Source organism: Rhinolophus sinicus, chromosome 9 (genome assembly GCF_057876585.1).
Source record: "Rhinolophus sinicus isolate RSI-liver-muscle chromosome 9, RSI-T2T, whole genome shotgun sequence".
Classification (NCBI taxonomy): domain Eukaryota; kingdom Metazoa; phylum Chordata; class Mammalia; order Chiroptera; family Rhinolophidae; genus Rhinolophus; species Rhinolophus sinicus.
In genome coordinates this window covers 25,992,085-26,117,346 of record NC_142509.1, presented here as the reverse complement: position 1 = coordinate 26,117,346, position 125,262 = coordinate 25,992,085, and the positions used below count along the sequence as shown (strand labels likewise).

The 125,262-nt window shown below is 49.1% G+C and overlaps 1 protein-coding gene across 6 annotated transcripts; it reads right to left on the bottom strand.

Annotated features, from left to right (window-relative positions):
- Positions 1 to 13,965: 13,965 nt before the first annotated feature.
- Positions 13,966 to 116,395, bottom strand: WSCD2 (WSC domain sialate O sulfotransferase 2). Of its 6 annotated transcripts, none has more exons than XM_019757473.3 (10): positions 115,732 to 116,388; positions 115,589 to 115,641; positions 60,435 to 61,362; positions 52,664 to 52,778; positions 48,483 to 48,667; positions 39,171 to 39,292; positions 36,975 to 37,149; positions 31,531 to 31,695; positions 23,013 to 23,213; positions 13,966 to 16,031 (listed from the first exon to the last, which is right to left on the bottom strand). In XM_019757473.3, exons 3-10 carry the CDS (start codon positions 60,814 to 60,816, stop codon positions 15,679 to 15,681), a joined length of 1,698 nt encoding a protein of 565 aa, XP_019613032.2. In that variant the 5' UTR covers positions 60,817 to 61,362; positions 115,589 to 115,641; positions 115,732 to 116,388; the 3' UTR covers positions 13,966 to 15,678. The 6 variants fall into 6 exon arrangements, with proteins under 6 accessions (XP_019613032.2, XP_074177735.1, XP_074177736.1 ...); XM_074321634.2 differs by lacking the exon at positions 115,589 to 115,641 and adding an exon at positions 103,123 to 103,171; XM_074321635.2 differs by lacking the exons at positions 115,589 to 115,641; positions 115,732 to 116,388 and adding exons at positions 103,123 to 103,171; positions 113,662 to 113,731.
- Positions 116,396 to 125,262: the final 8,867 nt, after the last annotated feature.

The window sequence follows — 125,262 nt, the reverse complement described above, 5'->3', positions numbered from 1 at the left end:
TCCTAGCATCTGGAGGTAAGCCTCAGCGTTGTAGAGGGAAGGGGGTCTGCACCCCATCTGGCAGCATCCAGGAGCCGGGCTTCCGGGCACAGTTTTTTTGTGTGCTAAAGGAATGAAAGCTTCTCCCTCTGGTCAATCGCTTGGCTTCAACCCACAGTCCTGCTGCACAATCCCATTTCTCCTGTCGGCAGAATATCACATCATTCTTCCCCTCATATATAACAGCTCCTACTCTCCTCCCAGGCATAGGGGCTCATGGGGCCAATTGGACAAAGATCTTGTGTTCAGAACACCAACCGCTCCCTAAGAATTTCCAGAGGAGCTTCCCCTGATTCTTGACTTTTCATGCTGCTCCCGAGAGACTTTGGCTCTTAAAAACTGGAATGAAAGTGTCATCATGACCACGCTTAAGGTCAACATGAACAATTCTTCCGTAATTATTGACAATGATTCTGCATCTCACAGAGGAGCAACGCAGGCTCAGAGAGGTGAAGTCACTTGTCCAAGGGGACCGGGCTGGCGAGACAATGGTGAGGGGAGTTGAACCCACCTTTGTCTGACTTCAAGCTGATTATCATTGAACCATGAAGCCCAGGAGGGTTTGGGGGTGCTGGAATCAGGCTCCTGTGTACAGTCGCACGGGATTTTTCAGCTCACTCATGTGAAGTTGCTTCCCAGATTTCTGAGAACCTGGGGATCAGCTGGCCATGGGGGTAGAAAAGCTCCATGGTGTGGATGGGGTGTGGGTGGTGCTCCGTTCGATCCCCTAAGGTTGCTAATGCATCTGTAATCGGATTAGCGGTGCCCGGAATCCTGGGCCTGGATGTCTGCTCTCCCTGAGCTGTGTCCCCTGGGTCTGAGCGTTGCCAGGAATTAGAAACCCATCCTGGGTCGTTAGAGATGACGAGAACAGATGTTCATGCTGTTCCCCAAATGTTGCTTGAAGAGTGTTGTTTATAGGTGGTCCTGGCTTCCAGAAGACTTTTCACCTGCTGGACCTCACTCCACCCCAAATGTCCACTTGGACAGGGATGATAAGCCCCATTTTTAAAGAAGAGGAACCAGGTGTTTAGTTTAAGACATGTGCTCAAGCAACACAGCTAAAGAACAGCGGTGCCAAGATCTGAGTCCAAGATGTGGTAACTACTGAGATGGGGGCCCGGGCCACTGAGTGCCTCTGACACGTTATGCCTCAGTTTTTTCATCTGCAAAATGGAGAGGCAGTGCAGGGTCTGACACAGAAGCTAGACCAGGAGGCAGGAGACTTGTGTTTGAGTCCTAGTTCTGTCACAGTGTCTCTATAACCTTGAAGAGGTCGTGTTGCCTTTCTGGGTCTCAGCCTTCCCCTCTGAAAAATAGGAAGGGGAAGGAGTTGGGTTTTGACAGCAGTATAGTTATCAGAAGTTAGCATATAACAAGTACCTACTATGTGCCAGGTACTTAAGACACACATCATTTCATTGACTCCTGCCTAAACCCTGGGAGGCTGGCATGGTTAGGTTTTAAGGATATGGAGACAAAGGTTTGTGTGTTTCCAGAGCCTTCCTTTTGGCCAGATGGCCTCTAAGGACGCTTTAAGTTCTGAGAGTGCAAGATTCCAGGCAAAGGGTTTAGACAGACCAAGGCTCAAATCCTGTCTCTGTCACTTCCCAGTTCTGTGACCTTCTGGACAAGTGGTTTCACCTCTCGGAGCCTCAGTTCCTTTATCTGCATAATGGGTCCAATCGCGCCCACCCTGCACACTTACTGAGATAATTTAATGACACACTATAGGTCTGGCACATGGCAAATGGTATCTCTTTTCCTACCCACACTTGCAATGCTTTGAGGGGAGCCGGCTAAGTGAGGAGACTAGATCTCTTCTCTCCCCGGCAAAATCCTGCCCTCCCCTTTCTGGCTTCTGTTCTGCTCTACCACACTCAAGTTCCAGCAGCTGCATTTAATTTGATTTAACCTAATAGTTTTATGGATGCCTTTAGTTCAGGGGACAAAGAGGCCTCTGGGTAATTTGCATGTTTTTAACAAACCAAATAAAGAGCTGATAAGCATAAACAAGTCCGTTTTAATTGGATTAAGGGGAGGCTTGGCTTGGGGACTGCAAACCACAGAGGAGCTGGAGAAAAATAGGGCTTTTAGAGATTTCAGATTTTCTGCTTCTTTGGACCCTTAGAGCACTCAGCACGAGGCGCTGGCTTCCTTCTAATAAATTGTGCACTGGTGCATTTGTGTCTGCGTCTTATTTCATACATGACATAGCAGCATCTTTCCTCCACCCTCCTTCCCCACCAGCAGGAGCCATGGGAAACAGAAACATGGTTTAATTCTCTGGCTTTGGTCTCAGACCCACTGAAGTTCAAGTCCCAGCCCCTGCCTCTTCCATGCTTCTATTTTTTTTTTTTGGGGGGGAGGCAAACAGGACTTTATTGGGGAACAGTGTGTACTTCCAGGACTTTTTTTTCCCAAGTCAAGTTGTTGTCCTTTCAATCTTAGTTGTGGAGGGCGCAGCTCAGCTCCAGGTCCAGTTTGCCGTTGTTAGTTGCAGGGGGCGCAGCCCACCATCCCTTGCGGGACTTGAGGAGTTGAACCGGCAACCTTGTGGTTGAGAGCCCACACTGCAACTAACTAAGCCATCTGGCACTGGCCCATGTGGGAATCGAACCGGCAGCCTTCGGCGTTAAGAGCACAGAGCTCCAACCACCTGAGCCACCGGGCCAGCCCTCTTGCATGCAATTCATTTAATCCTCTAAGCCTCAGTTTCCTCAGCTGTGAAACAGGATCTAGTGGTTTTTATCCTGTAGCGTCAGTGTGAGGATCTCATGCTGGTGAGTTGCCTGCCGCTTGATAGCGTCACCAAAATGGTAGCTAGGAATCACATGAGTCAGGAAGAGGGATTACAGTTCCTGCTCCCGTGGGGGCTGTCATCCTTCAGGGTCCCACCCAAGTAAAGCGGCAGCTGCCAGCAGGTGTGATACTTGCTAAGTAGACGGGTCCAGGGCCCTCTTCCCAGAGGAGGAGGGGCTAGAAGAACGACTAGGGCTTGGCTAGAGCTCTGCTTCCCAAACTTGACTGTGTGTGCCAATCCCCAGGCATCTTCTTAGAATGCGGATTCTGATTCCCTGCGTGTGAGGGGGAGCTGAGCTTGTGCGTTCCTAACCCCCCAGGGGCCATGGGAGGTGGAGAGCGGAAATTGACTGCAAGGGGCATGAAAGAACTTTTTCGGGACATGGTATATTCGATAGCGGGATAGTGATGGTGGTCACATGATTACATCATGACTGTTAAAATTCATCACATCATATATCTGAAGTTGGCAAACTTTGTTGTATGTAAAATATATTTTAATAAAGCTGGTGAAAAAACAAACAAGAAAACCCCACTAAGCTCATAGTGGAGAAAATACGAATATCGACAATCATAATAATTAAATCCCTTCAATGGGTCTGGCACTCCACACACGTTTGTCTCCTTTTTCAGACTAGGAGACGGATACTTAAAGACATGAAGCAACATTCCTAAGGCCACACACCTGGGAAGTGGTGGAGCTGGGACTTGAACCTGGGAAGGCGGAGGCACAGATTTTCCCCTTTCCACAGGAGCCTTCATCCAGGCTCCCAGGCCAAGCAGCCTGCCATCTTGTGGCTTGGAAACTGGGTGAATTGCTGGAGAAAGATGCAGCCCTCGCACCTCGTTTGCTTTTAAAGGTGTATTTAAGAATGAAACACTTTTCACAGCCCTGGGTGGCAAGAGAAGGGTGGCATGGCTGGCTTTCCAGGACAGCCGGCAGACGGGAGAAAGTGGGTGTGGTTTTCCCCAAGGACAGGTTCCTGCCAGCCTCCCGTCAGGACCCAGTGGCCTCATTCCATGTAGTCCACATACAGAGAAAGTGAGTGACTGTTCTCTGAACCACTATTTTGACGACAGGGAAAGCAGGTGTGAGACATGGAGAGCCTTGGGCCCTTCCCCTCCCTCCGCCTGTCTTCCCACTCTGGGGATGATCGAATCCTTAGGGGTGCTCCTAGTGCAGCACCCTGGTTTTATAGAGGGAGAGGCAGAGCCCTAGAGAGAGTGGGGCCTTATTCAGGTAGACTTTCTGAAGCAAAGTTCAGTTCTGTGCTGAGGAAGGGAGAATGAATGGATTTGGGTGAAGGTAGAGTTGCTGAAAAAGCCACTCTGGTTCAGCCTTCATGGGACAGCCTGGTTCTGAGACAGGGGTGTGGACTCATTTGTGGAGTATGTGAGATACACAGCGAGTGAGTGAGGTGTGATGAGTAAATGTGTAAGCCAGTGAATTGCCAAGGAGTAGGTGAACAAGCGAATGAATGAATGATGGATGACAGACGAGTGAATTAATGAGTGACATTGGAGAGGCAGCCAGCAGTCTCAGGCTCACTGAGAATCCGTCAGTGTCTCAATAGGAGGTTAGGATATTTGGAGGAAGGTTTCATTGTAAAGGGATATTTACACAGGGGTTACTGGGATGTGAGGACCCACAGAACAGTCGGGTAACCTGGCACTGGTACCCAAGAAGCTGTTACCACCTTCAGGCTCAAAAGAAGGAAGGAACAGGGCAGGTCTTGGAACCTGGCAGGAGAGTCATTTGAAGAAGCAGAAACTGTGACCTAGAGATTAGCCAGCCTACAGCCATTCCAGGGGAAGGGGCCAGGGAAAGTAATCCCTTCCTCCTTCTCCTCCCTCCTCCCTCCACCCCCCAACCCCCATCACCATCTCCTGCCAGCGCTCTGCTTTGGTTAACCCAGATAGGGGAGCCTCTAATGCAGCCCACACAAATCAGCCTCCAGGGCTGGCAGCAGGAAAGAGACGCAGGGGAACGACTCCATAGGGGCAGACCAATGGCACCGAACACCTCCTGGAAACTGGCCACCACTTCCAAGTCTCCTCCGCCTCTGATTTTCACTCCTACTCCTTTGAGGTATCTTGAAGCAAATCATAAGCCAAGCCAAGGGTGAACCCAGGAGCCTTGCCGCAGCGGGGATAGGCCAGTTCTCTCCCTCATTCAACAGTACAGATTCTGGCAGTCAAGATGCTACCTACACCATCATCTCCCATCCCACATGCTATTCCAACCATGTGACGTCGATGCTCTATTGAGTGGTAGGGTCTATGCCCCCTCCCTTTGAATCTGGGTGGACCTGTCACTGCAGAAGCAGTGACAGTCTGTGGCTTCAGAGGCTAAGTCATAAAAGTGGAGACAGCTTCTGTCTGGCGCCCTCTCTTGGGACATAGCCTTAGAAGCCCTGACGGCCTTGGAAGAAGTCCTGTTCTGAAGCCGCCATGATGGAGAGACCACGGGGGAGACCACATGGGGACAGAGAGATGCTTCAGATGGTCCAGCCCTTTGACATGTGAGGGAGTGAGCTTTCCGAAGATTCCAACTCCCAATGCCCAGTGGGACAAAGGTGAGCTGTCCCTGCTCAGAATAAAAATTCATAAGCTGATAAGGGCACAGATTCTGCAGCCAGACAGCCTGGGTTTGAATCCCATTGCTGCTGTGTATTCCCTTTGGTTAAGTGACTTCACTTCCCTGAGACTCAGTTTCCCCACCTGCAAAATGCCATAGGGTTGTTGTGAGTCTTTAGTTCATTCATCGACATAAAGTGATGAGCAGAATGCCTGGGCTGGCTCAGTTCTTGATTAATGTCAGCTATTCTTTATTCATCATCGTCACTGATTTTCCTCTGAGCAAGTTCTTCCCGTTTTTAGGACCCCAGTCGCTCCGCATAAAATAAAGGGTTTGAAGCCAGTTTCCCAGTTTCCCTCTGGCTTTGATTTCCTGGCTCTGGGGACATTCTCCATGCTCACCTGCCTAGGGGTGGGGGACTAGACCCAGACCCCACAAGTCCCTCCCAGTGGCCACATTCCAGCCCCTATGACATGTTTTTGCAAAATAGAAAAGGCACTCCTTCTTCAAGACACTTCGGTGCTATTTCCCAGAAAAATAGGCTGTCCAGGTGCAGGCAGCCTTGGTGTCTCTTGAGGACTCTCTCCCTGGCTTGCAGACGGCTGCCTTCTTGCTGTGTCCTCACATGTGCAGAGAGACAGAGAGAATCTAGTTTCTCTTCCTCTTTTTATAAGGGCATGAATCTCACCCTGAGGGCCCCACCCTCATGACCTAATGTAATCCTAAGCACCTCCCAAAGGCCCACCTTGTAACACCGTCACATTGGGATTCAACATATGAATTTGGGGAGGACACAAGCATACAAGGTCTGACAATTAAGTTCGCGAACTTGTTGCAATGATGTTGCTAACCTCTTTTGCTATCAGAGGGATTATTCATTATGAATTTGTACCAACTGACAAACAGGTAACCAAGTTTACTATTTGGAAGTGCTGAAAAGGCTGTGTGAAAAAGTTAGATGACCTGAACTTTTCACCAACAATTCATGGCTCTTGCATCACGACAATGCACCAGCTCACAGGGCACTGTCTGTGAGGGAGTTTTTAGCCAGTAAATAAATCACTGTATTGGCACACCCTCCCTACTCACCTGATCTGGCCCCCAATGACTTCTTTCTTTATGCAAAGATAAAGGAAATATTAAAAGGAAGACATTTTGATGACATTCAGGACATCAAGGGTAATAGGACGACAGCTCTGATGGCCATTCCAGAAAAAGAGTTCCAAAACTGCTTTGAAGGGTGGACTATGCATCAGTGCACAGCTTCCCAAAGGGAGCACTTGGAAGGTGACCATAGTGATGTTCAGCAATGAGGGATGTAGCATTTTTTCTAGGACAAGTTCATGAACTTGATTGTCCGACCTCACATCACGCATAGCAGTCCTTGATCCCTCAAGTTAGCCAATGGCAGACACTTTCCTGAGTTATTACAAACTGAATTCCTCATTTGTGAAATCTTCCACAACACTATTAATAAGAATAGTAATGATAATAAAGACAATAGCTTTTCCCCCTGTGTGTGTAGTAACTGTGCTCTGTACAACCACCCCAATACTTATGTTCCATGATAATCTTGATGTGAGAGGTGAGGAAACTAAAGTTCAGAGATGTCTGGCAGCTGGCCCTAGGTCACACAGCTGAGTCCAAATGTAAGTCAGATTAGTCTAATGCTGGAGGAGCTCCCTCCTCCACTCCTTGCCCATTTCACTGGATGAATGAACGAATGAACGAATGAGCAGTTCCCCTTTTATCACATCACATCAGGGTTTGTCAGCATTGGCACTACAGATATTTTGGGTCAGACTGTTCTTTGTCGTGGGGGCTGGTCTGTGCTTTGTGGGATGTTGAGCAGCGTCCTTGGACACTGCGCACTAGATACAGTAGCAGCTCCCCCTCCCCTAGTTGGGAAAACCAAAACTATCTCCAGACATTGCTATGTATCCTGGGTGCAAAATCCCCGCTGATTGAGAGCCACTGTATTAGAGGTTAGGGTTTCACATTCAGTTTTGATTGAACATACTGTTCTGCTGCCCTAATTTGGAAACCACTGGATCAGAGGGTTTTTAATTTCCTACTTTTGGTCCCAAGGGGTCTAAATATTCCTTATAACTATATTCAAAGCTCTGTGTGCATGGATATATGGACACATATACCCAGCTGTGGATGCTCACATTTTTTGGGGGAGACAGTTCATGGTTTTCACGAGATTTTTAAGCTGATCTGAGAATCCCCTTGTGCAGTCCTTTACCGGTCTGACAACCGGACGTTTGAGGTTTGAAGTCCCCTTTTCTCTTTTTTCTATGCCCCCGCCCCCCAACGCAAATTTCCCTTTTCCATTGTCATTATGAAAGGGACTTAGGTCATCTTTTCTCCTCCAGCACAGTCTCTCCTGGGGAAAAAACTGTCACCTTGCCTCTACTGGCTGGGAAGAGTGGCAGTGGAAGGAAAACGGGAAGAATTTCTAGAGAGTCACTGAGCTGTGGAGTAAGAGGTTATTGCTTGGCAGTTGCCATGGTAACCTATAAACCAACCTTGCTGCTCAGAACCCAAAGTCACTGGAACACCAGCTGCCAGCCTGCTCCATGAGTGATAGCATTGTCGCTACTTTCACCTCGCTCCATGGGTCCTCAGCCCCGGAGAGACCAACTGTTTGCATGATTATTTTCTTCCCTACAGCAGCCTTCTCCATGTTGCTTTGCCAGACCCATCCTTTCCTTCTTGTCTCGGGGTTCATTTCTCCCCCTGGGATGCAGTGTAGTGATTAAACGTATGGACTTTGAAGCTAGACTGCCTGAGTTCAAAGCCCAGTTCCATCATTTCCCAGCTGTGTGACATTTGGTGAGTTACTTAACCTCTCTGAGCCTTGGTTTCCGTGACTGTAAAACGGGGACACTAAGTGTCCCTGTCTCCCAGGGTTCTGGTGATGATTTAGTGATGTGATACATCAGAAGCTCCTAGCACAGTGCCCAGCTTATAAGTAGTACTTAGTAAATATTAGCTGCTATTATCACTGTGAGTAGTTTTTCATTTCCCTTTCTTCCTGGCCATTGTCCGGCCAGGTAGATCCTCCTGCCCATTCCCCCCAAAGTTTGTGAGCACTAAGAGGTTGGTGCCTGGTGTTCAATGCAATTGATGCATTCATCCTTCCCTTGGCTACACATTTGCTCATCACCTACTCTGAGCCAAGAGGCAGAAGGAAATCTAGAGGTGAAGATGTGGTTTCTGCTCCAACATCGCTCCTGCCTTGGTGACAGAGACACATACCAGATGATCCAAGTGACCACAACAATGGACTTGTCCAGAGCTGGGAATGAGGAAGTCACAGAAGTCACTGAATTTGGTCTTTGTGGTTGGGGAACAGGGGAGCTGCCTGGAAGAGGAAGAGCCGGAGTCGTAAGGAGATGAAGACATTAGCCAGGTGAAGACTTTCCAGGTAGAGGGGATGCTATGAATAGAGACACGGAAAAGAAGAAAGAGCACAGTGTGTGCCTATGTGCTATGGACAGTCATGTGCTGGTAAACAACAACTGGCTCTCCAAAAAAACAAAAACCAAAAAAACCCCAAACCGCCTTATTTGTAGCATTTGCCATTTTCCACGGTGTAAATTTTTCTCACCATGACCAATTTCAAGCTACCCATGTGACATGACTGAATGTGAATTTGAGAAGAGATTGGCTCTCGAGAGCCAGTATGAGGGGGGCTGCACCACACCATTGGCTTTAGAGGTTTAAGCAGGGGGTGAGGGATAAACAAAACAAAACAAAACAAAACAAAACAAAACAAAACAAAACAGAACAACAATTCAGTCTTACTGGAGAGAAAATTCAGGGCAGCAAAGAGAATAACTCAGTCCTGCTTTGGTGGATGGCTTGTGGCTTTTCTCTGAACATCCTTTAATAGTCCCAGTTCATTTCTGCAGAAAACTGACAAGCATCTCCTTGGCACCTACTATATACGTGTCAGGTCCTGTGCGAGAGCTAGGGAGGCAGAACTCATAATGCATGAAAAGCCATAGTAGATGCAGGGAGGATATTGACAATCCTTTGCAGGCTTCCGCTGTCGTGGTGCCTAGACCAGAAGTTATCAACAAGGCAAGTGTGTAAACACAATTTTGTCTCACAGTAGGCCCACAGGATCCCTCCCACCAATTCCTGGGCTCCATGTTTTGGAAGCTCTGTTTCAGAAGGTCAAGGATGAGACTTGGGCATTCCCGGTTTGGGAAGTTCAGGTAACTACGATGAAGGGTTGGGTGCCTAACTCAGGTCTCGGAAGAGAATTTGGCCCCTGAGTTTTCTCCATGTCCCTCTTGCCCCCCACTTTAGGACACACAAAAGTCCTACCCATATCGACCGACCGTCTCTCTCCCTTCTGGCTGACTCTTCATTCCCCATAATTGTTTAGTAAATGACTCAGAATACATTCCATTCCATAATGACTGTTCATTTCAGTTAGCTCTCAGTGGCCTGAAACAGAGGCGCAGGGCCCCACTCGGATAACTCACCACCTTTGTTTGAAATTGGATTTAAGGCAGCCTGGGTATTGGGGGTAGACTGAGGGGATAAATATTTTATCATTTCTTCCTCCTCAACGTTCTGCTGGATTGTTCTCATTTCCATGTTTCTCCCCCTGCGCACGGGCAGATTGCAGACTGTAAATTTGAGGGGAAATTATAAATGTGCAAACATGATAAATAAACATGTGGCTTTTACGAGGATGGATATTATCACCCAGATTTACAGCTCTCCTCGCCTGCACGTTTTATTGCATTTTGGGAAAAGCCGAGCGAGGTTTTCGTGTGTTAACGTTGATCAACTTTCTGCCCTTCACTCGTCACCCCCTCTGAGTCATTTAAATATCAACCTGGAATGGGACACAATTCGTCTCCCTGGAAGTGAATTCATCTTGACAGGTGTTTTCCTTGGGGACAGTTATTTATAGCTGCAAAAGCTATCATAGCATAGGGCGCTTTTGTCTCCTCCTTCCCCTTTCTCCTTTCTCTAAAATTGAACATATTTTTGTTTTCCCAGTGGGAAAAAGTACCAAATCAATGATTTAAATCTCTCTCTTCTCCTCTCTCTCTCTGTCTCTGATTCTCTCTCTCTCTCTCTCCCCACACCCTCCCTCTCTCCCTCTCTGTCTCTCTCCATATTTTCTACCCTCTTCTGTCTTCCATCTTTGGGACCGGCTCTGGGATTTTCTTAGATTCAAATGCCAAGTGTCGCCACCGACTCTCGTGTCACCGGAGCCAAGGATGTGCCTTCTCTGAGCCTGTCACCACCCTTAGGGCTGTGCTTGCTCTCCCGTGTTCCTTGTCACCAACTGATAGGGAGAATTGAATGAGATATTTCTGTGTCTGTCTCCACCTTCCTTCCCCCAATGTCTCTCCAACTAAATGGTGATGCTTGGGGACAGGGACCTATGCTGGCTTCCCATCGTTTCTCCCTCCCTCACCTGCTCCTCTGACCCAGGCTCTCCATCTGCCAACGGACCTCCTCCCAGGAACTGCACAGGCAGACTCTTGGTGGTCCCTTTGCTTTCTCTGTCACCTACCCCCCCGCCCCCCCAATCCAGTCTGTCACCAACTCCTGTGAATTCCTGCCTCAGCTCTTTCCATGCTACGTGCCTCTCTCTGACCCTATAGCCCGCCACTTCTCGGATATTTGAGTGTCTTCAAAGTGCCAGGTACTGAGCTGTCTCTGACCACTGTCCCCTCTCAAGAGGGTCACCATAGCAGTGTCTTTACTGATTTTCCAGTCTCCAGGCTTGCAACTCCCTCTGGCCCCTCTCAGTACTTACTGTAATAGCTAAGGATGGGGCAGTGCAGCGCGTGCCTGCAGATTCTGTTGCTAAGGAAACCACTTCCTTGGTTACCAGCCTGGGTAGCATTTGTCTCACTGTGTCTGGATCCTGCTGAGTGGCTCCCACTCTCCAGGAAGATGAGGAGGAGGATTCAGAGAAGACAATAGGGGTGGGGAGGAAGGGAAGGAGCAAGAGATAGGCAGGGAGACAGAGAGCTCAGAGATCAAGAAATATCGAGAGATGCTTACACAAACAGAAGCAGACATCAAGAAAGAGATAATGATGAAATGAGGGAGGGAAGGAGGGAGGGAGAGGGAGAGGGAGAGAGGGGGAGAGAGAGAGAGAGAGAGAGAGAGAGAGAGAGAGAGAGAGAGAGAGAGAGAGAGAAGAGGGAGAGAGGGAGAGAGAGAGAAGGACAAGAAAGAAAAGAGGTTTATGAGCAGCTGGAGGAAATAAAAGAGGCCAAAAAAAGGGAAATTGAGAGCAGGAGGTAGTGTGAAGAAGCAGTGAGAAAGGGGAGAGGGATGGGGAGAGAACAAGCCAATGCAAGGGAGAAGGGGGAAGGGAAGAGAGACTGGGCCTTGGGGAGGAGAAGGGTCCAGGCAAGACCTGCCCCCAGCACCCTGATTCCCCCCCCGCCCCATCCCCACATTGCCTACTGGGAATGTGTTGGCAGCAGCCTCCAGGGTTACTGGAGAAATCAGGAGGAAATCCCAGGCCCTGCCTGTTCTCTCCGCGTCCGGGAGCCACAGTGCACTGGAGACAACCGCAGGAGGAGAGCCCAGGTGTTCCGGCTTCCATGCCAGCCGGGCACGTCCCCAGCACTGGGGTCCAAATCTTTCCTTCCTCCTCAAGTGCAGGGCGCTGTCACTCTGTGTGTGTGGGCGGGACCTCGTGGAGAGGGCCCCAGCCAGCCCCAGTCTGCTATTAATCTCTGTGTGACTCAGGCCAGTTAGCACTAGTCTCTGTGAGTCACTGTCCCTGCTGAAAGGAGTTACGAACCTCCTGGAGGTGGTCAGGGGCCACCCCAGTCCTTTTCCTTCTTTGCCCCACCATCATCTCCACAGAAGCTTTCTCATCATTTCCACGTATCTGCTCGGTACTTGGTAAAATGCAAACTCTGCAGAGATGGGGAGTTTCGTCTGCTTTGTTCCTTTTTACATCTTTAGAACTTGGAGCAGTAGATGCTCAATAAAGATTGTTGAAGAAATGGAAACGAAGGCATGGAGCCTACTTTGAATGAATGAACATATTTAAATATATTTCTTCTGGGTCTGAAATATAAAGATTTGATTCAGGAGGATGGCTGAAGTGTGGATAAAAAGGGCCAAGACAGGCCAAAGAAGAGGCAGCTACACTGTCCATCTCAGTCCAATCTCTGGTCTAAAGGATGTGAGGTCGGTGGTGAGCAGGAGGATATGGCAGAGTCTGTGAGAGCCGAGGAGGAGAGTCCAGGGAAGCTTGGAGCTAGATGCTCCATGGCTTTCCTCACTTCTGGTCTGGGAGGGTTTGGTTAGAAAGATACCGTTTGGGGAAACGAAAGGATATTGGCATATTGGTCCACGGCTCAGCCTGGGACCCGAGTCAAGGCTTGGTCTGAGGTCAGGCAAGGGTTCAGACTGAGGCCAAGGTCAGGGCTCATCCAGGGTCAGGACTTGGGCTTAGTCTGTGACCAGAATCAGAGCTCAGTCTGAGGCCGAGATCTGGGCTCAGTCAGGAGACACCGTCAGCATTTGTTCCAGGCAGGTCAGGGCTCAACCTATGACCCAGGTTGGAATGTAGTTAACGACCAGGGCAAGGCTCAGAATAGAGACGGCCAGATGTGGGCCAGATGTGGGCCTCTGGCTAGGGTCCGGGTTCAATACACGGCTGAAATCAGGGGTCGGTGTGAGACTAGGATCACGGGTAAGTATATTCCAGGATCAAGGCTCAGTCTGTGGTCAGGATTAGGGCTTAGCTGTGACACAGGCTCAAGATTCTCGGATCGGGGCTCAGTCTGTGACCAGCTAAGACTTGGCTTGAGGTCGGGGTCAGAGTTGAGCCTGGGGCCCAGTGAGTCCTCAGAGAAGGATTTCTGGAGCCAACACAGGCCCCCAGAGGAGAAAGCCCCTGCGCTCAATCCTGGAACAACCGCACGCTCTCCCTTTTCTCAGCTCTTTCTTTCCCGTCCCTCCTTTCGTAGACCCAGGACTGGAGGAAAGAGCTTCCCTGCCCCGAGTCCTCCTGAACTTTGTCGTTGGGTGGGGAGGAGCCCCTCCCTTCCCTTCCCTTCCCCTGCCTGTACCAGCTGTTTACCTCCCCTCTCCCCCCTACTGTCCCATGGCTGTATGTAAACCCATGTCCCTCCTCGCACATCCCTCCTTCGGGCTGAGAACAGTCCCTGAGGCACCACAGAAGCCCCTCTGTCGTGTGAGGAGAGAGGACACAGGGCCCTCCGGCAGGGTATTTGAGATTCACTCCACCCACTAGGGGACAGAGGGGCCTTCTCTGTCCCCTTGTACTCTCACTGGCTGCCCTTCTGCACACATAGCACCATATACTCAGGGACTTTCTCTCTCTCACACACACACAAATATACACAAAAGGAACACTTCTGATAGATAACCTCTTCCATACCCATGCACAAACCCAAGCAGGGACGCTTACACCTCACCCTAGTAACTCCCCGGACCCCCCCCCCCCACACACACACTCCAGAATAACATCCCATTTGTGAATTCACCTGACACAATACTCAACCTCGTGGTAGAATTATCAACAAAACTCACTTTTAATGATGGTGTTGACCTGAGGAATCTCCAGACAGAGGCTTGTGGCCTGAGGGGACCACCCGTGAAGAACTTGCCCAGGTCTTGGACCAAGAGGCTCCCAGAGAGAGCTGGCCTCTGAGTGGGAGGGGAGGCCAGGCCCTCTACTGCTTTGAGAAAGACTAGAAATCAGCCGAGGGGAAAGAAACATGGTACAAAATACATTCAGAGCCCTCTGGCTGGGCCCTGGGGTGGCCCAAATCCTACAGATGAGGGGACCAGGGGGAGAACCACAGGCATGATTCCTGGGCTCTTCTCTTTGCATGGCCAGGTTCCAAGGGGCGGAATGTATTAGTCGTATTCCTCTTAAAAAAATATATCTCTTTATACTCGCCTTCTCCATAGTCTCTTGGCTGTTTGGGAACGAGCATTTACCTGCACCCCAAGGCTTCAGAGGGGATGCTTGGGGTGGGGGTGGCTCCAGACAGAATATAAAGAGCTGTGACCTATGGCTTTTGTGTCTACATGGTGGGGCATGGTACAGGAGCACAGGTGAGGGCTGGGTGTGACGCCACTGGTCTCCAAGGTGGGGAAGCAATGGGATCCCGGATCAATGCTTTCTAAGATCCACGATCGGAGAGTCAGGTCCTCAGGAATCCTTTGGTTTGATGTCTCAGCATCAAGGGAGCAGCGTTTGCATGGAAATGCAGAGCCATCCCATTCATTTCACGCCTTCCCCAAGGGAAGCTGGCTCCGTTGGGCTGTGACCAAGGGAAGGTAGTGGGGGTCTACTTTTGGGTTTGGTTCCACCTGATTTGGGGCACCCTGGCTCTCTCACCTAGGCGGCAGAGGATCCATTGGTAGGGGTCAGAGGGCAGTGTGAGACCCATGTTGGACCCCACAGTGGAGAGATGGGTTACTGGGGCTCTCATTTTTTACTCCGATTCTGCACATGGTGTAATTGTTGGTGCCTTGAGGAACCCTGGGAAGTGGGGTCAAGCATCCCAAGGTCACCTCCTGGATACAGCAGGGGAAACAAAGGGCAGAATTCCAGCCCTGGAAGTGGACGGGCAACCGGATGGTTCCTCAGGAGCAGTGTGACCTGGGGGTGGGCTCATGACGCCAGGGACCCTACATGGTGCTGACAACGAACCTACTGTGAGCACCAGTGCTTCCCCACCCCACACAGAATGCCAGCAACCTAAGGCCACAGAGAGACTTCCCAGCAATCTTCCTTCACACAAGCGGCCTGCACCAACCTTGGTGCCAGCGCTTCCTGGGTGGGGCAGAGAAGGGGAGGCTATGAAAGCTCAGCCCAGGCGGGAAGGGTGTCTCGGGCAACTTTTTTACAACAGTCCCTTCAGCTCTTGCATGGAGGTCCCCAACACCTGCGGTGAGGCATCCATGTCTCGGGGACACCCAGGAGCCCTCCCTCCCACAAGGGGAACCCAGAGTGGTGGGGGCAGGGACATGGGAGACAGAAGAGGGTCCATGTGGCTGGAACTCCCCAAATCAGTTGCCTCTGCCATCTCCACAGGGGGCTGTAAGCAGGTGGGGCGTGCTGGACAATCTCTCCCCTTGAGCCTCCTTTGTCATGCAGGAAACTCACTGGAGGCCAACAGCAACCCCTAGCAAAGAGGACAGGTGGGCAGGGGTCCCCGGGGTCTCGAGTCTCCTGCTTGGACGTGTCTCCCAGCCCCGCCCCGAGTGCATCATCTGGGGTAGTAGTCGTCGGGGACCCCCGTGAGGTTCCTGCCTTTGAGGGCCGCGTCCACCATCTTGATGTAGGCGGAGATGGTCTTTTGCATGTCCGCCGTGTAGGGGTCGTACTCCAGCTTGCGGAGCCCGGAGCGCTTGAAGTTGCCGTCCTTCTGGCTCTCCACGCACAGCAGCCGGTCCTCCCGCACGGCCACCCCCAGCAGGCTGACCATCCGGCCCAGCTGGACGAAGAGGTCCTGCTTCAGGTCCTCAAAATGTACCACCAGCACCTTCTTGCCAAACTTGAGCCAGTCGAGCGTGTGCGTGGCCCACCACGGGGCATAGTTCCTCACAAACTCGGGCCACTCTGTGGAGAGGGGAGGGACGGCAGAGTCAGAGGGCAGAGGGCTCCAGGGACAGGGGTCAGAGGGCGCTGGCGGTGGCTGCAGGCATTCACAGCATCTCCAGATTCCTCCCACCTCAGGGCTGCGACTTCCGCCTGGAATAGCCTTAGCCCTTCCTCTTTGGGGAGAACAGTGACATCTGTTTGGTGCTTTACTATACCAAAGACAGACTAGTAACATACAGGAATGTATGTTACTAACGTTTTAGATTTTAATATATACTTCTACAGAGGGTGCCAAAAAAATGTATACACATTTTAAGAAAGGAAAACACTGTATTAAAATTGTAATATTCAACATATACTGATAATGAAAGGTGAATACAAGGCACGTGTATACATTTTTTGGCAGCCCTGGTATTAATATATAACACAGGAAACAGATTAATATAGCTATTAATTTACTTATTCCTCACAACAACTCTATGAGGCAGGTATTATTTTCTTCATTTGTTAGAAGAGGAAAGTGAGGCACCGAGAGGTTAAGTAACTTGCTTAAGGTCACACAGCTAATAACTGGCAGGACCAGGATTTGAACCCACACAGTCTGACTTCAATGTCTGGGCTTTTCACTACCAAAGTATCCTGTGTAGTAATAGTTGTTGTGTGTAGTAGTAGTAGTATCTTCTTATAGGATAATAACAGGGCCACTGTACAGAGTAAGTGGGTAAAGCATATCAAGTTTTTAGCATGGTATCCTGTAGCCAGGAGGTGCTCAGTACACATTGGCTCTTATTACTGGGAGTATTCTGGTCTCGGGTAAAATGTTATCTTTCCTGACTCCCCAGCCTCAGGCAGGTGCCTTCTCTGGACTTCATAGCCTCCACTGTACCCGCCACATATGTTATCTGTCTCCCCAATATACTGTGGGGCTGTGCATAGTGAAGTCAGATTATTGTCCTCTTTCCACCTTTCTGTTCTACCATTCTTTCTTTGCTTTGTATTGGAGAATCGTGTACTGTTTCTTTCTGTTGTTTGTTACCTCGCTATGGTAAAATGACAGGATGAATTGTCACCAAAATTGGGAGGGTGTGTTTGGGATCCTCTGACTTGAAAGACAGGCTACAATAGAATTCGGGAGATTCCTCGGGGAGCCCTGGAGAGGAACTCGAAGAGACAGCTGGTCTCCTTGGAACTGGGCTCCTGGAACTCGACAGAAGCCTAAAAGCTGGGGTTACTGGGGTTGGGGGGGTTGGGAAGATGGTGGGGACAGAGAAAGAGATTCCAGCCTCAATTCTGAGCCTCAGCTGGAGAATTATAGGGCAGGCACACTGAAACCCTGAAGCCAGACCCACTGCTTTTCACGGGGACACCACCACCCGTACCCTCCAGAAGGTTTTGTTTATTGAACGAAGGGCTGTGTGTCACCCAAGCTAGGCTGGGAGCCCAGCTGGTTCTTAATAACTAAATCCCCATGCCTTGCTGGGTAATGGATACCCATGATTTCATTTAATCCTAACGACCACCCTGAAAGGAAAGGACTAGTGTGCACTTATCCCCAGTGAGGAAACTGAGTCTCAGAGAGGTAAAGTGACTTGCCCAAGGCCACACAGCCAGGAAGCACTATCCTGACCTGCCTGATTCCAGGTCCTGATCTTTCCCAGGCACCAGCAACCTCACCCCCACTTCTTCCCACTGCCTTACACCCAGCAGGGCCTCAATAAATGGTTGTTGAACTAAATTGAAATTCCCAACTGCCAAGTTGCAACGTGATAAAGGACTCCTCTTTCTTGGCAGAACACATCGAAATCTGTGGTGGGGCTTCTGCTCCCCCAGGGCCCCCCTGGAACACCATGGCTGCTTGGGAAATATTTATGCTGGTGACAAGGATATTTTTTATCCTTAAAATATATTATTTACAATGTATCTAGCTAATTGGGCCCATACTGCTATAATGGGCTAAGACCAGATGTATCTGGATGATTAGAAAAAATTTAGCATGGGTACACGTATGGTCTATTTTATTTTTTTATTTTTTATTTTTATTTTTTAGAATTTCTCCACTACTGAGTCACCTCACAGCATTCCTGGTGATTCAGGACAACGGCTCCTCCCATGGCAGATGCCCGCGTGGATGGATACAGTGCTCAGACACTCAGTGAAACACAGACCTATCTGTACACTTCTAGGCCTGGCCCCTTCTGACCATCTCAAGTGGTAGCTGGAGGAGGGCTGCAGGGTGGTCCTCAAAGAGAAGGAAGGACCCTTCTGCATGGTGGTCGGGGTCCCCCAGCTGGTACCCCTAGCCCTGGATGCAGGTGGGATGGAGATGACATGGCGTCCTGTTGCCTGCAAACCTCCCTGGGATGGGAACGTATGTTGCCTGCGCACCTACTGTGTGTCGGGGCTGTGTTGGGCACTTTGCCTGCATTGTCTCATGCAGTGCCCACGAGAAGACTGGAGAGTAGGAACTATTAGCCCCATTTTATACACAGGGGGAAAGGAGGCTCAGCGGCATGAAGCCACTTGCTGAAGGTCACACGGTGGGCATCCAAAGCCGGATTTGAACCCGTCTATCCCAGCCCGAGCCAGGCTCCCACCCTCCCGGCAAACCCTTTGAGAGCTCCTGATCTGATCAGCTCAGGCATCTTCTCCCTCCCGCTCCTACTCTACTACTGCTCACAACGCCTTTGGGGTTGTCTAAAACCTGGGGTTTGTCCACAGATGGCTTGAGAGTCCGACTGCCAGTGTTCGAAACTCAGCTCCCTCCCTACATTTGCTGTGTGACCTTCGGGACATTAGTCGATCTCCTTGAGTCTCAGTTACCCATCTGCAAAATGGTGACTGTGCTAAGACCCGCACCCTAGAGGCTCTGCAGATGGAATGGAATCAGATTTGCCAAGACCCTGGCACACGGCCTTGGATACAGGAGGTGCTTGTAAATGCTGGCTCCAGTTACAATTATTCTTGATGTTGGCCCCCTGGCATCTCCGGGACGTCCTGCAGCCCCCATCATGTTGGTCAGAGCTTCCCTACAACACCATATTTGATATTCAGGATGTTTCAGCAGCAGATGTCCCCCCCCCCACCACCGGCACAGATTCCCCACGTGAAGCTCCTCAATTACTTCATTAGAAAGGAGAAGAATAAAAATGAAAAACAAAAGCCCTCGATTAGCTCAGGATTTCCGGGAATTGATTGCTGCCTTCAAATTGGGTAATGAAGGCAGCTGAGCTCAGGACCACGGGTAACCAGGGCTGGTTCCACCGGAACTGTCATGCACGTGGGCCTGGCAGGGCATAGGCTGGCCACTCTTCGCTCCATCTTCCTGCCCATGGGAGGAACTGGGGTCTGATTAATAGCTTAACTGTACTTAATTCCCCATGGAATCACTAAACACAGTCTCTGTTTCATTAAACAGATCCAGGACAATTCACCTTGTGTAATCATATCACATAAAACTTTGCTTTGGACGCACTCCAGGGAGATTGTAAAATTAACGTTATGGAACAAAAAGTCGGGGTGGGGGAGGGCATTGCAGGAGCCTCCACCCACCTATAACTGGGAGAGGACAGGGCAGGGTGGGTAGACATGCTCAACAGCTGGGTGACCTCTGCTCTGGTGGTGTGGGGGGGTGACCCTCACATTCTAGGTTGAGGGCTTCCAAAAGCAATTCTCAAACTTTCAAGTGCACACAAAGCTTCTGGGGGAATCTTGCTAAAATGCTAATTATGATCCAGTAGAGCCTGGGGGTGTGGGGGCCTGAGATTTGCTTTTCTAGAACTCTCCCTGGTGAAGCCCATGCTGCTGGTCTACAGGCCACACTTGGAACAGCAAGGATTTAAACCAGTGGTTCTATTATAAAACTGGAGGGTGCGTCGGAAATACCTGGAAGGATTGCTAAAATACAGACTGCAGGGCCCCCTCCTAGAGTTGCTGAGTCATCAGGTCTGGGTGGAGCCTGAGAATTTGCATTTCCTACAAGTTCCCAAATGGTATTGACATTGCTGGTGTAGGGGCCTGTCATGTGGGGTGTCATGCAGGGTCTCTGGTCCCGCTCCCCACATAAGAACGCAGGACATGGCGAGGCCAAAAAGGAACACCCACGGAGCCATAGATAGGGGAGTCATACAGCTATAGTCTCACTGGCGGCTGGGTTGGAGACACAGGGAGCAGGAGCCACACTATCTGCAACCCGCCATCCACCCACTTGTCTCTGCCAACCAACCTCACTGGCTAGCTGCAATCTGCTCTTGCTAGTTCAGCCACCATCTTCTTGCTAGCCCTCATTTGCTGCTAGCGTAGCCACGGCAGTTATATTAGTGGCCTATGGCTCACTGGTTACAGCTGATGGCCAACTCGTCACAGCTGATGGCCATCCAATCACAGTTGATGGCCATTTACTACCTGAGGGAGCACCTTTCCATGTGAGGGTAAGAGCTTGGAAACTGTACTCCTGGCTCTGTCCCCACAGGGCCCTACAGCAAAGGTCTCAAACTTAAGTGCCTACGGGATCCAGATGTTAACAAAATGAGAGGAACGGGCTGGGTGGGGACGGTGGGGTTTGGGTTCTTTGGGGGAAGGCTCTCAGCCAGAGCACTTGAAGACTTGGGTCAGGCCTGGGAGGGGGCACTGGGAGAAGCACCCCCCATCTCAGACTAATGTGGGGACCCCCACTATGACATGCTTATGCTGGAACACCCTCTCCCCCATCCCCTGCAGCCTCTTGGCTCCACCTGTTCTGACGCCTCCCTTATCTTTGGTTTTAAAGCTCCCAGTTGTCTTGAAGAAGGAAAAAGAGGTAAGGCAGCTCCCGGGAATTAAAATTGTCTGAACATGAGACATGGGGCTATGCCAGGAGAGGAGAACCTCTGAATGGATGCATCAGAAAGTCAGCGACACCCCCAGGTAAGAGAGAATAGCTAATGCCTGGGTTTGAATCCCAGCTGTATCTATACCTGGGGCTTTAGCCACGGGACTTGTTCCCTTCCTGGGATGGTTTTCTCACCCGGGAAATGGAATGGTAGGATGGTTATGGCCACCTTCCTTACCTCCTTGGTAATTGGAAGGTTTCAATGAGATAATGAAGGCTAAATGCCTGGTCCCCCATGAACTTCCTGAGTCCCCTCCCTTTTCACTTGGGGCAGCAGGATGCCTGGGAAGTGGAGAGCTGGGTTCTAGTCCTGCCACTATGTGCCAAAGTGACCCTGCCGCTTTATGGGCCTGTTTCCCCATTAATAAACAGGATGAAACAGTGGTTCTCAGTCCTGTGTGTACACTGGAAGCAGCTGGGAGCTTTAAAAAATACTGATTCCCAGGCTCCACTCGAGTAATGGTCCAGGGTATGGCCTGGGCACTGGGATTTTCCCATACTGCTCTGGGGATGCTGGTGTGCAGCCGGGCAGAGGACCACTGGGTTCAGTCATCTCCCAGGTCCTTTCCAGCTTGACAAGCAGAGTCTCTGCTCCCAGGACTGGCTCTTGCCATTTGCTTTTGCAGAACTTCTCTGCCTGCCCCTGACTAGTGTTCACTGTCAGTTGTTCTACAAATAAATAATTCAGAGGCCTGTTTATTCCTGGGAACAAGGGAACAAATGTCACCACCTGTCCAACTTCCACCTCCTCAGAGAGGGGGAGCCAGGCTGTGGAGGGACAGATGGGCCTCCTTGAGTGAAAGGAAACCAGAGCACAGTTGGTCAGGCAGGCCCAAGAATTTTAATCAATGACATCAGTGTCGAGGGTGTGATTGGTGGGTCACGGAATTAACATCATCCTGCCATGCTCAGGTCCGCTCTGGGGAGGGGCTGGAGCTTTGGTGTAGCTGGGAGCCAGGGGGACGGTTTGAAGGAGCAGGAAGGACCCCTGGGCTTGAGGCTGGATGAGGTGGGAGGAACTCACATTTACAGAGCACCTACTGGGTGTCAGAGGCTCTGGGCGGGGTCATTCATATCCATTGATGTTTCACCTATTCCATTATTATGGGTTTGCACAGGGGTTAAGGACATGGGCTCTGGAGCAAGACTCCCTGGGTTCAAACCCCAGCTCTATCACTTTCTAGAAAAGGTCCTTCACCTCCCTGAACTTAGCTTGTCCCATCAACTTAGCTTGTCTCGTCTATTTAAAAAAATGCATTAATTTGGGGATTTAAGATCCTCATGGGTGTTTCTTGTGATGGTGATAATTGACATGGGCTTTTGCGACCTAGGGGGCTTAAAGGAACCCAAGATGGCAGATGGGTCAGATTCCAAAGTTTCTCACCACGACCCTGGGTTGCCACCCTGCCTTGAGACATTCATTCACACAGCAGTTATCTATCAATAAGTGTCAGAGTTGAATCTCAAACCCAGGTCATCTTAATGAAGTTCAGTGCTCGGGGGCCATCACTGTCACTTACCAGCTGTGTGACCTGGGGCAAGTCACTTAACTTCTCTGAGCTTCCCAACCCACAGTTGTTGCGAGTTTTCATTAAAATGATGCTCTGTTAAGTGATCATTTGGGACCTCACAGGTGCCCTCAGGGCCACTCCGCTACTGAACTTGGGCTGGCCTGGATTCAGGTCTCCTGACTCCCTCCCAGGAAAGGGCTCTTGAACCTGCTTCAATCAATCCCACAGGAGGGTCTCCATTTCCATAATGAATCACGTCTGCTGACTTTAAAGGGTTAAACCTTTAGAGCTCCACCCCAGTCGTTATGCCCTACTTTACAGATGGGACAATCTAAGTCCTGGGAGGTAAAGGTGCTTTTCCTGGAAGTGGTAGAGCTGGGGTTTGAACCCACATAGCCTTGCTGTCGGGCCCGTGTTCGTTACCACTGTGCTACCATAACAGCCCAGCTCACAGAGGCTGATGCTGGGAAGTGGGGAGCGCACCTCCTTGGCTATCAGCTGATAAACTGGAGCCTCACACACATGCCTGCGAGGAAGCGCTCCCGAATTCCTCAAAGACAGCTCTGGGCACCGCCCTCTGCCCCGCCCTCTGCCCCGCCCCCTCCCCTCCCCCAGCAGTACCTTTGCCCTTCCAGTGCGCATGCGCAGCAAAGCCGATGTGGCCGCCATATTTCCGGTTGAACTCCGCCATGAGGGCCTTGTAGGGGTTACGGATGAGCAGGATGGCCGCGTCGAAGGCCTCGATCTCCTTCTGGCCGCTCTCGTGTGTCTTGATGCAGATGGTCCTCCCGCTGCGCCAGTGGTCCCGCTCACCTTTAAACCCTTCCCACAGCCAAGGGGGTGGGGAACATGGCAGGTAAATTGGGGGAGGCAAGAAGTCCACCACACCCCCTTCCGAGCCACTTCAGGGGTCCTCATATGTTCACTCGCCAACTCCTTCATTTACTCACATATTTATTGAGCACCTACTATGTGCCAGGCACTGTGCTGGGAGCTGGGGATAAAATGATTTGCATGAAGTTCCATGGTTCTTACTGTTTTTGAGAGTCAGATTATTCAACTAGTGACACAAATGAATGTGAGGTCACTGCCATGATTAGTGCTACAGAAAAGAAGCATTTGTGCTTGGGTTCCATGAGAGGGGCCTGACAGTGATATGTTGGATGATGCATGATTGATTCCTCTTTGGGTGGAGTCTACATCCCCCCCCCACACTGATGTTGGGCATGGCCATATGATTTGCTTTGACCAGTGGAATGAGGGTGGGGGTGGGTCTTTGCCAAAGTCTCAAGTTACATCACATGTTTCTGTTCGCTCTTGTGTGCTTTTGCAAACACGGTGAGGACATGCCATGGAGGGCTGTTGGTCCCAGATGGCGAGAGACACGTGAAATTGATGTGGATTCAATCTGGAGTCTGGAGCTGAGCAGCCTAGCCAAGATCACTGCCCTAGTCAGGTGGCATCCAGGAAGGTTTTCTGGGGGGAAGAAGTGCTTAAACTGAGAACTGAAGGATGAGGAGGAATTTACTAGCCCAAGAGAGAAGCGATAGGTGGTGGGAACAGCAGGTGCAAAGGCCCTGTGGTCAGTGGGAAGAGACGTGTCACCTTGGAGTGACTGCTAAGTGAGAGCAGAGAGCAAACAGGGAGTATGAGGCTGGGAGGGTTGTAGGGGATGTGATGAGGAGTTCACTCCTAGAAAGAAAGAATGGGCAGCCCCGAAAAGGATTTAAGCAAAAGGGAGGAGGGACATGATCAGGTTTTCATTTCAAAAGCTGAGAAACTGAGAGACGTTCTGAGTAGCCAGAGCATAGGGGAACGCTTCAATTGCACCAAGTCTGTGCTGGACACTGGTCTGAGCCCTTTACATGTATTAGGCAACTCAATTTTCTCAACAATCCTATGAGGAATTTTAAAGATAAGAAAACTGAGGCATAGAAAGATCAACAAACTTGCCCAAGTTACAGAACTAGTGAGAGGCAGAGCTGAGATTCAAACCCAAGCCATCCAGGCACCCAAGACTGTGTTCTTCACCATCAAAGCCTCCCACTCTCGTGAAAGCTAAGGCATTTGTATGGTATCTTGAAAGGCAAGTAGAAATACTATTGCACTAGTCTTTCAAGAATACTGACTTTGTTCTCAACTCAATGAGTGATCCTGGACATCATGTCATCTCTTTGGACTTCAGTTTCCTCATCTGTAAAATGGAACCATTCAGCTTCTCCTTCACAGGGCTGATGTGAGAAATCAGTGAGGCACACAGTAAGATTTTAATAAATGGCAGCTGGTGTGGAACAAGTCTCGAGGTGAAATCTTGGGCTGAGACTTCATCCTGCCTCATCAAATCTGGAGTAGGTTCATCCTTCCTTGCCCACTCACAAGAGTTTCAAGGGCTTTGTGCTCTGGCTTTTAATGTGGATTAAGGTGAGGTTAGCAGGGTACCTCCTCCTCTTCCTGGAGATCAGGGTTCAGAGAGGTGCAGCCTTCCTTGCAGGGCCACAGGGCAGAAGAGCCAGGAATGGAATGTGATTTCCTGAGTCAAATTTTATCCTGGGACTTGCCAAGCTATAATAAGTTGCAAGGATTAGCCTAGTCTTGCAAATTAACACTGGCCCGTATCCATGAGAGAACATTAACCTATAATCTTTGAGGCCCGTAGGAAGCACAGTATCATGGGATAAATTGCTGGGAGAAAATTGCTTCTTGAGGGCAATGAGGAGTGGGCTATGGGAGCTTGAAAGAGAGCTTGGGACATAAATGTTTACCCACAAGGCAGCACCAGAAACAATTTCATGTCATGTGGGTATGCATTCCATTGGTGGAGCTCTCCATGACATAGACAAAGGACTTCCCATCTATGATTTCATTTTGTCTTCACCAAAATCCATTTCACTATGAGCACAGCAAGGTAAAACAGGGAGGGTGTACACAAGAAGCCATGCAGATTCTCAGAGAAGGAAAATAGATACATGACAGATTAGTCAAACTAATTTAAATTGGTTCCATGCATTGTGAGAATCACTTCTCTTTGTTCCACGATGGGGTCAATCTAGCACAGCATTTATCAAGATAAAAACAGAAAAACTGAGCACCGGGAGAGATCTGCTCCAGATTCTAGATTTTGGTTGCCTGGGGAGTTAGTCAATACGGAGCACTGAAAATGTAGGGAGGTAAGGAAAATTCCATTTAGCAGATTGTCTCCCAGGGAGAGAAGAGTCCCATGTCTGGAAAGCAGGCTTTCAGAAGGTACGTGGAATGAACTTGCCTGAGAAACAACAGATGGTTGCTCAACTGTCCCCTGAGCAGGCCCCTCTAGGTAACTGCAGCAGAATCAGGGATGCAAACTTGGGGCCGGAGCGGAATTGCTGAACCCTACCACCAGGGGGCTCCCATCTCCACTTTTCTCTGACACAGGACCCATCACCTCCTTTACATAAATGTGGAATATTTAAATCATTACTTTGAAGGGTCACAATGACACAGCTTATCTGGGGCACCCACATAACTCTAGGGACTAGACAAGTCTCCTAGGATTTGGAGAAATGACCTTGCAGGTTTAGGCCACAGGAAGAACAAGACATGTTTTCTCCTTCTCTTCTCCCCACCCCCCAATATTATAGTTGCCTATGCATTTTGCAGTTAGGGAAACTGAGGCACAGAGACGGGCAGTGGCAAAGACTCCACATCTCTGCATGCCCTGGAGTTTACTGGGGCACGAAAGGCCCACTCCTGGCTTTGGACATGGGAATGCTGGGGGCTGGTGGTCTTCCAGGAACAATGGGGTTTGTTTTGAGGCAGTCCTCAGAAATTCTTGTCCTGTGTCAGCTGAGAGGCTGCCTCATCTATCCCCTGCCCCATTTGTAGGCATCTGGCAGCTAAGAAGGGCCCTGCCCAACTCTGGGCTATTGTCCCAGCCCCTTCCTATTCAGAGATCCGGCTTCTGAGACCTGACAGGCCAGAGCTTGAAACTGGACTCAGGGCTGTGGAGTCCCCAAGATGCGGAGGGGGAAAGAGAAGGGATATAAAGCCCAGGGAGAGGGGGAGAGGGAAGCAAAGGACGGAAACAGAAAGACGTCTGGAGAGACGGATGGTTGAGACAAAGCGAGGGAGTAGAAGGGGAGAGAGAAACAGACACAGAAACAAAATAAGGAGACAGGACAGAGACCCAAAGACAGAAGGAAATAGAGGGAGACAGAGGTACGTATAACAAGACAGAGAGACACAGAGAAGGGGGGGGGAGGAAGAGAGGGGGAGAGAGAGAGAGAGACAGTCACAGAGAAAACCATGCTTTGCACATGGCCAAACTCCTTCGGTCAGGGAAGAGAAGGCAAAACTCACGTGGGACAGACACCTGGATTCTGGGAGGGAAGGCTTCTTTCGTTCGTTCATTCATTCATTCAGTTCCCTCCCTCTTTTACTCAACAGCCCTTTGGTGGGGTGGGTCTTTTGCCAGAATGAAGCAAGAAAAGGCAGCAGAGAAAGTGGAGGAAGAGGAGGATGTCAGCAGCCCTGCAGACCTAGAGGGCCCTGAGGGGTCACCCCAATGACACATGCTTGTAACAGAGGGAATGGCGGTCTCAAGTAGAAGGGGGACATGACCCCAGTTCTCCAGCTAGTTGGTAGCAGAGATGAGGGAGGAAACTCTAAAGGGCTTATATAAATCAGCAAGAATCACTGAAGCATCACCTCATACAGAACCCCCCGCCCCCCCAGGCCCATCACTGAGGCCCCCTCACTTCTAATCAAGGACCTCCTAAGTGCCCCTCCCCACTGTCCCCTCGTCCCCACCATGTTGTTCCCCTAGATGATCCTGGAGACTAAATGTCCCCTGTCCTACCCCTGTGGCCAGACGGGTTATTTCACACCACTTTTCTGCTTAAAATTCTCTACACCCCGTCCCCCACCCCCGTCCCCTATTGCCCCCAGCATAATGTGCACAGCTCTCAGGAGAGCATTCTAGGGGCTTTGCCTTGTCCAGCCCTGGCTGCCCCTCCTGCCTCATGCCCCAGCCCCCACCCCCTTCACTGCCCAGTATCATCAAACTACTGCCATTCACCCATTATGCTGTGTCACTCCCCCTCTCCTCCTTGGCGCCCACACCATGGCCTCTGCCTGGGACTCCCTCCTGTCCTTTTGGGTAAGTCCGACCCACCTTCTGTGCACACATCCCAAGACTGAGTTACAAAATATATAAATCACCTGTCACAGCGCTGGGCCCATCACAGACATTCAATAAGTGCCGGCGATTATTAGTATTATTAACAGTGACATGAATACAGGAACAATAATAATGGCTGTGACGCTGGAGTTCCCTGGGTCCAAGGAAGATAAAAGAGAAGGACACCTAAGTCTGCCAGAGACTTTGCAAAGGGGGCTGTGATCTGGGAGCAGATTCCAGGCAGATGAATGAGAATTAGGGTGGGGGCAGGGCTGATGTCCCAGGGAGAGGAGACAGCAGGTGCCAATCAATGTCTGGTGTGTTTTTCAACTACAGATTGATTATTATGCCCAGAGTCTGATGCATGAAAGGGGCAGAACTGCCGCCCAGTGGGGGCAAATTACCCCTCCCTCTGGCACCACCTCCTGCTTCCCCCATGCTCCAGGACCCATCAGCTTGAGGATTTCATTAAGTTAAGCTTCTCTCAGCTGCAAAGGTGATGGCAGAGGGACGTGGGGGTTGGCCAGATTGACTGAAGCTACTGCGGGGCAGGAGTCCCTCTTTGCCTGCCCTCCACTGTCAGCCCTGAACTCCCATGGAGAGCTTATTGTTTCCTGCCAGGGCTCAGGCCACAGGAAGTATTTTTAAGCCCCTAGTCAAAAGGCAGCTCCACTCAAAGCTTCAGGCGCCTGTGACCTGCCCACAAACCTCTGCCTTTTCTGTGGGACTTAAGGAAACATTACACAGCCTGAGCCAGGGGAATGGCCAGGGAGGGTTGATGCTTGCTTTTTCTCTTCTTTCCTTCTTCCCTTTCTCCCTCCCTCCCTTTCTTGTTAAAATTTTAGTAAACACCTCACTCAATTAATTATTGACTCGTGATATTCCCCAAGACTTGAGTATTAAAAATAGAGAACAAAGACCAATGTTTTGAATGTTGTGGGTCTGGAAGTGAGAATACGGGGTTCCTAGTCTAGGGCCAGGGGTCTCATTTTGACTTTGCACCAGAGTCACCTTGGGGTGATCACCTGGGAGCTTTGAAAACATACCGATGCGCTGACCACTGCCAAGAGTCGGATGGAAACAGTCTCCGTGCAGCCTGGGTATCAGGACATCAAAAGCTCCCCGGTGATTCTAATGTGTAGGGACACGTCATAGAGACCGACCCCCTTGGACTTTGACAGAAGAGTTGCCTGTCCTGGTTACATGTCATTTGAAAAATCATGTATATTTTCTAACACAGAATCACACATTATCTTACTATATTTTTTCAAAATCTCTGTAACTTCTCTAATCTCGATAATATGACATCCCCATATTATAGATGAGGAAACTGAATCTCAGAGAGGTGAAGAATCTTGGCCAAGGTCCCACAGCTGATAAGTAACAGAGTTCAGATTGAAAATCCGATCTGATTCCATCCTGAGATTCCCTGTCTGAGGTGAGGGGGTTGCGTGAGGTGAGCGGTGTTGAAGACCCGGCGTGTAGGCTACCATTCCCCCTTCCACACCCGCCACTGGCATCACTACTATAATAGATTAAGGCACTTGGTTTCTGAGGGAGAACAGAACCTCAGAATCCTTCTTAACACATTATCCTGAGGACGGAAAAGGGGACACAGGTTTAACCTGACAAGCTCAGGAGACTGAAAATAACCACATAAAATGGCATGAGCATAAAATTTCATGACTAAGTGGGCCATGGCGGGAAGTCACATCTCTAGCTTCCTTCATAAATTAATCTGTGCCTTTCAGTGGGCCTGTCTGTTGTCGTTTTGCACCGAGGATGACATCCTTGGAATGTCAGTAATCCCATTTTCTGGACCAGAGCAGGAAAGTACAGAATCCCTCATTATCATTCTTGTCCCTTGATTACCCTCTCTGTGTGAACTATTAACTGTCCTGTACCCTCCTATGTGAAAGAAGTACCTGTTTCTCCAGTTTACTTTTAGCCAATCCCAGAGATTTCCCCGCTTTGCTTTCTCCCACCCCCTTAATCTATCACCAAGGATTTCATGTAACCCTTCTCCTTGGATTCTCTGTATAAAATAAGCTGCAAACTGCCATTTCGCAGAGCATTTTTTCAATCCGTTGTGATTTGGCTTCCCGGCAATTGTCGACAGTTAGGCTCAAATAAACTCTTACATGTTTTCTCTTAGGCTGGATGTTTTTCGTCGACAAGCCTAAAGCAAGGATTGATTGGAACTGACACACGGGATGAAACTACTTTGGATGCCTGAACTAAATAATCCTTAAGGACCCTTCTATGTGTGACATTCTAGGTTTCCACGAGGAGGGTGGCAGCAGCCACAGCCAGGAAGGTTAGGCTGTAGACCAGACACAGGATGCTTTCTGAGCCTGCTTTCCCCAGCCACTGCCCCAGGACATGCCAGAGACATTCTAGAACGTGACTGGGCTCCTCCCATAAAGCCAGCGCAGCTTAGGTTAAGAGCAGAAATACTGTTGACAGCCAGGCCTGGGTTCAAATCCTGGTATAAACATGCAAAACCCTCAGCTAGGAGCCTCGTACATAAGAGACGCTCCACAAATGATTGCCTAATTCAAAACTGAAAACTAATAAATATACAAAAAGTCAGGACTCTAAGGTGGACCCTATACCCCACCCCTTGCCAACTCCATCCTTTGACCCGTTCCTTTTCAGCTTTCTTGCCTTTTCTCCCTTACTCTCTGTCTCCCGCCTGCTTTTCACCCTCTGACAGACATAGCCCGTGGCTCTCCTTGAGCTGGGGTTCAGGGATGCTCTTTGTCAACACCTGCTCCTGGCCAGTGCCTGGCATCCAGACCATAGAATTCACAGCCTACATTTATGAACGCTTACTAGGTATTAAGCATGTTACATATACCAACTCATTAACCTTCACAACAACCTCACCAGGTACATACTGTTATCTCTAATTTGTGCATGATGACACAGGATCAGAGAGGTATAGTAACTTGCTCAAAGTCACACAGCTGAGAAGTGGTCATTATCTAGTTTGCAGACACAAAGACTCATGGCCTAAGGCTGCTCCACATGGAGACTCAAAACCCCTCCAGAGCCCCTGCTTCTCTGATACCCCGTAACCCCCCTCCACCTTGTCCGGAAGGGGGCTTCACACCTCATGGTCATTTCATCCAAGATTTCCACTTCCCCAGTAAGAAACTCCAGGAATTTGTGGTTCAGTAATAAGAGTGTGGGCTTTGAAACCAGGAAACACTAGGGTGCAACTATGAATCAGCCCACTGAAAATGATCTGTGTGACTCTGGGTATAAGTGACTTCTCCTCTCCAGGCCTCAGTTTTCACATCTGGGAAATAGTACCATCACCCTACCACCCAGGTTTACTGTGCAGGGTTAAACAAAAATGGAGCACCTGGCACGGTGCTTGGCATGTCGTAGGTGGCCAAGAGAATATCTGTGGCAATCTGACCTACACAAACTACTTGGCCCACAGTCGGCACTCCATAAATGCCTGCTGGGAAGTCAAGCTTTGGAAGCACATCAGAACATAGCAGGGCTCAGTAAACACCTGTGAATGGAGTGATAATAAAACACCCACACAGCAACTATCATTAACTTCAATGTAAATTAAGATACCTGAGGAGCAGTAGTAGGTGCTCAATAAATGGCCCCAAAGTGACCATGGACCTCTGTGTACAGCACAGTTGCTGGTCAGTAAATGTCTGTGATGAGGTATGTGCACACTGCAGGTGCTCAAGGAATGTCTGTAGTGATCTAAATGGAGGGCAGGTACCAGGTGCATAGCAGGTGCGTGATCAACGTCCATTATTGAACAGATGCAGGTGAGGTACCCAGGACACGATGCTCAGGAAGATGTTTGTGGATAGAAGCCAAGAGAAGGTACCAAGCACATAGTAGGTCTCAATAAACATGCCCAGGCGGGCTGAGCAGCACACAGTAGGTGCTCAAGAAGGGTATCCCCATGCCCTCGTAGTGGGTCCTCCCTGCTGCCCTCCGCCTCCTTACCTTTGTTGTACAGAGAACCGTCGAAGTAGTAGCTGCCAGTGTAGAAGCCGGTGGCCAGCTCGATCAGGTGGCGAGCCCACGTGTTGCCGGCGCCCGGGAAGCTGGCCAGCGCGATGAGCTGCTTGGACTTGGCTGGAAGGAACCTTCTGTCCATGCAGCGATTGTCTGCAAAGGGCAGGACACAGACAGGGGGCAGGGGCAGATGGAGCCTGGGTGTGAGTCCCACCCCTGCCACTACCCAGCCATGTGACCCAGTGCACATGACGAAACCTCTTCTGGGCCTCAGTTTCCCCACCTGTAAAATGGGGGAAATGGTTCCTCCCTCACAGGGTCTATGTGAGGATTAAATGACATAATGTTTGAAAAGGGATACGCACATAGTAGGGATTCAATAAAACTCAGCTCGGAGGATGAGTCTTCTCTACTGTCTCCATTTTCTCCCTGGCACCATGAGTCACTTTCTCATATCCCCACCCCTTTCCTCCAGATTCAACCCTCAAATGGTGTCCATCTACATGAGATGCAAGGTTCCTATTTTGGCCTCCAAGGCCTGCGTGGCCCAGCCCTTGCATCTTCCCAGGCTCATCCCACCTACCTGCTCCATCCCACCCCCACCTGCCAGCTACCTGGTATCCCTCATCCGTGCTCTGTTCCTTCCTGACTCGGCACCTTCAGGCATACTGTTTCCTCCGCCTTCACTGCTCCCAACCTGCCTTTGCTGGGTAGACTGCCTCTTATCCTTCTACTCTCGGCTAAACTGGTACCTCCTTCCTGCCTTCCCTGACTCCCTGGGGCTATTGTTAGTGTACTATAGCGTCTCCTTCATGTCGCTTATCACAACTGTAATTCAAAGAATAATCTGTTTAGTCAGAAACCCTGCCTGTATTGCTCTTTGCTGATTCCCCAGTCTGGCATGTAGCAGAGATAATAAATGTTTCTTGGATTGATGGATAGATGGATGGATGGACGGGTAGATGGGTGGGTAGATGAATGGGCGGGTGACAGATGGGTGGACGGGTGGATAGATGGATGCAGTGGTGGTTGGATGGATGGGTGGGTAACAATAATATCTACTTTGTAGAGTGCTTGTAAGCATTAAATGAAATAATGCATGTAATATATTAATACACTAAAGTACTCAAAAGGTGTAGTTATTATTTTTCTCTAGCCCTCAACTTCCACATCTGTAAAATGGGTTGGGCAGGTGACTACCGTTCTGATACTCTTGATTCTCTGCCTTCACAGAGACCTCAGGATGCCACTACTATCAGAGCTCATGGAAAGTACGTGCCTCCACACTTCCCACTGCAACCCATCCTGGAGCTGTGAGAGCACAGTGGTGATTTCTTTTGGTCCCCACAGATGTAAGGGCGGCCCCGTGTAAGCTTTACTATGGAAAAGGAAGAGAGAATCCTGGACTTTTGGTCCCAGCTCTGCTTCTTCATTCTGGGCTGATGACGTCACCTTATTTACCATGATGATGATGCAAGCAAACCTCCCTCTCCTGCCCTTTGAGCTCCCAACACTGCTCTGCACCCCATCCTCTTCCATGGAAGAAAGGGCCATTCCCCGCTCTAGTGTCTTCATCCCTTCTACTCCCCTCTCCCCAGTCTCCTTGCTCCATTGATTTCCCTATATCTTCTCTCTCTCTCTGCGGGCTCCAGCACATGAGTATTCAAACATGAACAAATAGCTCCATCATTAACTCCCCCACCTCCAGCAACCACTTTCTCTCCTTACCCCATCCCCAGGTGTACTTCTGGCAGAGCTGTGCACACACCCCATTCCATGTCCTCCCACTTGCTCCCAACCCTTGCACTCTGGGTTCCTCCCTGCTCACTACACAGAAGCAGCTCCTGCTAACGTCACTGGCGTTCAATCCAGCCTCACCTCACTGGACTACTCAACAGCATCTGATACCACCCATCACTCTGCCCTGCTTATAATTCTGCCCAAGACGGCCCCCCAGTATGTCCTGTTCTGTGTGATCTGCCATTATTGAAATCTTACTTTGATTACATTGATTTCTTACAACAGTCCTTTGCAAGAGAAGTTAACTCCTAGATTTAAATGACAATTCTGCCACCTGCTTACTGGGTGACCTCAGGAAAAATGATGGACTGAGCCTCAGTTTTCTCACCTGTAAAATGGGACTATTGACAACAATCGCATCCTGGGTTTGTTAGGAAGGTTAAATGCGAGAATGTGTGTTGAGTGTTAGTGCAGGGGTCACATGCTGTGAGTGCCAATCCACTGTGGCTACCAGCCAGAGGCCCAGCTGTCCTCCCACCTGCCATGTTTAATCTGTTGGTTCAGAGGAGAGCCGACTTTGGAAATAAGAAACCAAGTCTTGGTCTTTGTTGGAACCAAGTGGTAGCTGGGAATGGTTTTCATGGGAACACACTGCAGAAAGGAGCCTAGATGTTAAAACCTTCTGGAGTATGGTTATGTTTTTCATTTTGTGCATTTTGCTCTATTGTAAATGTTACTTCAAACAATCATAAGCACATATCAAATTGTAATTAATGATATGCCCACTGAAGTGTAACAATGTTTGCAACTTACTTCGAAAGGCATCAAAAAATAAGGATGGAGAAATGGAAAGATGTATGAAAAAGTAAATATAACAAAATGTTGACAAATGTAAAATCTATGGAATAGTATATGGGTGTTCACTACGTAATTCTTTCAAATTTTTCTGGAGGTTTCACATTTTCTCATAATCAGATAGATGCTGGGAGAGAGAAAGAACCTAGCACTTCAATTTCCCTGGAAAACAGCATTCTCCGTTGAAATACTGCCTGGGAGGCCAAGACCAACTTCAAGGTAAAGGCAGTTAGTTGTTTTCAGCCTGAAAAAGAAAGTTTATTTGGCTCTGAAGCTCCACAAATCAAAGCAGATGCTGGAGACAGTCGTGTGTATAGCTTTGGAATCAGACTGACCTAGGTTTCAATCCAGGATAAGTATGGCCTAGACGTGTGACATTGAACAAAGCACTTCACCTCTCTGAGCCTCGGTTTCCCCACCTGTAAAATGGGGTTAAAATCTTATAGGATTAAATGGATAGTGTGTGTGAGGTATTTGTGGTATATGTTAAAAAGCTGTGGGTAAGAGTACAGTCTCAGGAACCAGATTGTCTGGGCTTGAATCCCAACTCTGCCCTGTTCCAGCTGTATGATTCTGGCTGAGCTACTCAATTCTCTGTGCCAAGTTGCCTCCTTTGTAAGATGGTAATAAAAACAGCATCTCTATCATTGGGTTGTCGTGAGGGTTAGGTGAGTTAATCGGGTCTGAAGAGTTTAGACAGTACCTCGCACAGAGTAGTGCTCAATAATTACTTAGTTCCTGGAAAGAGCATCAGGGCTTAGCACATAGTAGGTATACAATAAATGGCAGCCATGGTGGACCAGGCTCTTGGCAGCATGACTCTCAAACCTCCCGTGTGTAAAGACTATAAGCGTGACATGGAAAAATTGAAGAGCAGGTATGGCCTGGGGGCAGGGCACAGGGGAGAGCAAACCAATCGATTAGGCGCTCTTTATTGGCTATTGAAAAGGCTCGGGGTGGCCCGTTTGCTCAGTGGTTAGAGTGCAGTGCTCTTAACACCAAGGTCGCCGGTTTGATTCCCACATGGGCCAGTGAGCTGCACCCTCCACAACTAGATGGAAAACAACGACTTGACTTGGAGCTAATGGGTCCTGGAAAAACACATTGTTCCCCCATATTCCCCAATAAAAATTAAAAGAAATACAAAAGCTCCAGTGTCTGTTTTGCCCACATCACAGCCGTTCATGGCCATGGGGTAATTAACCTGTGCGTGACCCACCCTGTAGCTTGGGACAACCCAGTCCTGCACGGACTAACCAACATTTCCTGAAAACTAACAAACGCTCATCCGTCCTCACTGGAGTCTAAACAAAGCCAAGGGCTGCACTTGCTAAAAGCATTCCCACTCCCTGGGCTCTTAGCAGGACTTTCGCCACCAAGGCAGCAGCCATATTTGGCCACCACTGGTATGCCCATCGTGCCAAGCAGGGGATGGGCTATCGGTGGGGCTGCCACTAGCTCTTACAGCACCTTTGTGCAAATCAGAAAAAGGCGCCCTCCACATCCTCCGGGCAGATGTGCTGCCATCCACGTGTGTGGCATGACAGGCAGAGCATGGGCTGGCTTTCAGGCACCACTTTTCCTGTTGGTTGTGCCTGTGCAGTCCAGGCCCAACCTGCCCAACCATACAAGGCAGCCTGGTTCCTGGGAGATGAAAAAGAAAAGAGGTCTAGCCCCATGGTGGTTGTTGGCTCTCCAGCCTTCAGAGGGTATGGGGGGTGTTCTTTACACTGTGGGCAGAGGTTTCTAGCAGGGGCTTTGGAGTCAGAGAACTGAAAGCAAATCACTCTCGTAGGTGTGTAATTGTGGGCAGTTCCCGACCTCGCTGAGTCTTGCTTCCCCCATCTATAAGACGGGGATGATATTGCCCCAATCATAGGCTTACTGTGGGCTTCACACCAGTAAATGAGGTGAGGCTTGGCATAAGACTAGTACATAGTTGGTGGTCGGTATATTCACATATTGGGTAATCCTTCCAGGGACACTTTGGGCTGAGTGTCCCAGCAGGGCCCCTCTCAAATGCCACCCGCTTCCTGCAATGCCTCCCTCGGGAGAAAAGATTTTCATCTAGAAACTTTATAAACAGAATGACCTCAGGCAAGTCCCTTAAGTGTCTGAGCCTCAGGACCCCCACCTGTAAAGTCAGCATAATGACTATTACCCCCTCATAGGAGAGCTGAGGGTTTCAGGGAGAAAATGCAAACAAAGGACTCCACGTCCAAGGAGTCTGGCCCAAAGAAAGTCCTTGAGAAACCCCAAGTGCCACCGCCACCGCTACCAGCACCATCATCTTTATCATGGTCTGGTGCCCCAAGAGCCGGAAGAGGACACAAACAGTGAATATGGGTTCCACTAGCAAGAGAAGGACAGAAATGATGACTGAGATGGAAAGAGAAGAAATTATAGATAAACACACAGAATCCTAGAATTGGGAGGGCCCTTGGAGGTCAACAATCTATAGGTGTATTTTACAGATGGAGAAACTGAGGCCCGGAAAGGAGAAGTGACGTGTCCAGGATCATGCAGCGAGTCTGTGTGATCCCAGTCCAGATGTCCTTCCACTCAATGTCACTGTCTCCCTTACAGGAAGAGAGCCACTCAGGGGGTCCTCAGTATGAGGGAGAGAGATGAAGGTCTTTAGAACCCAGACCCATTGTCTGGGGCCCTCTCTCTGTAGCCTACGTAGGATCGCTAAGCCTGGCCAACTTCACCAGCCCTGCCCTCTGCCCTCTACCCTGCATGCCATGGGCGGTATGGAATGGACTGACTGGGGCACCTCTGGGAGAGTGGCCCCTGGGAGAACATCTGGGCATCTGCCCGGGGAAGGCCTGGCTTACCTTGGACCTGCGTCTGGTACACGATGAAGTAACTGGGGGTCCCGCAGCTCTCAAACTCTTCTGCGCTGCACTTCTGGGCACAGAGCTGTTCATCTTCTCTCTCGTGGAGGGGGAATCGCGTGGTGGGGAACCCACAGTGGCAGGCGGTGCCTGCAAGGGCTGCCAGCGGGTATTCCTGTGGATGGAGTGGGAGACGAAGAAGAGTCACTAAATCCCTGGGCTCCCCAGACTCTCCATCACTCTCTCCAACTTGAGGATCCCCAAACAGTGAACCCTACTCTTATGATTTTGCCCCATCTGTGTATCTCCTGCACTATTATACAGAGGGTGCGAAAGAAAATGTATACACATGTTTAGAAAGGAAAACTGTATTAAAATTGTAATACTCAATATATACCGATAACAAAAGATGAAAACAGGTCACGTTTGACTTCTACAATGACAATCAGTGTCCAGACACTTCTGATTACGGCGAACTACTGCTTGAGGCACGTTGACCAAAGTGTCCACTTGTATACATTTTTTTGGCACCCCCGGTATATTTTCCAGCTTTATTGAGGTATAATTGACAAATAAAAATTGTGCATATTTGAGGTGTACAACTTGATGTCTTGATATACGAGTATGTATACACTGTGACCAAATACCACAATCAAGCTAATTAATATACCCATCGCCTTACATAGCCACCATTTTCTTTTCGTTTTGCTATACCATTATTTATTGATTTGTTTCCTTTAACTCGCCTTTTGGGACTTAAGTTTCAAAGGAAACGTTATATCACCCCCACAAGTAGTACTTATGGACAAGTAACACTTCCATAGGTTTGCATACTGGAAACGCAAATACTATAGAAACCAAACAATGTAATTACATTCTAACTAAGGCACTCTGCCTGCCAAGACTCTGAGCCCCGTGGTAGGCTCCATTTTTCCTGCAAAACGGTGATTAGTTGAGGGTAGAGAGGTGTTAAACACAATTTAGCACTGAGATGAAGCTTTCCCCTAGAGGACTTGAAAGAAAACTGAAAAAGAAATGCCTTTCTCACGGTGTGTAACCCACCACAGTCAATGCCCCCTGGTCTGACATTTAGACGAAGCCCCCGCTTTGGGAAAAGCCGTCTGAGTCTGTTCTTTTAAGCCAAGGAGGATACTGGGACCTACATGCCTCCACAGTCTTTGTTGGGAGAGCAGCTTCTAATTACTTTATTTGTTCCATGGAACAGCTAAGTGGGAGCAGGATGGACCTGGGATTTCAGGGCAGTGGACTATGTTTTATCCAATTGGCTTCTATTCCAGACCCAGAGCCCTGAATTCTCCCCCAGGCTGGATTGGGGAGAATCTGGTAACAAACAAGGTCACACCTACATGGCTGGATCCAGCGGCCTTCGCCAGAGTAGGTTTGATTTCTTTCTTAAGAGGTATTACCGTGTTTCCCTGAAAAGACGTAGCCGGACAATCAGCTCTAATGCGTCTTTTGGAGCAAAAATGAACATAAGACCTGGTATTATATTACATTATATTATATTACATTACATTATATAAGACCCAGTCTTATATTATAGTAAAATAAGACCGGGTCTTATATTAATTTTTGCTCCAAAAGACGCATTAGAGCTGATTGTCTGGCTCGGCCTTATTTTCGGGGAAACATGGTAGCTCTGTCCTGAGTACTGGGGGGTTGGCATAGAATGCTTAAGGCACAGTCCTTTGTTTTGTGGAGTTCACTGTCTGGCCAGGGAAGAAAGATACACACAGTCAGCCATCAAGGATCTCGGGTTGAGAAAGGACCCACAGATCATCCAGTCTAACTGCTATCCAATGCCCAAAGTTCTGGACACCACGCCTGCCTCAGCTTGCACACCTCCAATGACAGGGAACTCACTCCGTTCCAAGGTGGAACTGTCCTTGCCTTTATTTGGCAATCTTCTATTCATCTTTTAGCCCCAGTTCACAGGTCACCTTCATTCCTGAGCATTCCTCACTACTGGAACAAACACACTTCCTCAGAGGGAGAGAACTCGACCCTGTGTAACTCCTATGCCTTGGATCCACACCAAACAGGCGTACCCCTCCCCCATGTCATGGATTACAGTAATGACCTCCCTCATCCCCTCTGGGCTGCCGCTTCTCCAGCCAAGCATCCTGTTCCAAACTGCCCCTCCCCGGACTTCCGTGAGTGGGACCCCGGGCTCACCTTCTCTGTGCAGAGGTCCACACACCTGTCCACGGACATGTTCGGCATGGCAGCCGTCATGGGCAAGGCCAGGGAGAGGTTGTCGGGCCTGCGGAAGCAGCCTCGGAAGACCGCACTCCCATCTGGAGAGCCAGAGGGAGAAGGAGTCATCAGATCCAGGCTGAGAGAACCACCTTCCGATGGAAGCACTTTCACACTGAAGCCCAGAGAAGGCAAGAGTCTTGCCCAAGAGCACACAGTGAACCAAAGTGGAGACTAACGGAGCTATGTCCCTCAATATTCGCCTCAATCCTGGCATCTCTGTCAGCCATCCAGGTCACTGAGATGTCCCTGCTGGGCCACATTACCCCTTTCCTGTGTCACCTTCCTATATCCAGTTTCCTCATTCCCAACAGTGGCAACTCCCCATGCTGGGCGATGAGAGACGCCACGGAGGGTTTTCATGATCTCATCAGGAGAGGGCCGAGCATGTGGGGATTGTGCGGATGGAGGTAGGCAAAGGGCCCAGGGCTGTCCTGCCCTTCCTCCCATCATCCTGGGCTTTGGGGGAAAACTCGGCCCCAGGAGTCTCTGCCCACCCCACACTGAGCACCTTCAGGCTAAAAGGGACCGATGTGCGGGAGGGACTCCTTTTACGATCATCTAATTTGGAAACATCCCGATTGTTGACGCTAAAGAGACAAAGGAGACTTCCAGCCAAGACGTGGGTGGGCCTTGCCCAATCAGTTGAAGGTCTTCAGGGCAAAACTGAGGCTTCCCAGAGAAGGAATTCTGCCACAAGACCACAGCATAAACTCCTGCCTGCATTTCCAGCCTGTTGGTCTGCCCTAGAGATTTCAGACTTATCAGCTGTGTGAGCAAATTCCTTACATAAATATACCTCTTTTATCTGTCGATCTATCACTCTATCTATCTATCTAATTTACTGATTCTGTTTCTCTGGAAAACTCTCGATTGACAGAGTAGAATTATCAACTATTTTGGATGGAATTTCTATTTCCATCATTTTTGTAAAGCTTTTCTAGCTTTTTCTGGAGTGAATATGTAGTTTTTTAATGTAATGAAGACACATTTTTTTTAAAAAGTGGCTCCTGTCACATCTATGGAAAGGCTCTTAAGGCTCATTTAAAATTGGGTTCAGTTGTTCTCAAATGTGAGTTGCACATACCTTTCAAGAGGCACGGCTTTCACAGAAAACAAAGGATGCTGTTGGCACCGCATAAATCAAAACCAGGAGCACTAAATAGGTACATTTATTGAGTACTACGTGTGATCAGCTCTGCTGAGAACGCTACAAACATCATCTCATTGACCTTGAAAACTCCCCAAGGTCTGTAGTCAACTCTCATTTCACAGATGAGAGAAGCAGAGCTTAGAGAGGGGTGGTTACGTGACAAACCTGAGGGCTCACCGTTAGCAAAAAAACGTACTGAGGATTATCTCAGGGAAAAAAAAAAAAGGTTAACCTTTGGGAAAAAGGAGGGGGGGAGAGCGAAGGGAGTTTAAAAATGACAATTTTACATTTCAGCTGTCAAAAGCGTCATCGTGATTACTTCTACCACCTGGTACCCAGTAGCCTGCAGTTGTTCATTCTGCGGAGGCCAATCTAGCAAACTAAGAAGACATCTGGAGTTTGGGTAAACGGCTAATTTCCAGAACACGCTGCAGGCTTGCACACACCCAGTGCTCTCTTTCCCCACTGTCCCCATCTCTGGCTCCAGCCTGGTGAGGGAGGCAGTGGCAACGTTGGTGGTGGTTGGGGGTGGTTAGGAGGTTGCTGACTTGCTGTGGGGTCCTTCAGGCCTCAGTTTCCCCACATATAAATGGCGAGGAGCGGGACTTAGACTATGCAGTGATTCTCTTCTGTACAGAACAGCCCTTGACCCCCCAAATGAGGAACTGACACACTCCAAATGCCACCAGTGCCACCAGCCTCCTGTCCCGTGGCCGGGGGTGCTCAGAGGGAAGCCCTGTAAGTTTATCGGCCACCCCGAAGAAGATGCAATGATGCCCACGGAAGGTGCCATACAAGGTGAGGGCAGGGAGGGGATCACGCATTTGAGCTAAAGATTCCCAGCAGTGAGGGGGGAGGCCTGAAACAGTGTGGGCGAACCTTTACTTCATCAGAAAACTCAGCTGGATGCCAGCTCTGGTTACAGTGATGAGATGCTGGCTTTGCTCTCAGAAGACCAGCAGCCAGGAGCTCTGGTCCTGCCTTTGCTTCTCCTTCCTGGAATGCAGTGTCTACACCTGGCACACAGGCAGCTCTCCTCCCCCTTTGGCCCCTTTGATCTTGGGCAAGTTTCCTCTCCTTTGCGAACCTTCGTGTTCTCATCTCTAAAATGAAGGCATGAATATTAGGTGGATCATTCAGAGACGGACAGGGATGGGCCTTGTGAGCTGTGAGTACAGCGGGAGGGGCAGCAAAGGTCTGCGGATCTGTCTCCTTGCCGGCTGTCTTCAGACTTCAATGGAAAGGAAGGGAAGGAGGAAGTTGAGTCCCTACCCTGGCATCTCCTCATAGGACTTTTCTCCTGCTTTCCTGGACGTCAGGAGGCCAGGCTGCAAGGGTGGGAAGAGGAAGTTAGACTCTGTAAGCTCGCTCTGCTGAGGTTGGTCTTCCTGTGACATTTAAGCATCTGCTAATGAGTCCCTGACCCTCTGAGTTGAGAGAGGAGGACGGAGGGAGCTGAGTGCCCTGAATACCAAATAAGGTGAGGTTTTTCTGAGGCCTTAGAGGGCCAGACAGCAATCAGGAACTACTGTTATGAATCTCTCTTTGGTCCAGGTGTATGCTGGGGGTGGGGTTGGGGAAGGGAACAGGTTTGGGAAGTTGGTTCCAGGAGCAGTTGACCTGCTGGATGTGGGGTCTTCCTATAGCCCTGCCTTTTCTGCTTTGCAGGGAAACCAGAAGGTCTCCGAGGACTCCCAGGGATCTGGGGAGAGCTCTGAAGGCCATTTCTTTTGGCAGGTTGATCTCCATTGTGGCTTGGTGATCAAGACACTGAGAATATACATGGTGGCCCAGATACTTCATCTTTCTACCCTCATTTTCTCCATCTGTAAAATGGGCCACCTGGTTCTCCCCATCAGTGGTTAGAGGCGCTCTCATCTCTTATGTCTGAAAGTGAAAGAGAAGTGGGAGCCTGGATCCCTTGACCTTCCTAAAGAAATAAAGAATTTGAGACTTTCACAGCAGTGGGAGACACCTGCCTGTTTGCAAAAAGCCCAGGTGCCCAGTGGAAAGGGAGTTGGTTTTAAATTCAGATAGATCTGGATCACCCACTGAGTCAGCTGTATGTCCCCGGCAGGTGTCTTCACTTCCTGAGCCTTGGTTTGCTCATCTGTAAATGCGGGTCATTATATCTACCCTGCACAGTTGGGGCGGAAGTTCTTGCGATGACATTTACAGTGCTTGAGACCTAATCAGGACTCAGTCAATGTCTCGTCCTGCTTCTTTCTCCATCATCTGTCCGTGACATGTGAAGGGTGGCTAACTCCTACCACTGTCAGTGCCCCATCAATATGCCCCTGGCACTCAGCATCCCAGCATAGCTGACAGTGACCTATAATAAACACCCAGGACTCCGCCTTAAGGCCCGTGAGGGAGTTCATGTCCCTGGGAGCCACCTTCAGCCAATGATGGGTAAGAGAGCTAAGATAAACACTGCAGCTTCCTGCCCTCCTGTGGGATACCCTCTGAAGTGCGGTCTCCACCTAGGGTTTCCCAGTGGGATTAAGCTTCAGTTGTCCTCTGTAGTGACCTGCTTTGTAACGAACCTTGTATTGGCTTCTTTTCCCTGTCTCACTTCCCCAGTCCCTTCCAGGTGCATCCTGGGGTCACCTCCCAAGCGAACCAAGGTTCACGTCCTTGTCTCTGGGAGAACCCAACTTACAGTATCTCGGGTCTTTGAGTGTTTTGAATCCACAAGGGAAACGCTGCACGGAGTTCAGGGCCACTGTTCTTCACATGCAGAGTCTGAGAATGGTGGTGGCCCCTGGGATTGTGCAGGCCACAGCCCGTGGACAATCGCAGTGACCCTGGGTAGTCTTTCTAATGGCCAACACTTACTAAAGAAGAACAGCAATGGTAGTATCATCAACTGTTTCCTGCACGTCATTAGCGCTAACTATGTTACACACATCGTATATTAATTAACCTCTCCACAGCCTATGAGGGAGACGATACCTATTATCCTGTTTTGCAGGCAGAGACCCTGAGGAGATGTAATAAGATTCAGTCACTTTTCCAGGCCACGCAGTGGGGAGCAGAGTTGGGATTTGACCCCAGTCGTGTTTGACATTGTATCCTAGTTTCCCACCTCTCTGCTAGGCTACAGGAGGCCTGCCCAATTCTAACACGGTTGAGCTCCAGAGACCCCATGCCAGCCACCCGAATTTCCCAGAAACCCTCTCAGGCCCCGCAGTAGGGGGTCCAAGGATCACAAAAGCCCATGCCCCACATTCTGACAATGTCAGTTCTCCATGGCCAGGCCAGCTGAGGTGGTGCATGACCTCAGCAGCTTGGGGTTTTTATCAGCAAGAGGCGAGCAGAGAAACCGTTCATCAACTCTCTTTGCTGGGGGCAGATGAAGAATAGCTCAGAATAAGCCACAAGTAATCTCTGAAGTTCTATCATCTCTTTATTCTGGGGCTTCACAAAAAGGAAGTAAGTGGCATCGGGCCTCAGCTTAAAGGCAGGTGTGGAAGAGTTCTCCTTGGTTTGAAAGAGCCCCCCCCAACCATCCCCCCCGGTAATTAGGCCAAGCTCCACTGCATTCAAGATGCCAGTGAGGAAGAAAGGCAGTGAGCTGGAAGCTGTTAACAGCTACCTATAATCAGAGAGACTGAATTACACAAAGAGCTTAACTCTCTGAAGAGAATTCAAACCAGCCATTTTTAGGCGTCACCAAAGCCTCCTGTGGACTGGTGGAAATTCAGGCGGCTTGAATTAGGTGCTTCTCAGAATGAATTGAAGAGTTTTCATCTTAGGAAGAAGGGGGCATCACAGCTACTCTGTAACCGGCACTGTGCTAAGTGCTGTCTCGATTTTATCTCACTGGGAGGCCACAGCCATGTTTAAAGGTTAGAATTGTCCCCATTTTACAGATGAGGCACTTGAGGCTCAGAGAGAATATGCAGCTTGGTCAAAGGCAACACAGCAAGTAAGTGAGAGAGCTGACATAGAAACAATGTCTGCCTGATTTCAAAACCCACATTGTTCCCACACCCTTCCTGGATTTTCTTAGGGGAGAAGAGCAAACCAATTCTCCCCCATCATCATGGAGGAGAAAAAAAAACTTCTAGCTATCATCTTCTTGGTTCTACACAGCATAATTCATGAAGGTCCGTATGAATTATAAAATTCAGCAGTCCCAGACATATATCAAGGGCAAGGAGAGGCCTCCAGGCCTGGCAAAGAAAGAGCTAGAAATGGTCTATCCATCAAAATGTGACTTTCCATGATCATCTGAGGGTCCCCTCAGCAGAAGGGGTTACAATGGAGTATCGGTGAGCTTAAAGAACAAGCACTGAACAAAATTTCCGTCCTAACATTCGAAGACAATAAAAAAAAGTGTGAGAACTAACAATGGTACACAAACACTACGTGAATTGTGAACCATAAATCAAGGATCTATGTTTTTCAGTGATAGTGTAAGCTTCATAATACTTTCACCAAGATAGAAAAGAAACACGAGGATAAAGCGTTGGGCCCTGGGAGAGACTGGTCTGCAGTCCTGGGGCTTTCGGCAGCGCCAAAGGCCGGTCAGCACCATGGACAGCCACCCACGGGACCGGTTTGTAGACGTGGCTTTAATGAACCTTGCAACACAAATCTTGTAAGAATCTTTCAGGCAAACGACATATCTTGCAACACCCTATAAAGCTATAATGCTCTCAAATCACTGGCAGGTCTCTGCCCCTGGGAGGAGAGCTACACTTGCCGACACATTTAACGAACTGCTGTGAAAAATGTAATCCAACCAAGAAGGAAGTCCGTGTCTCGGTTCTTTTGTAAGAAGGGCAATGAGTCCATGTGCCTGAGAGTCCGTGTCAAGGCAGAATAGCAGGGTGCCTGCAGACAGCTGCACTGCCAACGTTTTTAACGCTCTCGCTACTGTAGGGGCATTTCAGCACCTCAGAAACACGTAGGCTGGCTCCCTACACAAGGTGGATGCCCCCCACCCCACCCCCCGAGTGATGCTTGGGAGGTAACAAACCTCCTTTGAATCTTCAGTCTTTAAGAGTTCTGTGCCACTGCTCAGGGAAGCACAATTAGGCAGTGTTAATACCAACTGATGACGCTTCAAACGGAACCTGGTTTCCATCCCACCTGCATCCTGGAGGGCTTGCTCACTTCTCTGCCTGGTGGAATACAGGCGAGTGTCATGTGCCAGTGACTTGGAAGCCTCCTTTTTGGATTTATTTGTGTGTAAATCAGATCCCAGGAATGGGAAGCCAGGGATGCCACTGAGTCAGAGCAAAAACATTGGACATTCTGTATTGTGTAGTCAGGAAACAAGGCAGAGGAGAGACCAGGGGTCAGGGAAGGAAGGAGGTAAGCTGGAGCCAAGGAGTTGCCCCAGAAGGGAGAGGACGGGGTCCTGAATCCAGTGCAAGCGTGTCTATCGCACTGTAGTGAGTGAAACCAGGAGTCGGACACCTGGGTTCCAGGCCATGCTCGGTCCCTAAGAGGTACCGTGGCCTTGGAAGAATCATGCCTGCCCGTCATTTCCTGAAATTACATCCAGGCTTTGGCACACACTATTTCCTTTGCCAAGATCTCTCTCCCACTGCTTAGTGACTTGTCTTGCATCTGGACAGCCTCCGCTTCTACACCAGGCAACATCTTATGCATCTTTCAAGCCCCAGTCCAACAGCCTTCCCCAGGAGGCTCAATTTAGCCACTTCTGCTCTCTGGGCCTCAGTTTTTAAAACTGTAAAATGGAACATCCGCAAGGAAAGTGCTTCCAACACGACATTCAACGTATGACCTTTGCTGACCCTGGGCTTTTGCTCATGGCTGGACTACATGGCTCTCCCTTTCACCTAGAAATCTCCTTAGAGTAACATTCAGCTCAGTGTTGCTCCCTTGGCTCCTGCAGACAGAGACCCCACGACCCCCGTACATACTCCCCAGGCTTGAACAGATCCCACAGGTCCTGGGTCTGTCTGTCCACTAGACACTGCAGGGGCCACTCACTAGCAATCACCCAGCCCTCCCAATGCTACAAGGGCAACACATACCCTATCGTAACAGGGCAAGGGCTCTTGTATGTTGGGAGATATATTTCAGCTGATTGAAAAATCTCTGATGGTCCATGAGAGTATTATTATAATAGATGATCTGAAGTGTGTGTGTGTGTGTGTGTGTGTGTGTGTGTGTGTGTGTGTGTCAGAAAGCGGGGAGGGGGAGGAGGGATGGGGGAGGCGGGAAGGAGAGAGAGAGAGAGAGAGAGGAGAGAGAGAGAGAGAGAGAGAGAGAGAGAGAGAGAGAGAGAGAGAGACCAGATTATCTAGCCAATCTGAACATTAACCAAAAGGGAGCCTGGCTAATATCTGGCTAATGACACACACAGCTCAATTCTTATCTCACTCATCCTCATCCACTAGAATGTTTTAGTGGCAGCAGCTTTCCCTCAAAATACCCTGACTCTAAAGCCATCTCTTCACATGGTAAAAGTCACCATCAAAATAACATAAATATTGGCATAAAGGGATCGGTGATGAGGATGATAAATCTGCCATCAAATTAAAACCTCATTACACTAACAGCCAAACCAGGAACCCTCTGTGTGAACATTCTCCAGCCTGGATTTCACACGCCACCTCTGTCCTCTGCCAGCGAGGCCTTCAGATCCATCGGGAGGAGGATGGGGCATCCATTTGCAGGCATCAGCCCCTTCGCAAACTGGCAACACTCTCAACCCTTGTTGCAGAGCAAAGCTTGAACGGGGCTTCAAAAATATGGCATTTGCCAAACAGAACACATTAGTAAGCAAACCAATGGTGAATTTTTATAAACAATGACATCCACATGTCATGAATGAGGTCTCTCTCTACATGCAGACGGAATTAGGTTCTGCCAAATCCACCTGTGTGGACAGGCTTACTTTCCAGGGGGGCCTTACTAGTGTCAATGAGGTCTAAGGGCTTCTTATTCAAAGTGTGACCCCTGGACCAGCATCACCTCAGAAATACAGAATCCCACCCCAACCTGCTGAATCAGAATCTGCATTTTAACAAGATCCCTGTAGGGTTCACTGGCACATTCAAGTTTGGGAAGTGCTGGCCCCAGGGTGAGAGATGCAGTTGCCAGACTCCTGTTGCTGCCTCTGGCTTGCACCGAAGGGTACCCAGGCGGAACCTCAGCCCTCCACCTTTGGGCAAAGCCGTTAGCTCTTTATGTAGGTCAGAAGGTCACCTTTGATTAGACTGTGTGGCCGTGGGCAGGCTTACTTAAATTTGTTAAGCCTCAGTTTCCCCACTAATATGGGGATAATTCCCAACGGTAATATCCCCGCCTGAAAAAGTTGTAGGGAAAGTAAATGAGATCAGGCCTTCAGTGGGCTTAGCGCACAGCAGATTTGTGATAATCAGATATTAACTGCTATTAAACCCCCAGAGAGGGGACAAAGGGACAGTGTCCACAGAAGAGGGCCAGCTTCTGGCCTTTCCTATTCATCCCCCTTCCTCCCTTAGTTTGGAAACTAGAGAATTTTTTCAACAAGATTGAAGCACTGACAAGTGAGGGATAAATTCCGTCTATAGGAACATTAAAGACATAGGTGCTGGAATTGGTTTAAATCCTCTGTTGTTTATGTGGCATTGGGCCTCAGTTTCCTCATCTGTGAAATGGGAGTAGGTGAATAACAGTGCCTATTTCGAGGGTCAGTGTTGAGCATTCAATGGACAATTCCACATAAGGCACTTGGAAAAGGATGCACTGTTTGCTGTTGTCATTGTCATCCTGTTAGAGACAGTCTGCTTTCAGAAAGGACAGGCTGAGCTCAGGCTTTAGCTTCGCTTGTTAAGGAAGAAGATGGGTACAAATGAGAGCTTTAGGTGGTCCAGGAGGCAGCTGAGAAGGGGAGAAAAGAGGGCGTATGGAAACATTCCAAGTGGCTGGAGCCGAGGGCCCTGCACGGGGTGCAGTGGGAGGCGAAGCTGGGGCAGGATCGTGGAAGGCAGCCAAGGGCTTGGGAGTGATGGGGGAGCCATGCAAGGTGCAGGGCAGGCGTGCAGGTAGGGGAGGGCATGACCGCTGGCCAAGGGAGGAGCCGCGGGGAGGGCAGGGGCCAACTCACGTACACCTGCGGGCCGACTCCTGCGCCAGCTGCAGCCGGTAGACGGAGAGGCGGTTGGCACCACCGCACAGGCTGCCCCTCTCGCCCTTGCACTCCATGTCGCACTCTGCTTCGCTCACGTTTGTCGCCTGGATCTTGTGGCCGCAGTAGCACTCAGCGCCGAACTCCAGCCCGGCGTACAGGTAACCCCTGGGGGAGGCTGGTGTCAGGCCAGGGCAGCTGCCACCATAGAGACCCCTGGGACAGGGAGACTCACGCAGCGTGGAGACCTGAGGGTGGGAGGGGTCTGGGGACCAGGACCACCAGGGACCACCCACCTGCTTTCATCCCTGCCTGACGTCTTACACCCTCGTACACCTATCCATATGTCATGCACGGTGTCATACGGGGTCTCTTCTGGGGTCTCTAGTCCCGCTCCCCGCATAAGAACGCAGGACATGGTGAGGCCAAAAAGGAACACCCACAGAGCCATAGATAGATAGTCACTATATTCTCGCTGGAGGCTGGGTTGGAGACACAGAAAGCAGGAGTCACACGATCTGCAACCCGCTGTCCGCTTCTCTGCCAACCAACCTCACTTGCTGGCTGCAATCCGCCGTACTAACTACAATCCGTGCTTGCTAGCTCAGCCACCATCTTCTTGCTAGCCCCCCATTTTCTGCTAGCGTAGCCATGGCAGTTATATTAGTGGCCAATGGCTCACTGGTTACAGCTGATGGCCAACTAGTCACAGTTGATGGCCATTTACCACCTAAGCCAGCACCTTTCCACGTGAGGCCGAGAGCCTGGAAACTGCTCTCCTGGCTCTGTCCCCACACCATATTTAGACACACCATGTCCATATTGACCCCCATCTGTATACAACTTCCGTACATGGCACACTTCACACACACACACACCCCTCACATCCTGTGGTACCCCCACCCCACCCCACCCCACCCCACCCCACCGTCTTGCTCCTCCCTGTCTAGAGCCATGAGCCAAATATCTCCCCAGAATCCAGCCCTTTATTCCAGGAAGCATCCTCGAGAATGCCACTATGTGTCCCTTGAGAGAAGCTGGAGCAAGAGGCAGAGGCAGGGGCCCTCGTATCCATGGAAGATGGCAAAATCGAGGTCACTTATGCAGCCACGTAAAAACTTCCTCGCCCTAAAACAAAAAAGTCCAGGCACTGCAAAGTTTTCCCTTTCTTATTTTTTCATAGCCGTGGAATCTTTTCCTAAAAAGGCCTCTCAGTGGACACCCTCCTGTAAACAGATGAAAAGGGTGTCGCTTGCTCTGGCTGCAGGGAGTGGGGCGGAGGGAGGGGAGGAGGATAAACCGAGCTCAGCCCTCACACCCGCCGCCTCTGAGACGTTCTCCAGGACCAGGAGGGCTCCTGAGGGAGCAGCAGCGGGACACGGGGCACATGAGGCAGAACCAACGGCGCTGCCAGCTCACACCTTCACTTCTGGGGGCCAGTTGGAGAGACAGACCCACCCAGATTCAGACCTCTGCCCACCCCGGCTACTGACCACACCCTCATGCTGTCAGCTTTGCCAGAAGAACCTCTCAAAAATGAAAACCGATCACAAAAATAAAACCCCCATGTTTTCCCCTGCACTCAGAAAACACCCAGATGGCTTGGATTGGCCTACGAGCCTTCCTGATAGTGGTTCTTTCACCTGGATGGCTGTTAGCATCACCTGGGGAACATATATTTAAATGCCACACCTGGGTCCCATTTCCAGGGGGTTTAGTTTAATGGACTCAGGTGGGACTCAGGTGGGACCTGCAAGAATTTTTAGTTTCCCAGGTGATTCTGTTGTGCAGCTGGGTCTGAAAATCACAACAGCGATGCTCGTCCCTCTTCCCAGGACCCTTAGGGTCCGTATCCCCTGGGAATTTGTTAAAAATGCAAATTCTCGGGCCCCACCCCAAACCTGCGGGATCAGGAACCTGTTCTCCGTGATCTGGGCCCCCTCCCTCCCCCACCTCTCACCTACCTTCCTCTTCATCCTCATCTCCCACCACGCTGTTCCTCCTCTGCCGACTCTGCCACCCCTCCTGGGCTTTCTGCTCCTTCAACAAGCCGAGCTGGGTCCTGCCTCGGGGCCTTTCTCCTCGCTGTCTCTGCCTGGACCCTGACTCTGCTCCTCACCTGGCTGGCTCCTTCCTGCCTTCTGGGTCTGAGCTCAGTGTCCTTCCTACAGAAGCCTTTCTTATCCACCCACCCAATGTCACCCCGCTGCCTGGCACTCTCCCATTGCCCGGTTTTATTTCCTTACAGCTCTTATCACTTTTAAAACGATCCAGTTTATGTCTTCGTTTCTCTTGTAAACGGCCTGTCTCCGGCTCTAGAAGACCGTCTCCAAGTGGGCAGTGACCTTGTGGTCGTGTTCACCTCCCCATCCTGGGACAGGGGGCTTCTGGGGAGGCAGACCCACCCAGGCTGATAGCACCACACCCCCTGGCTACTGGCGTATGATGGGTGTTCCGTAAATATTTAATGAATGCGTGTAGCGCACTCCCCGATTAATAACCCCTCCCAGTGGTTCCTCATTGCCCTCAAGGCCAATCCAGATGCTTTGGCTGACATTCCGACCCTGTGTCTGTGGACTTCAGCCAGCTCTGCAGCTTCCCCTCTTGATGACTCCCACTGGGCCTTCTGTGCACCCCCAAACTGCCTACCTGAGGACACTGAGTAGTTAGGACGTTTCCAGAGTTCTGGTCTTTGAGCATGCTGTTATTTCTGCCCCCCCCCCCGCCATGATTACCTAGGAAACTCCTATTCATCCTCCAAAACCCAGCTCAAGATTTCACCTTTGCAACTCTTCTTGAGCCCTCCACGTGGAGCCCTTCATTCCTTCCACCTTCACAACCCCCTGCACTTCGTACAGCACTCCCAGCTCAGCACCCATCACTCTTGATATCTCCGTATCCCGGTTTCCCCCTGTGGAATGTGGATCCTATAACATTCCTGCCTCACAGGGGCCCTTGTGGGGGTTAAATAATTAATCTTTGCAAAGTGCTGAGAACAGTGCCTGGCAGAGAGCAAGCACCCAACTAAGTATAAGCTGCTGCTATTCTATTGCCCAAGCCTGTTCATGCCTCTGTCTCCCCAGAGAGCTGGGGCTCCCCCTGAGGGCAGGGCTGTGGCAGACTCATCTCTGTGTCTTCAGCACCTTTCCAGGTCCTGGGCTCAGGACTTCAGTGGTGGATACTCTGGAAGCCGATTATAGAGGGGACAGCATTTCCTAATCAGGGGCAGAGGGAAGAGTGCTTTGGTCACCCACTTGCCCATTTCCACTCCAGCCATGGAGCCAAGGTCCTTCAGAGCTTGTGACCTCTGGAGCCAGACAGATAGAGTCTGAAGGTGAATATATTAGAGGCCTCTTCACAAGTCACATAGGTTAAGGGACCCAGGACACAAGGGAAGGAGAAGGTCAGTGTAGCCACACGGTGCCCCCAGGGCAGTAATGTGGGTGTCCAGGCCTGGATGGCAGGTTCCGTCCCTGCTCGCCAGTCCTTGGGGGCCTCATCCACTCTGGGAAAGTCAGCTCCCTTCCCCAGTGCACATTCGAATCCAAAATACCCTTTTCTTCTTAGGTTAAGCAGCACGATCTATAAGGTGAGTGTTTCTCCCTGGGAGAACAACAAGGGGTTTCTCTGCTGGGAAACAATTAAGTACCCAGGGTACCCAGGCTCCCAGTTCACCTTCCCAGGACGTCTCACAAGCCTCCTGCTCAGACTCATGCTTGCATGCACAAAAACACTCACTGTGCTTTTCCCACACACAAGCAAAATTCTACACCCTCGCCCACGTAGGCACAGACTTCTGCACACACAGCCACCATTATTCAAATATAACTGTGTGATGGCATTAAGCTCACAGATGTAACCAGCTGACCCAGCACACTGTGCATGGCAAATTCACTCCTAGACAGTCTCAACTGTACACTCACAACCCCCATAGACCAACTCCCGAACAATCCTGCTCCTTTACACGCATCGTACACACCACACACACATACACACACACACACACACACACACACACCCATACACCCTAGCATCACCCTTTCCTTGTGGTCACGTGCTCGCTCTCCATCCCATCTTTCCACAGAAAAGGAAGCAACTCTACAGGTAGGAACCTGAGAAGGAAGGGGTCTGACATGAATGGACCCTGGGACATTGGGGCTTTACCGTTCTGCACAGTTGTCCTGGCAACGGAAGACGGTCATCTTTTTGTAGTCGAAAAAGGACACGCCTCGCAGAGCCCGACTCTGGGTGTCATCCAGGTAGCAGCCGATGTACTTGGCTTTGAGGAAAGGAGAAAAGTCAGATTTGGCTGGGGATGAAACTGAAAGGGTTACAGGAGTGGCCACCAGTGTGGCCTCTGGCTATGTGGCCTTGTTGACCTTTTGGTTCCAATTCCTTCCTCTGAGCAGAAAAGCAGAACCAAAAGAGACTGAAAGCCATGTGCATTGGCAAAACTTGCTGCATAAGGGCAGTGGGTAAGGCTGTGGGCCCTGGAGGTCAACAGAGTAGAGAAAGGGACCCTCCTGTGGCCAGGGTGAAGGTCAAAGCCTTGGGCTGTACTGGTGACAACTGGGCTTGCAGGAACCCAAACCAAGGCCAGTCCCTAAGCACGAAGCCAACGAGACTCATATTAAGACAGCTCTGAGGAGTTTGACATTGGACAGCATGTTCTCCTTTCTAGCCTGAAGATACTTATTTTTCTTGGGAGGGACACTGGACTTGGATATCTCTAGGTCTGGGTGTTCATCTTACTTGTGTTACATTCCAGCACTGGCCTAGTGAGTTCAGGCTAGTTGATCTCCCCGAGGCCTAGTTTTCTTCATAGTGGGGATGAAAATACCAATCCAGTGAGGTTAAAATGGAATGCCTTGTGTAAATGCTTTTACCAAAGTGTCTTGCATAGAACAGGCACAAAGTGAAGGGGAGTGGAGTAAGAAACTGGTCATTCACAGGGCTGTGTAAGTACTTTACAGTTTACCTGTCTTGTGAGCCACGGTGAATGCTTCCATCCAAAGGAAAATTTTAAAGTCTGTAAAACAACTATCCTGTTTTAAACCATACACTTCATTTTCTTAAAGTAGTAAACATTCCTGTACTTCATGGTGAATGGTAATTCTCACACATGAAGAAGGCACTTTACAGTTTGTGAGGTCTTCTTAAGATCTATGTTCTTAAAGGTATTATTAATTTGGACAGGCACTTTGCTAAGTGCTTTACACATCGAATCTTTATAAGGATACTACGAGAGAAATATTAATATTGCCATTCTATACAGAAGAGGAAATTGAGGTCCAGAGAGGTTAAGTCACTGGCCCAAGGAAAAACAGCAGCTTGTATGTGTGGGGCCAGGATTGGCCCCAGGCAATCTGATCTATGTTCTGAACTACTGCTTGCTTCTTCTTGGCTCTGGCAATCTTTGCCATGACCCACGTGAAGTGGGAGGCACAGGCATGCTCACGCTCTTTTTTATAGATGATGGAACAGAGGCCCAGAAAGGTGAAAGGATCCACCTGAAACCTGCTGCTAACTGATGGCAGAACAAAGATTTAAATCCAGGTCTGTGGGACCCCCAAACCAGTGCTCTTTCCTCTGCTCCACTTGGAAGTAAATGGAAGTTGGAATGAGGTTCCAGCCAGCCCTTGGAATTAAATGGCCCTCGTAGGGAATGACTGAGGCAAATTCTACATGCCATTTGATCACTTTCCCTGGTGAGGCTGCTGTTTATTAAACTGTGGGCTTCTTCCCCCCCACCCCCACTCGTGGGGCAGAGCAGGGTCTAGCAGAGGATGCGGGCTCATCACATCGTGCCCATCAATGCTGCCCTGCTAAGTGCAGGATTTGTCAGCTCTCCTGGAGATGTACGTCAACAACCTCCATCACCTTGAATTTCTGGCGTAAGACAGAGGTGATTTGGTCAACTAAAAACAGTCCATCTTTAAAAGAAACATCGCCTCCCTGGAGCGGGCACATAAGAGAGTGACAGTTCTGGAGAAGCTCACGTCTTGTCATTATGCTTGTTCAACAACATATGTCCCTCCTGTCACAGATGGAATCCTGCCCTGTGACCTGCGGCATGGATGCCGTTTGCACCTGAGCAGGGAGAGAGGTCATCCATGGGCCTTGTTGCTGAGGGCTTTACACCAGCTTCAGCTCAATAGCTCACTAGAGGACAGAGTGTCCAAGGATGCATTGTAGGATGCAGAAGGAGGAAAAAAAGAGGGACTGGCAGGGAGACACAGAAAGGAGAATGGGAAGGAGGGAGGGAGAGAGGCAGAGGGGAGGGAGAGAGGGAGGAAGGGGGAAAAGGGTTATTTTGACAGCATGAGGTCTTTGTCATCAGACCCACAGATTGTGTGTGTGTGTGTGTGTGTGTATGTGTGTGTGTGTGTGTGAGAGAGAGAGAGAGAGAGAGAGAGAGAGAGAGAGAGAGAGAGAGAGAGAGAAAGGAACAAAGATGGAGAGACAGAAAGAGGAACAAAATTATGTTTATGTTTTGAGCACCAACTTTGTGCTATCAACTTCACTATGGGCCATGCCTAATGTTTTTTAATTCAACCCTAACATACTTCTTATTAACCCATTTTATAGATGAGGAAACTGATCCTAGCGCCTAATCCATCTGTCTGCCTTTGAAGTGAATCTTAGTTTTGGCATGTAGTATATATTCTAACAGGTAACCACTCATGTTACTTCATGTTACTCTTTTCTAAGTGGAATGAGAAGCTATGTAGTCTGCCCAAGTTCCTAAAATGTAAGCTCAGGTCTATCTTCCACCCATTTTACATTTGGGGAGGTTCCACTTCTTTTTGGCCCACGGGCTTCAGGATCATAAAGAGCCACACTGACACCTGATGGGGAGGATGCTCATAGCTTACTGGGCTTGGTAGTTGGATGTACAATGATTTCGCGTCGTCTTGACTTAGGGTGAGGGTTGGTACATTTGGCTATAGGCGCAAAAGTGGACTGTGTTAGATGAGATTTTATATAATCAAATTAACAGGAGTGAGAGTATATGTCCCAGGCTTGTCCATGGTGGAGGGAAGGCGTGGACCGTAATGTACTGTGTGTGCTTTCAATGCACTCTTCCTCCTATTTTTCTGTTAACAGACCTTACCTGCCCTGACGATGGGGAGACACTGACACTGGCAGGGCCGATCATTATTGTCCCTCCCACCCGCCAGAAATTGATTGCTCTTGGGAAGGGGCATAAGACCCACTCTTTGGATTTGTATAGATTAAAGATGCGGGGACGAAATCTGTTTCTCTTGGCTTATGACACTGGCATTCTGTAAGCCCAGAGATACCAACCAACAGCCACAATCCCTGGCACCAAAATTAAAAAGTGCTATGATGGGGGAAAGCTGGATACAATGCTCCATATATAAAATATATGCTTCGGAAATAAACACATAAAGGGAAAAGGCTGGAAACTAATACACCAATGGTGTTGATGGTGGCTGTTGTTGGGTGGTGGGGCTCTGCATCATTTTTATTTTCATCTCTCTCTTTTCCTATGTATTATAATTTTTCTACAATGAGCCTGTATGATTTGATAATCAGGGAAAAGTTATTTTTTGAAAAAAAAATTTATCTTTTTACTTGCCTGTCTTCCTCCAGGGGGCTATGAATATTCCTCAGAGAGCAACGCTATTTGAATCATTTCTCTGTTTCCACCTCCCAGCACAGGGTGGGGTACATAGTAGGTGTGCAGTAAATATGGAATGAAAGAATGAATGAATGAATGAATGATGGGAGTTGGTGATTGTATAGCTCAGTGGTTAAAAATAAGGGCTTTGGATTCAGACAGAATTGGGTTGGAGTATGCTCTGCCTCTTAGCAGCTGTGTGACATCGGGCAAGTTACTTAACCTCTCTGAGCCTCTGTTTCTTCATCTCTGAAAGGAGCTCAAATTCCTACCTGATATAAGGCTTGAAAGAAGAGTACGGATGCACAGTCCCCAACACAGACCAGACCCTCAGTAACCTGCAGAGATTACATCTTCAGTTGGAGGAGATGGGGAGTGGGTACCCTGCGGTCCCTTCCAAAAATGCGGCCTAATCTCCCCATGTCTTCCTTCATGCCCAGCCCATGCCTCTCTGTAATTTGGGGGGAAATGGAAACAGCCCAGGCTTTGAAAAATCAAACTGGATTTAGCTTCTGTCTCTGCTCCCAACTAACTGCGTCACCTTCGGCAAGTCACATCACCTCTATGTGCCTCTGTATTCTCCTGCAGAATTTCAATATTAATAATAATAGCTGGCACATATTAAGTGCTTATGTCATGCTGGACTCTGCATTGAGCACTTTCCACGCACTGAGAAGTGAGGTGATGCAGTCGTTAAGGGTCAGGTGTAAGACTCAAACCACCTGGGTTCAAATACTGGTTTATTCCCTCCTCCAGCTTGATAACCTTGGGTAAGTTACTTAACCTCTCTGCCTCAATTTCCTTCCTGTAAGATGGAGATACTAGGTTGCTATGAAGATTCTGTGATACAATAGATGCAAAGTGCTTAGAGCAGTGCCTGGTACTCAGAGAGCACGCCATCGATTTATCTCATATAATCATCACGACAGCCATCTGATATTACGTACTTTTTCCCCCCAAGGGGAAACTGAGGCTCAGAGAGGTGAAGTGATCTGCCCAAGGCTGCACAGCCAGCAAGTTGCAGAGCTGCAAGCTGAACCCTGATTTGGCTGCTCAGAGCATAGGCACTGGAAAGGATGGAGGAGGTAAGGGACCGAGCAAGGTGACTGACACATGGCAGGTGCCAGTTGGACTTCCTGTCCAGCGCCAGCAGCTCTGCCCTCCCCTTCCTGCCCCGCGATGGGCTCTGAATCCCTTACAGCTTAAATCCCGCACCAGCATTAACTGCATCAAGCAGAGAGCCCTCGCCAGCTTCAGAGGAAAACCAAATGTGTTTTAGCATCAAGTCGGAGAAGCGTCTCGTTTTTATTAGCCTTAATCTAATATGTTGCCTTTCTCACTGAACTCTGAATAAGTTAATCAAGGACAGGCTGGATTTGGTTTTCTTAATAATGCTTCCTGATTCCAAAGGCTGCCTGCTGAGAGCTTTGAGCTCTTGGGCTCCTTCCTTATTTTTTCATCCTTGTTACATTGTATAAAATACGGAAGATTTCCAGGGACAGGAGGGTTAGCACGGTATACAAGACCACAAGCCTTAGAATTCAATGGGCCTTGTTTCCAACCTCAGTTCCTCCACTCACTACCTGTATAACTTAGGGAAATTGACTTCTCTCCGAGTTTTAATTATTCCCATCTGTGAAAGAGGGTAACAATCATCTCTAACTTTTTGGGTTGTGACCATCATAAGAGGCAATGAAACACTTAGGACAGAGTCTAGCCCATAATGATCATTCAGGAGATATTAGCTGTTATTACTACTCCTGATAGTAACAGCAACTAATAAGTGACCTATTATTCGGAGGCAGGAGATGTGATAAGCATATCGCTGCATGCAAATCATATATGAAAAGCAAATAGGACAGTGGCTGGTGTGAAGTAAGTGCTCAAGAAATGGTAATTACCACGAGTGGCGGCAGTGGTCTTTCATTCTCCTAACAAATGGGGTGTTGTTGTTCTTGTTGTCGTATGTATCCATTGTGCCAGAAGGAATTTGCATTCTATCAGCGGACCTGGACAAGCCCAGGCAAGTACCACTCAGAGAAAGGCCATGACAGAGGAGGAGCATTTGATCATGCCTGGAGGGGGATTGGGGACAATTTCCTGCAGGTGAGCTAAGCTGAGGCCTGGAGGAAGACCCCCTTGGAGGCTGTCCATCCAGAGGGCTGGTCATTCATTCAATTGTCCATTCATTCATTCAACAAGTAGGTATTGAGCACCACCTTTGTGCCAGGTGCTGTCCCAGGTTCTGACAGACCAGGACAGGCAACCTCCCTGCCTTCATGGACCTGACGGTCTAGTAGGGGAGGCAGATTATAAACAAGGAAGCAAACACATAAACAGGATGCTTTCAGATTGGGAGAAGTGTTGTGACAAAAATAAAATGGGGAATGTGGTTGTGACCAGGAATGAAGTCACGCTACTTTAGTTAGGGCAGACCAGGAAGGCCTGTATGGGGAGGCAAGGTTGGATCGGGGACGTGAAGGAAGGGAGGAAGGGAACCATGCAAAGATCTAGGGGATGTGAACCCCAGCTGAAAGGGACTGCCTATGCAAAGATCCTGAGGTCGAAAGGGGCTTGGTGTGTTCAATGAACGGCAAGATCCAGGAGAGTGGGGCGGTGTGTGGTGAGTATTACAAGACAAGGTTAGAGAGATGGGCCATGATAGAAACTCTGGAATTTATCCTAAGCATAATGGGAGCATATCCTAAGGTTCAAGCTTGTGACAAACTTTGGGGCTTGCAAAGTACCAGATGGAGTTTGGAGTGCTGGGTGGAGATGGAGCTTGGTGAGTGGAGAAGAGGGAGACAGAAGCCACGTCACGATTTCTCCATCAATGTAGCCTACAAGATGAGGTCCCTCGCCAGGGTAGACCCATGAGAATTTCCTGATCACCTCTAAGAAACTCCTATATGCTGACATTGTGCTAGGTGTTTTCGTAGCTGTTGTCCTATTGAACTCTCAGAGAAGCCTTGGAAAGGTGGAGTCATTATTCCTATTGTACAGATGATGAAACTGAGACATGATGAGGTGAAGCCACTTGCCTGGGCCACAAGTCCCCTAATTGGTTCTGCCACTTCTCACCTCTCTATCCTGTGAATACTGGGTTCTTAACGACACAGATTTCTAGGAAATGCCTGAAGGTGGGAAGGTAAGGTCTTTTGGATGGCTCCTGAGCCAGGTGCAGAATGGACTGAAGCAGGGGAACGGGCTGTCCAGGATGAGTCCCCTGCATTAATCCTGCTTCCCTCCACGCTGGGAGAAGGGGTGTTCCACGACTTGAATCAGCGGAAGTGTGACATGTGGCAGGGAACACCAACGCTCGGGAAGTTTTCCTTCTGTCCTGATTGGTGATGGATCCTCCCAAACCATCTGATCCAGATTCTCCAAACGTCCATTCGTCTTAATCTCATGGATGGCAGGGGTTGGGGGGTCTTTCCCAGCAAGCTGGTCAGATGGGCAGAGATGCCAGCAGACTCTGGGAGGCAGTCCTAGAGTCAAGCATTCAGACCAGAGGATCTGATTTGAATTCCAGCGCTGCCACTTACCAGCTGTGTGGCCTTGGGCAAGTGTCTTCACTTCTTCAAGCCTGTTTCCACCTCTGTTAACGGCCTAGGATCACACTCCTTGCTCAAATCCATGAAGTGCAATGGAAATCAAGTAAGGTAATGCACTCACAAAGAAAAGCCCTTTTTGACTGTGAAAGGCTAAGAAAATGCAACAAAACATGCCCAGGGCAATGATGTCCCCCAAGTGCCATCACCAAGGGAACCAGCAAGGTAGACCACGAAGCAATGTGGTGGAGCAGCTCTGTCACTCTCTAGCTATCTAACCTTGGGCTCTTGGTGCCTCAGCTTCCTCTTCTTTAAAATGGGAATAATAGCACCTTCCACAGAGAGTTGTGGTAATAATTCAATACATGGAAAGTGTTTGGAACAATACCTGGCCTATAGTAAGTGCTTAGTAGATGCTAGCTGTTTTAATTGTCATGTGTATTTAATAAGGACTGGAAAAGGCTGCAGGGGAGGGCCAGACTTTGAACTCTGACAGATGTAGGGTTCAAATTCATGCTTGGCTAGTTACAAGCTGTGTGACTCTGGGCAAGCTACTTAATTTCTCTGAGCTTCAATGTTCTCCTCTGTGAAATGGGGGTGATCATGAATAATTACAGCGAATGAATATTTATAGCTGTAATTATTTGACGGCTGAGTCACCTTAAACACTGAAAACTGACATTGTCATCTCCCCTCCCTTCTTCTCACCGTCCCGGCCCAAATGCGCGCCCCCTCTTACCTCGCTCCTCCTCCTTCTCCCGGACGACCCTCCCCTTGAGGGCTCGGCTCCAGGCTCCTCCTCCGTAGTCGCCCAGCTTGGCTCTCTCGTTCCCATCCTTGCCCTTGAACCAGGGTCCGTACCTGCGGGCAATGCTCGCGACTTCGCCCGTGTCCCGGAAGCCTCTACCCAGATGCAAGTCGCCCAGGAAGGGCAGCTCGGCGCCCTCGGCCGGGGCCCCCGCCGCGGGGTTGGCCTGGTTCTGGGAGATGGCGGGTTGGCCCACAAAGCCGGAGTGAAGGAAGACGAGGCTCCCGGCTGTCAGGTAGAGCACCAGGAAGGTAAAGAAACGCACAGGTTTCCGGCGGAAGTACCGCTGGAATTTGAACCAGAGCTTGGCCATAGTGGGATCATTCCGGCCTGGCTGGGGGTGGGGGTGGGGCTCCAGGAAGGGAGGGCGAGGGCGGCCTTTCCCGAGGTCCGCTTAGGGATGGCACCCCTGGGGGTTTTCGGTCTTATTCCCTCTGCGCAGGCGACTGCCAAGACCAGAGCAGGAGGGCAAGTCCAGCACTTGGCTCTGGCCGAGAGAAGGGAGGACAGAGTTCACCGGCCCTCCCGAGATCAAGGTGAGCTTCTTTGGGCCACGAAAGGGGTTTGGAGGCTCAGGACATCCGGGAGTGGGTCCCATTTTCCTACATTGTTCTTCACCTCAGAGAGTCCCCAAAGAACTTTGAAAACAGCGACCGCAGGACGATTCTGCGAGTCACCAGCAGCCGCAGTGCACTTCTCGCCCTTTCTCGCCTCCTGATGCCTGTTGGGGCCGGACTATTTCACGGAGGCCATTTCTGGCCTCTTCCCCAGCTGGGGACCAAGCTCGGAGCGTCCACCTCGTGGAAGCAGAAGCTGGCGGGTTTCCATCTGGTCAAGCATTAGGGCTCAGGGCTGCCACCTGCAAAACAGCACAGACACAGCATAAGAGGCCTCCTCCCAGAGGCCACAGCTCCAGGGGTTTTTGAACATTCTCAAGGGGCATTGCAGAGTCCAGAGAGGGGAGGAAACCAATGGCCGGAAACACCAGCAAGGCTGGACAGAAGGCCAGTCCCGAGTCTACCAGAACACCCGCCTTTCCTTTAAACCACACTGGGAATTTGGGGGCTTGCATTCTACTGGGTCCTGGTTTGGGGACAAGCTTTATCGTGGACAAGCACAGCTTCTTATGCCCACTTCCTACATATGTGTCAAATACACATTGATTTGTGGGTTACTTGAAGTTCCAAAAGTACTTCTCGGTTCTTGCTGAACTGTCTGCTGGACCTGGCTGGTAATGGGGCCAGATCAAATTATTTTTTTTTTTAACAAACATTTAGTGAGCACCTACTATGTAGCAGGCACTGTCCTAGGTGCTGGAGATAAAGTTGTGAACAAGAGAGACAAAGTCTCTTCCCTCATAGGGCTCACATTCTAGTGGGAGAGTTCAAATCCATAGCCTCTCCCCTCTATCCAAGGGGAAAAACAGGAAAAGGAAGGAAAACAGGATTATTTAGCAACATATTCATTCAATCAGTATTTATGGAGTGTCTACAGTATGCCCTGCTTTGTGCCAAGCCCTCTGCATATATCTCATTTATTCTTCCCCCATTCTTATGGGAGGTAACTGTTTCCCCATTTTACAGATGAGGAGACTGAGGTTACACAGCTACTGAGTGATGGCATTGGGATTTGAATCCAGAATGTTCCAAACACAAAACCACAGCTCTTAACCACTGCCTTTTTGACTTTGGCCTTTCCCCACGTGGTGTGCACATCACTTGGGCATTCAGAGATGGCCCCTGAAGCAGCAGCCCATTTCCACTGCCTCCCAGTGACCAGCAGTGGCTCACCCTTTGACAGGTGTGGTCTGTGGAGCATCTGATTCAGAATCACCTGGAAGCCGGGTTCAAGATTCCTGACCTCTCCAACTAGAATCTCTCATTGAGGGGGATACCTACAGGTGGAATAAAGTGCCCTGCGGTGATGGCAATGAGCACAAAGATTTGAGAACCACTGCTTTATGAGTGAACGTTGAGGATCATCAGCCAGGAAGAAAATGGAATGTAAATTAGAAAACAGAAAATTCCATTTGGCTGATGCTGTTTCACATTACCACCAGCAGGGGGCCTCATGACAATCTTGGTCAATGCATAGGATTCAACTGTCAGCCAATGGTAACAGCCCCTCCTAATCCAGACAGCAGCATGGGCATTTAACTGTGGTTCAAGGTAGAGTCCTCCATATGCCTTCCCATTCATGCAAGAACTAAGTAGTGAGCACCTACTATGCACCAGTTATTGTTCTAGGCACTTAGAATAAATCAGTGAACAAAACAGCCAAATATCCATGCTTCTGTGGGGTCAAGCTGTCCATTCATCCATCGATCCATCCATCTACCCATCATCCTTTAATCCATCCATCAGACCACCTACCCATCCATACATTAAGTCACAATCTATCCACCCATCCATCATCCATTCCTTCATCCATCCATCAGTGTACCTATGCCTCCATCCATCCATCTTTAATCCATCCATCCATCCATCAATTCATCTGAACTGTAGCAGCCCATTCATCCATCTGACTCTCCACCTATCCATTCATCTATCCATTCTTCCATTCATTTAAAACCATGGTGTTTCTTGCCTACTGTGTGTGTGCTTGGGGTGCAGAAATAAATAATACAGAGTCCCTGCTTTCAGAGAATTCAGGGAGACAATGACGTAAGCAAGTACTATACCAAATCACTATACTAGACAGACAGCGATAAATCCTGTAGTAAACGTTATGTGTAAGATATAGAACAGCAACTCATATTAAAAACTCATGTTTGTTGAGCACTTACTATGTGCCAGACACTGCTCTAAATACATATTGACTTAATCCTCATAATGATTTGGTGAGGGAGATCTGTATTTTACAGAAGAGCGGAATGAGGCTCAGAGAGGTTAAGTAACTTGTCCAGAGCCACACAGCTAGTAAGCCACAGCTGAGTTGTTAACCCAGGACCACTGGACTTCACAGATTGTATTCCTAACCATGGGTCTAGTCTGGTCTTGTATCCCTTTGAGAATCTGATGAAAACTACAGATGTATACCCAGAAAAGAGCTCTGGTACCTAAGCTTCCAGATTTGGACTTATCATGTCAGGGAGTTTGTGGACCCTGGGGTGAGAAGTCCTAGAATATGGGATTCCAGAGAAGTGAGGGTCTGAAACTGCCTGGGGGGATCAGAAATGGCTTCCCCAGGGAGGGTTCTTTGAGCTGGCAGGTGTCACAAGAGGAGTCAAAGTTTTTGGGTGAAGACACCCCAGGGAGGAGGGACAGTACACACAAAGGGAAGGTCACTGGGATGGAGGGAGCAAAGGAGCTTAGGGCACGGTAGGAATGCAGTTACGTAGTGGGAAGCGGCCAGACCTTGGGGAGCCTTGAACGCCAAGCTCAGGAATCCGGACTGTGCTCTAACAGTGTGTGTGGGGATCCACGGAAGTTTCATGATCACACCGACACTTTAGAAAGACTAGTCTCTAATCAGCTTGAAAACCTCTGGGCAGTGGGTGGTGCCCCGTGTTATGCCATATAGATTACACACGTGCCAGATGTTTTTGCAGTGGGGCCAGGATGAGAAAAGGCTAGCAGCCCTCATGGGGATGGGCAGGGGGACACCAGCGCTTCCAGGCACGCAGGCAAAAGCATGGACTCTGGAGGCAGGCTGACCTGGGTTCAAATCCTGCCTCTTCCACCCACCACCTGTGTGACTGGGGCAAGACACCTCTTCCCACCGACTGAGGTTCCTCACTTGTAAAGTGGACCGAAGAATCTTGACACTCCCCTAAAAAAAATATATTGCTGGGAGGACTGAATGGAAAATTGCACGAAGTGTCTGGCACATAGTAGGTGCTCAAGAAAAGCGCCTGTCCCCATCCCCGCCCCTCTCATGGGCACATGTGACAGCCTTTAAAGCCATTTGCCACAACAGCACAGTGCTGCCGTGGAGACGACAAAGATTTCAGCTGTTGTGCTCCTTGAGGCTCTTTGTCTCTCTGAGGCTATTTCTCATCCTTTTTTGTTGTTCCATTCTCATTCTTTTCTATTTCAACACATCTTTTCTCTAAGTGGGTGCCAAATGGGTTTTAAGAGGATAATGAGCTCATTAGGAGCTGGCAGGGAACAGAAAGAGACTGAGGCTTTAGTGGCATGGGGAGTGAAGGGGGCCCTCCCAGGAAGGGACTGTGCCCTGGCTCCCCCAGGGCAATGGGTGCCGACTTGGGCCCCCCACACCATCCTGCCACTGCTGGGAGGTGGGGAGCTCATCGAGAGGCAGAGCACCCAGAACCATGGGGGTGGGACCGTGTCTGCTCTCACCGCCTTAGCCCCAGCATGTGGCACGTAGTAGGTCCCCAAGAAACACTGGGGGAGATGAGTGAAAATCAGGGGACTGGCCTCCCCACTGAGGTTTAAACAACCATGGCTCCATGCCATGTGCTGGAACACCCTGTGACAGCCTCGGCGAACTGGACATTCAGACGCCGTGGAGGCAGCATCTGGTAGGACTCAGTCTGGTCCTGGAGCTCCGGGCCCCTGCTGGTTCCCCAAGGGAACCCCAAAGACTTCTCTGCCTCTCATGCCATCCATCATTCATTCTCTCCCCACCCAAGTCTCTCTCCCCCTCTCCCCCTCCCTCTCCCCCTCCCTCTTCCTCTCTCTCTCCCTCTCCTTCACCTTTTCCCTCCAGACAGAAATTCTATCAGAAATTCTAACGGGGAAATGAAGCTAACTGTCATTCGACGGCACCTATTTTATGTTGGACACTGTGTATAAAGGTTTTACAAACATCCTCACAAACTCCTCCTTGCCGGCAACCTGCCAGGTGGGTGTGATGGTTCTCCCCACTCCACGGGTTGTGTATCTACAACCCCGGGCGGGGGCTCGGGTTGGCCTTAGCTACAACCCCGGGCGGGGGCTCGGTTTGGCCTTAGCAATCCCCTTCGCCTCTCCGTCTCCATTTGTTCCTGACATGTGGGAAACCATAATCTCATTACCATCCTGTCCTGTCCCTCGCAGCTATGAGACCCTGGCAGCTGCCATCACCTCTCTGAGCTGCGGTTTTCTCTCCAGAAAGTGAGTCGACCATAGACTCTCCCTCCTGGCGTCTTAGGTGGATTCAGTGAGATGATCCATAAGGCGGGAGTTGGGGTTCGCTAAGAGCTGGTGGGCATCGCTGCGTCCCTTTTCATTTTACATGAGACCCTTCTGAGCCTCAGTTTCCCCCCCACCTGTTGAACGCAGCAAATGACGCCTAGCCTGCCTCCATCCCAGGCCTAGCATGACTTTCCACAAGGATGAGGCCCAGGGGCTCCCTTTGCGGGAAGGGCAGCGTTTGGTTTATTGCCTTTCGTGTTTCCAGGCGGAGCTTCAGAGTGTCTAAACACAGCCTATTTTTAGCACCACAATGAACCACTGGTGTGGAGCTGCCAAGAAAATGACTGGCGGACAGAGCTGCCCTGCGGAGAGGGAAAACAGAAGGTGCAGCCTGCCCTGAGGCTCCCTCCCCTGGGAGGGGCCACAGGGCTTCTCCTTGGAGATTCTGGGCCAGGCAGGTCTGGCTGCAAGCCCATGAGGCTGGGCAGAGGGCTGGCCCACCCTCCATAGCCCCCTGAACTTGACTTGAGGGCAGAATCCCTGGGACCAGCTGACCCTCTGACCATCCAAGCTTGGCTAAGAAATAGCTGCTGAGAAAGCGGGTTTGTGAAGTTTTCATATCTTCACAGTTCTAGGTAGGAGACCCAGCTGGGGGTCTCCAAGACACTGAGAGCCCAGGCCAGAGGTGAAATTTCAGCCTTGGTCTAAGGATAAAAATATCGGAGGTCACTGGTATGTGCTGAGAATTTACTGTACGCCAGGCACTATACTGGGCATCTTATTTCCATTGTGCCATTTAATCGTCACTAGAACCCTCTGAGGTGGTTATTAACCTCTCTATGCCTCAGTTTCCCCATCACGGAATGGGGACATTATAGTATTTATCTAATAGGGTTGGTGTGAGGACCAAATGAGTTAATATATGCAAGTGTTACTTCTTACTATAATAACTTCTAGAGACTATGTGGTTTTGCCTGCTCAGCGCCCCTTTTTTCCTGGTAGAAGGACCCCATTTTTCCTTCACAGAGCTGCTTCGTCATCAATGCTCAGCTCATGTAACTTGGGCAAAACGGAATGTCCTCATTAGTGGCTGCAAACACACGCCTGACTCCTGATGCTTGTGCGTAAGAATTACTGAAGGGGTGAAATTGCTTGGTCCTACTGTGTGAGCATCTTACGGCTATCCCAGGAAATGCTGACTTATCACCCGAAGTGGCTGTAACTCCCTTCAGTAGCATACGAGCATTCCTGTTGCTCCAAATTCACATCAGCATTTAATGTCGTCTGTCTTTTTCACGGTTGCCAGCCTGGGAAATCTGTTACAGATGCTGCATGGGCCCCACCCATAGAGTTAACTTCCAAGTGCCAAGTGCAGGCAGCCTCAGTGAGTGACTGATGGGAGGTGGTGTATAGATGCCCCAGCTCCCTCACCTCCTCATAGACTGAGGCTGTGTTCACACAGGCTCCCTGAGTTTCCCCAGAGGGGTTAAGTGTCAGTCACTGTCACGGGGGTGCTGCCTGGACAGCACCCCGTGTGTTGGTTTCTTCTCTTTCCTGTCTCCCTTCCCCGCTCAGAATGAAAGGAGTCAGGGTGCCTTCGCCTCCTAAATAAAACCACTTACCGATGATATCGATTACCTGGGCTATGCCGGGATGTGTTTCACCTCGTCCTTATCATTGGACGTGTAAAATATTTCCGGTTTTCCTCCCTCATAAACAAGTCATGTAATGATTAACCTCCTGCATGTACCGTGTTTCCCCGAAAATAAGACCAAGCCGGACAATCAGCTCTAGTACGTCTTTTGGAGCAAAAATTAATATAAGACCTGGTATTATATTATATTATATTATATTATATTATATTATATTATATTATATTATATTATAAGACCTGGTCTTATATTATAGTAAAATAAGACCCAGTCTTATACTATATTATATATGACCTGGTATTATATTACATTACATTACGTTATAATTATATTATATAAGACCCAGTCTTATATTACAGTAAAATAAGAATGGGTCTTATGTTAATTTTTGCTCCAAAAGATGCATTAGAGCTGATGGTCCAGCTAGGTCTTATTTTCGGGGAAACAGGGTAGCTCTTTGTCCAGATTCCTGGAAAGCGATATAGGACCTCTCAACAATAAGATGTAGGTACGTTTATACCCATTTTACAGATGAGCAATGTAAGGCTCGTAGAGATTACGTACCTTGCTCAAGGCACAGCTACCAAGAAGTGGAGCATGAATTCCAGTGCAGAACTGCCTAAGTCTCAATGTCATGATACAATGGCACACACCAAGGAGACCAGCAGCACAGCTAACTCCTTTCTTACCCACTACATCTCTCACTTGAATCCCAGCCTCAAGGATCCTTCCTGAGCTTGGAGACAGGGAACACCATCCCTCAGGCACTTCTTCTCCAGGGAGATGGACCTCTCAACTCCTTTAATCCAAGTCCCTTCTCACCCTTCGTGCTCTTGGAGCAACCACTTTGAAGTGAAAGAGGTAATAAAATAGTCTGAGAAATCCTATTATTAATGCCAAGCTTGCAGCGTCCACTCACAGGCTTTAGGAACCCAGAATTTTATTAACCCAGCTAACCCTGGGGGAGAATTCTGCACCTCACATGGTGTGTGGACCTTTCCACTCATGGGCGTGTCATAGTGTAATGAGCCCACTGTGCCCGCAAGGGACTTGTTGTTTTGTTTTCCCAGTTTTGGGCCACTCTGTGCAAAGCTGCAGTGGGCACTTCCGCACATACAGACTTACAAACAAGTGGGATTACTGCGTGTGCATAAGTGTGTTGCTCACAGGGGAATCCTGGCTCCAGACTCCTAATCGCAGGATGAGCTGCCTCCTGCACCCTCACACACCTCCCTGAAAGAGTCCCCAGCACCCCCATACTTCCTTCTCTCCATTCTTGGTAGGGGGCTTACCCGCCAGCACCCAGCGCTAACAGCTTGCCTTCCATATCCATTTTCAGTCATCTTTCCAAAACTCGGGAAAATAAATGAGAAGGCAAAGTGCCATTAGCTAAATGGCCTTTAACACCCAGCCATCTGCCATGATGTAATTAAATAAAAAAACCAGAGGGAGCATATGGCGCCCATTATAAATAAATATTAAAATTTTGTTTTCCTGGGTAATGACTCCAGTGCCTCTTGGTCAAATTTTATGGCCATCGTCCCTGATTTCAGGGAATCAGGCTGGGCCTCAGTGAGTGGAAATGACTGCCAGGAAGAAACAGGGGAAGGGGTCAGATTTAGTGTTAGACATTCCTAATTTGAACCTGCCTCAGCCACATGGTGGCTGTGCGATCTTCAGCAAGTGGTCTCTTTGAGACTCAGTTTCCTCACATGTAAAATAGGACCAATCCACCCTGCTTGTAGGGAAGGTATGAGGGTTAAATGAGCTAATGCATTTAAAATACATAATACCATAATAATAGCATGAGCTAGTATTTATTGAGCACCTACTATGGGCCAGGCACTGGCCTAATATTAGCTTATTTAATCCTTACAACAATCTTGTGTGAAAACTCGCATTTGTTAGTCCCATTTTACAGATAAGAAAAACTGAGGTTCAGAGAGGTTATGTCACCTGTGCGAGGTCACACAGCTAGGAATGGTAGAGCAGAGTTTGAACCTAGGTAGTCTGGCTCCAGAGGCTTCACTTTGCTAAGACTGACATAACAATTTCTCAATAGATGGTCATTCTGTGCCCCAACTTTGGTCAACTAAACAAACCATCTCTTTCCTTTTCATGACAATATCACTTGCCCAGACTTCATCTCAATAAAAGATGGAGATTTGATGAGTTGTGATGATTAGAGACCACCCAAGGTATATGGGGGGGGTCCATCTAGTGAGTGGCCCCCCCACCCCCTGCTCACAGGGATAGGTCCTAGTGGTCACGTTTTTACCACATATCCCTGCCCACTGACACTGCTGGTGGACCATAGGTGGATGCAGGTATAAAACTAGTCAACGAATTCTTGCCCTCCGGAATGTGGAATTGAGACTGGAGACATTTTGATCTCTGCTGGTTCATTTAGACTAAGGACCTGTAACCTTAGGAGCTGTTATCATGGGCCCAAAGAAAGAGCAAAAGTTAGTCTGTAAAGAGAAGACAAAGAAAGTAATAAGCAGAGGAGAGATTCCAAGACCGAGATGCCGAGAAAGCTCTGGGTTCCTGAGAGCCAAATACTGGCCTTCCAGGGTTCGGCAGCACCGAATGAGAAAACGTGGCTGCTTCTCTTACCTTGGTGCCAGGTATACAGCAGGGACTCACTAAGAGTTATCTACAGTTAGTCTTCAAAGGACAACCGTATAAAACGAAACATACTCTAACCAAACGATCCAACAATCACGCTCCTTGGTATTTACCCAAAGCAGCTGAACACTTATGTCCGCACAGAAACCTGTATGTGGATGTTTATAGCGGGTTTTTCACAATTGCCAAAACTTGGAAGCAACCAAGAGGGCCTTCACTAGGTGAGTGGGATTCACCTAATTCGACTGTGGGACAGCCAGACAATGAAATATCATCCAGCACTAAAAAGAAATGAGCTATCAAACTGTGAAAAGACATAGAGGAACCTTAAGTGCATAAATAAAAGTGAAAGAAACCCATCTGTAAAGGTTACATACGTGATTCCCAACTGTATGACATTCTGGAAAAGGCCGAACTCTGGAGACAGGAAAAATATCAGTGGTTGTCAGGGGCTGAGGGGAAGGAGGGTTGAATGGGGGGAGCACAGGGGATTTTTAAGGGAGTGAAACTTCTGCACGAAACTGACAGTGGATACGTGTCATTACCGGTGTCCAAACCCACAGCATGTATAATACCAAGAGTGAACCCTGATGGAAACTATGGACTTGGGGTGAGAATGGTGTCAGTGTGGGTTCATCTGCTGTGTCCACTGTAACAAACGGACCCACTCTGGTGGGGGTGTTGACAGCGGGGGAGGCTGTGTGTGGTGGGGGCAGGGGCTCGATGGGAAATCTCCGTACTTTCTGCTCAGTGCTGCTGTGAGCCTGAAACTTCTCTATAAAAAGTCAAGACTGTTTTAAAAACTAGAGGGGGCCAGTCATATACTTGAAAAGGCAGGAACCCCCTGGAGTAGATGTCAAGGAACCATCCGCATTCCGGGTTGGGAGGAAGGGACCGAGCTGCAGGAAGGGACAGGGGTCCTGGATGGGGGTAAAGGGGCAAAATGACAGTTTCCCTTGTCCAGTGGTTTCTGGAATGAGGCCCAAGGCGCAGGCCACCTCATCCATGGCCCTTCCCTGCTGCCGCTGGCAGCCTTTCTCTGAACCCAGATCGCTTTTCCCCTGAGAGAGACTTCTAAAGAAGGGCCCCGAATCCCTGTGACTAAGCCATCTGAAGTCCCCCGTCTCCTGCAGGAGCGGCTGGGTCGTGGCTCAGTGAGTGCACACTTGCTAATTGTCTGGGGGAGATAACGGGTGGCTCTGCTGGTTCTGGGAACAATGTTTACCCACAAGGTGGTGGCAGAGAAGGGGGGAGGGGGAAGAAGGGAAAGAAGGGGGTGTGATGGGATGGAAGGGAGGGGAATGGAACATAGTGAACTACTGCTGACTCACATGCCATAGGGAGAAGTATTATTTAGTGAACCTAAATAAATTTGCTTTAGTTGTGTGTGTGTGTGTTCTGGATGACCATGCATTGTAGGTCCATTACAATCATTTGAAAGCCCTAGTGATGGAGACAAGTAGGGGAAAACTACTTTGGGTGGGGTGGGTGCAGAAGGACCCACTGAGAAGGAGGCATTTGAGCTAAGGAGGCAGTGGGAAGATCTAGGGTGAGAATATCCTAAGCTGAGGGGACAGAATGCAAACTGGCCGGTGAGGAAGGGCCCAGCACATCCCAGGAACCAGAATGGAGGGCAGGGTCAGCGTAGTGAGAGTGGGGGCTGGGGAGTGGGGGGACCCCATTGTGCTCAGGGCTTTTCCTTCCATGTGCAATGAGCAGGTGGAGGTAGTGCCATCAGCCTGCCCTAAGGACCCTTCCTGTCCCAGGGGGCTACGGCCATGATTTGCTGGCTCTTGGAGACTGAGCTGGGGGTCAAGAAATGTTGGTTGGTTGGAGGAGCTGAGAAGAGGCTGAGGGCCGGGCCCTCCACAGGGGTCAGTGGTGGTTCTAGAATTCATTTCTGGGTGAGGCTCAGGGGAAACATCTGAGGAAGGGCAGGTACGGGGCTCAACCTGACGCTGCAAAGGATGAAAAGGACGATGAATTCTGGTGACATTCATCACTCTCAGCAGATGGCAAACTATGACGTTGGCCACATTAGCCAGCAGCCTGGTTTTGTAGTTCCCTGGAGCTAAGGGTGGCTTCTGGATTTTTAATGGGTTACGAAGAAGAACAAGGATAAAGTGTGGCAGCACAGCCTCAGCCTGCACCTGGCCCGCGAGGGCTAAAATATTTACTGTCTGGCCCTCTACAGAAAGGTTTCCCAACCTTGATCTTTATCAGCAATGGAGGCTGATGGTGAAGGTCACAGGAGAGGGGCTTAGGGCCATTGAGGAGGTGGCCCTGTCCAGCCCCAAAGACCAACGTCTGGTCTCTCAGCAACTTCCTTAGAGCAAGTGACAAAGAGCCGGAAGGAAGCCTGGAGATCCATTACCTAGTGGAAGAGCCCCTTTTACAGTAAGAAGAGCAAACTGAGACCCAGAGAAACTCAAGTGAAATCACCCCCTTCCATTTGAAATGCTTCGCAGGGAGCAGGACTCAGGTAAGCGTTCAATGAAGTTTTAGCTGTTGCTATCGTTATTATTATGAAGATGCCATAGTATCTAAGAGTTCACAGGCCCCTTAGAAACCAGCTGGTACAAGCCTGATATTTTGCCGATGAGTAACCTGAGGCTCAGGGTCACACAGCCAGACCAGGGCTGAGTGGGTTCCAGGACCAGGCCTGCTGCCCTGCAGGTTTGTCCCAGGGACACACCTCTCCTCGCCAGCCCCATCCCCCCCTGCCCCAACCACAAGTGAATTACCACAGGCTGGCTCCCTGCTGGCCATGGCAGATTAAACTCTAATTTAGGAACAGTGACAGCGCCTATGAGAAACTCTTCTCCAGAGAGGAATTTTCCACCAGGAGTTTCCCCAGCAAGAACCGTTGTCCTCACCCTCAAACCACCAAAACCCAGTCTTTCTGTCCATGCCACTGTGGGGTGTGTGTGTATGTGTGTGGCCTCTGCACAAGTCCAAGTTCTCTTCCCTCACAGAGTACCCAGTGTCCTTGGGGCGAGGGGGTGGCACAACCCCTGCAGCTGGCTCAGAGCAGGACTGAGCAGGACTAAGTAGCCCAGCATCGCTGGAGGGAGGCCCCTTCCCAATCCACAGGCCAGTTTCCTCATTGACAGATGGGGAAATTGAGGCCCAAAAGGGCAGGTGGAGAGGCTCCCCATGGTGATGCAGTGACTACTCAGACCCAGGCCTCCTGGACCCCTAGCCTTGGCACCCGCCCTGGGAAGGAAGGATCACCACTTATTGCACACCTACTATGTGCCAGGCCCTTCCGTTTACACTGTGTCCTTGACTCTCCTCAGTGGCTGGACTTGGCAGCCTGGTTTTATTCTCCCTTTGTGGATGAGGCAGTCGAGGTGGGGGAGGCCAGTCAACTTGCCGGAAGTCAGAGTCGGGGAGCGGCAGAGCAGGACTCGAACCTAGGCCTGTCCGACTCCAGAACCTTAATCATAACCTCTGTGTGACATCACCTCCTGCTGTAGCGCCATCCCCTGACCTCTGCAGGGCAAGTGGGGTGATTTGAGGCCCTCCACACCCAGGGAACCTCTCTATAGGGCATCTTCTCAGCAAGCGGGGACCCCTCTTGAGACCCCTCAGCTGGAAATGAGGGAAATGAGCCCCTTGTAGAAGGCACAGGGGGTCCTCCGCCCTCTGTGGTACCTTCACCATGTCCGTCAGTGGCCCCCAAAAGTTCTGCTAGCATCCAACAGAGGTGTCCCCTCCCAGGAGAGCAGAAACTGACCGATGCTTCGGTCCCTTGGCTTACCATCTGGACATCATTGAGAAGGTGGCATGCGATCACACGTACATATAAACATGGCAACAGAGACACACGCATGCGTGAACATGTGCATCCCCAACGCCTGCCGACCACCCCCCCCGCGGCCCGCCCAGCACATACACATATGCACCCGTCCTTATCTGTCCATCCCCACTGACAGCACGTGGCAGGAATCCTTCGACCCGCCTCACAAATGAGAAGCAGCAGGGACTCTGTCACTTGCCTAAGAAATATGTTTAGTGTTGCAGGTAAACTAGTACGGAAGCTTTTCATTATCACCAAACGTGGTGTCTTATCAACGAAAGAATAAATTGGCACATGTCTTCCAGAGTGTAGACCAGGGTTTCTCAACCTCAGCACCACTGACATTTTGAACTGGGTAATTCTTTATTGGCAAGGGGACGGGGTGGGGGCCATCCTGTGCATTGTAGGATGTTAACGCAGTATCCCCACTAGATGCCAGTATCGTCCCCCCAGTTGTGACAATGAAAACCATCTCTAGACTGTCCTAGACCTTGCCCTGGTGAATGCACGGAAGAGGAGACCAGAATACTGCTCTTGGACCCATCTGACTCCAGATTTACAACGTGTTGGTCTCTGATTCTAGAGCTCAATGCTAGATTTTATCCGAGTGCTCTACGTAAGATTTTACTATAAGGTCCCATGGTAGGCTCCCCAGCTTCTAGCACTCTATGCCAGGGTACCCGGGTCAGGTTCAATGTTGGAGAATTCTCTGATTCAGAAATTCTGTTCTAAGCTCCTAAGATGCTATCTCCTCCCGTGTCAAGGTTGAAATTCTTCCCAGGAGACAGCCACGCCTCGCTGACTTCCGGTGACCAAGGATAAAAGATGTGCCCATGAATTATGTATTTCAAGTCATCTCTAAATTGCTCAGCAATTACAGAACACCAAGGGTCAGTGGCCGGGAGCAAGAACCTCCCTTCAGCAGAGAAAAACAGTGGGGTAGAAACACACCAAGATACACACAGAGGTGTTACCTCTTGCGGGGTAGGTTGAGGAATGATTTTTTTGCTTTTTTTCATTTTGCTTATTTGTATTTTCTTTTTCTTCCATGAATGGCTGTGGTTTAAAGAGAGATGCAGAGAGCATGCATTTGGATGTCAATGAGATTGGGTTGGAATCTTGGCTTTACCACTCACTAACTCCAGGAACGGGAGGGGGCCACTTGCTCTAAGCGAATGATGGTGCCCACGGGGTGGGTTGTTGAGAGGGTTAGTGCAAGTAACACATGTAAAATGCTTAGCATGGGGCCAGGCACACCGGGCCTCAATGGTTTCTTCACGTTCGAATCAATGCAGGCCGCCATGGCCTGGCTGAAGGCATATGGGTTCTGGAATGTGTTGGAGTCGCCTGAGTCTTAGTTCAGCTCTGTCACTTTGTAACTCAAGACCTCGGGTGATGAACACACAATGGGATTTATAGATGATGTAATACAGAATTGTACACCTGAAATCTATGTAATTTTACTAACAATTGTCACCCCAATAAATTTAATAAAATTAAAAAAAAAAAAAAAAAAAGACCTCGGGAGGGCACGTCCCCTCTCTTGGACTCTATTTTCCCCACGTATAAAATGGGCACAAAGCTGTAACTTCTTAGGGTACCCCACAGGCATGTGGCATGCCTTACTATTGTTACCCCACTCCAGAGGGTTGGCGGGCACAGAGCCAGGCAGGGTGGAACCAGGCAGAAGGTGGACCTGGAGGCGGCCCCTTAGCTCTCAACTTATTTGTGATTCTTCTAAAAGAAGAGGCCTCACCAGCCCGAACATTAATAAGTCCTTGCTATCGTGTCTTTAAATTTAGATGAACACCCCACACACAAACACACGTCCACCCACGCATCTCCAGGAATAAATCTGGGAGGGGGGTGGCAGGGAAGGTCTGTCTCCTTATATAGCCCAGGAAGGAGAGGGAGCCAGGAGCTGCCTTCCTGCAGCAGTCAGGTGCCTGGGGGCAGGGGACTTCCTGTAGGTCCACATGGGACCTCGGTGGGGAGTGGGGACACTTGCTGTGGGGGGGGGTGTTCACAAGAAAGGTTAGTACAAGGAAGGGGTGGACTAGATAACCCCTAAGGTTTGTGGGTTCAAATCTGAGCGTCCAAGCGAGTGTCCTGGGTGAAATCCGTAGCCTCTGGGAGCTGGGATTTCTTCATCTGTAAATGAGGTGGTTGCGGGATCTTTTCCTGGTCACACAGGGCTCTGCACTTGATGTAATGCCCTGCTGTCACTTTCTTGAAATTCTTAATTTTTGAGCAAGGGGCATTTTTATTTTGTACTAGGCCCTGCAAATTATGTAGCTGGTCCTGGGTGGTTGTGAGGGTTGGAGGGGTCTCCTGATGGTGAACGCCCCAGCCCCCTGCAGGGCAACCGGTGGAGACTCAAGCCTGGTGTCTCACTTCCCTTCCTCTTTCCGCCCCACTTTTCAAGCTCATTCTGACTGTGTGGCCTGGGGCAAGTGGATTACCTTCTCTGTGTCTTCAGTTTCTGTTTTGTAAAACACAAAACTGAAAACTGCTTCAAAATTTCTTCTGGCTCCTACTTATTGTCCTTCCCCCACCCCATGCAAACTACAATTCAGTCATTCATTCATTCATTGATTCACTCACTCAACGAACTTTCACTGAGTGCCAGCCACCTGCCAAGTCTGGCCTGCCCGAGGGGATCAATCCATAGGAAGAGTTTATCTTGCACAAACTTCACAAATGCATCGTCTCTGGAGAAAATTTCTCTTTCCCCACCTCAAAAGACCTCAGCTCCAATTCACAGGGGCCCAGTATTCTCCCTTCAACCCCAGTCTAGGGGTGCGGCATATTTTTATCTCTTCATTCGACAAACATTTATTGAGTGCCTACTGTATGCCAGGTGCTGTGGATACACCCTTGAAGGAGATGTGGCCTGGGCCATCAGCAAGATGACCAGCTTATTTTTTAACTTTTAAAATCTTGGGGTCTGTGCTGCTTTTAAGCACTAACAATGGCAGTTTCACTTGTTGAGCTTCTAGACCTAGAAATGCATAATGCCTCATGTTCACGATGACTTCATAAGGTGGGTGCTATTCTCCCCACTATACAGGTGAAAAACTGAGGCTCAGATAGGTCAAGGGCTCACTGAAGATCACACAGCTTGTAAGTGGCAGGGCCGAGATTTCACCCCAGGGCTTTGGTGACGCCACTACTCTCTTTGTATAAAAGTTTATCTCCCCAAAGGGAAGTGAGCTCCTTAGGGCTGGGGGCCTGGCTTCGAGTCTCCCCCTCACTTTCCTACCGCACTTGTCCCTTGGGACATGGCGTCTTCTCCCAAGTCCTGGTAGAGTGTCTGGAGCACATCATTCCTGGAGGAATCCTGAGTGCAAGTGCCAGCCCCACCAGATAAAAGGGAGCCTTTTCTGTGCTCCTCACACAGCAAGATGGTCCCTGAATTCTCCGGAATCGGACAGAGGAAGATATTCAACGTCAGAGAAATCCACTGGCCATGATCCGCCCGGGGCTGAAGCTTTAGGTTCCAGCTGGGGTCTGACATGGCCTTTTGATCAGATTCAGTCAGGCAACTCGGGGCTTCACTTTGATCCTCAGTGAGGGACCCCTGCGACCCCTGGGACTTCTCCGGCCTGAACAGGCATGGAATCCTCCGGAAGTGGCTGGCCCCCCCCCTCAGAGTTCCTGAGTCAGCCATCTGGGGTGGGGCCTGACCATGTACATTTCTAACAAACTCCCAGGTGAGCTGCGTCTGGTCCAGGGACCAGCCTTGTAAAACTTCCTGTCTAGGTAATTAGAGCAGCCCACGTGGCAGTGATTACAGGAGGCTGGGAGAAGAAATCGGGATGTGATCCTCTGGGACAGAGCACGACCTCTGGGCCCAGAAGACCTCGATTTAAATCCCAGCTCCGCCATTGGTACCTGTGAGGCACGGGGCGTGTGCAGGAGCCTGTCTGAGCCTCAGTTTCCACATGTGAAGTGGACAGTGACTCCCTCCAAAGTTGTGGTGAGGATTAAATGTGTGCTACCTTATAATACTAATGAATGAATGCTCAGAGAGTGCGTCTGTGTGCTGTGGTAGGTTGAATTGTGCCCCCCAAAATTCGTATGCTGAGGTCCTAACCCCCAGTACCTCAGAATATGACCTTCTTAGGAGGTAAGGGTCTTTACAGAGGTCATCAAGGGAAAATGAGGTCATCGGGGTGGGTCCTAATCCAATGTGACTGGTGTCCTTATAAGGGGAAATGTGTATGTAGACAGGTACACAGAGAAAACAAGGTGAAGACACAGGAAGACGACGGCCCTCTATAAGCCAAGGGCAGAGGCCTAGAACAGATCCTGCCCTCGGCCCTCAGAAGGAATCAACCCTCCCAACACCTTCCTTTTGAACTTCCAGACTCCAGAACTGTGAGAAAATCAATTTCTGATGTTTAAGCCACCCCGTCTGTGGTTCTCTATTATGGAAACCCTAAGACACTAATACACAGGCTCTCTGTGGAACACCTCAGATTTCTTTCTTTCTTTTTTATTTTTTTAATGAGGAAATGTACATATGGATTGGTAAATGCACACATCTTAAGTACACAGGTCAACGGAATCTTACCTGTGTGCACACTCACGTGACCCCCCCCAGATCAAGATAGAGAACATTCCCTTTACCTGTAGGGGCTCCCTCATGCGCCCGCCAGTTAATCCCACCTCTCCAGCAACAATCATTGGTCTAACTTTTATTTCCATAGATTAGTTTTGCCTGTTCTTAAGCTTCATAAATGGCTGAACAGTATGGAACAGAGGAAGCCAACCCTTTACATATAAACTCACTTGAGCCACATAAAAAAAGCAAAAAAAAAAAAAAAAAAAAAAAAAAAAAGCCCTGAAAAACGCATTATGGTTTTCTCCACTGTACAGATGAGGAGTCAGAGGCCCAGAGAGGTTCAGTAATCTGCCCAAGGTCACACAGCTAGGGTATAAGAGGTAGAGCCAGGATGTGAACCTGGGAAGTCTGGCTGTACTCACTGTACTTGCTATTACACAGTAAGTGCCCAGTAGATATAATCACAGTGACGTCTATCAAGTAATAAGCTCTAACTCTGGGTCAGGCACATTATATTATTTATATACTATATAGTATTACCAGCAGTAAATACTAACAGCATCCCCCTTTTACAGAGGAGAAAACTGAGGCTCAAAGCAGTTGAGACGCATGTCCAAGGTCATAAAAGAGTGCGTGGCAGAGCTGGGATGGAGTGTGGCTACTTTCAGAGTTCGTGCTCTTAACCACTGACTTCACCTGCCTCCTGCCAGCTCCTGCTAAGTAGCAGCTCCTGGACCACAGAACTCAACGATCTGTACCTCCACGAAAACCACACTGAAATACCATAGCACACACGCTAGCATGGCTCAAATATATCACCCAACAATACCAAGTGCTGGAGAGATGCAGAGTGACGGAAACTCTCAGACATCAACGGTTGGAAAGCCAACGGGCTTATGGCCACTTGGGAAAGTAGTTTGACAGTTTCTCATAAAGCGAAACACCCACTTATCATACAACCCAGCAGTCCCACTCCTAGGAATTTACCCAAGAGAAAGGAGAACACATGCTCCCACAAACACTGCATGCAAATGTTTATAGCAGCTTTATCTCTAATTGTCCCAAACGAAACCACCCAAGTGTACTTCAAGGGTGAATGGACCAACGGTGCTGCATTTACAGGGAATACTACGCAGCCATAAAAAGGAACGAGCTACTCATATGTACAACCGCCCTGATGAATCTCAAAGGCATTCGGCTAAGCGAAAGGAGCCAGACTCAAAACGCTGTATCACTCCTTTTAGATGACATTCTAGAAAAGGCCACAGGAAAACTGATGGGTGGTGGCCAGGGGCTAGGATAGGGCAGCAGGGCACGGAGGAATTTCTGAGGCTGAAGGAACTCTTGTATGTCTTGATTCTGGTGGTGGTTACTTGGCTGAATGCATTTGTTAAGACTCGTAGACCAGAAACTCATGGACACAGACAATAGTTTGGTGGTTGCCAGAGGGTAAGGGGGGCGGGGGGTGGGGGGTGGGAGATGAGGGTAAGGGGGATCGAATATATGGTGATGGAAGAACTGACTCTGGGTCATGAACACACAATGGGATTTATAGATGATGTAATACAGAATTGTACACCTGAAATCTATGTAATTTTACTAACAATTGTCACCCCAATAAATTTAATTAAAGAAAAAAAAAAGACTCGTAGAACTATAAACTACAATGGGTGAGTTTTATTATAGGTAAATTATACTGAATTAAAACAAAACAAAACAAAACCCAGTGTTTTTTTTTTTTTTTTGCAATGCTGGCTGACCCCAGAAAGAAGGGATGCTTCCAGGAAAATCAACACCTGCTACCTTCTCATCCCGGGCCCCTGGGACGCTCACCTGGAGGGAAGGGGTGGCTCATGCTGGGCAGAGACAGCTCCCAGTGTGACCCTCATCTCCTTGCCTGCTCTGCTCTAGGAGCAGGAGTATTAGGGGTTATTTTTGCATCCAGTAGTACCAGCCACAGGGTACTTTCTCCACAGGCAGCTGCCACCCCCCTGCTGTGTTTACATAAAAACACATTTGCACTGGGTTTTGTTTTTAAATTTGCCTCAGCTGCCTGGATTCTATTAAACGTGGGGAGGCCTGGTTATCTGGCTGGCAGTAGCTGATGGGAGAGGGCAGGGGAAGGAGGGAGGTGCAGGTAGGTGGTTCCTCCGTCCTTTGTAGCCCCGGGGTCTCTGCAGAGGCAACAAAAGTGCTCTCCGTGCTGTTGTGCGTCTCGGCCTTGCTGTAACTGACTTCTGGGGCTGGATGATTTGCTGCTGAGGGGGCCGTCCTGTGCACTGCAGGATGCTCAGGAGCATCCCTGGCTCTGCCATCAGTCACAACCATCACCAATGTCTCTAGACACTGCCCAATGCCTCCAGGGGACAAAATCGCCCTGGTTAAGAACCAAGGGCACACACGCAGAGAGGTACACTCACAAGCTCAGCTCAGCATCCCTCTGTCATCCAAGACTCATAGAAAGACAGAGCAGACTCTGTCTTCTTCACCACTGTAACCCTTCCACAGTGCCTGGCACATTCACATACCAGAGGCTCAAAGACGTTTTGTGGGACGGCAGCAGGAGTGACGCTGATGGTCACTAGTTGCCTCGGTATGGGGGGCATTGTCTAGCAATCAGACTCTGGCCACTGTGTGTGGATCTGTACCACGTGTCAGGCTGTTCCCACATTACCTCACCCAGCCCTGGGATCGAGGCCCGTGATTATCCCCATGTTACAGGTGAGGAAACTGAGGCACTCAGCTAGTGGGTGGTAGAGCTAGGATTTGAATTTAGAAATGTTTGACACCAGAGCCCTGTTTCTTAATCATCATACTCTACGTAACGTAGCTGCCTTTTGTAAGGACAAGATGGGGAATAAATAGCAATGGAGATTCTCTCCCTAACCAAACTCTACTCAGTCTCCCCTGAACTCTTTTTCACGTAGGTGTCTCTGCATTGTCCAATTTTAGCAAGAATCCTGCTGCCATGCAGCGTCTCTGGTCCCGCTCCCTATACAAGAACGCAGGATATGGCGAGGCCAAAAAGGAACACCCACGGAGCCATAGATGGGGGAGTCATACCATTATATTCTCGCTGGAGGCTGGGTTGGAGACACAGGAAGAAGGATCCAACCCATGTGCAATCCGCCGTCTGCTTCTCTGCCAACCAACCCACCAGCGTAGCCACGGCAGTTATATCAGTGGCTAATGGCTAACTGGTTACAGCTGATGGCTAACTAGTCATGGCTAATGGCCATCTACTACCCGAGCCAGCACCTTTCCATGTGAGGCTGAGAGCCTGGAAACTGCTCTCTGGGGCTTTGTCCCCACACTGACCCCTACCCTGCTCCTTGGCCATACATTCCCACTTGCTCCTGCAGGATTCAGAGTTGAACTGGCTCTGTGCTGAGATCTCCTTCCCCTATTGCAACAGTCTGAATAAAATCTGTTTCTATCACTTTAACTACCGTCCAGCTTTGATTTTTCTTTAACAGTAGATCCAGACACATATGTCCACACATGTGGGGAGGGAATGTGGTCCAAAAGCAGAGAACCTGTCAAGATTAATATGATAAAGAGTGTGGACTTCAGTGTAAGATAGACCATCATCCAGTTCCAGCTTGGCCACTTACCACCTCTGTGAACTTGGGCAAGTACCCGGGCCTTGATTTTGTCATCTGTAAAATGGGGACAATGACAATAATACAGCACAGGATTTTTGTAAAGATTAAATGAGATAATGCTGTAAAGCGCTTACCGGAGTCTGGGAAATAGCCTACGCTCAGTTAATGCTGTTTGGAAAGATGGACACAATCAGCTTTGGGGAGAACGGCCCCTGCTAAGGTGGGAGCCAGAGGTACAGGTGAGTTTACATCAAATCACCCAGCAAGATAAGGATGTTCCAATCCCAGACAGTCCTACACACACACACACACACACACACACACACACACACACACACACACACAGTGAACCAGGAGCAGAGGCTTCCTCAGTGGCCTCCTGCTCTCTGATTGGACCAAACAAAGGCTCACTGAGCATGCTGACCAATCACAGGCCGCTAGGTTGGGTAAGAGACTTCAGAAGGCTGCTGACCCCTTCCTTGGAAACTGCAAAGCCTAATTCAGCATCCTTTGACTCCTCAACAGACATTCCAAATACAAGCGACTTTGACCTGGCCTCAGCTGAGACTGCCCTTGTGGGAACCACGAGGCACTGCTGTCCCTCCCAGTCCTGACTGGGGTACAGGACAAAAGGGGGGCATTGGGCCATCAGCCATAGAAGGTTCCACTTTTCTGTGTTAATTCAAGAGCATCCATATCTCCTGCTGAGCAACTGAAGAGCCCTCTGGAGCCTCTTTTCAACTGAAAACAGTAATTTGCAAGCGCTCACAATGCAAGGCGCAGAGAGGATGGCACAGTTGAACCACAGCTGGCCTTTCTCACAGCTCAGAGCCCGTGGGGCCACTTGACGGCCCAGCAGCTGCTACGGACTCATGGCAGGGTCTGGGGACAGAAGGAGGGCACATCTTGACAGCTCCCTAGGACAAGCTGGGGATTTTACAGTGACTGGGCAGCAAGCGTATCATGCCTGGTGTATCTGTTTTCCAGAGCTGCCAAATTACCAAAACTGGGTGGATCAAAACAACAGAAATTTATCCTTTCACAATTGTGGAATTCGAAAATCGGGGTGTTGGCAGGGTTGGTTCCTTCTGGAGGTTCTTTCTGGAGGGAGAATCTGTCTCTCTCCTAGTGTCTGGTGGTAGCAGCAATCGCTGCTGTTCATCGGCTTGTAGATACATCACTCCAAGCTCTGCCTCTATCTTCAGATGGCGTTCTCTGCATGTCTGTCTCTGTTTTCTCTTCTTATAGGACACCAGTCATTGAATTAGGGCCCACTCAAATCCAGGATGACCTCATCTTACCTAATGACACCTATTTCAAAATAAGGTTCAATTAGGAGGTTCCAGATGGCCCCACAATTTAGAGGGACACTCTTCCATCCAGTATACCCGGTACTGAATCCCACCTCTGCTAATTGCAGCTGTGTGATGGCACAAAGGACTTAACCACACTGATCCTGTTTCCCCTTCTTAAATAGGGATAATTATAGGACTGTTGTGATGATTGGCTGTGATGATACAGCACAGCAAGTGGTCATTAGCACAGACCCCGGAGCCAGATGACCTGCTACCTACATGCTGTGTGACCTTGGACAGGGTTGCCTAACCTCTCTGGTCATCTGTTCTCCTGTCCACAAGATGAGAAGGTTGAAAGAGATCATGGTCCTGTTCCCCTTCCCATGGTCCCAGGTTCTTAAAAGGACTGAAGTCACCACAGGGGCCCATGGGACCTGTTAGAATTTCTAAAACCCTAGAAATTATACATGAATCCTCAACAATGCACATTTGGCTGGAATAGGACTGACTCAGTGCTAGAGTCAATCCTTTCTGAGGATAAGCAGAATTCCTCATTAACAATTGATTACCAGTGTCTTTGATAGTTTTTTTTTTAATTTAGTGGGGGCATAAAAAGAATTCTTATTTAAAATCATGCAGTTTGTTTCAGAGACAAATGTCTTTCCAAACACGGCAGAAACAAACAAAAAAATAAATCAAACACAATTCATGCGGCTGGAGAGGTTTGGGATCGTGATATCAGCTAACAATCAATAACAACAATGACAACGGGCTCGCAGTGATGAAGTCGCACCTGACACCTGGCACTGTTTGCACCACTGTCTCTATTGTCTCTCATTTGCTCACAGAACAACCCTATGAGGCAGGTACTCTTACTATCTTAATTTTGCAGTTGAGTAAACTGAGTCCCAGAGAGTGGGAGTGACTTGCCCAAGGTCACACAGCTGGTTAGTGGCTCAGTGGGGATTTGAGTTCAGGTCTGTCTGACAGCCAGGCTGAAACTTGTCAGCAAGCTGTTCAATGGCCTCAGTTGACTGGAAGTTCTAGAGGAGACAAATACAAGGTGAGCCATATGTATAACTTAAAATGTTCTAGTAGTCACAAGTGAAAACAGGTGAAATTCGTTTTAATAATATGTTTAATTTAACCCACTATATCTAAAACATTGTCTCAGCAGGAAATAAATAGAAATGTTGTTATTAATGAAGTATCTCATATTCTTTTTTTTATGCCAAGACTTAAATCTGGCATGTAGTCCACACGTGTAGCACCCTCCAGTTGGCACTAGCTCAATAGCCACATGTGGCTGGTCGCCACCATAGTGGGTGGTGTAGCTCAGGAGATCTGGCTGTGTGTGGATTTACACAGCTGGAAAAAACATCTGCTACATGCTTCTGACTGCAAATCAAGAAGCGTCACTGCTGCCATTCCATGGCTTCCTCACGTGGGAGGCGAGGAGGCTGAACACCTTGTGTCTCTGGCATCCAGACTAGTCCCGGTACCAGGTGACTGACTCCGTGTGCCCACGAGCTCCAGCCACTTCCTGCCTGAGCCCACCCCTCACTCTGTGGGCAGCTCCAGGCCACCCCGGCTCAGGGTCCTGCTTGGGACTCACTGAGCCCAGCTTGCTCTGGGGCCTATCAGGGCTTGTGTGGACCTCTGAGCCCTGTCTCAGCCCGGGGACCCCGTGGATCAGAAACAGCCCTGCAGAGACAACAACAACGGCTTCTGCCAGCACACAGGACTGACAGTCCATGCCTGGCTTTGACTCCAGCTCAGCCATTCCTAGTTGGGAGAATCAGCCACCATTCTGTAAAGTCGGGGTCATCATAATACCTCCTCCTGCACGGGATTGACAGGTGGGTCGAATGAGGAACGAGGAGAATCACTTTTATCTCTTGAACACTTACAACCATTGACTAAATATGTCACCGTGAAGTGCGATTTTTATCCCCACTTTATGGATAGGGAAACTGAGGCTCTGAGGGATGAAATAACTTGCCCAGCATCACCCAATGAGCAAATGATGGATTCAACGGTAATAGACCCTTTCTCATGGGTGGGGGGTTGTGAGGAGTAAATAAATTAATAAATTAAATGAAAGCACTTAGAAGAGTGCTGGGCATGTGGTGTGTGCTCAGTAGATCTTCCTTCCCATCATCAGCGTCACCACTGTTGTCATCAACATGGACATTGAATCATCATCGTCATCATCACTGCTTTTGTCAGCATCACCACTGATGTCATCACTGTCGCCATCACCGTCATCACCATCATCACCACCATCACCACCATCACCATCATCACACTGCTGGGTACAGGTTTGCCGAGCCTACCTTGAGCAAGTTTCTTAACCAGGCTAAGCAATAAATTGTGTTAAATCCAACCAATAACACACATAAGGCTGAAAGACGATCCTTGTTTGGAACACACACACACACACACACACACACACACACCCCTACACCCAGGACATTTTCTTTGGCCAAAGAACACTGCCAGCACACAGCTTTGAGAATGCCTTTGGGGAGAGAAAAATAAGTCACCGGCCACAGGTCCTGCAGAGTTTATTTTTTCCTTCCTGATACAAGAAGGCTCACGGAGCACTGCCTCCGTCTTCAGCTTCTTGGCCACCCATGGGGGAAGCGGCCAAGTGAAATAACCTCCCTCAGGTCTTAATGGGCTGCTCAAACAGAGGGGTCCTTGTTTGTGTGTGTGTGGGGGGCTTATTTATTTATTGTTAGCACTACTGCCAACCACGTTTAGACAGGGTCACTGCAGGTCAAGTTCTGGGCAGAACCAAAGACATGCTCTGGCTACCTTGCCTCTCCCCCAGGGAGGTGGCCTCTCTGACTTCTTCTTTCCTCCATCTTTGACCCTGCAAGTCTCACCAGCCCAGTGTCCTGCTCTCACACCCGCTGCTCTTCTAATGAACTCTTTAAAGCCAGTGGCATGCTAGTGATAATGAATTTAGGTGCAGCTATTTGCATGTAAGCGGAATCTCCCTGTGTGGGTGGGAACCGGAGACAGCAGAGAATGGAGTCATAAAGGAGGGAACCAACGGAGCACCCCTCTCCAACTCAGGAAGTCTCTCTCCCAGTCCACACTGGCCTTGCAAACCGGACATGTGCGGTGAGACCCGTGGATAACCTAATTGTGCAATTCTGGGCTCCCAACAGAGCTAGGGGAATTCCCTAGAACGTGCTGAACTGAGACATTGAGTCCACATATTTGATGGAGCAGCTGCTGGACGCCAGGCACAGTTCTAGATAAGGAGGCGGAGAGGAGAATGATATAAAATCCCAGTTCCGTCTTTTACACAATAAAGAAGTAGCAGCCTCATTTCGCCAGCTTAATGTTCTACCCGGATTTCACAATCATCATTTTTTGAAACTAGCATTTACTGAACCCAGCCCTGTGCTACCTGTTTACAGAAATTATCCAACGTAATGACTGCCACAACCCCAGGAGGTACCACTAACCTTATCCTCATTTGATAGATGAGGAAACTGAGGCACAGGGCGGTTGACACACTTGCCCCAAGTCATTCATTGAGAGACCGGGAGACTTGAACCCAGGAACTTAAAGCTATAGAAAAATATGGTGTGGCTTCCAACCCCATCTTGGGGTGAGAATTCAGGCTGTGACCTGAGAGATGTGTAGGGGTTGCCTCGCCAAGGAGTTGAGGGCAGGAGGAAAGGACACTTGGGGGACGGTGACTTACTTGAGGGCTCCAGGTCAAAAGTGGCACAGCATGACCAGGACCCAGGACTTCTGCCTCCAGGCCGATGCTTCTGCTTTTTTTTTTACACCCCTGACCTTGTGAGCCCTGCTCTCTAACCAGCTAAGTTAAACCAGGGCTCAGCACGAGCTCAAAATAGCTATGGCTTCCAGGCCAAATGAGTGCTGAGTCAATCTTGCCCCATTCATCATTCTCACGCCAACCTTTTATATCCAGGCAACAGGGCACTGGAAAAAAGTTGGGGTGGGGCGGTGCTCCTTTAATCCTGCAGCATTGCTGGGTTTCTAAGGGAAAATCTGTCGTTTTTTTGAAAAAGGTATAAAGACACTGGTTGATTGCAGCTCCAGATCTTTTTGCCCCTGGTCCCCTTCTTCTGGCATCAATACTCTGCAGAATCCACATCTCCTCCTGCCAGTATGGTTTGAGGACGGACCCCACATTCAGCTCTGACTGGCCTCAGCCAATCAGCACAGCCCATGTCCCTCTCCCATCGCAGTGATTGGTTCAGGAATAGGCCGATCATCTCATTAGAACCAACAGATTGGCTGGGAGAGTTTCTGGATTTTTATGGATGAGGGCATCTAGAAGTCAGTTTGGGTCCCCGGGACATCTTGTTCCTTTCAGGGCAGCCAAAGACTAGGGCCAGGTAGAGATGCAGAGAAACTAAGATCTGATGGTCTTTGAGCCTGGACTGAACCATGCCTGAAGTAACATACTTGTGGATTTTGATGTTGTGAGCCAAAATAAACGATTCTCTTTTTGGAAAGTCATTTTGAGTTGTGTTTTTGCCACTTTCAACAAACAAATTTTTTACCTGCGTCAGAGCTGTTGCATTTGTGAACCCATTTGTGAACACATTTGTGAACACCCGTGGTCTGGGCTGTGGGGTCGCAGAAATCTGGGATGGACTTGAACTTGGGTGGGGGCTTTCTGAGACAAAGATGTGGGATGATCATGCGTCCAAGAAGCAGAATCAGCTCCGCAGAGAATTTAAATGCAGCCCCTGGCTTCCTCAAGAAAGAATAACTACAATAATGGTCCTTGTCTATTAAATATCTGGCTAGTGTTTTGTGCATTATCTCATCCATTCCTTCTTACCACCCGATGAGGTAGGGGTAAATGTTCCCATTTACAGATGAGCAAACTGAGACCCAGTTTGCTCCCAGAGGAAAAGTGGCATACTCAAGAGACACAGTAAGTAGGCAGCAGAACTAGGCGTGGCATCCAGGTGAGTCTGACAGGGAAAGCACTGCCCCTAACACATCACCATCTGCCTGATAGTAGGTCCACTGAGGAGATTCTGTTTACTCTCCAGTGGGTAGGATTTCATATCTGTGCCTGCAAGCAAATGACAAAGTGTGTGCATTTCACCAGGACCATTTTCTCCATTTACCTTTGGCAGGACCCCAAGGGCAATAAACTCTCCCTGAGAATGGCAGACGACTTGACTTTGCTTAGGTGTAGAAGCCCGAAAAGAATCATGATGCAGGGATGTCCTGGGGGTTCGCTCCCGCTGCCGGCCAGGAGATTCGTGAGCAGTCCCCATCATGTCAATACCAAGGTCAGAGGCACTGAATGTGTCCCTCAGAGGCTTTCAAGGCATGTACTGTGATCATCCCATTGTACAAACGAGGAAGTTGAGGTTCAGACAGGGGAAGTCACTGATTCTATGTTACAGAGCTAATACAAGATTCAAAGATTTGACTCCCGGACCAGGAGACTTCTCAATACTCCAGTGTTCCCCGGGTAGCACCAGCCTTGGCAGGACAGAAGATTCCAGCCTTAAATAACAATCGAACACTTAATTTTCTGTCAGTCCTCTGACTCCATCACGAAGAAAGTCTCCCTTGGGTGTTAATACAGCTTTAGCCTCCTTTGTGCTCTGCCAATCTGCCTTTATGACAGAGAAAAGCCTCTGGCTTGCAGCCCCAGTCCAGGAACAGTGTCTGGCTACAATTGATCAACCTTGTTCTGCTTTTATAGTGTTTATAGTGATTAACCTCTAGTTAGGAAAAGTCATATTGATTTTATATTTGCAGGTAAATTAGTTTCTTAAATAAACAGTTTTCAGTAAAAGTAAAAAAAAAAAAAAGTCGATTCCAAGAAAAATAAGCAAATGTGGCAAAAATCATGTAGGTGGTGTGCTGATGAGTGAAGTTTGGGAGGTGTCTCCACCACACTCTCAGTGGAACCCCAAACTTCTGCCTCATCAACTCAGCAAATGGGAGGGTCCAAGATAAAAAGAATGGGGCCCATAAAGAAGGATGGGCCCCTGTTTCCTCTCTGTTATTTCTCATGTCTCACACCCCAAACAGGTCAGATGATGCTCTCCTGGGCCAGAAGATGAGGGACCTCCTCTGACTGGTGTCGTTACAAAAAGGAGGGAAATCGGACACAGACACAGGGAGAAAGCAAGTGGCGATGAAAGCAGAGATCTGGTGATGCTTCTATCAGCCAGGGAACGCCAAAGAGGGGCAGCAAACCACCAGCAGGTACAGGAAAGTGGAGTAGGCCCCCCCATCCCAGGACGACCGCTTTATGCATTCCATCTGCCAAGACCCTATTTCCAAATAAGGTCACATTCTGAGGTATTGGGGGGTTAGGACTTCAACCTACGGATTTTAAGGGGGGAGCACAATTTAAACCATCACAGTCCCTACATGCATTGTGATATTTTTTTATAACCGTGCTGCAAGGTAGATGAGAATCAATATTTCATTTCACAGATGAGGAAACAGGGTCAAAGAGGTGTAAAACTCACCTGAAGCCATGCACCGCACAGGTGTGGTGGTGGTGGCACCGAAACTTGACTACCAGACCGCACCATTCCAAACTCTGTTCTCTACTGCACACCCAACTGCCTCCCATTGTTCGCGTCATTCAGTCCTCCTAATAATAACCCAGGGACGCAGCTTCTGTTAGTAGTACCACTTTACAGATGAGGAAACTGAGGCTCAGAGAGAGAATGTGAGAAAACCAAGGGTTACACAGCTTGTCAATGGCAGAGCTGGAATTTGAATCCAGGCATCTTCCTCTCAAGTGTGTGCTTTCGATCATTTCACCGCTCTGCTTCTGTGAAATCCTGTGTTTATTACATAGCATAGTATATTATGTATCGCGTCACATCATACCATATCATAGCATATATCATACCACACCACACCACACCACACACCACATCATATCATATCATATCATATCATATCATATCATATCATACCACTTCATATCATATCATACCATACCATATCATACCTAGGTACATAGTAACCGGGAAAGGATTTAAAGCGAGCTCTGCCCACCCGACCTCAGGCTCTAAAGTGAGAGCCCTCAGAACAACCCTGCTCTTCCCCGCCCATCCTACTAGACGTCCTCTTGCATCGGTTCACCTTCACCTTCACCTTGAGTCTTGAAAGAAGCTAACACGTGGCGGCCTCCACACGCAGAGCAGCCCTCACCCCCAGTCCCGCCAAGTCCCTAAATTAACTATGAGGTTGTAACGACCCACGGTGCTCATGTTGCTATGCCCGTGTCCAATATCTCCATTAAGGTCCCCAGTAGAGCCCCAGCCAAACAAATCCCCTGTGTCTTGACACAGGGAGAGACTTCAGGAGTCCCCGTAGCCAGAAATGCCCTCAATGACATTGACTCGTTGGATTCCATTGCCTACCAGGGGCAGTGTGTATCGGAAAAAAGTCAACACTGAGAAAAACAAAGGATGGCACAGACCTTCCTCCCATGTTCATGTTCCCTGGTGAGAGATGCTTCAGTGGCCACCAGGGGCTTTCTGGGGATGGGAGATGGATTCCTCCTTCAGCTAAACCAGCTCCAAGAGGAGTAATAAGAATCCTTTATAATCAGGTGGTCCAGAACAACGTGACTAGGGCTTTCACCATCATGAGCCCTTTTTCAGCAAGACAGTCATTTATCATGTAGTGAGAGTTTGCTGAGCACCTACTATGTACCAGGCCCTGTGTGATAAAGATGCAGAGACAAGCAAGACAGAGTCTCTGCTCCATGGGACGCAAGATAGAGTGGCCAGAAGCAACTGTAGGATTGTGGAACCCCAGCATAGCCAGTTTCCTCTCTGTGCCTTGGTTCTCTCATCTGTAAAATGGGCACAGAAGTGGTTCCTACCACATAGAGTTATTGTAAGGACTAAATGCGTTAATATGAGTAAGGAACTTAAGACAGGGTCTGCTGTACAGGAAGTACCAGGTGTATGTTGACTATTATCAGGAATGTGATAGGGAAAGAGAGAGAGCTAAGGAGGGCTAGCTGGAGAATGAGGTGTCAAGAGTGATACCTGAGAAGATGATGTCGTATTAAGACAAGGAAACCAGATGGAGGGAAGAGCCAGGGCAAAGATTCAGAGATAGGAAAAAGCTCCATTAGTTTCAGGGGCAGAAAGGAGGCTAAGGTGGCTGGTCCATGGTGAGTTTTGATTTTATTCTAGGGGCAACGGAAGACCACAGGAGGTCTCTAATGATCAGATTTGTGTTTCGGGAAGAACTCTGGCTACATTAGGGAGGGTGCTCCAGGAATATTAGCAAGAGACAGAGGTGGCCTGGATCAGGGTCGTTGGAGGGGAGGGTGCAGGCATGAAAGACACAAAGAAGGAAATTGATGGGATGGTTGATTCCACGAGGGCAGAGACGGGGTCTGTCTTGTTCACCGCTGTGTCCCCAGTGCCAAGAACAGTGCCTGACCCATAGTAGGTCATCAGCAAACATTTGTGGATTGAAGGACTATGGAGGGCAAGAAAGAGGGGGGACCTGAGTATGATGATTTGGGCAGGATGCTGGTGCGATGGAGACAGATACAAGGCTGAGAGAGGAGATAATAGAGGAATTCCCTGGGATGTAACAACCCAGTTATTCTCCTGGGAGACAAGCATTATTGTCTTCCACCTTCTCTCTCTCTTTTTCGGTCTCTCTGGAATGGAGCCTCAGAGAGACAAAGCAACTTGCCAAGATTGCACAGTCCAGAGGGGGCAGATGTTGGACTCTGTACCTGGTGCTCTTTTGGCCACTTCTCAGCCTGTCCTGAAGGCCCTGAGCATAAGGACCACCCAGGGGTTTGTTAGGTGAAGGATGGGGGCATATTCCCATCACGCCAGGGAGAGTTTCACTGCTTGGAGACTCAGGTTTTTCTGCACAGTAAAAGCTTGCAGTCTAATGAAAGGGCTGTCTCCATTGCTGGCTGTGTCTTGCTGGGCTATGCTCTGGCCTTGAACCTCCCGCTGCGTCCCTCTGCACCTGCCACCACCCACTCCAGGGGCAATTTAATCTCTGGGTGTCCAGTTCCCTGACGTGCTCCAGGAAGGAGGTCAGTAGGGTGAATTGCAGCATTCGCATCAATTATTGACCCAGAGCTACGGCAGGCACTGAAGGACTTGGTGTGTAGCCCACGTGAGGACCCACCACCTCAGACAACCGGTAGGTGCAGGTTGTGTAGAGAACGCAGGAGTGACCTGCTGAATGTAGGGTGTTGGGTCACCTTGCTCCAGCCTCAGACAGGCCTGTGGCTGGGCATGTGAGTGGCCTCAGATGAGCCTCCCGTGGGTCACCGGACAATTTTCAGAGGAATTAATTTGTGTTTGATACCCTTACATGTTTCTTTCATCCCCACCCCAGGCAGGTGGCTAGTCATGTTGTGACACATGGCCTCAGGGATACATTTGCAGGGCAAGAAATGGAAACAGTCCACAAGTCAAAGGCTGTTCTGGTCTTTGTAGGAGGCCAGAACAGGGTTCAAAACTCAAATGCCTAAGGGGGCCAAGGAAGGGAGGGAGGGGTCACATGTACCAATGGGGAAGAATGAATGGGAGAGGCCACGCCCCTCTGGGAGGGCAGCATCTGGTACTCAGCTCCAGCCCAGTGGTACCTGGGATATGCCAATTTTTCAAGAGCTGTTTGACACGTGGGTTTTCATATAAAATACTTTACTTTCTAAAGTTTGAAAGATAAATGAATGAATTAAAAAACATGGAAAAGGCAAACCTTTGGAGACAGTAAAAAGATCAGTAGTTGCCAGGGGGTGGGAGGGAGGGACGGAGGGAAGGAAAGAGCACAGGATTTTTAAGCAGTGAAATTATTTTCATATGATCCTATAACAGTGGATATGTGTCATTATACATTTGTCAAAACCCAGAGTGAATTCTAATGTAAACTATGGACTTTAGGTAACAATAATTGTCAATATTGTCTCATTAGTTGTCATGAATAACCATAACACTAGACATTAATCACAGAAGAGGCTGGAGGGAGAGTGGGGTTCAAAGAGGATGTGGGAACTCGCTGTACTTTGCGCTCAATTTTTCTGTAAGCTTAAAATGCCCTCCCCAATAAAGTCCATTAAACCAATAAACAAACACACCGGCACACACACGTGAAACATCTGGAGGCCTCATTCAACCTTATAACTCTCCATCTGCAAACTCTGCTGAAAGCTCTTTGATGAGCCTGCAGAGCGGTATTTCTGGCATCAGGGGTCAGAGGTTGCAAGCAAGCCCCGGCAGTGCCAGAGGGCAGTGAGTGGACCCTGGATGCCAGAAATACCAACCTGGGCTCAGGAACCCCCGCTCCAAGTTTGGTCCAGAAGCAGCCAAGTTTCCAGACTTGGAAGAAACCCACAGGTAAGTAAATGGGGTTTGATGGTGTCCAGGTAGGCAGGGTAAGTCCATTCTGGTATGAGGGAGCCCCAGGAATGACGAAAAGTGAGTTTCTTGCAACTCCAAGTCCAATTTGAATTCATTTAAAGGTGTTTAATAAAGTTGTTATTTCTGGTCTATCTGAATGGGTGGGTTTAAATGAGAGTCCTTGACACCCAGCACCCACACCTGCCCGCCTCTTCAGAATTCAGCAAGCTGCCAAACCAGATTCTTAAATATGCTGGCTCCTGAAATATACAGACAGGGCTGGACTGCAACCCATTCTTAGAAAGGCTTTGCTCAGATCCAACCAAGAGTCATCCACTGATCTCCCTTCCAGCCTACGGGGAAGCTGACATCTACAAAGCTCCTACTATGTGCCAGCCACATCACAAGTGTCATTTTCAACAGTTTTAACAGCTACTACTGGTTGGATTTACTAGGTGCTGGTCTAACCTGATTGGTGAAGCTGTGAGTGACCCATGGCACAGATGGAGAAACGCCTCAGAGATCCTAAATGGCTGTCGTCTGGGGTTACCTGGTCCTAAGTGGCAGGGCCAGATGTGCGCCTTGCACAGCCTCCTTGCTCCTCCTCCAGGTCTTTGTGATGAAGCGAATCTACTGCTGCCATTTTCTCTCCATCTGACAACTGGTTCTCACAACGCAAAGCCAATGAACAATGACATTTTTTGTTCACGTGGGATTTGGGCAAGGATTTCGAAACCATCTTAAAATGAGTTTCAAAATATTACATTTGAACAGTATTTGAACCGCACCAAATGGCTTGTTGGTGCAGAATGGGGGGAGAGGGGTGGGTGTGGTATGGGCGAGTCAATGTATATTTCAAAGACTCTAATATACTTCCTCATATATAGGGTCTCCAACAGTCCCCTACATCCCCTGTATGGCCCAGGAGAGGTACAGGCTCTTAGCGAATCATCTCTGTCTTCCGCAGACAACACGGGAGGTAAGATGACAGCAATAATAAGTCATAGTTGTTAATATGTATGGAGCCCTATGTGCTAGCCACTGGACTGTGCACTTTGCATAGATTATCTCATTTAAATCTCAGCACAAACTTATGAATTCGGTTCTATCATTATCCCCAATGTACAGATGAGACCACTGAGGCTCAGACAGATGCAACAGCCTGCCCGAGGTCATGCAGCTCCTAAGTGGTGGCTCTGGGATTTGAACCCAGGACTGTCTGACTCACAGACCCCACATGCTCACAGTAAGTTTTCCGGGGCACGGAGTCCTTTGAGGGGCCTTTCAGTGAGCGCTGACCTCTTGGGACTATCACACACATCCCACTGCCTTTTCTTCCGCCCGCCAATTGGTCATTCAACAGCTATGTAACATACTGAATCCTTATTCTAGGCCTGGTGTGATGGCTACAAGGCAGGATCAAACTCGGTCTCCTCCCAAGACCCATGATTGATGTGTGCATATGGTGAGGCCCAGGGAGAAGAGGTCATGCTGGTCCTCAGGTGAGGCGGATGGACCCCTCTGATACCCCCACAGCACCTCATACTCAGCCATCCATGTCAAAACTTGCCTGTCTCCTGTTCCAGTCTCTCATTATTAATGTACCAGGGGTACATTATAACATGTCTGAGCTAGAGAGAGCCTGAGGAATTGGCCCCGTCACGTAGATGAGGACACTGGGCCCCAGAAAAGAGTGAGACTTGGCCAATGTCACAGAGCAAATCCAGAACCCAAACCAGGTCTCTTCACTCCTCTCTTGGAGCTCTTTCCACAATATCACTGTGATGGTTAATTTTATGTGTCCACTTGACCGGGCCCCAAGGTGCCCGGACATTTGGTCCAACGTTACTCTGTAAGGGTGTTTCTGGATGAAATGAACATTTGAATCAGTGGACTGAGGAAAGCAGATGGCTCTCCCAGTGTGGGGTGGGCCTCATTCAATCCTTTGGAGGCCGGACTTGAGCAAAAGGTGGAGTGAGGGAGAATTTGCTCTCAGCCTGTCTTCAAGCTGGAACATTGGGTCTTCTTCTGCTTTTGGACTTGGATTTGAACTAGAACTTATACCATTGGCTCTCCTGGGTATGCAGCTTGCTGACTGCAGGTCTTGGGACTGCTCAGCCTCCATAACTGTGTGAGCCAATTATGAATCTCTCTCTCTCTCTCTCTCTCCCTCTCTCTCTCTCTCTCTCTCTCTCTGTATATATATATATTTCTATTTCTCTGAGAAGCCCTGACACAGGCAATCACTTTGCAGGCAGCAGGCTTTGAGGGAATTGGAGGCATATTTGCTATCCAGACAGCCTAGCTGCCTTTTCATATGCTAATCCAGAGTTCTGCACCCCGTGGTATACACACAATCATAGTATTCCACGAGGTACTTTTAGGTGGTTCACATAACAACTGTTCTTAAAATGTCAATAGTTATGTAATAATTTTAATGGGAATAGTTAGAAAGATTATAAGTGAACATCAAACCTTGACTGTACATGTATTATCACTTAGGATGAAGCTGAGTAAAATAGTGAGTTGATGTCACATCCATTTAAAGACAAACAGGCAGCTCTGGGAAAATTCTTGAAGGGAGCCCAAGAAGTGTGGGAGTTTGGGAACATCATTAAGTCAAAAAGAGAGAGACATTAATGGAGGCGATTTTGGATTCTTGGGCATGGCAGTGGGAGGATATTTTCCCTCTGAGGAGCTTCCGAGAACCTTTTCGGTGGGCAGAATAATGCCTCCCCAAATGTCTACATCCTAAGTCTCAGAACCTGCAAATCGGTTACCTTCCATGCAAAAGGAACTCTGCAGAGGGATGAAGTTTAGGGTTTTGAGATGGGGAAGTCACCCTGGGTGGTCCAGTGGGCCCAATGACCTGAGCAGGGTCCTTATAAGAGGAAGGCAGGGAAGTCAGTGCGAGAGGAGATGTGACAACGGAAGCAAAGGTGACAGTGATACAATTGTTGGCTTTTAAGATAGAAGGAGGTCATGAGCCAAGGAATGTGGGCAGCCTCTAGAGACTGAAAAAGGCCAGGAAAGGATTTTCCTCTCGGGCCTCCCGAAGGAACTTAGCCCTGGAGACACCTTGCTTTTAGCCCAGTGAGACCTATTTTGGACTTCTGAGCCTCAGAACTGTAAGACAGTAAATGTGTGCTGTTTTAAGCCATCAAGTTGGTGGTGATTTGTTACAGCAGCCAGGGGAAACTAATACTCCCTTCAAAACCTCTAAGGGGCCATTTAGGCATGCTGAGGCCCGCCGGGGGCCCTCCACGCTCCCTGGCAGTGCCTCTGCCATCCTTCTTTCAGTAACAAGGAGAACGCCTTCAACCGATTGCTACCACTGTGTGTTGAGTACCACACGTTAACTAGACTGAAGGAAAGCCTTGTAGCATTGAGGCAGGTGAGAGCGCCACCTGTCCTCCATTTGCCCGTCCACACTGACTCCTGCCCTTCTCCACTCTGCTCTCTGTTGGGGGTAGGCCTACATGGACCCCATCTGTCTGGGGGCGGGGGGTGGGGAGTCTGCATGGACCACAACAACAGGCTCTGTGGTTCTCTGGCTTCCACTCAAGTTTGGCCAGCAGGAGGCACTGGCAGGAAATGGGAAGGTGGGTAGAGAATGGTCAGGGCATTCCTTCTCCCGGCACTCCTCTCTCTGTGGGGCCACCCGGCTTGGCAGAGCCCCTTTACTGAAGACCAGAGTTCCTGCAGGCGGCCCTCCCCACACAGCTCCTTTCTCCAGGTTCCTGTCACTGCTCCTGCCCTTGGCTTTTTCAGGACCAGAGGCGGTAACAGCTCCCTTCTGTGACTAACCTTGAGTGCTGCACTGTCCCTTTCGAGTTCCCCACATCACGCACCCACCATTATTAAATTCTCACCTGCTGCCCACTTTGAGTGAGTCATCACTTCCTGCCAGGCACCCCACTGACACAGCACTATGCAAACGTGACACAGACAAGTTAAGTCACTTATTTAACGTCAAGAACAGGCAGTGGGAGAGGCAGCTCTGGGGCCCACATCTGTCCCAAAACCCTCGGCCAGAGGTTGCCAGCAGGGCCCATAGGCTGTGGGCTACAAAGAGCCAGAGGAAAGACTGTATTTATTTATTTTCCTCTTGAATTCATTGCCAACAGTTAATGACGGGGAGCTTTGGAATACAAACCCAGAGTTATTGCTTCTCTCGAAAGATCAAATGGAGCAGCATGGTTCTAAGTGCTTGTGTGTTAACTCATTGAATCCTCCCAATAACCCCAGGAAGTTAGTATTAGCATGACCTCAATTTTCAATATGGGGAAACTGAGGCACAGAGATTCAATGGCTTGTCTGAGGTTACTCAGCTAACAAGTGGAGGAGCTGGGATCCGACCTAGCTCGTCAATTGACACCGATACACTGAGCCTTCCCACATCACGCACCCACCATTATGTGGCATGGGTTCCCCACGTGCCTCCGTCTTAAACAAACGTGCTTCGGTCACGTGCCTGGCTCCCAAGGACATTTGGGTTTGCAGCTCCTTCCCGGGCTCTTCTCTATCCCTAGCTGAAGAAACCCCAAGTCCTCCCATTGGGCTTGGCTCATTCCCGAGCGTGATCTTCACCCCAGAGCAGGCCCGGCCACCCAGAGGGGTATCTGTCATCCTCTCCAATGCAGCTCACTCTGAAAAATGCTCTCCTAACAGCTCAGTTGCACCACATCGGTGCCTCCCCGACCCATATTTCCACAGCGACGTTGTGGATTTCTGATTGCATCCAGCGCCTGGTTGGAGCCGGTGGGAGCCCACGGCTCACATCCCCGGGCCCATGAACACACAGAGCCCTTGTTTTCCTGGCCCCCACCCTGCCCCGCTCATGTTGGACCCTTGCCTCTGCTTGCCTGAATGGGGCCTCTAACTTTGTCCTTCCTTGGGCACCATCCCGATCAGCCCGCCAATGGGGAAAACAAGCCACGAAGAGGCACTTTCTAAAACGTCTCTGAAATCAAAGCTGGCTGCGCCTCATTCTCCTAGCCTGTCGCCTTCGGAATGGGCAGTTTTGCTGGATTTTGTTTCTTCTCTCTCTCCTCTCTGCTCTTCCTCCGGTTTCTGCCTCTGAGCATCCCGGGGGAGGAGAGTTCGGCTAAATGCCCTCATTGTGAGGGTAACTGGAGCGTCCCAGACGCCTTGAGATGGGTCCAGGAGGGCAGTGACGCCTGTGAAAGGGGATCGATGGCTCTCTTATCGCAGAGCAGCTCTCCTGTCTGGCCCCGTGTGGGCAGGGGGAGGGTGGGGAGAGAATGAAGGGAACTACTAGAAAGAACTGCTTAGATCTCAGGGGAGGCCAATGCAATTTCTAGAAGAAAAGATGAAAAGTGTTATCTGGCCAAAGAGAGCAATTAAATTGGCCATTAGCCTATGGAGTAGGTTTTCATCTCCAAAATTCCCAGAGATTAGAGAGGGAACTGGATTAGTCCCAGGGAAAGCGTCAATGGAGTCCCCAGTCTGCAGTTGTCACTAAATATTTATGTGGTACCTTTGTGTGCAAGGCATTCTGGGAAATGCCTGGGAGGCCCACTTGGCTGGGGGCGGGGGGGTGGGGTACCCGGCAGAATGAGGCCTAGATTCTAAGCTGGATTTTGATTCTAACTGGCTGTGTACCTTGGCAAATCCCTTTCCCTCTGAGCATCAGTTTTCCCAGATCTAAACTGAGAGGGTGGGTCCAAATGATCTTAGCTCACCCGTCTTGGATCAAGAAACCCTAACGAAAAGAGTGCTGTAGATGAATGGTGGTAATGATAGCACATTACGAGTGTACGCTGAACTGTACACTTAAAAATGGTTAAGACAACACATTTTATGTTATGTGTATCTTACCGAGATAAAAAAAAATTGGAAAAAAGGTAAAAAAAATTTTTTTAATTCTTTTTAGAATGGATTTATTATCTATTATGTGGATAACACTGTACAACGACAGTGGCAGACAAATAAGACAGCTCCCGCCTTAAAGGAAGCATTTCATCTCAGGGAGAAGAGAATTTCTTGTTTTAATTCCAAGGGTCTGTAAACTATACCCAGAGGGCCAAATCCCAGATCTGGCTGACTATGTTTGTAAATAACATAAATAAAGTTTTGTTGGAATGTAAAAGGAAGGGAGGGAAGGAGGAAGACAGAAGGAAAGAAACCAATTCTATATGGCAGTGTCTGGCATTTACTGCTTGCTATCTACCCTATATGCACCCCCTTCCCTCTTCTTAGCTAACAGAGACCCCCATCTTTGGAAGGGGGTGCGATTTGCTAATTCCCAGGGAATGTGTTACGACTGGTCCAAACCAGTGGTCTCAATTTGTGGCCATTTTGCCCCCCAGGGGACACGTGGCAATGTGTGGAGACATTTTGGTTGTCACAATTTGGGGGTACGTGTTCCCGGCACTAGATGCTGCTCAACATCCTCCAATACCCATGGCAGCCCCCACCACAAAGAATGGTCTGGTCCAAAATGTCAGTAGTGCAAGGTTGAAAAACTTTGTTCTAGAGCAGGGGTGTCAAAACTGCGGCCCACGGGCCAACTGCGGTCCGCAATCCATTGTTAATTGGACCTCAGCAAATTCCAAAAATATATTTAGTTTACTTAAATAAACCAGGTGAGGCAATACGTACTTCACCTCGAGTGAGTGGCTCGGCTGTTTGTGTATTTTACCGCATATGGCCCTTGGTGAAAAACGTTGAAAACAGTTTGGACACCCCTGTTCTAGAGGGAAGAAGCAGAGAGTAAACAAATAAGCAAGTCAATTGCATGGTAGAGTAGAAGGTGGTAAGAGCTACGTAGAGAACCACACAGTAGGTTGGGGGAATGCCAGGAACGAAGATGGAGATGGAGAGAAGAGGCTGGATTTACTGAAGATCTTATGTGGGGTCGGAAAGACAGAGAGGAGTGAAGGATGACTCCCCGGCTTTTGGCAAGAGCGTCTGGAAGGATTAATGAACAGCTCTACCCAAAGGTCTTCACATCCATTCTTAACTCTCTCTCCTCTGCTAATCCCTCCTCCATCTCTACGCAGCAGCCAGGGCAATCTTTAAACAGTAATTTGGTACCTCCATTTCCCTTCTTGAACCCCCGAGGGCTTCCAAATGCCTGGCCCACCCATGATCTGACCCCTCCAGGTCCCTTTGCCCCACCTGATTCACCTCCTCAGACACACCAGGTTCTCACCTCTCCTCCCTGTCAGGAACACTGTCTCCCCTGCCACCCACTCTTCATGCCCACCTGATTCGACTGTTCGGGAAAGGCTTGGTTCCGATGCCATCACCAGGAAACCGTCCTGGAACCCTCCTCTGGGTGAGGGGCCTCCCTTGGGCTTTCACAGAGCCCTGCCTGTCCTCCACCAAAGCACTGACCTGCTGATTTGTCATTTTCTGCCTCCTTCACTGGGTGGTGAGGTTGGGCATCAGAAGAGTCTTACTCACCACGGACCCACTGTCCAGGTTTGCCTAGGACTGAGGGGTTCCCAGGATGCTTAGACGTTCAGTGCTAAAACTGGCAAAATCCCGTAAAACCCAAAACCAATCAGTCACCCTGTCTCCCAAATGCTTAGAAAGTTTAGTCCAAGGAAAGCTGAATTCATGTTTGTTGAACGAATAGCAAGTAGAAGATTTACAAACATTTCTTAAATGGATGGATGGATGATGTTCATCGTCAAGGCGTTAATGATCCAAAACCATGAGCTAGACTTCTGGAAGCCCCTGGAACATTCCAACCCCAGTCCATCCGGACGTGCGCTCCAACGACCTATCAAAATCATGGTGTTTCTGCTCTCTAGTGAGGGCCTGCTTCCAAGACCAGGGACCAGGCCCACCTTCTGTCTGCACAGAAAGGGGGGTCAGGGCCATGGGAGAACAACCACGGCGGTGAGTTGAACGACCTACTTTTCCTGGACCCAGAGGCCAGCCCACCCTGGGCCTGGCACTCAGCTGCCCCCCTCTTGGAGTCTCATGTCCTCCCTGTTATCTGACCCTCCATCCAGTACATCTTATCTCCCCAGCTTTCAGTAGCCTGCAAAACTAGAAACTGCTTCTCGGGTTTTATTTTTCTCTTTTTTTCTTATTTTCTTTTTTATTTTCTTCTAGGGCAATCAACTCTCCATCTTGATCACATTCTGGAAAAAAAGGGGCTAATTGTGTTCTCTGGCCAGGGGGGTCTCTGTGCCAAGACAAAAGCTGCTTAGGTTGTTTTTGCACATGTAAATTTGGATCCCTGGGGGCCTTACAGGACAGAGGGGCACAGCCCACACCCGAAGACATCTGCTGCATTAGAAATAGAGAATAATTGGGCGTAAGGCAGGATGGCTGAGAGTGTTCTCTGTGCATCAAGCCCAAGTGATGCATCCAGGTGGGGTCCCCCTAGAGCTAAAGTATCTGGGGAGGAATCGGATCATTGAATGGGACCCATACGCAAAAGCAAACACAAAACAAAGATGTACAGTTTGACGAATTATCGCACAATAAACCCCCACACGTACTCATCTTCCAGGGCGAGAAAGAGAACATGGCCAGCTCCCTCAAACTCCTTCTGTGCTCCTTCCCCACCCGAGGTCACTAGCACCCTAACCATTCTGGCCATTTCTTCCTTGTTTTTCTTTATAATGTTTCCATCTAAGCATACATGCATTCCTACGCACTCTAGTTTAGCTCCGATGGCACGCTTTTTTGTAATTAACATTATCTAGCTTATGTGTTTTGTGTCTGGCTGTTTTGCTTGGCATTATTTTTGCACGGTCTATCCTTCTGTGGCATGTAGCTGTAGTTGGTTCATTGCTTACTACCGTGTACTATTCCATGGCATGACAGAATCTCATGTCACTTGTCTGGACATTTGGCAGACAGCTGCCCCACCTAAGAGTTTTTTACTATTATGATGATTATAAATATAAAAAACAACAACATATCTTCATTACTGTTGAATGTATGTCTCAAAATGGCACAGCAGATTAGAGGCTAGATCGTGCTGCTTTAGGAAATGCTGCCAGGTAGTTTTCCAAAGCAGTTGTATTAATTCACACTCCCACCAGCCATGTATGAGGGTTCTAGGCCTCCTTTTAAATTTCAGTTAATAACTACAATTTTGTGCTGGATGCATGTGGCAGCTTTGGAATGTCGCTTAGGAAGGGACTAAAAGGATCCCTGACCCCCTGAAGAGACAGCGTGGTAGAGAAGACACAGGTTATTTAAATCATCACACAGCACTGTGATCACAAACTCTAAAGGAATGACACGGGGTTTGGAGAGCTCATGGCAGGGAAAATCTGACCTGGTCAGAGAGCCCCAGAAGAATCTCAGAAGCAATGTTCTCCCCAAGGCCAGAAGGAGAAGCTGCAATTAACCAGGTGAGGATAGAGAGGGAAGTGTGCCAGGCAGATGGCACAGCATGTGCAAAGGCCCTGAGGTGGAAGGGAGCAAGGTGAGTTGAAGGAGCTGGGGGGAAAAAGGTCCAGAGAAGTCAAGAAAGCATCCTTAGGTGACACAGCAAGTTAGTAGCAGAGCTGGGTCTAGACTCCACTGCTAATGGGTCCTTGGCACCCATGGGTTTGTGTGAACGCAACTGATTCCCTTAGGAAGTAGGGCCCCCCACAAGAGGCAGGCCTACCTGTGTGACCTCAGCAGATCCCTTCATCACTGAGTCTTGGTTTCCTCATCTGTAAAAAAGAGGATAGAGGGAGTAAAGCCACGAGCCTTGGGGCTGCCATGGGTAGAAACGGGGGCTGTGCTTGGAAAGGGCCTGGCACACACAGAGTGAGGAGTGTGGTCATCTATCTCCCTCTCCCCAGGCTGCTGGGGGCATGGTTTACAGGAGCTAGGCTTTCCTGAGTACCTACTATGTGCCTGACAGCCCCTCAGGAGGCAGGAGTTATGAGGCTCCCCATGTTGCAGATGAGAGAACTGAGGCTCAGAGAGGTGAACTGACTTGCCCTCAGTCACACAGCAGAAGAGTGGGAGAGCCAGCATGGAACCCTCCCTCGCCTGGAGGGACGGGGGCTGAATTACCTTCTCAGCCTCTGCAGAGGAAGTTTTATCCCAGGAAATCAATAGTGTGAAGCAGGAAATCAGAGAGAACATTAATAATCTCAGGCAGCAAAATGAACTGCTTTGAAGCCGCCGTTCTTGCTGAATCCCATCCTTGGAGAGTGTTACAAATGGTGCAGCTCAGAGTGAAAAGGTCCACCCATGGCCATCCGAGGAGACGTTGAAAGCAGAAAGCACATGATCCAGTTTTCAAGAACAATGGGCTGGTGTGTCTTCTGAGGTCATCCACAAAACAAGTTCTCTGCGGTTCAGACACAACAGGCTCCATGTCTCTCAGGCTGGAGGGACCCGGCCTTATAACACTGGTCTGACTGAGCTCAGTGACACGTTTGCTTGGTCCGTCCTGTGTTTTAAAATTGCCTGAATTGGCCAACATTTACAACTGGGTGAATTTTGCATAAAACCAAGGAATTCTTTAGGGAAAAATCATTTGAGAGCTATGACTACCCTGGGCTAGCATTCTCACGGGGTGGGGGTGGAGGGCAGTGGCTGGGGACTGGAGTGGGTATCCTGCAGCCCCCCCCCCCGGCCCCCATAAACAAGGCACTTGGTCTCTGGTTCACTACTGTTCCTCCGCTCTGTCTCCCTCCTAGGGGGCCCATCTACCCACGGAGGCATTTGGATTTGTAACCCCTCTCTGCATCCTTTGAGCCATTACAGCTTTCAGCTGGTGAAGTAACTCATGAGACATGGGGCTTGTTAGGGGATGGCAGCTTTTAGCAAGCAAAACTGGAGGGGAAGTGACAGGTCCAAGGCTCACGGAGGTCAGTGACATGTCCAGGCTGACTCTTCTGGTCATGGGTGTCTCCCATTGCCCTGAAAACTTGCAGAGCTCCGGCCTGGCCTATGTTATCACCACGCCAATCAGAATCATCACTGTAGTAGCAGCCGTAATAACAGGTAGCACTTACTGAGTATACTGCACGCTGGGGTCGGTGCTAAGGACCCTGCATGCCTGAGCTCATTGCATCCTTGTAACCAGCCTCTGAGATGAGGACTAGACGGCCTGCCCAGCAGTCATTACAGTCTGACCAGCACTCACTTCCTCATCTTCAGTTATCTGGGTCCTGATTTTCCTTCCAGAACCCATCCCTCTCCCACTATTGGTCTTTGTGACTCAGGAAGCAGCAAAGAGTGATTCAGCCCCCATAAAGCGCCAGGGTTGGTCACATGACCTCAATCTGGCCAACCAGGACAGCCCATTTCCTTGGCTATGGTGATTGGTTCCAGGAGGCCCCAGGTCTCAATTCTCAATTCCAGGACTTGCTGGAACTGAGCTTACAGCTGGCACAGTGTAAGCATGGAGCTGCGGATGGATGGGCATTTGTACCCAGAAGAAGAGAGCCAGAGACAGCCCGAGAAGGAAGCCCATACAAAGAAAATGAGACTCACGGGGTGATCTCTTCATAAAGCATATAAATGTTGAATCACCATGTTGCATACCTGAAACTAATATAATACTTTATGTCAATTGTAATTGAAAAATAAATTGTCTAAAGTAAAAATGGACAAAGAAAAACAAAAGGAGGGTCAAAAATCTTGGTGGGAGGGAGAAAGCTGTGACTTTGTGAAGCTTCTGGATCCAGCCAAGCCTGAAGCTGTTTCTAGTTCCATGAACCAATATATTCCCTTCTGTGCCTGAGAATAAGAGTGTAATGATATTGAAGCTGGATTTTCTTTCTCTAACAACCAAAAGAATCCCGATGAATAAAAGTACTATCATTATTTCCATTTTACATGAGTAATCGGAGGCTATGGGGATTGAAGTAAATTTCTCAAGGCCACACAGCTGTGAATTGGTAGCACTTGGATTTGAGTGAGATTTACCCGAAACCTAAAGCAGTGAGGTCAGAAAGCTTGGTCTCCTACAGGGCTAACCCTCTTTCTCTAGGAGCTAAGAATAGGGGGTTGTGAAAACAGCATATGTTCAGAGGTGCTGGTACATTGTGGTGTGTTGGGGAGACCAGGAAGGGAGACAGGGGGCCTGCATTTAGAAGAGATATATAATTATTATTTAAATCAGTTCAGATGCCATGCGGAGAAAAATCAAAGCTTTCTGTGGCATTTCCCCAGTGCCACATTTTAATTGTGTCTTATCAAACACGGCTGACATTTGTTTTTTCAAAAAAACTCCTTTAATTAAAAAAAAAAAATCTTTACTAGAAGTTAAAATAGCCCACAGGCTATCCGGTGACAATGGAAGGAAGACAGGGGCATTTCAGCAACTTAAAGCAGATTAAAAAACTAATCTGTTGACTCTTTTTCCAAAGCTCACCTCTCCCTTGGAAGCCTGGGTGTTTTGCATAATGATGCTGAGATCCTGAACTTGCTAATGCCCACTCAGTTCCCTCTTTGCTGGGATTTCAATGGGTTCCCACCTCACGTGGGCGAGGATTCTTCTTGTTGCTCTGGCCAGGGTTTCATTGACTCATTTCACTCCCTGTACTTAAAATGTTTACAAGGTTTCCTACTGCTGGAAGTAAAGAGCAGAACACTTATGGGGCCCACAAGGCGCGGAGAACTGTCCACTTTCGTCGTGTGCCATCTCCTCCCCACGCCAAAATGCTCGTGTCCATGCCACTCTCACCTCAGGACCTTTGCATGTGCTCTTTCTTCTATCTCTCCATCTCTTTTCACCTGGTTAATCCTACTCACCCTTCAGATTCCGGCTCATTTCTCCTTTTCTTAGGGAAGCCCTCTTTTTAAAGGCTCTGATTTGTGAACCCCCAGTGTCAGATACTTTCCTTCCAGTTACTTCGAGTTGTAATTATATGATGCATCTCAGAGTCCTCTCTGAGCTCCCATGTGATATAGGAGCTAATATCCTGAGCCAGAGGCTAAACACAGACAGAAGGTGCTGTGGTCTCCAGCAGCAGCTTTAGCTCATGTCCTCACTTTACAGATGAGAACACTAAGGCCAAAGACTGAGACGCTGGCTGTTGTTAAGGGGCTAGCATCTGAACCCTTTGTCGGATTGCAAAGAACATTCATTTCTTGAGTGCCTGCCATGCGCCAGATACTCTTCTAGGTGCAAAAAGATGTCCCTTACTCAACACTGTGAAAAATGAAGAGTTCCACATAAGTGAATTTTCCAGATGCCTGAGGCATCATAACAGCAACTCGGTTAACCATGGGATCCAAATATTTTATACACTACATTATTCTTTGCCGTCTGCCCTGCCTACTGAATGGGGTTTAACTGTTTCTTAGGGCCATCACAGAAGTCAGCAACATTTTTGCTGCTCTATAACACAGCACATTCTATTACAATAGTCCCCCTTGATCCGCAGTTTCACTCTCCATGATCTGAAAAGCAGTCAACTGCAGTCCGAAACTATTAAATGGAAAATTCCAGAAATAAACAATTCACAAGTTTTAAATTGTGCGCTGTTCTGAGTAACGTGATGAAATCCCGTGCCATCCTGATCTGTCCTGCCGGGGATGTCAATCATCCTTTTGCCACCGTATCCACACTGTGTGTGCGTCCCGCCTGTTAGTCCCTTAGTGGCCGTGTTCAAGTAACCCTTATTTTACATAATAATGTTCCCAACATGCAAGAGTAGTGATGCTGGCAATTTGGACATGCCAAAGAGAGGTCATAAAGTGCTTCCTTTAAGTGATGAGGTGAAAGTTCTTGACTTAATAATAATAAAAAAAAATATTATGCTGAGGTTACTTAGAGCTATGTTAAGAATGAAACTCCTATCCATGAAATTGCCTAATTTATAAGTTAAACTTTATCAGAGTTATGTGTGTGTATATGAAGAAACAGTATATAGGGTTTGGTACTAGCCTCGGTTTCAGGCATCCACTGAGAGTCTGGGAATGTATCCTCCACGGATAAGGGGGGGACTACTGCACATTATTCTATAGTTGGTTACACTGTTCTACAAAACAATGAGATGAGCGTATACTACTGACATGGGGGGTCCTTTGACCCCTACATTAGACCTGCCCCTTTCCCCCCACCCGTGATTCTTTCATTTTCATCATTTTCATGCTTATTTTTATCATTTCTTCATTTGTACCCTTGTTCTCATGCTGTCAGCTCTTAATTGTTTCCGGCTGCTGTCACTGTCCTTTCTCTAGCATCCTACACACTTCTAACTCACTCCTTCCATAGGCTACAAGGCTGGGGAATCAGGTCACGGAGCTTATCAGAATGGTGTGCAAAGTAAGAGTAAACAGGCTCTGAGTGAAGGAAGGTTCGCTGTTTTCTGATGTGGACACTGTGGTAATTCAATGGGACGACTTTCTGTTCCTGCTTTATAAGTACGAGTTTCCAGGACAAATGGCCTGCAGTTATGGTGAGACACTTAAAAGCTTTGTGAAAAGGAAAGCTAGTCTGACTGTTCCACACTCTGCATTTCCTCTTTGTCCCACAAGGTAGGCATTCAAACTGCAGAGCCCAGGCCACAGACTTGTGAGTAGACATTCTGTGGGGGAGGAATCAGGGCCATCTCAGCAGAGTGGGGCTCACCTTGGGGACAACACAAGAGAGGGCACACCATGAGTGATCTGCCATCTCCAGAAACTTCCACGTGGTTCATCACAGTAAATATCGGGTGGCCCCAGCTTCCTGGAGGTTCAGGGACTTCCTGTGAATCTGCCAAGCCAGAGCCTGTGTGCATCGCCCTGGTGACCCAGACCCACCTGAGTCCTCTGCTGTCCACTGTCCTAGAGGCCCACACAGACTGTGGCCCCGACAGACCCACGTCACCATCACTAGGCCTGCGCGGATGGACCCTGGCTTGGCTATGTCACTTCCACCTTAATGAACTAGAGGGAGAGGAACGGAAACCTTCCACCGAGGGGTTCCTGAAATAGCTCCTTCCTCCACCTGGAAAGACAGTGGTGACAGCAGGGACGGGAGGCAGGAGGGAGGAGGGGCTGGGCACGCAGGGGCTGAAAGCCCAGCTCTGCCACTTACTATCTATGTGACCCTGAACGAGTGTACCAACCTCTCTGAGCCTCGGTGTGCTCATCTATAAAGTGCAGACGGAGGTTCCTTAACTGATAAGGACACTGAGAGAGAATGGAAGTGAACACCTTACACACAGAAGCCATGAGGATGGAGGTGATTTCCTTCATCATCATCACCAGAAGGGTCAGCAGATCAGGGTCCTGCAGGACCCCCTTGAAGCAGGGGCCAACATATATTAAGTCTTTGGGGGCTACTCCCATTAGAAAAGAAAGTGGGACCATAAAAGACCAGATGGGAAAAGTCCTTAGTCAGCATATATAATTTTCCTCCCATTCTACAGATGGGAAAACTGAGGCCCCAGAAAGGGAAGAGACTTGCTCAAGACCACTAAGTCAGTTAATGGGGGCAGAGTGGAGACCCAGCTCTTTTTCCTTCCCATTCAGGGGCTCTTCTCTTCACCCTGCACTTGTAGGACAATGCAGAGAATTTAAAGGAAACAGTAAACATAACATCGGGAACTAAGCTAGAAACTTGAATATCAAGACATGGTCAGGCCCTCCTGCCTGTGACTCCAGGATTCCCACTTCTGTGACAAGAGTCATTCCCGCCTACCTAACCTCCAGGTTAGTTAAGGGAGAAATGTCGAATGTATGGAGTCGAGGCAGGGAGAGGCACACAGCGGTCCTCCCAGATTTCCAGGTATTAAGACCACAGCCACCTACTTCCCACTGGCTGGGTGGTGTTGGGACATCTCTTCCCTTCTCTGGGTCTCCATCTCCCCATCTAAGAATTCTCCCAGCTCATAGTCTTTGGAGTTGCTCCCTCTTTCCTGACCCTCTGGTGCCTCACCTGTGGATGGATGTCAGCCCCACCTGTCACCTGATCCGGTGATTCACCCACGTATGTTGAATTCTTGCCTTATGTCTCTTGGCCAAGGCCCAGGACCCCAGCTGGGCGTTTTTGCTGAGAGGTCAGCAAACTTCTTCTGTAAAGGGCCAAATAGTAAATATTTCAGTGTTTGCTGGCCATGTGGTCTCGTGGTCTCGGTCACAGCTACTCATCTCTGCAGTTGTAGTTGGAAAGCAGCCATCGACGATATGTAAACGACGGGTGTGGCTGTGTCCCAATAAAACTTTACTTACAAAATAAGGGAGGGGCCCAGATTTGGCCTGTGGGCCACAGTTTGTTAAGCCCTATTCTAACTCGTTCCCAGCTGGGTGTGACACCTCCTCTGGGGCCAGTGTAACCAACTTTCCCTGCTTTGCAAGGGACTCTCCCAGTTTTAGCATGAAATCCTGGGTCCTAGAAAACATGCACTTCAGTTTCCGACAAAGAAGGATGGTTGGTTGACCTGTCTGGGATCCCTGGCCTGTTTTCTCCCATCTCAGCATTGCTCTGGCTGTGACATTCAACTGTCTCTCCTCTGTAAGGAGGAGGAGGAGGAGGAGGAAGAAGGGCTACTGTTTATTGTGGCATCTGAGTGCCAGGCACTGTGTGAAGGGCTCTCCCAACACGATCTCCTTTGATCCTCTTGGCAACCTGCTTGGGGGCTGAGGTGACCAGAGACACTCCCAGGGGAGGGTCAACACTGGGCTGGATCCAAGTCTAATCTACCTCCAGAACCAGATTCCCCAGCTTCCTCTCCTTGAGGACAAAATTGGGGTCTCTCATCTGTGTCTTCAGTGCCCGGCACAGAGTAAGACACAGAAGATTCTGAGCAAACATGGAATGTCAGCAGCTACTGATGCCTGATGCTTGAATCCATGAATGAAAGAACGAATGAATAAGCAAACACCCCCCACCCACCCCAATCCAGATAGACACTTCCCACTTCTGTGACAAGATTCATTCCTGCCTACTTAACCTCCAGGCGAGATAAGGGAGAAATGTCGAATGTGTGCTAGGATGTCGGTACATCCAGCATGCCGGCTGGCTTTGGGAGGCAATATGGTCTCTAACATCCGGTGATCTGGGTGGAAAGCCCAGGGGCGCCCTTTTGGGTTGTGTGACTGCACAAGCTGATTCACCTCTCTGAGCCTCACAGATGATAACAGAAGAAGATCATAACAGAATCTACCTCATAGCATTGTTGTAATAGATTACACACACACACACACACACACACACACACACACCATGGTTGGGGGGTGCCAAAAAATATATACAAGTGGACACTTTGGTCAGTGTTACTCAAGCAGTAGTTCGCCGTCATCAGAAGTGTCTGGACGCTGATGGTAACCACTGTGAGCACCTCTTGTCATTGCAGACGTCAAACGTGACTTGTATTCATCTTTTGTTATCGGTATATATTGAGTATTACAATTTTAATAGTTCTTTTTTCCTGTCTTAAAATGTGTGTACATTTCTTTTGGCACCCTCTGTGTGTATATATAGGGAGAGGCGGGGTGGGGGGTGGGAAGAGAGAGCTAGAGACAGACTGAGCACCTCACACATGGGGCGTGGTATCTGGCAAACACTATCTATTACTACTACCATCATCATCATTATTATTATTATTACTGCTCATGTCGGGATGAGCAGAAAGCAAGGCAGAAACCGGCTCTCCGTGGCAGGAGGAAACAGAGTGCCGGTAACTGCGCGGGTTAGCGAGCACCACAATCACGGTGCATCACGAACAACCGCCCAACCCCAGTGACAGGCAGGAAGAGGCATTTAGTTAGTCACCCTGTTTGTAGCCAGCTGGCGCATGGCTGAGCTAGGCTCTTCACTGATGTTTGGGCTCGGTGGCTGGACATGTGTTCATTTGGGGGCCAGGCTCGGGGGGGGGGGCAGTAGCTACCTTGTGGGAGCTCGTCTCCCAGCCATGGCAGAAACACACAAGGCCCCCTGAAGCCTAAGCTTTAAACGGACACACGGTCATTTCCACCTCATCCTAATGGCCCAAGCTGGTCACATGGCCAACCCCTAAGTGAAGGAGCAGGAACAGAAATCCTGTCAGCCCCTTGAGTGGGCAGAACAGTGAAGTCGTGTGGCTGAGGACACGGGGAGGAAGGAGGAATTGGGGCCAGGAATGCGTGTACCCTAATAACCAAACACCAGTCAAACCTGGCAGTGGGGCCTCACACTGCCCTGCCCTCCTCCCCAGCTCTTGCCTCATCAGCTCTTGGTCAAAATCTGGAAGAGACCCTTGGCAGTAACACGCGTAGTCCCTGGGGACCCCATCCCTTGTTTCCCAACATCTGGACCTGCTCCGGGGAGCCCTTCATCTTAGGCAATTTCTTTCCTCACTTGATTTGTTTATTTAAGGAAAACAAGTTGCTCCTAATTACAAACTGCTGTCGAGATGTTCGGTGCATCCTAGGCTGCTGAGTTTCAGACCTTCTGCCGAAAAGGATACCTGCGCTCTTAACATCTGTGAATTTATTCAGCAACTGTCCTAAAGTGCTGGCTTCTGGCAAGAGAGACTTGGGCTGTGGTGGGGGCCGAGGCAACTGGGGGCAAGGGAATACATGGGCTTCGGGGCTAAGACATGTGGAAAAACGAACACGCGACATCCCGACACGCTGCTCAGAGCCGGCACCGATCGCTGAATCTACACTCGGAAGACGCATAGCACGAGCACAATTCAGACCTCAAGAGCAGGCGGAAGCGTGGTTTCAAAGGTTCAGAGATGTTTTCTGTCTGGAAGCTCTCAGCTGCATTTACACACACACACACACACACACACACACACTCTCTCACTCCTTTACACCCCTGGGGATACTAAGGTCCACCCGCAGAGATGCACATCGTAGAAACACACACATACACATGACACATGCACAAATGTAGCACGGCCCCACAGATGGGCACACACACTCAGAAACACACCATGTACACCCAGAGACTTGCAAGAAAACGCAGGGCCACTCTCCAGGTACACACTCAGAAACTCACTCCTACACAGGTGCCAGGCACAAAAGTTACACGGCGACATCCCAAAACACACATTCAGAGACACTCCCATGCACATGGAGATACACTCACATGTACACTGCCACCAACACACCGAGACACCAATACTAGGAAACACACACATACGCACGGATACCACCAAGCATGCAATGCTACACCCAGGCACACACACTCAGAAACACAGGTGCACAAAAAGTGTACACTGCGATACACACAGGTGCACACGCACACACAGAGACAGTCAGTGTGCAGTGCCGTGCACACATATGCACACAGACGCACCCGAAGTCTACTGAAAGCCCTGTAGATAGACACGCCTGTAAGTGCATGCCACAAGTTCACGCTCACATGTGTGAGTGCACACACAGACGTGCACATAGCACAGACAGCCAGCAAAGCATGCACCAGGCAGACCTGCGCGGCTTCTCACACGCAGGGGTCCCTGCGCGGACCCTCACAGCACACGTGGGCAGCTGTGCAGCCACGCACCTGCCTGGTCACCGAGCTCCATCCCACTCACACACACACAACTGCTCAACACTCACAAGGGCACACGCATCCCCACACTCGCACGGACTCATGCAGGCATGCATTCTCTTGCGGGAGGGCACACGTACGCATACTCGTAAATCCAGGGACCTGGATCTCACAAGTACACACTCCGACTGACACTATTCTTATGTGTGCACACGCATTTAAGGTTTTCATGTCAGTCATACTCACAGGAGCACATGTGCCCAAACCTGCACTAGAATACACACATTTACACACATGCACCTCTATACACACCCACCTCCTACTCCACCAAGAAAGCAAACTGTTCATTGTCTCAGTGGAGCCCACAGACTGAGCTAGCACACGGCAGGGCAGGGCAGCTCCTGCCCCAGTTCCCACTGCGTGCCCATTAATTTACTCCATGTCAGCTGAGATGAGGTCTGCCTTTCCCGCGGAGATTTCAGCATGGACCCTGGGGATCCCTAGTTAGGGGAGGGACACAGGTGTCCCAAACCTTAGAACCACTCCGAAAGTAGTAACACTGGTCAACCTACTGCCTTCCTCCACAATCTCAGCAACAGCTCCCTCCCCGCCAGGCCGCCAGCCCCCACACAAGGCATTTCCCCAGCATGGCTGTTCCTGCAGGGAACAGCGGCCTCGCCTGCTCAAAGAGCCTCAACAGACCCAGAGCCGGACACCCACACACACTGAACTTCTCTATCCTGGTCCCCACACAGCTGCAAAGTTGAAGCCGTGGAGACAGCTTACCTCCACCTCCTGTTGTCATGGTGACACAGCAGCTGGATGCCTCCAATGCTCCCAGACCACTGGAGGCTCCCCACTAGGAGCTGCTGATCCAGCAGGGCTTTTATGAGGCAACAGCGAGGAGGTGGGGACTGCAGGTGGCAGGTGATTGGAGAGAACAAGGGCCCTGCTCCCACCCCCACCCCCCACCAAGGATCACCTGGTGCTCAGGTAGGATGGAGCCAGCCTCCCTGGGGAAACAGCAGCCAGGTGCCCATGCATAAGACCCCCAAATGGCCAGCCTTGCTGCTGTGTCTGCAGAGCCCCAGACTCCACTATCTACACGTAGCGCTTTCTGTGTGCCATCTCAGTTAGTCCTCCCAAGAGCCTTCTGAAGTGGGAAGTATGAACTCCCTATTTTACAGCGGAGCGACGGAGGTTTGGGGGGTGACGTGACTGGTCAGACTCAGGTGGGTCTGAGTCCCAGGCCTCCTAAACACTAAATCACATCGCCTCCTAGGATTTTGAAAAATCTCATCTGTGACAGTGGCTAAGGGCCATGGAGTGTCTGAGCTGGGACCTCTGGGGATACACAAAATCTCTTCATTTTACAGAAGGAGCAACCGGGGCCCAGAGAGGTCTAGTGATTTGCCCAAAGTCACACAGCAAATTGAAGGCCCACTTGAAGCTCACCCTCCTGACCCAGAGCTGGGGTTTCCCCAGGACATCAAGAACCAGTCTCTGACACCCTAGAGGAATCCCCAGGGTCTCACCAGCCTAGGGAAGCAGCTTCTAACCTGGTCCCAGGTCAGAATCCCAAGCAAGAACAGGCAGTCCTGACTCCCACCTTATGCTTCAAGCCCTGTCCCAGAACCACACAGCAATGCGATCCTCAGGGGCAGCTGCCCAGCATTACAGGGCTGAGCAAACGGTCCCACCTTCAGCTCATGGCCAGAAGCACCTCCACCGCCTGCCTCGCTGCCCAGCCAGTCCATCAAGACGTCCCCAGCCCTAGGCTGGAACCCCAGTGGGGAAGCACAATGCCATCCAGGGGGCTGTGACCACCGGGGTGGGTTCGAAATGATCCTTGGAGACAACGTGGCCTCTCTGAATTATGCTCTTCATTAGTGGGAAAAATAATCCGGCCAAACTCAGGAGCCATGTACTGGGCTCCTCAGAGCCTCTAGGGGCCTGGGTGTGGGGCGACCACCCACATCCTCGGAGCTGCATGAGAATGCCAGGAGCCCCTTTCCGACCTTCCATCCCAGTCCCTTTTTCTGCAAAAAGTTTGCACTTCCCTAAGCTCCAATCGAAACGGTCTCGTTGAACAGCCCAGGAAACTTCCCCCAAATCGTTTGCTCATCTAAGGGGCTGCGAGGAACCAGAGGTGATGCCCACCTCTCCTGGTATCTCTACCAGGGAGCTGAGTCCTCTCCTGGGATGACACTCGGGGCTGCTGCAAGGGCTTGAATGGAGGCGATCTGGCTGCATGGGTCCCCCGCTCCCAGTTCTCTCTCCCTCTCCTTGCACTCACACACACACACCCCAGAACAGACATAAGCAAGCCTGCAAAGCACCAGACACAAAGCCCATCTTCCCGGCAGCCCTGGATGATGTCTCTAAATAACGGGGAGCCTCATTCACCAGAGTATCACCGCCAACGAACACCTCGGTAAAGCCAACTTGAAAATATGACCAGCTCCCTCTCCCTCAGAACTCGGAACTGGCCACGGAGGTGGTGATTCATGAACCAAATGAAAGGGGCCCACTGCCTTCCCCTTGGCGGAGCTCAGCCTGCGAAGCCCTTGAGTGCCTGCCTTCGGGGTCCCAGCGGGATGCCGGGAGAAAGGACACCTGGATGAGGCAGGATGTCCCACTCTCTACCGGAGGAGAGAAAGTTTGTCATTCACCCAGAGCTGGTAAATGTCACCACTCTGGGTTCTTTACTTACCTGGTTGTGCGTTGAACCCCCAACCTTGCGGAGAAGCGGCTGGAACTGGCAGCCTGAATGGGGGGCAGGAATCGTTTTGCAGTAGCTCCGCGCCCCGTTGCCTTATGGAACCCTCTTACCCAATGCAGGCCTCTCAGCCTTACCTGAGGGGGTCTCAGCCACTTGCAAACTCTGCCAGCGGAGCCCAGCAGAAGCCGGGGTCTCTTTCTGCGACTCCTGCGTCCCGCTTGGCGTGCCCGCCCTGTGGGCGCCTTCCCAGATGCCAGCTGCTGCAGTGGCATCAAGTAAAGCCGAGTGTGGATTTCCTTTCTCTCCACCAAGGGTCCTCCGGCCGGGCCCGGGGGCTATTTCTCCGGGTCTGTTGCAAGGGGCTTCCTCCGTGCCTCCAGCGGGAAAGTGGAAGTGTGCGTCCTGGATTGCAGCAGCGGCGACAGCGGTGGCCGGGAACGAGGAGGCGGTGGCGACGCCAGCCGGCGAGCCGGGGAGGCGGGCGGAGGCAAGAGGAAGTGAAAGCCGGGCTCCTGCGAGCCTGGCGCTCGGGCGGGCGGACTGGCGGGCGGGCGGCACTGCGGGGACCCCGCGCCACCGCGAGGCCCCGCGCACACACCCGCCCCGGGGATGCCCGGGCCCGGTGCGCACCCGGCGCGGGGCGCGGGCTGCGGCGGGGCGCGAGCTCCGGCCGCCTCGCCTCTCGCTCGCTGCCTAGCTCCTCGCTTTCCCGGACTTCACGTCTCCAGCCCGAGCTCCCCGCGCCGCTGCCGCCGCCGCCGCTGCCAGCAGCGCCTCATCCCGGCGCGCTCCTCGCACGGAGCCACAGCACTGCCTACCGCTTAACTCCTTGCATGCCACCTGGCCCTCCCGCAGCCTCCCGGGGAGCTGGGCAGACCTACTGCCAGGCCTGCTGCGGAGCTTGGGCAGGGGCCGCAGCCTCCTACCCTCAGTCTCCTCGTCTGGAAAATGGGCTCAAGAGACCCACGTCCTAGGATCGTTTGGAGAATTAACTGAGACGTTTATGCCAAATGCCAGGCTGTCCGGCATTGAGTAAGCACTCAATAAATGGCAGAGTATTCCTTGCTTTTGCTGTTGTTCAAGAGGCTTAACAAATAGTGAACACCAAATAAAGGGCAGTTCGGGTTTTTTGGTATTTAGTTTGTTGTTTTAACAGGCAGGAGGCGTAAGCTGTGTGGCCTCTAATGATGACTTACCCTCTCTGAGCCAGTTTCAGAAGATCCCTTCCAAGCTCTGTGACCTTGGGCATGTCTTCGCACTCCCTCTGAACGTCTGTACCTTTATCTGTAAAGTGAGAATGACAGATAATAATAGATTATGCCCACCTTCAAAGGATCTACAGTGAATCTCTGGGAAAGGAGCACATCTTCTGACGTGGCATGTGACAAGAGCCACCAGTGACCGAGAGACTCCTAAGTGTCAGACACCTTGTTGTGTACTCTTAAATGCCTTATGTCACTACATCCTCTAAAAAACTCAGAAGGCAGCTAGTTCCATCCCCATTTCACAGATGGGAGGACTGAGACCCAGAGAGGTTCAGAGGCTCACCCTGGGTTGGTGAAGCTAGAAAGTAGCAGAGCTGGGGTTTGAATCCTGGATTTTCTGACTCCCAAACCAGTGTCTGTTAAGCTTGGGACTCAAGGAAAGGCTCTAAAGTGGCCATGAGGAGACCACTCTTCGTTGGCACTAGCAAGAAGAATCAGCACCCGCATTTATTTTAGTAAAGCACATTGTTTTTCCAACTGATTCCTGTCTAATGTAGATAATTCAGGAAATACTGAAAAGTACAAAGAAAAAACAAATCAACCCTATTCCCACCTCTCAGAGATAATGGTTATTAACATCTTGATATAGTTCCTGCTACATCAAGGACTTTTTTTAAAAAAATATATACTATATGGAAAAGCTGTTGGCTCAAAGAGAATCTCCCTAATGCCCCTTATGAATGGGAGCTGGGCTCCGCATGAAGCTTGAGTGTTAGCCAGGTGTCCGTGGGTTGGTCATTTGCCCCTTCAAGCCTCTGCTTCATCATCCATGAGAGGACAAATAGTGTCTTCCCTGCCGGCTTCATAGGGTTGCTGGGGAAACGATAGGTTGGAAAGCAGCTCGAGAGTGGCAACAGCTGTAAAAATATAATGGTGATGTTATCATCATCCTTGTCACCGTCATCAAAACCTCAAAGGACAGAGCAACAGGGCATCTTGTTGTGGTTAAAAGTGGGAGCTCTGGAGACAAGTTTGCTGTTCCCTATATGGCTGTCCAATTGATCTGTCATGATTTATTCAAAGAATTGTCTTTAGCCCACTGCTCTGTGAGGCCACCTTTGTCACAAAGCATTCGAGGTCTGACAATTAAGTTTGCAAACTTGTTGCAACGCTGTTGCTAACCTTTTTTATATCAGAGGGATTACTCATTATGAATTTGTACCAACTGGACAAACAGGTCACCAAGTTTACTATTTGGAAGTGCTGAAAAGGCTGCGTGAAAAAGTTAGATGACCTGAACTTTTCGCCAACAATTCATGGCTCTTGCATCACGACAATGCACCAGCTCACATGGCACTGTCTGTGAGAGAGTTTTTAGCCAGTAAACAAATCACTGTATTGGAACACCCTCCCTACTCACCTGATCTGGCCCCCAATGACTTCTTTCTTTACCTGAAGATAAAGGAAATATTGAAAGGAAGACATTTTGATGACATTCAGGACATCAAGGGTAATAGGACGACAGCTCTGATGGCCATTCCAGAGAAAGAGTTCCAAAATTGAAGGGTAGACTAGGCGCTGGCATCAGTGCACAGCTTCCCAAGGGGAGTACTTCGAAGGTGACCGTAGTGATATTCAGCAATGAGGTATGGAGCACTTTTTCTAGGATGAGTTCGCAAACTTAATTGTCCAACCTTGTATGTCCCTGTGTGTGGAGGGGCCAGGTCTGTGCATTCCATTTAGTTCCATTGGTCAGTTTGGTTATCTTTGTGCTATATTTGCTCATCTTTATCACATGGTCTCAATTACTACAGCTTTATAATACTCTTGATAGCAGTAAAACACTTTCTTTTTTCACCTCCTGCAAGATTATTCTTGGCCTTTTGCATTTGAGTATACATTTTCAGAATCAGTTTGTCAAGTCCTTCACTCAACAAAACAACAAAAGACCTCGGAGGTTTGGATGGGAGGACATTGAGTCTACAAGTCAATTTGAGGGCCCTTGACATCTTTATAATATTGAGTTTTCCCACCCCCACTACCTCACACCATACACACAAATTGATCCCAGTTGCGTTGTACACGTCAATGTATAAGGCAGAACAACAAAGCTTCTAAAAGCTTATAGAGGAGACAATCTTTATAACCTTGGGGTAAAAAACAATCTCTTACACAATGGGAAAAGCACTATCCATGAGGGAAAACAAGGATATATTTCATTACACTAAAATCAGATGAACCTTTCTTTATTAAAAGACACCATTAAGCAGAGAGTGAAAAGGCAAACCATAGAAAATAGATGTTTTCAAGACACATAACTAAATAGGGGCACCTATCCAGAATTTACAAAGAACTTCTACAAATTGATAAGTAAAAGGCAGACAACCCAAATGTCAAGAAATTGGGACAGACAGCTCACAAAAGAGGATGTTAAAAGCCAGTAAATTCATTAAAAGGTGCTCAATCTAATTAGAAATCTGAGACATGCCTATTAAAACTGTGAGGCGATACAACTACACTAAAATGACAAAGACTGACAACCCTAAGTGCTGGTGAAAATGTGGAGCAACTAGAAATCTGAGATGCTGCTGCTGGGCATGTAAACTGGTACAAATGCTTTGAAACACTGTGTGGCATTATCAACTAAAGCTGAAACAGACACCCTCCCTAGGGCCAGCGTATCCACTACTAAGCATACATCCCACGAAAATGAAGAGTTCTGCCACCAAAAGACACATACAAGAATGTTCACAGCAGCCATTTTTGTGGCTTATAATAGTCAATTTTGAAATCACCTCAAACGACTGAAATGTTTGCCAACAATAGAATGGGCTAACTGTGTACGTATATGTTCCTAAGGAGTATTGCCTAGCAACGAAAACGACTACCTTCTAGCCATGCACAACCACAGGGGTGGGTCCACGAAGCATCACGTTGACTGAGGAAAACTAGACACCAAAGAGCGCTCCCCTGTATGTATGTTTTCACTTACATAACGTTTGCAGGCAGGCAAAACTTAAGCGGTGTGTTAGAAGCCAGAGTCGTGGTGTCTCTGAGAAGGACGAGAGTTGTCACTGGGAGGGAACACATGGGTTTCTGGCACAGTGGAGATCCTTCTTAATCTGGTTGGCAGCTATGCAGGGATTTGCAGTAAGTCATAGAACCATGTGTGTACGTATAGAGCACTTTTCTGTACATGTGTTAAATCTTACCTTTCATAAAAGCTGTTTTTTAAGTGACAATTCTTGAGCAAAACAGAACTGGGTTCAAACTTGAGATCTGCTCATTTCTGGCTGTGTGGCCACGGTCAGGTTATTTCATCTCACTGAGTCTCAGTTTCCTCCTCCATAAAATGGGAAGAATAATGGTACCTACCGTGTTTCCCCAAAAATAAGACCTGGCTGGACCATCAGCTCTAATGCATCTTTTGGAGCAAAAATTAATATAAGACCCGGTCTTATTTTAATATAAGACCGAGTCATAATATAATATAATATAATATAATATAATATAATATAATATAATACTGGGTCTTATATTAATTTTTGCTCCAAAAGATGCATTAGAGCTGATGGTCCGGCCAGGTCTTATTTTCGGGGAAACACGGCACTCGATGGGGTTGTGTGAGGAAGAAAGGGCTTTGAGTGAAATAACAGATGCAAAGTGTGGGGACTTCACTCAAGCACTATTGGCTGTTAATGATCACAAATCACATTCTACAGTATTGTATCTGTCCCATAGTCAAGGGTTGTTAGGGAAATATCTGAAAGAACTGAGTTTGAACCTCATCGAGGGTTGCCAGGTAAAATATAGGAGGCTCAGTTACATTTTTAGTATAAGCCTATAATGTTACATGGGACATGTTTACACTAATTTTTTTCTCATTGTTTATGTGGAATTCAAATTTAACTAGGTCTCCTAAAATTTTATTTGCTAAATCTTGCCATCCTGACCTCAGAGTTACCAGCTGTGTGTCTTGGGGTAAGTCACTTGACCTCTATGGCCTTGATTGCCTAATCTGTAAAATGGGAATAAAGGTCCCTTCCAGTGTTGACAAGAGCATGAACTTGATTAAAGCAGAAAGGTGTTCCTAGCACATACCAAGCACTCTGTATTTGTTCCTTTCACTTCCCTCCTCCTCTTCTGTTCTTTTTTTTTTTTCCCTTGCCTAAATCTTGCCAGAGCTCCCCACAAACATTGTTTAGTCCCCGTGCTGGCCTTTGAAACTAAGAGATTGTGATTAGCTATAAAAAGTAGTGAAGTTGTAGGATTTTTGTCTAACACACAGTCAATTTTGCCCGAAAGGGACGAAGTCAGCTTCCTCTAAACTCAACCATTAGACAAACTCTTAATTTTTGCCGAGAGCTTACCCCGCCCGCTGCTAAAGCCAGGCACGATCTGTGTTTCAGATTTCCGAGAGGAGCCTCACCCCCTCTCCGTGCCTTCGAATTCAGCCAGAATTGTATTGTTTCTGGCCAAAGTCTATTGCAGGACTCACGGAGAAGAGAGAAGAAACAAAGCGATCTTTGAAATAAATCACAGAGATCAAAACAGGGTGATGTCAGAGAGTTTCCGAGCATAAGCTCAAGTAACACCTCTAAGCTGTGTTCATAAGACGAGTCACTAACCCATACATCACTGTCATTTGAACCACAACATCTAAAAATAGGATTTGCTCTAATTTCCTGAGTAACTGGTGCAAATGGAGAGAATGAGAGAGTAGTGAGCGGGCTGTGTCAGGTGGTAAGTAACTCCTTTTGATGGAATTTTTCCAAATTGGACAGGAGGGTATTTGCTCCAGAAATGTCAGGCAAATCCTGGCAGAGCTCAGAGGGATAAGATGAAGGCTGCTGGAGTCAATAAGACCTGGGATGGAGCCCCGGCTCTGCCACCTCTTAGCTGAGTGGTCTTGGGTAAATTAATTAACCTCTCTGGGACTCGTCTTTAAAAACAGAGAACAGTATGTAGTGCTAACCTTGTGAGGATGTTATGCAGGTTGCAGGATAGGTGTATACGGACGGTTGACCACAGTGTCTGCTGTACGTGTATTATGCACATCCAGAATTCAAGCATGTGTGGGTTTCCTTCCCACTGTCAGATTTCTTTTCAGGCACTAAACACTGACTCACACGTCGCTGTTCATGTGTGAAGAGAGAAAAAGGTCGAGAAGCGGCAACCGCAAAGGTCACTGTGACATTGTCCTCGGTGCACATACGCGATGCAGGAGGTCCTTTAATTGCAAGGAGTTGGGCATGATGCCCAGGTGGGCTGGCTGCTCCTTGTAAACCCTGCATTTCTGCTTCCTTGAGGGAATCAATAGTGAGTTCCCAGCATCCCCCCAACCTATCTGATAGTGGTTGGGGCTTGGTCTGCCATGGAAACTCCTGGACATCTGAGCTATGTCTTTTACCCACTCTCCCTCCCTAGCACGCGACACAGTGCTTGACACTTAGTAGGTTGTTTTAGTCCACTGAGGTCATAATAACAAAGATACCACCACCTGAGTGGCTTATAAACAACAGGAATGTATTGCCCACAGTTTTGGAGACTCAGTCCACGATGAAGGCGCTGGCAGATTCAGTGTCTGGTGAGGGCCCACTTCCTGGTTCACAGACAGCCATCGTCCTGCTGTGTCCTCATATGGTGGAAGGGGCGAGGGATTTCTCTGGAGTCTCTTTTATAAGGGCACTGATCCCACTCATCAGAGCTCTAGCCTCATGACCTAATCACCTCCCAAAGGCCCCACCTCCTAAGACCATCACACGGGGGATTTAGGTTCAACATAGGAATACTGGGGGTACACAAACATTCCGTCTATAGAATAGGTGCTCAGGAAAAAAAAATTGATGAAGGAATAAAATTGTCCAGGGTTACTATAGATATATACAGATGAAAAGAAAACCTGGTATGATCAGGAGAGTTCACTCATTAAAATTCCAGTAAAAGAAGACAAGGTACATAAATGTACAAGAATGTAGACGGCAGCACATTTTAATGGCAGAAAACTGGAAAGACTCTCTATGCCCATCAACAAGAGAATAGATGGATCAATTCTGGTACATTTTTAAAAGGGTGCACAAGGCAGCAGTGAAAATTAATGAACTAGAACTCTATCATGGTGAATAAAGCTCAAAAATTATAGTGTTGAGTAAAAAAAGAAAAGCTAGTTGTAAGAGGACATATACAGAATAATACCACTGAATGAAGTTCAAAAATTTGAAAAACAATTCGGTGCATGAGTACATACATATATAGTGAAAGTATAGAAACATGCATGCGACGGAGACACCAAATTCAGTAGAACGGTTACCACTTCCGGGCAGAGAGTGGGAGGGGAGGAGTCCGGAGAGTTTTAATTGTGCTGTTAATGTTCTATCACTAAGGTAATTTGGTGGATACATAGAAATTCTATTGTTCTCTGCATTGTTTTGTATGCCTGAAACATTTCATTAAAGGGGAAAAAAAATTGAGGCAGCAGTTGAGAGTGAAGGCTAGAGTGGAACTGGCCTAATTCCTACCACCGTTCAGACATCTGCTGTGTGTCTTCGGTAAGGAATTGAACCTCTCTGAGCTTCAGTTTTCTCAACAGTACAATGAGGCTAGTAAATCTTGGAAGAATGAAAGGATAGAATGTATATAAATGACTTACAGCAATGTAAGCACTCAACAAATGACAACTATTCTTCTCATAATTAATTATCAACAGTAGTCAATTTCAAATTACTAGAGAAGTGATAACATCTAAGAAGATCGCCCATTTCTAACCTTTCTTTACAGATGAAGCCCCTGAGGCTGGAGAGTTTCTTCATTCCTCCCCTATGTGCAGCGCTCGGTCCCCAACCTGTCTTGGAAGAAGTGGTCTGAGGTCGTGGGCTGCGTGGGAAGCAGAATTGAGGTGTGTGGAGGGCCCCCTTGGAGAAGGAGCAGTATGGGACCTCCCCTTCAAAGCTCTTCCCACAGAACCTACAGAAACCTTCACTTTCTTCCAGGGGACCAATGATGGGCATACGGGGACCCTGTTAAAACTGGATCCCAGGTCTCAGAAGCCGCAGGACACATCCTAATGTGGCTGCACCCCTTTCTCTCCCAGTCCCACAGCATACTTCTATCATCATGAAAGAGATTGACAGTAATGTCACAAGCTCATCCAATTTTCATCTCTATTTTTTAAGTAATCAAAAATCTGAAGCCGAACACAAATACGCATAGATGATCACAGAAATACACATAACAGAACACACTATTTGTAACAGCCCCAAACTGGAGACAACTCAAATCTCCATCAACGGAAGCATGGATAAATAGTGTCGCATTCAACGGGATAGTATCCAGCAATGAGAACGAACAAACAACTGCTTCCATGACCACGTGGATGAATGTCACAAACATAATGTGAACCAAAGATGCCAAACCCAAAGATGCCATTTATATCAAGTTCAACAATTGCAAAACTAACCAGGCTGCTAGCAGTTAGAATAGTGGTTATGCTTCAGTGGGAGGTTGTTGCTGGAAAGGGCTTGGGGCTGCTTCAGGGGGGCTGGTAATGTTCCTTCTGTTGAGCTGGGTGTTGGTTACATGCCTGTTCTCTGCGAAAATGCATCAGCTGTGCACTTACCATTTGTACTTTACGGGCATATATTACACTTCAGTGAAAATGGTTTTTAATGTAAAAATTAGCCAGTTCCAGTAATTTTAACCTTTATTAGCTACCTATGAATGCCTATGAATCAAGCCACGTAATAAAGAGGGTAAATGTAGGCCTCTAAATTAGCCTCGTCTCCTAAGACTTGACCTTGAATATACCCACTGAAACCGGCTTTCATTTCAGGCTCACTGAAAGGGGGATTGTCTACACAGGACCTGGCCAGGTGGCGATAAGGGCCATTACTCAGGACATCTGATCCAGAGAGACAGGCAAACCACCCAAATTATCTGATTTGGCAGTTTCCTGGCATCAAGTGACCCAGATAATGGTCAGACTGTCATGGTGACACACACGTCCCAGCCAAAATACCTATGTGGTGGACCCTTCCCCTGGGGCCATATTTGTGGGTAGAAAGGAGAGAGGCCTGGGCCATCCCCGGGGTCTAATTTCTGCAAGAGGAGCTGTGGGAGCTCTCTGAGAGTCTGCAGAGGCCCCAGCAAGGAAGGCTGCTCTAGAAACCCAAGGGGTCTGGGCAGGCTCCCTCCCCGTCCTGTGGTGAAGCTCTCCCATTGTCTCCCCAAGACCCAGTCTGAGCCACTGAGCATGGATCTCATTTAATCCAACAGCAGGAGGAAGGAGGTAATATCCTATTATTATTCCCATTTTTCAGGGGAAGAAACTGAGGCACAGAGGAGGTAAGTGAGTCACCCATGTGTGAACACCAGAAAGGAGCGGAGTCATTTGTTTCTGGGCTGATTCGCTTCCTGCCACATCTGGAGCACCATTCCATCCTCCAGGACGCTGTTTCCAATCTC

Bases quoted from the DNA above. Each gene is read 5' to 3' on its own strand.
- WSCD2 (XM_019757473.3), bottom strand. From the start codon at position 60,816: ATGGCCAAGCTCTGGTTCAAATTCCAGCGGTACTTCCGCCGGAAACCT. The intron at 37,150-39,170 runs GTGAGCCCGGGG...CTCCATCCACAG, and splicing joins TGGACCTCTGCACAGAGAAG to GAATACCCGCTGGCAGCCCT. The intron at 31,696-36,974 runs GTAAGCCAGGCC...TGCCCTTTGCAG, and splicing joins GTACCAGACGCAGGTCCAAG to ACAATCGCTGCATGGACAGA.